The 111,027-nt window shown below is 55.0% G+C and overlaps 5 protein-coding genes across 6 annotated transcripts; 3 read left to right on the top strand and 2 right to left on the bottom strand.

Annotated features, from left to right (window-relative positions):
- Window positions 1-1,006: 1,006 nt before the first annotated feature.
- On the top strand, window positions 1,007-3,666 carry TNNC1 (troponin C1, slow skeletal and cardiac type). Its single transcript, XM_040995039.1, has 6 exons — window positions 1,007-1,102; window positions 2,512-2,542; window positions 2,699-2,845; window positions 3,000-3,114; window positions 3,296-3,432; window positions 3,517-3,666. Exons 1-6 carry the CDS (start codon window positions 1,079-1,081, stop codon window positions 3,546-3,548), a joined length of 486 nt encoding a protein of 161 aa, XP_040850973.1. The 5' UTR covers window positions 1,007-1,078; the 3' UTR covers window positions 3,549-3,666.
- Window positions 3,667-8,022: 4,356 nt separating this feature from the next.
- SEMA3G (semaphorin 3G) lies at window positions 8,023-16,268 on the top strand. The gene is made up of 16 exons (XM_040995009.1): window positions 8,023-8,128; window positions 9,384-9,544; window positions 9,673-9,735; window positions 9,881-10,000; window positions 10,302-10,392; window positions 10,467-10,583; window positions 10,745-10,890; window positions 11,154-11,268; window positions 11,357-11,426; window positions 11,652-11,796; window positions 12,002-12,233; window positions 12,351-12,442; window positions 12,956-12,997; window positions 14,198-14,426; window positions 14,695-14,834; window positions 15,831-16,268. Exons 1-16 carry the CDS (start codon window positions 8,023-8,025, stop codon window positions 16,266-16,268), a joined length of 2,307 nt encoding a protein of 768 aa, XP_040850943.1.
- A 10,076-nt stretch (window positions 16,269-26,344) lies between these two features.
- On the bottom strand, window positions 26,345-40,122 carry PHF7 (PHD finger protein 7). Of its 2 annotated transcripts, XM_040994593.1 has the most exons (11): window positions 39,615-40,122; window positions 38,270-38,477; window positions 37,552-37,601; window positions 35,760-35,851; window positions 29,797-29,898; window positions 29,298-29,422; window positions 28,749-28,908; window positions 28,144-28,250; window positions 27,679-27,795; window positions 27,239-27,360; window positions 26,345-27,020 (listed from the first exon to the last, which is right to left on the bottom strand). In XM_040994593.1, exons 2-11 carry the CDS (start codon window positions 38,311-38,313, stop codon window positions 26,812-26,814), a joined length of 1,128 nt encoding a protein of 375 aa, XP_040850527.1. In that variant the 5' UTR covers window positions 38,314-38,477; window positions 39,615-40,122; the 3' UTR covers window positions 26,345-26,811. The 2 variants fall into 2 exon arrangements, with proteins under 2 accessions (XP_040850527.1, XP_040850528.1); XM_040994594.1 differs by lacking the exon at window positions 27,679-27,795.
- Window positions 40,123-40,422: 300 nt separating this feature from the next.
- Window positions 40,423-48,678, top strand: BAP1 (BRCA1 associated protein 1). Its single transcript, XM_040994592.1, has 17 exons — window positions 40,423-40,528; window positions 40,632-40,661; window positions 40,789-40,843; window positions 41,688-41,820; window positions 42,229-42,348; window positions 42,734-42,795; window positions 42,890-43,032; window positions 43,277-43,355; window positions 43,725-43,848; window positions 44,134-44,281; window positions 44,648-44,832; window positions 45,279-45,412; window positions 45,983-46,461; window positions 46,553-46,713; window positions 46,937-47,029; window positions 47,111-47,183; window positions 47,388-48,678. The coding sequence occupies exons 1-17, from the start codon at window positions 40,492-40,494 to the stop codon at window positions 47,519-47,521; spliced, it is 2,190 nt and encodes a 729-aa protein (XP_040850526.1). The 5' UTR covers window positions 40,423-40,491; the 3' UTR covers window positions 47,522-48,678.
- A 394-nt stretch (window positions 48,679-49,072) lies between these two features.
- On the bottom strand, window positions 49,073-105,518 carry DNAH1 (dynein axonemal heavy chain 1). Its single transcript, XM_040994591.1, has 77 exons — window positions 105,183-105,518; window positions 104,226-104,298; window positions 102,402-102,576; window positions 101,817-101,973; window positions 100,989-101,121; window positions 99,320-99,481; window positions 98,599-98,851; window positions 94,533-94,690; window positions 93,472-93,683; window positions 92,658-92,956; window positions 91,707-91,857; window positions 90,744-90,937; window positions 90,412-90,637; window positions 89,723-89,842; window positions 89,283-89,365; window positions 88,214-88,355; window positions 87,626-87,781; window positions 87,156-87,354; window positions 86,813-87,066; window positions 85,457-85,669; window positions 84,111-84,275; window positions 83,600-83,721; window positions 83,327-83,432; window positions 82,614-82,793; window positions 81,962-82,102; window positions 81,330-81,493; window positions 81,133-81,246; window positions 80,280-80,468; window positions 79,883-79,988; window positions 79,059-79,172; window positions 78,490-78,639; window positions 75,864-75,950; window positions 75,560-75,746; window positions 73,955-74,046; window positions 73,672-73,826; window positions 72,583-72,760; window positions 71,605-71,799; window positions 71,375-71,494; window positions 70,873-71,031; window positions 70,672-70,779; window positions 69,681-69,821; window positions 69,416-69,576; window positions 68,914-69,071; window positions 68,463-68,636; window positions 67,378-67,416; window positions 66,764-66,942; window positions 65,793-66,023; window positions 64,871-65,067; window positions 64,327-64,462; window positions 63,442-63,650; window positions 63,007-63,178; window positions 62,021-62,212; window positions 61,642-61,752; window positions 60,905-61,090; window positions 60,479-60,670; window positions 59,805-59,972; window positions 59,515-59,706; window positions 59,284-59,415; window positions 58,790-58,915; window positions 56,816-56,935; window positions 56,565-56,714; window positions 56,300-56,460; window positions 55,171-55,396; window positions 54,869-55,064; window positions 54,526-54,677; window positions 53,819-54,015; window positions 53,461-53,605; window positions 53,094-53,252; window positions 52,872-53,003; window positions 52,379-52,549; window positions 52,106-52,285; window positions 51,856-52,032; window positions 51,165-51,335; window positions 50,869-50,999; window positions 50,008-50,359; window positions 49,664-49,898; window positions 49,073-49,202 (listed from the first exon to the last, which is right to left on the bottom strand). The coding sequence occupies exons 1-77, from the start codon at window positions 105,516-105,518 to the stop codon at window positions 49,081-49,083; spliced, it is 12,801 nt and encodes a 4,266-aa protein (XP_040850525.1). The 3' UTR covers window positions 49,073-49,080.
- Window positions 105,519-111,027: the final 5,509 nt, after the last annotated feature.

Raw genomic sequence — 111,027 nt, 5'->3', positions numbered from 1 at the left:
TCCCTCCAGGCGGGGTGTGTGTGTGTGTGTGTCAGTGCTACTAGGAGCAAGGAAAGCCTGAGTCTGTGAGTCTGCGAGGAAAGAGGAGAAGCCGGCACTGATGGGCACTGGGGCACTTCTGGGGTGTTTGCGAATTGGACTGCGGGTGGCAAGTGCAGCGCAGCAGTGCCGCCCCTTGGAAAGCTGGAAGGCCATCCCTTGGAAAGCCGAAGAGCTGCCCGTCCTGAAGTGGGCCAGAGCATGGCTCTCTTCACCATCCCCAGGCCCTGTTCCTTGAGCTTGTCATTTCAGGCTTCTCTTGGTACCCCCTGTTCTTGCTCCCCATTCCAGAGAGGTGGGGCTTGAGACAGGGGCTGCCAGGACCCCCAAACCCGGGCCACTTTCCCATGGAAAGTGGAAGCAGTGGTTTACATCTTGGGGGCTGGAGCCACTGCGTGAGGGTCCTGGCTGCCATGCACTGTGGTGCAGATCTCACCCCCTCCTGGGCTCAAGCTTTCATTTACTCAAAGACCTTTCCAGGGGCTGGCACTGTGGCTCAGTAGGCTAAGCCGCAGCTCATGATGCCGGGACTGGAGTCTCAACTGAACTCCTTCCAGTTTGGCTTCTGGCTGACACACCTGGGAAGGCAGCAGATGCTGGCCTAAGGACTCGGACCCCTGCCACTCTTGTAGGACCCCATGTTGGAGTTCCTGGCTGCTGGGTTAACCCTAGCCCAGACCTGCCAGCCGTACCTATTTGGGGAAGTGTATCAGCCAATGGAAGGTCTTTTCATCTCTCCCTGTCTTCTTCTTTCTCTGTCGTTTTTGCCTTTCAAATAAAAATAAATATTAAAGGAAAAAAAAAATCTTCATTGGAGAGTCTCAGGCGGGCTTCTCTTTGTTGTCTTCTTTCTGCTGCCTGTCCCAGGCAGAGGACACAGGGACTATGACTGTGAGATCACCAGGACGGGGAGGGGGCGGAGGATGCTGGTGGGCTGGGCTGGGCTGGGCTGACTGGGAGTGAGATGGCTGGGGCAGGGCTATTTAAGCCGAGGTCCAGGGCTGCTGGCAAGCCCAGCAGCTGACCGTCAACTGCAAGCATGGATGACATCTACAAGGCCGCGGTGAGGGACCAGGCTGGGCAGGGCTGGGGTGGGAGGGGTGAGACCGTTGGGGATTCAGTAAGCATAGAATGGGGACCAGGGACCCTCCTGGGGAAGGTGGTGGGGACCCAGGAGAGAGCCCAGAGAAATGTGTGCCTTCAAAGGCATGGTGGGTCTGGCATTCAGGGGTGGTGGGAAGGAGGGTGGCAAGTCTGGAGAGGAACTGTCAAGGGGGCAGTGAGTGAGTCAGAACCCTGGGCATCACATTCCCTATCCCTCAGCCCCAGCTCTACCTTGTATCTCTGGTCTCTGCTCCCCTGGTATTGCCTCTCCAAATCTCTATGGCTGCCTCCTATGCCAGGCATTCCCTATCTGTCACATCCGGGTTCTGTTGAGCACACGCTTGCCGTGCCCCACCTGCTCCCACTTCCCAACTGACTTGAGGAGGTTGCAGGGCATGGACCTCCACCTGGGGAAGGGGCTTTGAAGTTAAAGACGGGAAGGCTTGGGTGTGGGTGAGAGAAAGACTGAGCTAGGGAGGAAAGGAACCCAGAACTGGGGTCCTAGACCCACGGGTAAGCTCAGTGGCTTAGCAGATGAGGGTGAGAGAGTGAGGGCTAGGGAGGGATCCCCCCAAGTCCCTACAGTGTATTGGGTCAGCCAGGAGCTTCCAAAGCTGTCCCATGGGAGGGAGGGTGCAGTGACCCCCACCCCCACCCCAGGGATAAGCACATGGAAGTACAGGAGCTGTTCCCAGGGGCACCCTCCCTTAGCCCCTTGAATGTGGCCCCACTGCTGGGCAGGGAAGGGCTACAGCTAGCTCTGGGGATACCCCCTGCTGCCCACAGGAGTCTATGGAGCTGGGGTGGGGCAGCCCTCCGCCCAGTGCCCATACAAGGCCTGGCGGGGCCAGAGACTAATTTTGGCTCCCAAGGCGGCAGGCAGCCGTGGGCCAGGGGGCCAGATAACACAGCCCCACCCCCTGCATGCCTCAGGCCCAGAACAATCACCAGGTTTAACTTTGTCCCCCTTTAAAAATAGCCCACTGGTCACCCTGATCGTATTACAGTGGGTGGCTTCACCCATCCCCTCCCCTGGTTTTTATTGTCCAAACCTGGGGGACAGCTGTCCCTCAGGCCACACAGCTTGGGTTTCATTAGGGAAGGCTGTGAGGACACAGAGTAGCCACTGGCTATTGTTACCCCAGGTCACCTTGGCCCTGGATGAGGTGCCCACCTGTCATCCTGGCTCCAATCCTGGCCTCAGCTGCGTCACCCCAGGGCTTTGGGACACAGAGGGAGTGCTGAGGCCCCTGCTCTGTGACCCAGGAGTGACTTGGAGCATCAGCCTTCCAACACCTTGGGGAATGGGATGCTTTCCTCGACAGCAGCTGAGGCTGGGTTTCATGTACTTGGATCCTTCTTCCCTAGGTAGAACAGCTGACAGAAGAGCAGAAAAATGGTGAGTGCCCCTTACTGCACACCAGGGTTGGGGGATCAGGGCCAGGTGGGGGGAGTAGAAGCTAGGGTTGCCCTGGTTGGGACTTCAGGGATCTGACTGGCTGAGCCACAGCCACTGTCCTCTCCCTCCAACTCCCTGGGTCTCCTGTGTTGACAGAGTTCAAGGCCGCCTTTGACATCTTTGTGCTGGGTGCTGAGGATGGCTGCATCAGCACCAAGGAGCTGGGCAAGGTGATGAGGATGCTGGGCCAGAATCCCACGCCTGAGGAGCTGCAGGAGATGATTGACGAGGTGGACGAGGATGGTGAGCCTATGCCCACTTATCTGATGGCCTTTCTCAGGCATCTTGTCCATCCAATGGGGGCGTGTGGACCAGAGACGGTGTGAGGGTATGGGGAGAACATGCAGACTGCCCGGATGGAAGCTGCTGCCTTACTGCTGTACCACCCACACTGCAGGCAGTGGCACGGTAGACTTCGATGAGTTCCTGGTCATGATGGTCAGGTGCATGAAGGATGACAGCAAAGGAAAATCCGAGGAAGAGCTGTCTGACCTCTTCCGCATGTTTGACAAGTGAGTACGCTACCCTTGACCTCTGACCCTGACCCAAGGGCCATGGGGCAAAAGGATGCCCCTTCTCCCAGTGCCTCCACATGCTGCCTCCTGGGGGTTGCAGTGTATGTGTGTGTCGGGGGGTGGGGGGACAGGGCTTGCCTCTGGCCCTCCCCTCAGTCCCACCATGGGCTCCCCACAGAAACGCCGATGGCTACATTGACCTGGATGAGCTGAAGATCATGCTGCAGGCCACGGGCGAGACCATCACGGAAGATGACATTGAGGAGCTCATGAAGGATGGCGACAAGAACAACGATGGCCGCATCGACTACGATGGTGAGGGGCAAGAGGCCGGAGCCCTACTGCCTGTGCCCCGCTGGACCCCTCTTCTCACACTCCCATCTGGTCCTCTCTCCACAGAGTTCCTGGAATTCATGAAAGGTGTGGAATAGACCAGAGCTGCATCTAGGACTGTCCGTGCCCATGCCAGCTCCAGCCAGGCCTGAAGGTGGCCTTGGGGTGGGGCCCCTGTCCCTGGAATCCCATCCAGTGGTGTGAATAAAACCTTTTTCCCCAGGGCCTCTGTCTGGTTCTCACTACACAAGCGCCTCCATTCCTGGCTTGGTACACTCTTGTCAGGCCCTGTTCTTGCTCCGTGTCTGTCTGCTGGCTGTGGAGCCATGTATCTGGCTTTTGCAGGAGGCGTGGATAAGCTGGGAGACTGCCAACATGCTCCATGCCCTGCCTGCTGCTTTCCACACTGGAAGTGATGCATTTTCACCAGCTTCTGGGTCATGGCTGTGACCAGGCAGTGGGCAGAGCCATGAGTGCAGAGCCCGGCTGGACCCTGTGTGCCCCTGGGCACAGAAGCCCCGGCAGCCTGTGGTGAAGCTGTCCCCTGGCCTAGGATGACAGCAGCTCCCAGGGGCATTGCCATCAAGTTGGCCCTGTTTCCTCTCCCCCTTTTGACAGGGGAACCCTGGGTCCTGAGCAGGTCTCCCTGTTAGTCTGAAGAAGAGAGGAACTGCTTTGTTTCCAGTCCAGGGCTCTGAGGGATGCCTCATCCCAACATAGCTGCTAGCTCCTGGGACTCCCCCAGACTGTCCACCAGCCACCCACCACCCAACCTCCCTCTCCAACCAGTTGGTTCTGAGCTCAGTGGAAGTGTCTGGGCCAGGGTAACAACTAGCACAGTGACACTCGCCTTGGAAGGGGCTGCAGGAAAGCAGAGGTGTTGGCATTTGCAAGAGGGCCAGCTGCCACAAGGCCCACAGCTGTCCCTGCTATCTCCAGCGTCCCCCGGCCTCTGCACCTGCGCCTCCGCCCAGGCATTCCCCACGCAGGCCTGGCATTCCAGAGACACTCTTGGAATTCTGCAGATACTTCTGGCAAGGGCTGGAGTTAGCAGGAGTAACCCGATGGCTCAAGAGACTCCAGGAACACTCAGGTCTGCCCTGGGTCGCCATTCAAAGCACCCATAGTGCCCACTTATGACAGTCAGCAACCGGGAGAGGAGAAAGGGCCCATGGACAGCCCCCAGCTGGGGCACTAATCTTCTGCTCACATACCTGCCACATACCTGACCAGAGACTGGAACACATAGAGCGAAGCTCAGTCAACTCAGAGATACTGAGAGGGGAGCAAGCACAGTGGACATCAGTGTGGGGCTAGAGTAGAGGCCAGAGTTGTGGTTGTCCATTAGTAGTCTGGGTGGACTTGCCAAAGTTGGCCTGGAGAAGAGCCCAAGAGGGCAAGAGAAAGCTCAGAGGAACCAAGTGGCAGGAAGGCAGTACTGGTGTGGGAGGAGGTGGCCAGAGTGAGACTGTGCAATATAGTATCTGATGGGGGAGCTGCCCCAGGGCTGCAGAGAGCAGGAAGAGTAGGGGGAGTCAGGTAGCCCTCCAGAGACCAGGGGGAAGGTCTTGCAGCTTGGGGTACATAGGCTGAGCGTATGTATTGGAGCCAAAGTGGACAGCACTTGCCAAGGGGAGGAAGTGAGAGGTGAGAAAGGAACCCTCCCAGCTTTGGCCAAACTGCCACTTCCCTGGAGCCTGCGGCGGCAGTAACTCCATGATGGGGTGGCAGGAAGTGGAAATAGCTTTGCTCATTGAGTGGTTTTCATGTGTTGAAATTCCAGACCTGAAGAAACAGGACAGAAAGTGCCCTGACACTTCACCTTGGTTCCCCAAATGTCCATACAGGAACAAACCATAAGACATCAGGCCGGCAGGTCAGCAGCAATGGCCCTATTCAGTCATTGGCTTACATGCTGTCCCTGCAGCACTGGGACCCTGGCGGAGACCACACCTGTGGCCGGCTGCTCCCCGGATGTTAGCCAATGTGGAACGCTCTCTTGATCTCTCCTCTGAGCCCACAACACGGGCCAAGGGCTCCTGTGTCAGGGTCTCATTAGCTTGGGTGTGTGCTGGCTCCTCAGGTTTAACTCAGGAGCAGCATTGGGGTAGGCGTGGAGTAAGCAGCAGGAGCCAACAGAGGAGGGGAGGGGCTGGACACTGGGTACTCAGCATGGCCATGGGAGGGGGAGAGGACTCAGGAGCCTGGCAGAACAGGAGGAAGTGTGGATGGAGGCAGATGCCCGCCCCTCCCCCCCCAGCCACTTGTCAGGAGAGGGTTCCAACAAGGAAGACAGGTCACCACTTGCAGGTGCTGACAGGGATGGCCGGTGAGGCAGGAAAGGGGGGCGGGATATTATGAGACAAAACATATTAGGGACAAAACAGCTGCAAGCCATGGCCCTGGTGCCTCCAGGCTCTTGTCCTCAGGGCCTGGCTCCAGCATTGGGCTGGGCTGTGGTTCCTAGCTGGATGAGGAGGAAGGAGAGGCTAGCAGACAAGTCTCAGGAGGGTAGGATCGGGGCTGTGGGGTACCGACTGCAAATCACACATGAGTCAGCTCTGGGCCCAGAAACTTGCACTGGCACAGGGCGTTTCTCTGCACTCAGCACCTAGTTCTGCCTGTTTTGCCTCTGGACTCTGTTGTTCTTTCTCTGGATAGTGCTCTCTCTATGAAGCCTCCCTAGACTTCCTCAATCAGCAGCGATCACCAGAGCATCTACCAAGGCGCCCCCCCCCCCCCCCCCCCCCGCCAGTGCTTGGGTGTAGCTGTAGTTTAATATCACATCTTCCTGTTTGCTGGGGCCGAGGTGGGCCTCCTGCCATTCAGCGCTTGCCCACAAGGTGGCATCCAGTGCATGTGGCTGGTCCCATTGACATGCAGGTCCAGGGAACCTTAGTGTCTGTTCCTACTTGTGGCCAGCAAAGTGGGAAGCCTGTAGAGAGCCTTACATATCTCCTTCAACTGGGAAACTAAGGTCCAGACAGAGCACAAGGTCTCACAGAGCTCACCCAAGTTGATAGTAGAGATGGGGGTTCCAGTCTTTGCTGCCTCCTGCTCTCTACCCCAGCAGGGGGCCTGGTTGAGCTGGGACAGGATGGGCTGACAGACCTAGGAGAATGCAGACCTTGGGCTCACAACTGGTGGCCACATGCCAGCCCCATCTCCAGCTAGTATTGGCCCCAGCCTGACTCTGAGATGGCTTATCTCCCCCAGGGAAACTGAGGCAGAGGAGCTCTGCTCTACCCAGCTCCCAGGACCTTGTGACCACTGTGCTGACTGCTCTGTGGCCCTGGGAGGAGGGAGCAGGAGCCACAGCCTCTTTGAGCAGCCCCTTGCCCACTTCCACATCAGGATGCCCAAAAGGAGGTGCCTAAGTATCTGGGGAGATGGGGATGGGGACAGGTGACCAGGAGACCCTGAGGGACGAAATCATTTTCCTTCTCAGGATGAGTTGGGGGCTAAGCCAGTGGACTGGAGCCCGAGAAGGCATGGCAGGTTCCAGCAAGATGCGGGGTCAAGCAGTGCTCTGTGGCCAGGGCCACTCCTGCCCTCCCTGTGCAGCCCTGATGCTTCCCCAACCATGCTCAGGATGCATGGTTGCAGAAATCTGTGGATTCCTGAGCACTGCAGCTTCAGCTCCAGCTGGGAACCTTCTGGGTGGCCAGGGCCTCAGATGCTGAGGGCAGGGCACTCCGTGGGAGTGGTGGGAGAACAGGGGAAAGAGGGTCCCCTTACTTTCAGCCCAAGTTCTGCCCCTTGCTCTCACCCCCGACTTTGTTCCCCTTCATCATCTATGGCTCCTCTTCCCCTCAGGCAGAGCTCAGGGCGGAGGATATGAGTGCTGTAGAATTGTGGGTATGTAGGGCAAGGAAGCTCCAGGGAGACCCCACCACTGACACAGTCACCCTAGGGCCCTTAGAAGGGCCCAGACCCAGAGGTGACGGGCACTGGAGATGTCCTGGGCATGGGTGGGTCCTGTCTCCCACCCCAAAGCAAGCCTGGGAGCAGATTTGGGGCTCAGGAGGCCAGCAGGAGACAGGAGAGGCTGGGCATCCACCTCTTGCCAGTCCCAGCCAGTCCTCAAGCCCTGCCCAGGGCTTACAATCCCTTCTGAGGACATGTATGCTCTGTTGGGGGAGCTGAGGCAGCCAGCTGAGGCTTTGGGAGCCTGAACTCAGGGCCAGGCTTGGGAAGGGGTCTCTGCCAGATCAGCAAGAAGCAAAGCAGAGCCCAGAGAGCATGTCCCAGCCAGTCCCTCCTCCCCTAACCCCTCAACTACTCTGACCGCACTTCCAGACCCTCTCTGGGGCCATTCTGTGAGAGCTGCGTGATTTGCCCTCACAGTCATCTCTCTGTGCCAATGGTCCAAGCCCCAGCAGCACTAGGCTCTCCCCCCAGCAAGGTGCAGGTGGATGGGATGCCCTGGCCTGCTCCCGCCTCCTTCCTTCTGGTCTCTCCGCCCAGGGCTGGGTGGAGCCAGCAGCCCCTTATAAGTGACAGCCTGGTGGCAAGCCAGCAATTTGCAGCCGGCGTCAGGACTGGACCAGGCTGGCAGCTCCCGTTCCCGGCATGGCCCCTTTGGCCTGGGCCATCTGCTGCTGTCTCTTGGGAGGCCTCCAGCTCAGCAGAGGCAGCCCAGGCCCTGGAGTGCCCCGTCTACGGCTCCCCTATCGAGGTACCAGCTGGCTGGGAGTACCCAGTGCTTTTCTGGTGTGGGTGGGTGGCTGCCCCAGGGTCCAGGACACCCCATGATCTGTCCTGTTTGTCTGAGGAATGGAGTGCCTCCCAGCATGGGCCTTTGGTGGGGAGACTTGGGGGAACTTCCCAGGCTGCCAAGAAAGCAGCTCCTGGGAGCTGGGAGCAGGCAGAGGTGGGAGAGTTGTGTGTGGATGTGGCAGTCTAAGCAGGCTGCCAGGAAGGGAGAGACCCAACAGAAACTTGGGTGGTCAGGGAAGAGGGGTGACAGAGCAGGCACATCGGGAGACTCCCCCTAGAGCTCTTTGCCCAGAGTGGACAGCCAGGAGGAGGGTCAGCAGCTGGGCCACAGGAAAAATGGAGCCCCTGTCACCGTAAGCCCCTCCATCTCAAGGGTCCTCTCTCAAGGATTGGCCACCCAGTGCCACCTGTTGTCTGGGTCCTTGTGCTTTAGCCTGGGCGAGAGGCCCAGCTATAAGGGTCTCCTCCTGCAGCAGCAGTAAGAGCTCCCAAGACACAGGTTAGCAGCAGATCCTCCATGGGGGACCACTGGGAACTCCAGTCTGAGGTGGGGGTACCCAGACAAGGAATATGGTCCTGCCCCAGGAACCGTGGTTCTGGGGAGAGCCTTGGCTGGAGGGGAAAGCATCAAATAAGTCACCATGTTGTCCAAGGCCTGCCAGTCATAGGGGGCTTCCTGGAAGAGGATGGGTGCTGGCGCAAGGTGTTCCTGCTCCTCCAGGCCTTCAGCACCTCCTTCTCATGGCAGTCTGCTGGCTCCCCCACTATGCCCACCCATTACCTGTACCTCCACCTCCTCAAACCAAAGGGCTGTCAGGATCCTCCACTCCTGTCTCTGGACCCAGGATGGGCTGGGTACTGCTCCTGGTCCCTCCAACATCTCCCCCTGACAAGGAATGGTCTCCCCTGCCCAGCCACCTCACTGGGCTGTCCTGGCACTGCCACCCTCTGTCCAGAGCAATCTATCCTAAGGGCTGGTGGGAAGATGTTGGCTCTGGGCTCCCAATCTGAGGAACAAATGGTGGGAGGCAGCCCTGGTGGGCCAGGCTGGGCTGGGTGGGAACCTTGGGAAAGCAATGTTATGCAACTGGAAGGGAAGATAGTGGGGGAGGGGCATGTACAGTTGGAAAACCTCCCCCCTACACACCCTAGCTGGGCGAGGAGGCTGAGCTACAAGCCCTGAAGTACCCCCTTCTGCACCTCCCCTACCCCAGACCTCCTGTCTGCCAACCGCTCAGCTGTGTTCCTGGGTCCCCGCGGATCTCTGGATCTCCGGGCCATGTACCTGGATGAGTATCGGGATCGCCTCTTCCTGGGCGGCCGTGATGCCCTCTACTCACTACGGCTGGATCAGGCCTGGCCGGATCCCCGAGAGGTGAGCCTGTCCCAAGAGGCAATAGGTGGGGCAGGAGCTCTCTGCAAGCTGGGCACGTCCACCTTGGCATCCAGGTGAGGAAACCGAGGCTATGAGGTCAGCCCAGTGAGAGCTGGGTTATGTTGCAGGTCTTGTGGCCACCACAGCCGGGACAGAGGGAGGAATGTGTTCGCAAGGGGAGAGATGCTGTGGTGAGTACTATGCACAGTGCCTGCTCCAGACCCACTGACACCCAGGGCCTCTGCTCGGGCAATATGCCAGCAATGGTTTACACTGTCTTTTCCCGGGGTCTTGGGCTCTGCCTCACCCCATGAGTCGCCCTCCTTTCTCCCCTAGACCGAGTGTGCCAACTTTGTGCGGGTTCTTCATCCGCTCAACCGGACCCACTTGCTGGCATGTGGCACGGGGGCCTTCCAGCCCATCTGTGCCCTCATTGTGGTTGGGCACCGTGGGGAGGTGAGCCTGCCCCTCCCCTCCTGTTGTACCCCCAGGGTCTGGGAGACAGTGACATTTCCTCTCTGCTCCCTCAACGCCTCTCATTGAGCTCCAGTCAGGACACAGAGGGGCAGGGACCTGAAAGAGGTCTTTGTGCGGGAGCTGGCCCCATTCGTTATGCCCCACATGAGGGCACCTCTTGCTACCCCCCATCCGCCAGTTGCACGCGAGGCTTACCACCATGGGGCATATACATAGCGGAAGCTAGGGCTTCTCTCTTCCCACTCCCAGTGATATTATCCCTTTGATCTCTCCTCCCCAGCACCTGCTCTACCTGGAGCCTGGCGGTGTGCAGAGTGGGAGGGGGCGTTGTCCGCATGAGCCTAGCCGGCCCTTCGCCAGCACCTTCGTAGGTGGGTGATACCCAGGCCAGGGAGGGGTTGGGCACTGGCCTTGGCCTTTCTCCCGACTCTGCACCCTTGCTCAGGTGGGGAGCTGTACACGGGCCTCACTGCGGACTTCCTGGGGCGTGAGGCCATGATCTTCCGCAGCGGAGGCCCCCGGCCAGCCCTGCGCTCCGACTCTGACCAGAGTGTCCTGCATGGTGAGGCCTCATGAGGCCAGGGCCACCCCACTTGGCACAGAGTGGGGTGGAGTTGCCCAAGTGGGGAGGGTGCCAGTGTTATTTCTCCACCTTGGGTTCCCCCTCCCATGCATAATCTTTCCCGGACAATTCCCCAACCAGCATCCCTGTTACCTGTCCAGATCCCCGGTTTGTGATGGCTGCCCACATCCCTGACAACTCTGACCATGCTGATGACAAGGTGTACTTCTTCTTCTCGGAGACCGTTCCCTCGCCGGATGGTGGCCCGGGCCGTGTCACTGTCAGCCGTGTGGGCCGAGTCTGCGTGGTGAGAGGACCAGAAAGGGATGTGTGAGAGTCATGTCTTGGCTGCATCCCCCTCCCCATGCCTGCTGCTCCGGTCCATGAGCAGTGGGGAGAGTGAGGCAAGGAAGAGGAGGAAAAAGCTGGCATCTATAGCTTTACACAGTGGGCAGCAGTACTGGGGAGGCAGTGGAGACTCAAGGCTGATCCATCCACCTCTGCACAATGGGTGACAGTGTGGGGGTGGCAGTGGGGACCCAAGGCTGACCATGGTCCCCTCTTCCTCAGAATGATGCCGGAGGTCAGAGGGTGCTGGTGAACAGGTGGAGCTCCTTCCTGAAGGCCAGGCTGCTTTGCTCTGTGCCAGGCCCTGGGGGCGCTGAGACCCACTTCGATCAGCTGGGTAAGGGATGTCCTGGCAGGTCTGGGTGCTGGCAATGGGCAGAGGCAGTGGCCAGGGCTGTGATGTGTGTGTCCTCTCTGTGTCCCAGAGGACGTGTTCCTGTTGTGGCCCAAGGCAGGGAAGAGCCCGGAGGTGCATGCGCTGTTCAGCACTGTCAGGTGGGTGAGGCCTCCCTGCCCTGTCACCTCCAACCTGGGCCCAACCCCCACCCCTTTGGTGCTTTTCTGCCTTGCCAGGGGTCTATGTCTTTGTCTCTGTTTCGGGTACCCTTGCCTTGCTTTTTGGAGGCTCTATTTGCTGCAGGCATTATCACTTTCTGCCCTATCTGGGGGTGCCATGTTGTCCCCTCCCACCCCTGGCCTGACTGTCTCTCCCCTTGGCAGCGCTGTGTTCCAGGGCTTTGCCATCTGTGTGTACCACATGGCAGACATCTGGGAAGTCTTCAACGGGCCCTTTGCCCACCGTGATGGCCCTCAGCACCAGTGGGGGCCTTTTGGGGGCAAGGTGCCCTTCCCCCGCCCTGGTGTGGTGAGTTTGCCTGCACCTGGGTCAGGCCAGGGGAAGCAAGGTGTGTCCTTGTGCTGTCCCATGGGCATGCCTGGGCTGGGTTCCCGGGGCCTGGGCTGAGGAGGCTGTGCTGGAGTGGGGAGTGCAGACAGGTTGGGCAGCGGGGAGCATGCCACCTGGCACTCCTCAGCCACCCCCTTGATGAATGATGTTCTGCTGCCCACAGTGCCCCAGCAAAATGACAGCGCAGCCAGGGCGACCCTTTGGCAGCACCAAGGACTACCCGGATGAGGTGCTGCAGTTCGCCCGGGCCCACCCCCTCATGTTCCAGCCCGTGCGGCCTCGGCAGGGCCGCCCCATCCTCGTCAAGACCCACCTGACCCAGCAGCTGCGCCAGATTGCGGTAGACCGTGTGGAGGCAGAGGACGGGACCTATGACGTCATCTTCCTGGGAACTGGTAATTGAGCTGGGTTGGACTGAGCTGGGCTGGACTTTGCGATGTGTTGGGGAGTGGGGCTGGGAGAGGTCCCAGGCTCCCCTTCCTCTTGTGCTGACCTCTCCTCTCCTGCCCTAGACTCAGGCTCTGTGCTCAAAGTCATGGCCCTTCCGGCTGGAAGCTCAGTGGAGCCAGAAGAGGTGGTCCTGGAGGAGCTTCAGGTGTTTAAAGTAAGCAGGCAGGCTGAAGGGAAGTCCAGGGCTGAGCCTGACTGCTGGGGAACAGAAGGGGTCTCCAGGAGCCTTCTGAATAGCTGGGGCCCCCGAATAGGGGGCTGCAGCCTAGGACCCTGGGGATGGAGGGAGGGTCTGGGTGAGCATCCCTCAGCAAAGCCCTGGCCCACACAAGCCACGGTGATGAAGTGGCTGAGACTCCAAGCCCCAAGGGGATTGACTGGGGCAGGACTCAGCCATGGTTCCTGGACTGCTGGGCCACAGGGCTCTGGGAGGGGACAAGCTTGGAGACCAGCCAGGAGGAAGGGGCCTTTCCTGTGACCTGACATCTGGGAAAAGCTGTCTAGTCTTGGTGGCCATGGGATGCAGTGACCCCAGCTGAGAAATGGGGCTCCCACCCCTGGAGTTGGAGGAGGCTGAGATCAGAGATTGGGCTATACGGGACAAAAAAGAGGACTCTTTCCTTTGACCCCCAACCCACCCCACATTGAGACTCTCCTCCCACCCCAGGTGCCAGTGGCCATCACGGAGATGGAGATCTCTGTCAAAAGGGTAAGAGCCACTGACACTCCCTCCACACACCCCTGCCCACATTTGTGGCTGCCTCCCCGGCACGGCCATGGTTCCCTGCAAACTGTGCTGAAAGCCCAGAGCCAGCAGGGAACTAAACTCCATCTGCAGGGCACCAGGCGACCATGGAAGAAGCCAAACTGTGTTTCCACACTGGGGGTGGGGGAGACTCAAATACCAGCTCTCAACAGAGGCAGAAAAGCACAGGTTGAAGCCAGGAGTCAGAAACTCCATCCACTGATGGTGGCAGGGCCCTTGGATCACCCTCTGCTGACTTCCTGGGTGCGTTAGCAGGAAGCTGAATGAGAAGCAGTGGAGCTGGGATGTCTGTGTCCAAGCAGTGCCTAAGGGGCTGTGTCACAACACCAGCCCCCAGATTTTAAATCAAACCAGGGAATTGCTTCTTAGAGGACTGCTATGAGCCCTGTGGCAAGAGGGAAACCTCAAGTACATGGAAAACAGAATTGAAAGTTCCCTTTGGTGCAGAAAAAAAAAAAATCATACATAGGAAAAGGCTCTTCAGAAAGTTCTATGTGTTATGAGAAAGCTATCTGGATTTCAGAATTTATTTTTTTGGTACTGAAGTAGATACCCTTAAGTTCCATGAAACTTTTGTTGTACTCTGGCACCATGTCCACCACCAAGTTCTGCCCTGGAATTGCCTACAACAGGGTGTACCTCTGAAGTCCTGGTCAGCTCAAGGCCACTCGGGTAGAGGAAATAGGTCGAAAGTAGGGGTATAGGGGTGGGGATGCCCCTCAAAGAGAGGATGCTGGGAGTAGACATTTATTTAACACAGTGGTCAAGACCCTGCTTGGGATGGCACATCCCATAGCAGACTGCCTGGGCCCCAGGCCCAGCTCCACTTCTCATGCCAGCTTCCAACATTCTGGGAGGCGTCAGGTGATGGCTCATGTACTCGATCTCTGCTATCCAGATGGGAAACCCTGAGGGAGTGCCAGGGCTTCTGCCTTGGGCCTGATTCAAGTAGATGGAAGATCCATTTCTCCCTCTCTCTGCATTTCAAATAACTAAAATTAAAAAAAAAAATCCTTCCCCCACCCACAAAACAGAAAACCCCTAGGCCTGCTCAACTCCCTCTACCCACTAGCTCAGGCTCGGGGGGATGACAAATGAATGACAGTGAGTGAACCCACTGCATACCTGCTATGTCTCTCCTAGCAAACACTTTACGTGGGCTCTCAGCTGGGGGTGGCCCAGCTGCGATTGCACCAGTGTGAGACATATGGCAGCGCCTGCGCTGAGTGCTGCCTGGCCCGGGACCCCTACTGTGCCTGGGATGGTGTCTCCTGTACCCGCTACCGTCCTGGTCCCAGCAAGCGCCGGTTACGCCGGCAGGACATTCGGCATGGCAACCCTGCCCTGCAGTGCCCAGGCCAGAGCCAGGATGGTAAGTGGCTGTGGCAGGCACCCAACTTATCCAGGGAGCTGGGGAGTGTGGTCTCAGACTGGTCCAGTCCCAACAGTCCCCAGCTTCCCTGTCTGGGCAGCTCTCAACAGCATGTGGGTGCGGGGTCTTTGGATACAGTGACTAGCATGGATTTGGGTGGGCCTTAGGTCATTAGATAACACTGGTGACACAGTTCCTGGGTTGTGGGAATCAGTCTGTGACTCCTGGGGCTTGAGTGCCCTAATTCCAAACCTGGGCCCCTCTGCAGATGAGGCCTGGGGACATGTGGTGACCACCACAGTCTACGGCACGGAACACAACAGCACCTTCCTGGAGTGCCTGCCCAAGTCGCCCCAGGCCGTCGTGCGCTGGTTCCTGCAGAGGCCCGGAGACCAGAGGCCTGACCAGGTGAGCAAGCATTCTGTCTGCAGTCCAACTTTGTCCCCAAACTCCAGGGGGAGGTTCCAGCTAAGAGAGGTGGACCTTGGTGGGGGGTAGAGGAGCTGGAGCCACATGCCACTGGGACTCTGAGAGGTGAGTGGAGGGCAGGGCATGGGCTGGTCAGAGACCCCATGCCCAAGCACACAGGACTCATCAGTGATGGGGATGTGGGGAGCTCTTCTGCAGGATGTCTAAGTGCTTGCCTGTCCCAGGCTGGGGTCATGGTCCCCACTTTTCACCCCATTCTTGACCCCATGTTCCTCAGTTAGAGACAAGCTGTCTTCCCAGGCCTTCTGCTCCCCATTTTAGAAAGAACTGCCAGCCCCAGAGATGCTTTCAACCAGGGGCCTGAGGCCCCAGATGGCGTGGGCTGGGCAGGGCAAGGAGTCTTCCCCAGACGGGGGGAGGGGAAGGAGGCGACTGCAGCTTGGGAACTGGGGGAGGCTGGCCTTGGCCCAGCTGTTGGGTTGGGCACCAGGATGACTCCCGGGGTGGGGGAGATGGAGTTACACAATGCTAATCACCCGGGAGGCCAGCCCGCTCCCTGCACATGCTCAGACAAAAGCTGGCTGTTGGTGCTTTCCTCCTACCCACCCCACCCACCCCCATCCTCCCTCACCCTGGCTGGGGCCTGCCAACTCTGTGTGGAGAGTGCAGACCAAGGAGGGGAGGGCCCTGTGTGCCTGGGGGTCCAACCCTTGAGAAAAGCCAGTAGACAGTCCCTCTGCCACTGAGGTGTATCTGTCAGACCCTCTGAGGCAAGAAAAAAATGGCCCTTGCAAAGCCCCCTTCGTGAGCCATTTCCCAGGCTAGGGGAAGGCAAGGCCCCTGACTAGGTGAGTTCGGGGTCCGGTCTCTGTGACCGTTGAAAGAACCCAAGCATGGCCCCTAGGATGGCCAGTCTGGCAAAGCGGGAAGCAGGGAAGCTAATGGCTGCACCTCCCCACCCCCTGGCCTCTACAGGTGAAGACAGACGAGCGGGTGGTGCAGACAGAGCGGGGGCTGCTGCTGCGTAGGCTGAACCGCAGGGATGCCGGCACCTACACCTGCAGCACACTGGAGCACGGTTTCTCCCAGGCCGTGGCCCGCCTGGCTCTGGAGGTCATCCTGGCCACACAGCTGAACAGCTTGCTTCCCCAGGAGCCCCCTGCCTTGGGCAATCTGGCCTCTGTGCCACCCAAGACCTGGTACAAGGATATCCTGCAACTCACTGGCTTTGCCAACCTGCCCCGGGTAGATGAGTATTGTGAGCGTGTATGGTGCAGTGGTGGCCCAGGCTCCTTCCGAAGGGGCAAGCAGGCCAAGGGCAAGGGGTGGGTGGGGTTGGAATTGGGCAAAAAGGTGAAGAGCCGTGTGCAGGCGGAGCGCAATCGCACTCCTCGGGAGGTGGAGACTGTGTAGGGGCGGCCAGAGAGAGGGGGACTCAGCAGCAGCCCCACCGTCTTCCACCCACCCTGCTAGGAGTCTTGGTACACCCCACAGGAAGGACCAGGGGCCTGATGGAAGGGGTCCTGCCCCTCTTTGGGCTCTTACTTGCAGGCTGCAACTGGCACCCTCTGGCTGCTGGCAGGCCCCAGGGATCTGCCATTTGTTCTCAGAGGTGGCTCACTTCCAACAGCACATTTCCGGTGGGCCATGCCCAGAGGTGAGAGGGTTGGGTGGGTTTTTTTCCCAGCCTGCAGAACAATGGCCATTCCAAGTGATCCTCTGGAGCAGGGGTGGTGGCTCTAAGGAGGCATCTGGGCCAGACGGAGCCCTCAGAGGCAGCCTGAAGAGGGGAGGTGGCCTTTAGGCTGGCACCTGCTAAGGAGAGCACACCCTGGCGGGAAATAGAGGGGCAAAGCAGTCATACCCACTTCAGGCCCTGGTAACTCAGTGACACCCCATGGGGCCCACTTTTTCATCTTAGAATTATAGAAGCCTGAGCTATTTAGCTTCCCAGGGCCTGGGCTTGGGGCTTCTCTTTATATAACCCAGGAAGAGGAGATGCCACAGCCCCATGCCATCCCACAGGGGCAGGGTGGGCTCTCAAAGAAGGCCATCCCTCGTCTGCATGTCCTGGAGGTGGCAGAGCAATGGTAGGAGGAAGTGGCAGTGCCAGGCATGCTGGCCCTGGGAGGGGAGGTTTGCTGAGGCTGTGCTTGCTGCAGCCGCTGGCCACCAAGAATCAAGAGGTTACAGAGAAGACGGTGTGAGAGACCCTCCAAGAAGGGCTAGGGACCTGGGAGCAGGCGTCTTCAGGGATGCAAGATGGCACTACGAGATTCGCAACCCTGGAATCTGTATCGTCTGCCACACAAGGATTGGGTGCAGATGGTTCACTTACTGGGCCGGTATGTCTTTTAAGACAAAACACATGTAAAGAAAAAAGCTGCAAAGAACCCTAAAGCCTGCCATTTCTTGGGGGTGAGGCTCAGGGGCCAGGCTACCTTCTGCCTGAGACAGGAGCGGGGGCTTTTCATGGGCAGCAATTTCCCTGGTCTGGGGAACCCTGAGGGGGTATAGGACTATCTCCCTATCTGAGGCAGGGACACAAACAGGAAGGAGGCCAGCACCCCAAGATTCCCTCTAGTAGAAAACCAAGAGGAAGAGAGAAAGGAGAGGGGAATGCTGACAGCACCTCTTGTCCCACTGAGGCTCCAACCCCACAGTCTTAGCAGTTATGTCCCCATCCTGGGTGCTCCCCAGTCTGGAATGGGAGATGTCCCTGCCTGTTCTCCCTTTTGATAAGACAGCAAGTGAACCCCCAGATCAACCTTGAGAAACCTTCTGGCTGCTGGAAGGACAGAAGTGCAAGCCAGGAAAGGAGACAGAGACTAGGGGAGGGGAGGAGAAGGGCAGGGTCCTACTCTGGCAAAGCAGGAGGAACAAGCCTTAAATTAGGTCCCGGCCTGGCAGGTTTCAGGCAGGTTCTGTCGGGGGAAGTTACCCTGGAAAAATGTGGTGGGGAGGGAGCACAGAGTACCTGCATGTAGGATTCTATGGACATCTTCCACAGTCCCTATGCCTGCGAGACTGTGCGATCCATTCCTGGAGTTGCCCTTCGTGTGGGAAGGCCAGCTTTATGTGGCAGTGTTAAGATGCATCTGTGGTTTCTGCACCATTCCAGCCCACTTCTAATCACTGAGGCCATTTCTGTTGTCCTATTGGCCCTGAGCCCTGGTGAGGAGGAGGGAAGGTACGGGGTTAATTTTATACCATCTGACTCTGTCCACACTGTGTCTGTGTATTTCTGTGCTAAGTGGCCTGGTTCCATCTGCAGGAGCTGAAAAAGTGGGGTGGTCCTTGCCATGCCCACACAGGGAGCCGCTCAGCCTCAGTGGCAGGGGTTAGGGTCAGACAGGGAGCAGTCTGAGGGCCTGAGCTGTAAGTCTGAGAGTGCTCGTCCAACTAGGAAGGCCTGCCCTGCGGGCTTATGAAACTGACCTTCTTGGAACGTCCAGGAGGATCCTGAGCCAGAATTAAAAAAAAACCCCAAAACAAAAAAACAGCGGCTGGCTGGCAGGGTGCAGCAGGCAGCTCCCTCTGCCTCCCCAATAACACTTGACACTTCCCCTCCTGTTCCCAGCCACATACCAATGTCTATTAAGGCTGGCTGCTCCTGCCTGCCCCCATAGCCCTCTGGCTTCAGGGAGGAGGGAGGCCAAGGAGTCTGACCTGCAGGGCACCCTCTGACGCTGGCTGCCCCAGCCCCAGGGACAGACTGCTCCTGCTGGCAAGCACCAACATACCCCACCAAGGAGAACACTGAGGCCTGACTTGGCCTGACACCCCCAAGTCATTGTCACTGCTGAGGGGCATCGTCTGAGTACCAACCCACATTGGGGGCTGGGTGGGTACAGAGTGCAGAGGCAACCTCCACAGCCCCCACACTCCTGGGGCTAGCCTAGTGCCTCTGCTCCCAGCCACTGTGCCCTGTAGACTAGTTGCACCAGGGCCCTGCTCTCCCCTCTCCCCCACCTCCCATCCTGAGACCCATTTCCTGTAGCAGCGATTTTACCCTTGGCTCTATCTTCCTCTCACAGCTTTTTCCTCTGAGTCCCAGGCTTCCCCTGCTCCCAGAACTTCTGTTTCTAAATTTCCCAAAGAGGCCCGGAATGGGGAAGGGGCTTCCAGTGGTGAGATGAACACTTCCCAAATGACATCCTGTGAAACAATTGCCCAGGGTCCACCACCATCTCATGGTCCCCATGGTCAAACCACTTGGGCTCCCTGTCCGCATCCCAGTGCGATCCCCAGATAGCCTGTGATGACCATCACCCCTCCAAGTGCCTACTGTGTGCTAGGTGATCCTCCAGAATATTCAGGCCTCCCTTTTCCTGGGAGCAGCCAACAGCTCATGTTTACAATATTTTAGAAAACTCATGATGACATCAAGGCTCTTTGATGCAATCAGCATATGGAGTTGATTCGTTTATCTCTCAGTGCCTGAGACCCCAGGTGAGACAGCCAACATGTTGATTTCCTGTGGCCTTTCCAGAGAAACACCTGCTGCCCCAGGCATGGGCTGCCAAGCCACCAGTCTGCTGATCCCCCTGCCGCCACCCTGGGCCTGGACTCTGGTTCCCTCTTCCCTCTCCTGGGTCTGGCATGGTTTCCGGAGAAGGCCAGCATTCACGCCAAGCCTGTGGCTGTCCTGCAGTCCAACAGACTCACTCCTAAGGAGGGAGTGGGGGACAGGGAGGGGCAGATCAAGGGTGGACAAGAGCCCCTTTTGCTTTTTCAAATGGCCCTCCCCTTAGCTAAGTGGAGCTCGGGCCTGGTGGCCTTGGGATCCCAGGAGGGGGAGTAGACAGAGCCAGCCAGTCTTGCCCGTCCATGGGTGGTGGCTCTGGCCAGGTGTGTCCCTGGGGTCTGATGCAGAGCAGCAGCCTGAGGCCCTGGGGAACCCCATGGCTTCCTAGAACCGGAAGGCAGCTGCTCAGCCACAGCCCAGTTTCCATCTGAGTCCAGGACCCGCCCTAGTCTCACCCAAGTGCTGGGCTGCAAATGCCTCCGTGGGAGAAAGTTCATCTTGCATGGAGGACAAGTCCCCAGGGACTTCTAAGCCAACAAAAGTGGAGGGAGACCGCGTGAGAAGGTCTGGGTTTGGGCACGGCTGGTGTCCAGGAGCGGAGAAGAGGCAGATGGTTCTGGGGCCTGCCTGGGTTTCCCACTGCCCGCCTTTGCCATGGGCACCTCTGTTGGGTTTTCTCCCCACTGGGAGGTGGCCTAATGACGCTTTTCACTTTCCCCGCTGGACTTCAATTAAGGAAACTCCTGGTTCCTCTACCCAGCCTTAAAAAAAAAAAAAAGTTAACAATAAAACAATAAATAAATGAAAATCCTTCTCCACAGAGGATGGGAACTGTGATAAAATCTCCAGGGAGGCCTGGTGAGGGATGCTGGCCTAGCCTCTGGCCAGGCCTCAGTCAGCCAGCCAACCACCTGTCCTCAGGGACTCTGCTGACCTGCAGGCAGGGACTCACAAGACCCGTCCTGACCTCATCCACAGCAAGGAATAGAATAGGACCATGGGAATGCATGGGGGTGTTTCATTGCCCTGATCAGCCCACAGGGCAGAGAAGACCTGCCAGGGTGAGGGGATGGCTGTGGCCCAAATCAACAGAGGCCTGGAACCTGGTCACAGTATCTGCCATCTTGTGGCCATGATGAGCCTGCCAGGAGGTCAAGGCAAGCTGTGCCATCACCGATGAGGGTACAGAAGAGTGACGCGTTGGGCCAGCAGCTGGCTTTATGGACATGATCTCATCCCTTCACTCCACACACTGCCTCCACCCACACCCTCCCAAACACCCCCCCCCGATAAGGATCTGGTGCCATTTCCTGTAGTCCAAGGGTCTTGGACAATGGTGTGAACGGCTGGACCTACTGGAAAGCACATTGTTCGGGGAAGAAAAAATAACACATGCCATCACAAAGTCCGGGCAAGCCCTGTCTCCACATGAGGGCCTGTTTACAAATCCGTGATGTTCAAGGGGAGAAACACAATAGCAAATTGTTTTGGCGAGTGGGTGTCCCCTGCAGTGGGCTCCAGGGAGCTGGGGTTGGCTTTGATGGCCCAGACAGATCTCGGATGCTCTGAGAGAGATGGACCTGGATGACGCGGAGTCCTTCCTGTTTACTAGAACCAAGGTCAAGAAGCCAGTTATGCCCAAGACAAGGGGGAAGGGCCCTTTAACCGGGCCTCATGCCGACTCATGGCACAGGGACCCCAGGGTGACAAAAGGTTTCCTGGGGGAGGAAATGAAGACAGGGCATGATTTTTTTGTTTCGTGACATGTTTACACTGCTCTTAGGGAAACCTGCAGTCCATTTTGGAGTGCCTGGTTTGAGTATCGGCTCCCCTGTATGTTCCAGCCCTCTGCTACTGCACATCCCAGGAGGAGCAGTTATGGCTCCAGTATGTGGGTCCTTGCTACCACTGAGCCCAGGCTCTGGGCTTCAGCTTGGCCTGGCTCTTACTGTGGTAGCCATTTGGTGAGTGAACAAGCAAATGGAAGCTTTCTCCCTTCTGTCTGCTTTTCAGGAAAAATAAAAATAATATTTTTTAAAAGAAGAGATTTATGTATTTATTTGAAAGGGGGTAAGTGAGAGAATCCTTCATCTGCTGGTTCAGTCCCTAAATAGCTGAAACAGCAGGAGCTGGTGGGTCCAAAGTCAGGAGCCAGGAGCTTCTTCTGGGTCTCCCATGTGGGTTGAGGGACCCAAGTACTTGGGCCACCTTCTGCTGCTTTCCCAAGCACATTACCAGGGAGCTGAATCAGAAGCGGAATGGCCAGGACATGAACTGGCACCCATATGAAGTGCTGGTGTGGCACATAGCAGCTTTACTCACTAGGTTGTGGTGCCAGTGCCAAATAATATCTTTTTGTGAAAAAAAAAAAAAAAAGACAGAATAACAGCAGGGTAGGTGTTGTTGTATGGAGGGTTTAGCAATTTAGCACCATTTGGGATTTAGCCTTTATTCCATGTCAGAGTGCTGATTTGAGTCCCAGCCACTCCAGACTTCTGATCCAGCTTCACCTGGAAGGCAGCATACGGATGCTTGTTCTAATTCTGGCAGCCCTGCTTCCCATCCAGCTCCCTGCTGTGGCCTAGGAAAACAGTTGAGACGACCCAAAGCCTTCGGACTCTTACCTGCGTGGGAGACCCAGGAAAGGTTCATGATTCCTGGCTACTGGCTTTGGATCAGCTCAGCTCCAGTTATTGTGGTCACTTGGGTAGTGAATCATTAGATGGAAGATCTTCCTCTCTGTCTCTCCTCCTCTCTCTGTATCTGACTTTCCAATAAAATACTAATAATAACAATAAAAGAAGGGGAAGAGTCATATCATACATACCCTAGGAACTGGCAGCCACCATGTTGGGTAGAGGGCAGAGTAGCCAGGGAGAGAAGGGCTGCGTGGGTCCTTAGTGAGAGCCTCTGGGGGCAGGCTGAGTGAGGGTGCACTTGTGCTGGGGAGTCCAGTAGCATTTATGCTTATCCCTAAATACAGCAAGAACACGCCTGATGGAACGAACTCAGTGGATGTGGACAGAACAAGTGAGGAGCATGAAGTCCCGCAAAAGACAGCAGCCAGCTGTTGGTTAAACCACATTGAATCTTCCCAGTCAACAGGTTACCACGTTGGTCACCACACTCACAGTGCCCTCTGGTGTTCAGCAGCAAAACAACAGGCTTGGGAATATGTTAGAACATATCCATGGAGGCAACAGAGGTCAAATGGTCACTGAAGGTGAGTTTCTGGACCAGCATCAGAATGGGAAAAAAGGCAAATAAGGCAGCCAGCCTGTCAGGGGCTTCCAATCTAGGCAGAGGGACAGATGTAAAACTGCAAGTCAGACAAAAGGCCATGGGCCAGACAGGGTACAAGCAGTGGCCAGAGAAGAGTGGCCAGGCCTGAAGAAGCTACTCTCATGGCTGGGTTCCATGAACTAAGAACTGCAGAGGGTCAGGGCTCCCAGACACAGAGTTCCCTGGGGAGCCTGGGGCAGAGGGCCAACGGGAGGTGTAGCCTGGCCGGTGCAGTGGGGTGGGGCTATATTTGTGGAAGGTCCTAGGGGCCAGTGCAGCAAGGCTGTCTAAAGCAAAGCGCTGGCCGCTGACTGATGGGAGCTGGTGGCAGCTGTTAGGAGAAATTTGCTGCAGTGCTGGGAGGCATGGGGGTCTGAGCTGAGCCCTGGTGGTGAGAGGGATAAACAGGCAAATGTCTACATGTAACAGTGCCCTGGACAAGCAAGAGGGCAGCTGAGCAGAAGGCGAAGCAGAGGGGAGCTCTGGCACTTATGATCTCCCTGTAAAGGTATGGATTAGAGGAAGGGAGAAAGGTGCTTTATGGACTGAGCAGGGGTGACTTCGTCCGAGAAGGTACAGCTTAGGAGAGACAGGAAGTCATTCTACTGGGAAGAAAGTCTGCAGCGGGATGATGAGAGCGGTCAGCAGTGGTGGCTGTGTTCACAGCTTTGTGGTTTCCGTGTGTTGTGCCAAAGACTGCATTTTACCTGCACAATCTTTCTCCCTCAAACCCTAATGGCCTGGACTGATTGTGAGCATAATACCTCACCAGTTTTCCTCAAAACGTTCCAGGTCATCACTAGCGAGGGACGTCTGACAGTCACAGCCAAGAGTGGGATGACAGGACTCCGTGTGGTATCCTGGAACAAGAGACAACAAGTGAAAACCAAGAAAATCTGACACAGTGTGAGTGCTGGTGAGTTAAGAATGCAACAGGCTGGTGTGGTGCAGTGACATGAGCCACCATCTGCAATACCAATATTCTGTATGAGCACTGGTTCAAGTCCCAACTGTTCTACTTCCTATCTAACATTCCTGCTGATTTGCTTGTGAAGGCAGAGATGATAGCCCAAGCACTTGGGCTGTCACTCACACGGGAGTCCTGGATGGAGTTGTAGGTTCCTGGCTTCAGCCTGGTTCAGCCTCAGCTGTTATAACCTTTTTTTTTTTTTTTTAAGATTTATTTATTATTTATTGGAAAGTCAGATATACAGAGAGGAGGAGAGACAGAGAGGAAGATCTTCTGTCCGATGATTCACTCCCCAAGTGAGCACAACGGCTGAGGCTATGCCGATCCAAAGCCAGGATCCAGGAACTTCTTCCGGGTCTCCCACACGGGTGCAGGGTCCCAAGGCTTTGGGCTGTCCTCAACTGCTTTCCCAGGTCACAAGCAGGGAGCTGGATGAGAAGTGGAGCAGCCAGGACATAACAGGTGCCCATATGGGATCCCAGCACTTGCAAGGGAAGGATTAGCCAATTGAGCCATCATGCTGGGCCCTATACTTTTTCTGTCAGTCAATGATGGTTTAAATGGAAAGTTTATCGAAGATGAACCCAGTTATTTAGTAGAGAATGGTTATGTAGGCCCACAAGGAGAAGGAACTGTTCCAGTTCAGGTTTTCTACTTTCCAAGAAAGTGGAGTTGGCCATTAGCACCCATGGAAAGTAAAATGATGTAGTGTGAGAGATGGCAGGGCTGTGTGTGTCCGCACTCCCTGTGTTGCTGGCCAGCAGGTGCTCAATGCCTGGTGACACTCTGTCACCAGCTCCACCCTCCACTGACACCTTAGCTAGAGAGCAACGTTAGAGGCCATGCCTTTTGGGAAAAAATGGGATTTGTTGCTTGCTCTTAAATAATAGACTACTATGAAAAAAAAAGATATATTCACAAATGCCTGAGGATATGTCTGGTCAGGGAAATTCTTTAAAAAATCCTTCTTTAGGGCTCAGTGCAGTAGCCTAGCAGCTAAAATCCTCGCCTTGCATGCACCAGGATCCTGTAAAGGCGCTGTTTCTAACCACAGCAGCCTCGCTTCCCATCCAGCTCCCTGCCTGTGGTCAGGGAAGCAGTTGAGGACAGCTTTGCACCTGCATGAGACTTGGAGGCCGCTCTTGGCTCCTGGCTTCGGATCAGCTCAGTTCCGGCCATTGTGGCCACTCGGGGAGTGAATCAGCAGATGAAAGATCTTTCTCTCTGTCTTTCCTCCTCTCTGTATATCTGACTTTCTAATACAAATAAATCTTTAAAAAAAAATCTGGTCCAGCACGATAGTGTAGTGTTTAAAGTCTTCGCCTTGCATGTGCCAGGATCCCATATGGGTGCTGGTTCTAATCCTGGCGGCCCTGCTTGTGGCCTGGGAAAGCAGTCGAGGATGGCCCAAAGCCTTGGGACCCTGCACCCATGTGGTAGACCAGGAAGAAGCTGTTGGCTCTTGGCTCTGGGCTTGCCCAGCCCTGACCTTTGCAGCCATTTGGGGAACAAAGCAGCAGATGTCTCTCCTCTCTCTGTACATCTGCTCTCAACATTTTTTTGTTTAAAAAGAACTGAAGTTTCAATCTAGGAAGGACCTTCCAGTTGAGAATTATCAGTACAATAGTTGACAAATTTGAAATGTTTCTTGGTACTTGCAGAGCTCTTACAAAATCTCCTTAGATGTGCAGGTAAGGGAGTACAGCAGGGAGTTGTCAAACCCATGAAGAACCAGAGCACAGTCGTGATGACCCGTGTGCGGGAGGCCAAGGGCAAGCCAGCTCAGCAGTGGGAACTGGGAGGGCGGCAGCTGATGGTGACCCAATGCCAGGCTTGTGAGGTTGTTTCATGGTCATTGCAACAATGGGGAAAAACCTATAGGTACAGAGCAAAGAAAGCAGCAGTTAGTAACTCAGGGAAAAAAAAAAAACAACTGGTGTGAGGGGCAATTGCAATCACGGCGGACAGCATTCTCATAGTTGTGGCAATGCAAACACTGCAAGTTCAGAAACACTCTGATGTAAACATATGATGGTGAGAATGAAATGGGGAGATTCTAAAGGTGCTTAATTTTTTATAACATCATAGGCAACATCACCAAAGGTGAGCAAATCAACACATGTCTAAAGGAAACACAAAGTAGACATTCTTAGGGACCAGGCCTAGAAGCAGGGGAGGGTACACCAAGGCTGGTCTTTAGTGTCAGCCCTTTGGTACTATTAGACTTTCGGAAGTGTGTGCTACTTTGCTCATCTGCTTTAGCAACAGCAACAGACACAAACACTCCCTGCTTGATGCCTGGCAGACATGGTCAAATCCAATTGCAGAAGACATTCTGTGAGTTAAGTCTGCAGGGACAACACTGGCCTCCACCATTTGTGACAATGGGTCCAACTTCCCATTAAACCAATTCCTGTGAAGTGACAGAAAACCCACAAACGTTAGGACAGGCTCCATTTAGTGTCTCCCTAGGCCTTTGGCCAGCCTGCTACTGCAACTGCCTTCCTCACAGGAGTTTCCTGCCATGCAAATGCAAAGGTCTGCTCTGAATGGAGACGCTCAGGTCCCCAGGCAGTGCAGGCTTGCTGGGGCCCACAGCTCAGCCTACAACACAGCAGGTCCCTGCTGCCCTGGTAGAGTTCAGGGCCTCATGCCTCATGGCAAGGGCCCATTCACTGCTGTATATATTTGCACGATGAAAATCTTTGTCTCTGAAATACCACTTCCCCTGCAAATGGAATACACACACACACACACACACACACACACCATCCAGGGAGCCCATTGGTGTTTTAGCTCAGAATCCTACCTCACTTCATGGGGCAGAAGGTAAGAGTTGTACCCTCCAGGTTCTTTAGACCACTAAACAAACTTCAGAGTAAGTTTGTAAGGAGACACCAAAGGAGAGAAAAGCTTTATTTGCAGAATAACAAATGTGCGTTAAGTAGGAGGCAGGTTCTGACAGAGGCGTCTGAGTAAGGAAGAGTGACAGGGCTTAGGGCCCAAAACGTGGCCCGCCAGGGCATCTCTACCTGTTTCTTGCTCCTCATGCTTCCCAGGCTGGATGACCTGCCCCCTTCCCTGGGCTCACAGTTCCCCGGTGCCCCTCCCCAAGGCCCAATGCAGAAGTAGAGTTACATCCCCACAGCAGACTTGGTAACAGCCACTCAGAGCTGTTACTTAGACTTTCTGCCACTCTTGGTGACTTTAACACCCTTGGGCCTCCTCCTGCCACCTGACTCCGGCTTTTCTAACAGGGAAGGCCCTGGCCACTGAGTCCAGGAGGGGCCTGGCCTCTCGTCCAGGCTGTCTCTGTAGATGGGTTCAGCTGGCTGGCAGGTGCTGCTGCAGCAGGGGGCGTCACCCGAGTTCTCAGGTGTGCAGTCTGTGGGGAAAGAAAGGCAGCGGTCGGGGTGGAGTCAGAACTCACCCTTCCACTCCTCCCAGTGCAGGTCACTATGCTCTTCCATGGCCACTGTCCTTCAAAAGCTAAGGGTGCTAATGAATGCTGCCCCTACTCTGGCATGCCTCCTGCCTCCCCAGGGGACACAGCTGCCCTCACCCACACTCTAGTTCTCAGGCCAGAGCACCTCGCCTTCTCACCTGTGCCTAAAGCAGCTGAACATTCTGCACACTCCCATTTCTTGCTGTTGGATCTGAGGGCGGAGCAGCCCCTGTGGGTCCCGTGGGATCCGCACGTAGCACACAGAAGAAGATGCCACCGCCTACAGGGAGAGCAGAGGAGAGGATGTGAGGACAAGCAGAACACTCTCAGTTATCCGTCCCACAGCAAGAAGGTGAGATCCTAGGATCAGGTCCAGCCCTTTGCAAGGCAGATGTGGAAATCAGGACTTGGGCCTCTCTCCACTAAGCACTGTTGTCTTGCACACGCACTTTGGGTGGGTAAGGTGGGACTTAGCCAACGAGGTACACCCCAAGCTGTGCAGACTAGAGGCAGTGTCTTGTCGATGATGGCTGTGCCAAGGCTTAACTTCAAGTGGACATGGAGGGGAGCCCGCCTGGCCAGGGACCTTTCTCCCTACCCTTCCTCCTCAAAGCTGTCTCGGCCTCCTTCGTACAGACAGATGGGGGCATCGCAATGCTGATAGCGCTGATACAACTCGGAGAAGGCCCCTGGCTCCAGCTCCCAGGCGGCATCTCTACATTGGGATGGGAAACAGCAAGTAAGGAACAAAAGGCTGGTTGCTGAAGCCTCAAGTTGGCCTGGGAGGAACTGGCAAGAATGCTAAGTGTGGCAGTCTGTCGGGGGGAATGTGGTGTGTGTGTGTGTGTGTGTGTGGCTGCTTAGTTCCAGAGTTCAAGAGCCCACACTCCAGGGGAATGCCCATCTCGGACACACGCCTCTTGCCCACCTGCTCTTCCTCCCACTAATTACAAGCACTCCCTCGGCCCGCTGCCTGGGCGGCTTTCACTGCACAGCAGGCCTCAGCCGTCCCGGGCCTCTGGGCTTCCCTCACACTGCAGCCCTGTTGCAGAGTGCAGGCTACCTGTCTGGAATATGAATTCCCATCCTCAGCATTTCTTGAGGGAACTCTTCCCGGTTATTACACTGTGGACATTTGAAGAAATGTTTTGCGGAGGTGTGGGCGTATTTCTGTAAGAAAAACATGGAAGACCTCTGGGCTTGCTGAAACTACTCCCACCCTCCCTCCGGAAAGTAGACGTTGTTGAGTGTTCCAGGAGGAGGAGCTGGGGTGGGCTCGGGGGAGAGCTGCAAATCCTCTACTCAGACCTGGGACCCTAAGACTAGCAAGCAAGTGCCCGGCATGCCTCATTTGACCATCCTCTCTGGCCATGGCGTTTGGCAGGGCCAAGCAGGGATCAGGGACCTACAGACAGGTTTATCTCCCTTTTTGTTCATTCAGGAAGTCAGGGTGATTGCAGTTCCTTGGCCTATGGCAGGTCCTTTCATTCTAGCAATATTGCGGATTTGGTTCAGTCTATATGTGTTGGAATGAGCTCTTACAGACCCAGGATGGACCGACTTTGTTTTAACTGCCCATAGCCTGCCCCGCCCCAAAGGCCTCTCCAGCAAGGAGTGCGGAAGCTGTGCTGTGTCCGAGCAGTGCCAGGCAGGCTGAGACAGCCCCACCTGGATGCACTTGCGGTGGTAGACAGCTTGACTGCAGCACGGGCTCTGGATGTTCTCAACGCTTGTCTGGGATAAATCTTCACAACACAACACACAGCTCTCCTCCCCCAGGTCCTCCTGATGGACGTTCTGTGTTGGACGATGTTTTCCACAAAATGATCTGCGGCAGGGTAAAAAAACACATCTGGTTTCTGGCTTGTTGTTCACATAGCCTTGGGAGGGCCAACAGCCAGGCAGGCGGGGACAGCCACATGCCTTCTCACGACCATTCAATCCCCAGGGACTGTCCCCACAGCCCCCTGCTCCTGAAGCCCCACTTAGCTCTGCGCAGCTGGTTGTAATTTTAGGCGGGGCTGATGGGAAGCAAGAAGAAATGCCTGTGAATAGCCAAGTCCAGGCAGTGTTTCTCGTTACTGTACAGAGGGACACATTTACATCAGAGCAGGTCCTGGGAGGATCAGGCTCCGCTGCCTTCCAGGGCTAAGGGGCCTATGACAGCAGGTCCCTTTCCCCACTTTCCCCACTTCTTCTCCCCCTTTCCCCACTCACTTGTATTCTCCAAAAAACTGCGAAAGGCACCCCCTTTCTCGGCCACAAGGCAGGTGGAAGTTTCTGGCACACTGCTCCTTCTGGCAGTGGATGGCTGCTCCCTTCTTCTTGCACACAAAGCAGACCTGCCAACGAGATCCCAGACAGCACTTGTGCCTTGGGATAGACATACATACATTCACACACCCCCTCCCCAACCCACCCACCCCGGGGCACATCTTTCTGCAGAGCGGACATTCTCTAAAGCAACAGCCATCCTCAGTGATGTGGACAACTGCAGGGCAACCTGAAGCCACTTGGGATGGTGACACTTGGCTGGCTGGGATCACCCTCTCCTCACATGGGACACGTCAGAGAGGACTGAAGAGGGGGACCCATTGGGAAACCTGAGTCCTCTGACCTCAAAAATGACAGCCAAGGAGAACAGAAGCAGGGCGTTTGGCAGGGATTTGACAAGAGGCCTACCCCAAGCCGAGGTGCCCACGTCAGGTCCTCTGACCTTCTTAGAAGCCCGGATGGCCTCTTTCTTGATATCTTCAGGCAGGAATCCGTGGAAACCTCTGTTGGACTGGCCCCTCTGAGGCAGCTTGCTAGACAGAATCTGAGGGGTGGGGCAGAATCAGGGGTCAACACCAAGAAGTGGTCAACTGGCATGGTGGGCAAGGCTAAGGGACACAGCTGGTGGAGTCTACTCATTTCCATTCACTGGGCAATTTATTTAATAATAAAGGCTTTTGTGACACTCTATTGGGTACTCAAAGCATTTTACAAAAGAAAAGATTCATTTATTTCAAAGTCAGAAATAGGGGGACATCCACACACAGAGATCTATGTGCTGTTTCACTCTCCAAATGGTTGCCATGGCCAGGGCTAGGTCAGGCCAAAGCCAGGAGCCAACAGACTCCTCCGGTCTCCCATGTGGGTACAGGGACCCAAGCACTTGTCATCCTCTGCTGCCTTCCCAGGAACATTGGTATGGAGTTGGTTCAGAAGTAGAGCATGTGGAATGCAAACCTGCATGGGTTGCTGGCACTATAGATGGTGGCTTGACCCCTTTTGCCACAGGGTAGACCCCAGCCCTTTTCAGTATTAACTCAGTGAATCCTCACTAACAACCCCAGGAGGCAGGTAGCACTCTCTTCATCTCATGGCAAGACCTACTGAAAGTCACAGTACTGCCGAACCTGAACTCTGGCTTCCGGGCTCCGTCACCTCTCATTCACCGACTGCTGAGTGCTTCAGGGTAGCATGCCTCTAGTGTTGGCTCATGACGCTGAGTTACAGGTGCTGTCTCGTTCATCTGTCAGAGGGGGCCGGCTGATGCGCATTATGGTGGACTGGCTGGGCTCATGCAGCAAGGAGGAGCCAAGCTGGCACTCATATCCAGGTCTGCGGTGCTCACATGCTTACCACACTTTGCCAAGAAACCCACTTCTCGGAGTCCTGGGCTTCCCATGCCCCTGACTACAGTCTTCCTGCCTTGAGGGGGGAGGGAAAGGGATTGCACATTCCTTTCAAAGGCACATTTTTTTTCTTATTTTCTGAAATGCTCTAAAAGCATAATCAGGAATGAGAAACTCAGACTAAAAAAAAAGCCAAAATATTCTGTTACATGTACTGGAAGAATCTCAACACCCCACTCCCAGCTCCTGGAATCATCTACAAATAATGCAGAAGGTCGGGACTGCCAGCAGTAGCTGTGTGAACCGTGTAACCAGAGCTCCAGTTATTTCCTGTAGAGAAAGCGATCCTACAAGGTTAGACTCAAGGGCACTGGGATAATTCCCACCCATATGTAAAACATCAATGACAGTGACATAGCAAGATAATCCCCTACATGCAGCACCAGCATCCCCTATGGATGTCAGTTCATGTCCCAGCTGCTCTACCTCCTATCCAGCTCCCTGCTTATGGCCAAAGAAAGTAGCAGATGATGGCTCATGACCTTGGGGCCCTGCACCTATGTGGGACACCTGGAAGAAGCTTCTGCCTCTTGACCAGATCAGCTCAGCTCTGGCCATTAGCAGAGGGAAGATCTTTCTCTCTATAAAAATCTGCCTTTCGGGCCCGGCGCGGTGGCGCAAGTGGTTAAAGGTCCTCGCCTTGCACCCCCGGGATCCCATATGGGCGCCGGTTCTAATCCCGGCAGCCCCGCTTCCCTTCCAGCTCCCTGCCTGTGGCCTGGGAAAGCAGTCGAGGACGGCCCAAAGCTTTGGGACCCTGCACCCGCGTGGGAGACCCGGAAGAGGCTCCTGGCTTCGGATCGGCATAGCATCGGCCCGTTGCGCTCACTTGGGGAGTGAATCATCGGACGGAAGATCTTCCTCTCTGTCTCTCCTCTCTGTATATCCGCCTTTCCAATGAAAAAATAATAAAAATAAATCTTTAAAAAAAAAAAATCTGCCTTTCAAAAAAAAATAAACATATATATATATATATATATATATATATATATAACACTTGTATGACATACATTCTTAGCACTAATTCTCTCAAGACTTTAGTTTTTTTTTAAAGATTTATTTATTTATATTGGAAAGTCAGGGTTACAGAAAGGAGAGACAGAGATCTTCCATCTGCTGTTTCACTCCCCAAGTGGCCACAATGGCCAGAGCAGAGTTGAGCCAATGCCAAGCCAAGAGTCAGGAACCTCTCTCCAGGTTTCCCATGCAGGAGCTGGGTCCCAGAGCTTTGGGCCATCTTCCACTGCTTTCCCAGGCCACAAGCAGGGAGCTGGATGTGAAGTGGAGCAGTAGGGACATGAACCAGCAGATGCACGCTGAGAATTTAGCCAGAGCCATCACACCAGGCCCCTATTTTACACTTTTAAGCATTACTCATGTTTTCTGTAAGGAATGTCATTTCTACAGACAGAACAATCAGTCATGAAAGGTTAGAAACAATGCAGGCATCCTCTAACAGCTGTGTCGTACTTTGTAGCATCCCTATACCATCAAACACCAGTTACTGAAAACAACAGAATCCAAAACCTATGAGATAACAAATAAAACAGGATACAAGATATGATATATAGTATGTTTATTCTTATGTTAAAAATGTATATGCATGTAAATGGATCAAGATTAAGCAAGTCCCGACACTTGGCAGAACTTACAAGAAAGGAAAGCTTTCACAGAACAACTTTCTCACGAGCACAGATGTAAAAATCAAGCAAAATTCAATTTAGAAACAAAGGATACTACATCATGACAAACAGGAGTTTATAGGAGGTACTCAAGACTAGTTTAATAGTAAAGAACACAGCAAACTACATTAACAAAATAAATATCAAGATTACATCAACAGATGCAGAAAAACCATAACAAAATTCAACCTACATTCATGAAACTCCCAGCAAGCTAAAACAATCTAACGAAAGGAAGATCTGTGAAAAAAGAGTGTACCTGACATTGTATTTCAACAGCAAAAACCTGGAAGCTGTCCCCTGCCACTGGGCAGGAGACAAGGACAATCACTCAATCCTCTTCAGTCTAAAGTGAGAGCAACGGTCCTGGAAGCACAGTCAGGGAGGGAGAAGCAAAAGGCAAAAATTGGAAAGAAGTACAACTGTCATTTATAACCAAATAAACAAAATAGGTAAAAATAACTACCTAAACCAATAAATAAATTTAAAGAGATATTACAGGTCACAAAGTCAATACACAAAAATACATTACAGGGCCTGGCAGCATGGCCTAGTGGCTAAAGTTCTCTCCTTGAACGCATCAGGATCCCATATGGGCGCCGGTTCTAATCCCAGCAGCCCCACTACCCATCCAGCTCCCTGCCTGTGGCCTGGGAAAGCAGTCGAGGACAGCCCAATGCTTTGGGACCCTGCACCCATGTGGGAGACCCAGAACAGGCCTCTGGCTTCGGATTGGCACAGCCGTGAACCGGCCGTTGCGCTCACTTGGGGAGTGAATCATCGGACAGAAGATCTTCCTCTCTGTCTCTCCTCCTCTCTGTATATCTGACTTTGTAATAAAAATAAATAAATCTTTAAAAAATAATAATAATAAATCCTTTAAAAAATACATTACATTTCTGCATATCCGCAACAAACTTAATGATTAAAATTTAAAATATCATTTACAATAGCACAGCCACAAAATATTTAAGGATATACTTAATAAAAGATGTGTAAAACTACTTCACTAAAACTATAAAAATACTGCTGTGATAAATTTTAAGAGATCCAAGTAAACAGAGAAAAATATGTACTCATGAACTGACAGATTTATTATTTGTCAGTTCTTCCAAAATTGATCTATAAATTTAAAGCAATTCCAGTAGACATTTTAAAAAAGAAAAATTGACAAGTATAACAAGAAATTTATAAAGAAAAAGAAGGATCTGATAGCCAAGACTCTTTTGGAAACAACACTGTGAGGCTGCAGAAACTGAGGCTGTGGGGTCCAGGAGTGTGGGTCCGTGTGGGTCCGTGTGGGTCCGTGTGGGTCCGTGTGAGTCAGTGACAGAGATAGGCTGTCCTGATGTGCAGATCCACGGCCAGCTAATTGTGTTGACTACAATGGTACTTTGGTGGGTTGGCAAGGATTTCTTGGAATGCATAGAAAGCACCAATCAGGAAAGAAAAAAAGTTGTTCAATTGGATTACATCAAAATCCAAAGCTGCTTCTTCAAAAGACATCATTAAGAAAAAGGCAAACCACAGACCGGGAGAATAGTCTTAACACAGGAAAAAAAAAAGCCTGTTTCCAGAATATATAAACAATTCTTATAACTCAAGTAAGATGAAACACCCATTTTTCAAAATGGACAAAAACATTTTCACAAATACTCCTCGAAAGAAAGTATGTAAGTGGCCAAACAGCACACGCGTCTAGAGTCAAACATGCGAGTGGAAGCTACCATGGGGGACCAACGCACATCCCACAGCAGAGCTAAAAAGAAAGACTGACAATACAAAGTTTTGACAAAAGCATTATGCAGTTGGAACTTTCATAAATTTTGGTAGCATAAACTGTTATAGCCACTTCAAAAAGTGACTTGGCAACTTGCAAAGTTAAAACATCTAGTTAGCACACAACCAGTAATTTCACACCTCAGCAAGTGCCCAAGTGAACACACATGTTTACAAAGTTTCAACAGAACAGTTCTCGAACAGAAATGACTCACATGCCCATCAACATTTGTATAGAGAAGCAAAGTGCAACACACTCATGCAACAGAAAACTACTAGGCAATAAAAAAGGGCAAGTTACATATGACTACAAAAGCATGCCCGGATCTCCAGAACCTTGCGTTGAAAGAAAGCAGCCAGATCAAAAAGCACAGGAAGAAATAAAATAGGGGTGCTGGCGTGGAGGGCTAGGCCTCTACCTGTGGTGCTAGCATCCTATATGGGTGCTGGTTCCAGTTCCTGCTGTTCCACGTAAAATCCAGTTGCCTGCTGATGGCCTTGGGAAAGCAGCAGAGAATGCCCCAAATACTTAGATCCCGCACCCACCTGGTGAGACTAGGAAGAAGCTCCTGGCTTCAGACTGACTCAGCCCCGGCTAGTGACCATCTAGGGAATAAACCAGTGAATGAAAGATCTCTTTCTCTGTCTCTCCTTCTCTCGGACTCTGCCTTTCCAATAAAAATTTTAAAAAATTAAATAGGCAAAAGCCATCTATGGATTAGCAAAGTGCTTATTTCTAGTAGGACTGAATGAGAGGGGACAAGAAGAAACTTTCCAGAATGATGAAAATTATTTTGACTTGGAAAGTGATTATATAATAGATAATAATCAAAATGTGTCCAACTGCACATTTTAAATTGTGGCATTCTATGGTAGGCAGATTATACCTAATAAAAAATTATGGGGGGGGGCAGTGCTGTAGCGCACAGGTAGGTTAAGTCACCCTTTGTGATGCTGGCATCCCAAATGAGCCCTGGTTCAAGTCCCGATTGCTCCACTTCCCATCTAGCTCCCTGCTAATTCATCTAGGACAGTAGCAGAAGCTGGTCCAAATGCTTGGGCCCCTGCCACCCACACAGGAGACCTACTTGAAGCTTCAGGCTCCTGGCTTTGGCTGGCTCAAGCCTGGCTGTTGGGGCCATTTGGAGAGTGAACCAGCAGAGAAGAGCTCTGTCTCGATAATACTGTCTCCCAAATAAATCAAATATGCACAGGTAGGAAGACCCAGATTTGATTTAAAAAAAAAAAAAAAAAACTGAAAAAAAAGTAATTGGAAGGACGTTCCCAAAGTTGATAACATTTTTTCTGGAGAGTGGGAGGAGGATTAGAAGTATTATTTTTGGAAGATAATTTTTATTATACATATACTGTCAAAATTTTATACCAGGCACATACTTAAATTAGAAAAGATTTTAAAGGAAAAAAGCTATCAGGGAAAACAAACTGGACTATAGAGCTGAAGTGAAACACACAGACAGGAAACTGCCAGTACAGCAAAAGCCGCAGGACAGTCAAAGCAAAGGAGGCCTTCTACTCACAAGGCAGAAATAATGCACGCTGAGATTGTCTTTCTGAAGAAATTCCCCTAGCTTCTCAGGATCCCCAGGTTCACGAAGGCATAGCCGACAAACTGGAAGAGAATGTTGATAATTCATTCAAGGGGCTGATGTTGTGGTGTAGCTTGTTAAGCCTCCACCCACAACACCCACATTCCATATTGGCACACTGATTCCGAGTCCTAGCTGCTCTGCTTCTGATCCAGCTGCCCGCTAATGTCCCAGGAAAGCAGTGAAAGATGACCAAATTACTTGAACTCTTGCCACCAATATGGGAGACCCAGATTGAATTCCATGCTCTTGGCTTCAGCCTATGCAGCTGTTGTCACCAATTGGAGAGTGAACCAACAGAGGAAAGAGCCATCACTCTGAATTTAAACAAAAAAAATTTTTAAGAAGATATTACAGGTCTGGCTGAAATTGATCATTAAGAACAGAAGAGTAAGATTAAAAACATAACCCTTGGGCCTGGAGTGATGGCTCAGTGGCTATATCCTCATCTTGCATGCGTCAGGATCCCACACGGGTGCCGGTTCATGTCCCAGCTGCTCCACTTCCCATCCAGCACCTGGCTTGCAGCCTGGGAAAGCAGCAGCAGATGGTCCAAATCCTTGGCACCCTGCACCTACATAGGAAACCCATTAGAAGCTCCTAGCTTCAGATTGGCTCGGTTCTGGCCACTGCAGCCACTTGGGGAATGAAGCAGTGGACAGATCTTTCTGCCTCTCCTCTCTGTAAATCTGCTTTTCCAATTAATAAATAAATCTTTTAAAATGTTAACTTCCAACTTTTGAGGTACAGGTCTTCCTCAGCTTACACTGGGATTATGTCCTGGTAAATCCACTCTAAGATGAAATATCACAAGTAGAAATTTCATTTATCTTATTTAAAGATTTATTTTTATTGGAAAAGCAGAGTTAGAGAAAGACAAGCAGAGAGAGGTCTTTCAGCATCTGCTGCTTCACTCCTCAAATGGCTCCAGCAGCCAGAGCTGAACTGAGCTGAAGCCAGGAACCAGCAACTTCCCCCAGTCTCCAACTTGGTGCAGGGACCCAAGAATGTGGGCCATCTGCTGCTGCTTTCCCAGGAGCATTAGCAGCAAGCTAGGTTGGAAGTGGACCAACCAGAACTTGAACCTTCACCCATACCTTATTATCCCATCATACCAGCTTCAGAAAATGCATTTAAACACACCTAACCTGCTGTACATCACAGTGCAGCAACACAGCTCACTAGAGTGGGGTTGTTTGCCCTTGCAATTGTGCTTGTGACCCACCAGGAGCTGTGGTTTACTGTTACCGTCCACTGGTAACACAGCCATAGCAAGCAAGAAGTAGCTGACATAACAATAGACTAGCAGGTCCAATCTGAAGCAGTTTTAGCAGAATGCAAAGCCCTTTGCACCACAGTGAAGCCAAACCATCACGCATCTGGGAGCACATGCACTGGGGAGAGCGTCATATTGCAGGGATGAAGGCTGGGGTGAGGCCTTAGCTGGCACCAACTCTAGGTTTGTTTGTAACTTTGGTCATCCTGGGAGGAGTTGGTACAACTGCTCACTATTTTTTCGCATCTCAAGTGGTTTTAATTACTTGTTTCTTGAACTTAGAACATGAAATTTAAAAATTACAGATGCTGAGTTCTTCTGGATCTCAGAGAATCAGGGAAGGAGGAGAGGTTGACAGCGAGGAAAGCAAGTCTACTGTCCCCATGGAAGGCCTTCTCTGCCCAGGGTTGGCAGCAGCAACTGAACGTCACTTCTAGCCTTTCTTACCAGGCCCTGAAGACGCCTTCTGGATTAGCCTCTTGGTCTTGGCAGACTTCCTACACAAGAGAAAAGAAGCACAAGGTGGACTCTGAGTAACCTGGGGACTGCCCATTTACAGATCTGACGAAATACCAAAACACCCTCAGGTGAAGACAGCAGCTGCTTTTCACATGTTCTGAAGCACGAAACATTCGTCCTGAGCTACCTGGGAACAGGCACCAGATGGTGACTTTCTGCCCCCAATGCCTGTGTCACCTGTGTGGACATTTTTACCGCCTCTTCTGCCAGTGACACCGAACCTGAGGCAGCCCCATCTTCACAGGGCAGACGACAGTGAAGCCAAGGATGACTGGGCACATCCCACTGCGGGGTGCTATTCTCAGCACTTTACGTGGAGGATTAGCTCCGACACTCTAATAAAACGTGGGTGTTGTGACCAGGCACATTTATCAGAGGCGAGAACTCAAGCCATTAAAAACAATCAGGTGATGTGTGCCAGGTCACACAGTTAGCAAACAGCAGAGCCGGGATGTGGATGTAGGCAGGAGGTAAAGCTCCAGAACCAGCACCTTCCTGGCAGGAACAGGCCTGGGAGACCAAGCAGGGCAGCCTCTGGAGCACAGCAACTGGTGTGCGCTTCACGTGACCCAACCACAGCCTGTGCCACAGGTCCAGCCTGAGCCACAAGGCCGTCGGACAACTTTCCTCATGTGACCTACTCTACCTTAATCTTTGACATTCCTTCTTCTTTTCTTTTAGAGTCTTCATTCGTTGCTGCCTGCTTCTCCTATCTTGAATTCTTCTATATGATTATGCGGACAATATAGGCTCGTCCAGCTATAAATATAAATGGGGCTTGGTCAGCAATTCAATTCTACATTTGGTTATCAAGTTCCATGGGGTCAAGGCGATGGTGCGCTTCATCTCCCAACCTATGGAGTGAAATAAAAGAAACACTCTCAGTATCAAGGCTGACAGTAGAACTAGTCTGGGTGCTGTTTATCAATCTCCATGTGGTAGGTACTGTTACCAAGAGGTGACTGACGCTCAGTGGGGTAAGCACCTTGCCAAGGTCAGAGTGACTGATACAGATGGGAACTTAACCCAAGGTAGCAGTGCTCCACTGCTAACTCCCTAGCACAGCAGCGTAAAAACCTGTAACTGCTGTGATTATGCAGATGGATATTTGTTTCTTTGCGCCTTATAAATTCACAAGGAACACTCAGGGGAAACGGGCTCCTTTTGCACCCAGCTATGGCTCCTTCATTCCACCCAGAACAGGGACAAGGTTGTTTCCCAGAAAAGGAGCCAGGGAACTTTAGACAGCTTGGGGCAACAGCTCCCTCTAGCGAGGGACAGGCGCAAGCACCACTGGGCTCCCATCCCCAAAACGCAACTTTTTTTGTATCAGACACCTTATTAACAAGGTCAATGGGACCCAAAGTTAGGTTCTCATTACACGGGGAAGGGAGGATCTCTGACAGTGCAGGGTAGACTAAATAAATCAGCCGCCACAAGGGCACGTCAGGGTCCATTCAGAAGAGGGAGGAGGATCACACTTTCTAAAAGGCCACCAGAGTCACGGATCCCTCCGGGGACACGCCCTCGGTATCACCTGCACGGACATTTTTACCGCCTCTTCTGCCAACGACACTGAAGTTAGCACTTGGATCCTCGCTGCAGATCCCAAATTTTCCTCGGGGTGTTCCAAGTACTCTGGGTGAAGAAGGCTGCTCAGCGAAGCCGGGCTGTCCCGTCCTCCCTCCCTCGGGGACCGGGCTCCATCTCCCTTCCCACAACTCCTGTGGGCTTCGGAATGCTAGCACGCGGGATGGCCTGGACCAGGAGAGCGCCCCTGGCCCTGGGGCCATCCTGACCCCTCCAGCAATAGCAAAGAAACCTTGCATCCTTGAGTGGGATTCTGTGCTCAGTGGTCATTATAAGATGAGACTATCTTCAGAGCGTGGGAGCAGGCACATCGCCAAGGTGGGCTTCCAAAAGCTGCGCCGGTCTGTCATTTCTTTAAGCCTCTGGCAGGGGGGTCGGAGGGTTCCCTCAAAAACGCTTACCAAGTTGTGTCGTTGGATATAGGCTGGACAAAGGCTTGATGAGAAATAATGATAAATAAATGCGCCTTCGGTCCCGCCGCCGTCGTCACCGCCAGAATACACAGTGATATTTATTTGGAAAATACGTGTCGGTGTGTGCCCCGGACCTGACAGCCGGAGAAGGGGCTCAAGGGGCATCCCGCGGATGCCCGACCCGGCTCATGTCACGCCAGCCGGGGTTGAGGGGTGGACGGGTGGTGCAGGGCCCGGCTGGAGGTCGCCTCCGCCGCTCCCTCCTTCCTCACGGTAGCTCTCGGGCGGCCGCTCCGTGCCCGGGCGGCCCACTCAGCTGTAGGCTGAGGATGCCACTGTCCGGGAGCTTTTAAGATATTCGTGGTCACAAGCCGTGGTAGCTTCCTCACGGCGGCCGCCCCGCGCGGTGACTGCGCTGCCTAAAAGGGGGAGGGGATGGGGGTGGCCTGGGGCACGCGGACTGCGACCTCCGGGGACCGCTGCGACGCCAACCGTCGGCCCGGAGGAACCGCTAACGGCCGCGCGCCCTGCCGGCCCTCCCTCTCCTTCCTCCTTTCCTCGCCCGGCCCACGCGCCCCGCCCCGCGCATGCGTGCCCGTCTCTGGGCGCGCGCCCTCCGCCACAGCCCGGCTCGCGGAAAAGAAGCCCAGAAGCGGGCGGGGCCGTCGCGCTGCGGTGACGTCGTGGCGCCGGCGCAGGCGAGTTACGTGTTGGGCCGGTTGTCTGTGTGTGTGTGTGTGTGTGTGTGTGTGTGGGGTCGAGGGGGCCCCGGGGGCTGTCGGGGGGGTGGGGGGGAGCTCCCGGCGGGGGCGGCGGTGGGTCGGGAGGGCCTGGACATGGCGCTGAGGGGCCGCCCCGCGGGAAGATGAATAAGGGCTGGCTGGAGCTGGAGAGCGATCCGGGTGAGGAGGGGGCCGGGTGGGCCAGGGACTTGGGGTGGGGAGGCCGATGGGCTTGGGGCGCCCCTGGCTGATCGCCCCCGTCTCCTCTTGTCGCCCCACCCAGGCCTCTTCACCCTCCTGGTGGAAGATTTCGGTAAGAGCTTCTCCTTGGCCGCCAGATCCGGGCTGCGCGGGGGGCCCAGCCCTGCGTCCTCGCTCCTGGGCCTGGGGCTGCCCTTGCAGGCTGCTTTTTAAAAAATTTTTTTCCCCTCTCACCGAAGGTGTCAGAGGCGTGCAGGTGGAGGAGATTTATGACCTCCAGAGCAAATGCCAGGGGTGAGTGGCTGGGCGTCCGGGCGCCCCTTGCACCCAAAGCAGTATCAGGAATCCCTAAACTCTGGGTACGGGAGCGTCCTGTGCCCCATCGTCCCCCTCCCTTTCCTTGCCTGCCTTCTGATCAAGTTGCTATTTTGTTCTGTCTCGGTTTCCTTTTGTGTTTTCCTTCAGGTAGTAACCCTGCCCCCCTGATAACCATCAGCTGCCTTTTCAGAGCTTGCAACCGGAAGCCCCTAGCAGTGGGAAGCACCCCTCCCCCAGGAATGCCAATTAATTACAATATGCCCACGTGTGCAGTGGCTTTACTCCCTGAGTGTTCTGCATGCATCAAGTGTGGGTTGCTGTGTCCCAGACCCTTTCTGGGTGCCCATTTATTGTGGTCTTGCCACAGTGGTACTGCAGGATGGCCCAGTGACCAAATGAAGAACTCTGCCCTGTGACTCCCTAGGCAGTGAGGGGCTGCCTTGCGTGTGCATTACTGGGGTGCAGGCTTGGGTTTACATTGAGAATGTGTTTCAGTCAGAGCTTTTGTTCTGGTCTTCTTGCGTGGCTTGGGCTGTGGGTGCCAGATATTCTCTTCCCTTCTAGAACCATAAGCTTTCATAGGGAGACTGGGTGGGCTCCTGGAGCACCACAAACAGAATGGATATTTGTCACCACTTGTGGTGGCTTCTGGGTTTTGAGGGCTCAGGGCTGCTTCTGATGCTTTGGGACAAAGCCTGGTGTGGGGAGGAGGCAGATAAAATCATGTCAGGGGCTCCTGAGCGAGGACACAGTGCAGAGGAACGGAGGGAGAACAAAAACAAAAGAAGGTGTTGACGGCCTGCACCCTGTCTCTCCCCAGCCCTGTGTATGGTTTCATCTTCCTATTCAAATGGATCGAAGAGCGCCGCTCCCGTCGCAAGGTGTCTACCTTGGTGGATGACACGTCCGTGATTGACGACGATATTGTGAATAACATGTTCTTTGCCCACCAGGTTGGCTGGTCTCTGGGTTGTCAGGAGTGGGAATCTGCCATTTTCTTGGCAGAAGAAGAAGGGAAGAAGGGAAGAAGAAGGCTCGATGTGGGTGGGGAGGGAAAGGCAGGAAGAGGAGAGAAGCAGATTGGGGGTGGGGGAGGGGGTTACCAAAAGCCCCTGGCAGAAAGAACTGAGCTGTTTACTCATACAAGGAGCATCTTTAGAGAAGGGGTATGTTGGATTTCTCTGTCCTTGACCCATGCACCCGGCGCTCATTAAATGAGCTGGTATTGTGAAGGGAAGGGGCATTGATGTGGGGTGTCCTCCCTATCTGTACCCTCTTTCCCACTTGAGCATGGGCTTGTGGGAATTTGGGGCATGGTGGAGGGGCACGCGGTCAGAGGGTGACACCTGTTGCTTTCACAGTTGATCCCTAACTCCTGTGCCACCCACGCCCTGCTGAGCGTGCTCCTGAACTGCAGCAATGTGGACCTCGGGCCCACTCTGAGTCGCATGAAGGACTTCACCAAAGGCTTCAGCCCCGAGGTAGGCTGCCCAACCCTTAACTGTGGCTCACAGCTACCTCGGCTGCTGGTCATGCCACCACGTGTTGTCTGGCACTTCCAGGCCGTTTCTTCTATAATTCATGTCACATGGGATCCATAGATTAGGGGTTGAAGGCAATTGGTTCAGGAAGGGACTTTCCCTGGTGGCAAATGTGACCCCCTGTGTCCCCATTTACTCTGTAAGGCCTGTACAGGACATCTCTTTGCGGCTCAGAGCTCCATCCACTCCCCCTAGTCCTGCAGGCCAGTCTGTGCTGTCTCAGATTCTTCACACCCTCCAGCCTGCACACTGGAGCTTTGCCTGTTACCCGGAGTATACCCCCTCTGCCCTGAGTTTTGACCTGGCCTGGTTTTCTTCCCTCTAGAGCAAAGGATATGCAATTGGCAATGCCCCAGAGTTGGCCAAAGCACACAATAGCCATGCCAGGTGTGTTGGGAACTGTGGTAGCCCATTGATGGTAGGGTGGGGGTGGAGGGGAGTGTCACTGGGGGGGTGGAGTCTTGACCGTGCCCTTCCCCAGGCCTGAGCCACGCCACCTCCCTGAGAAACAGAATGGCCTTAGTGCCGTGCGGACCATGGAAGCGTTCCACTTTGTCAGCTATGTGCCCATCACAGGCCGGCTCTTTGAGTTGGACGGACTGAAGGTCTACCCCATTGACCACGGTACGTACCCGGAGTCAGTGGTTTACAGGGTTAATCTGCTTCCCTTCTTGGGGAGCTGGGGCTCTGGCTGTCAGCTACTGATGGGGGACCCTCTGGCAGGGGGTGGAGTGGGCCCTGAGAACATCAACCTCTGGCTTCCCTGACCCGCTTGGGGCTCCCTGGTTCAACTCTAGCTTCTTTCACACCTCTGGCCTGCCTAGACTTAGATTCCTATCTGCCGACTCCTCGTCTTGCTCTCCTCCAGGGCCCTGGGGAGAGGATGAGGAGTGGACAGACAAGGCCCGGCGGGTGATCATGGAGCGTATTGGCCTCGCCACAGCAGGGTAAGGGCCCTTGGACTGCCTGACCCTGTCTGACCCTTTGGGGGAGGCAAGTGACTGGGTGCATTTGGCAGAATCAGACTTAGATTTTTGAACCTCCATCCACTTGCCATTTTCTGCCTGGGCTCTTTGTGGCCTTCTCCTGGAGGGTTAGTGGAGGGGTGGCTCGTCTCCTACAAGTAACCCCTCACAGAGCTCTTGGGAAGGCACCAGCACCAGGTGCTTGGGTGTGCCAGTCTGCCCACCTGTTAGGCTGGGGCCTATACCTCCAGGCGCAGATGTGATAGCAGGGAGCCCTGCAAGGATATGTGTCTCAAGATGATGGTGCGGACGGGGTAGGACCCGCTCTCATGGCTGTGCCTGTGACCTCAGGGAGCCCTACCACGACATCCGCTTCAACCTAATGGCAGTGGTGCCCGACCGCAGGATCAAGTATGAGGCCAGGCTGCACGTGCTGAAGGTGAACCGACAGACAGTGCTGGAGGCCCTGCAGCAGGTGGGTGCCTCCACTGGCCACCACTCCCCCGTGCTGTTAACACCTGTCTGATCCCCAGGGCACATGCACTGTGGACCTGGGCTTCAGCTTACCAACCTTTCTTTTGCGGCCTCGGTAGGAAAGCTGGGACTGTGGGAGTGGGGATGGGAAGAGGAGTCCTGTGTACAAGTGGGGTTTTGGTCTGGCTGTTAGATTTCCCATGAGTGAGCATATGGGTCAGAGCCAAGGCCGTTGGGCGTGTCCTCAGCCCTTCACAGGCTCCTGAGCCTTCCGTTCTGTTCTCAGCTGATCAGAGTGACTCAGCCAGAGCTGATTCAGACCCATAAGGCTCAAGAGCCACAGCTGCCCGAGGAGTCCAAGCTAGCCACCAGCAAGTCCCCTGCGGGACTGGAGGCAAGCAGGGCCCTGGCATCCACTGATGGCACCCACACAGGTACTAGGGGTTGCCTCTGGGACCTCAGGGCTACCCCTTGTAGCTTGGACGCAGGGGGTGGAGGGGAACGTAGAGTGTGCCCTAAGGAGGGGCACCTGGAAGCATCTGCCCTTCTGCATCCCTGAGCCCTGCTGTGTACTACACAGGTCCTTGCTTTTCTCAAGAAGTCTTTTTCTTTCTTTTCACCTCCCTACTCGCCCCCCCCCCCTTTCTTTTCCTTGTCTTGCTGGGGGACCTTGACTTAGAGCTGATGCAGCGGCTCCCTAGGAAGGGAAAAGGGTGGGGCACAGTACTGTGTCACAGGACCAGGGACACAGGTTGGGGATCCCAGTGAAGATCTTATCTGTGCCTCTCATCCTGTCTCAGACAGTGCAGAGGAGGTGGCTGGCTCATGCCCACAGGCCCCAGCCCACAGCCCTCCTGGCAAACCCAAGCTGGTGGTGAAGCCTTCGGGGAGCAGCCTCAATGGGGTTCCCCCCAACCCCACCCCCATTGTACAGCGGCTGCCAGCCTTCCTAGACAATCACAACTATGCCAAGTCCCCCATGCAGGTAAGTCGGGAGCGCCTTGGCAAAAGTCCCTCTGGAATGCTTTGAGAGGCCTCACAGTCTCCCTATGTATGGTTTCCCAGTACCTGCCCTCTGCCTGGGCCTGGGTTGGCATGCCCTGCTGTCTGCTACCAAGGTTCCCTCAGTGTCAAGGACTTATTTGGAGAGCCAGGGAGTTCTCGGGTCACAGGGTTATGGGGGTGAGCAGTGAGGGCCTGTTCCTTGGCATGGTTGCACTGGTTGGGTTCTGCTGGCAAGCGAAGGGCGTATGTCAGGGCCCTGCATGAGCCTCAGTAGACTTCTGGGAGGGGTAGGTGGACAGCAGCTTACCAGGGCTCAGCAGGCTCATCGTGGAGAGCCACATTGGCTTCTTCCCACTCTGCTATGCCAAGCAGGGGTTGGGCAGTGCCTGTCTGTGACTGCCCTGATCATGATGCTGTCTGCCCCAGGAGGAGGAAGACCTGGCGGCGGGGGTGGGCCGCAGCCGAGTTCCAGTGCGCCCGCCCCATCAGTACTCTGATGATGAGGAGGACTATGAGGATGACGAAGAGGAGGAGGTGCACAACACCAACTCTGCCATCAGGTCAGATCTGGTTCTGTCAGAGCAACAGGTTCTGGGCTGCTTGGATCCCACCTCGAATGTTCCTCCCCTGTCTTAGAATGCCTGTCAGCAGCAAACACTGCACACCTGTAGGGTGCAGGGCCCAGGGAAGGCAGACGTGCACCAGCTGACTCCTCCTCAAGAAAGCTTTGGTGGGCAGAGAGGAAGGCTGTGCCCCTAAACACACCCCACCTAACCATACATGTACTGGGCTGTCCTGCTGGCAGTGGCCCTGTAGCTGAACCTTGGCAAGGTCAGGTGGGACAGGGATGAAAGAGGTGTTGGGAGTAGCGAGGCAGCTTTGCTGGAAGACACAGGCTTGGCCAAAGGCCAGAATTAAAGCCCCTGGAACGGAGGAAGTGTCCTTTGGGGATAGTTGGCTACAACCACAGATCCCACAGGCACCGGGTGTGGCATGGCTGAGTTAGGGTGCTCGGACCACATGCCAGGAGCCTCAGGGTCACCCAGAGGCCAGGATGGGTTCAAGGCTTCTAGATACTGCTGGTATGATTACTTGACCTCTTTTGGCTCGCCCCTTCTTGGGCCCCACAGATACAAGCGGAAGGGGCCAGGGAAGACAGGGCCGTTGAGCGGCTCCGCGGACGGGCAGCTGTCAGTGCTGCAGCCCAACACTATCAACGTCTTGGCCGAAAAGCTTAAAGAGTCCCAGAAAGACCTCTCGGTTCCTCTGTCCATCAAGACCAACAGCGGGGCTGGAAGTCCAGCAGTGGCCGTGCCGGCGCACTCGCAGCCCTCCCCAACCCCCAGTAACGAGAGCACGGACACAGCCTCTGAGATTGGCAGCGCTTTCAACTCGCCCTTGCGCTCGCCCATCCGCTCGGCCAACCCGACACGGCCCTCCAGCCCCGTCACATCGCACATCTCCAAGGTGCTGTTCGGAGAGGATGACAGCCTGCTGCGGGTGGACTGCCTACGCTATAACCGTGCAGTGCGGGATCTGGGCCCCATCATCAGCACAGGCCTGCTGCACCTGGCAGATGATGGTGTGCTGAGTCCCCTGGTGCTCACAGGTAGGCCCTGCTTTGCTCATTGCCCACTCGGTGCACCCAGGCAGGAGGGAACAAATGGCTATGAAGTGGGTCTTGGGCATTCTCTTCACAGAAGGAGGAAAGGGCTCCTCGCCATCCATCAGACCAAGTCAGGGCAGCCAGGGCTCTGGCAGCCTGGAGGAGAAGGAGGTGGTGGAAGCCACAGACAGCAGAGAGAAGACCGGGCTGGGGAGGCCCGGTGAAGCCCTAAGTGGAGAGAAGTACTCGCCCAAGGTGAGCCCCCAGGACTTTGTCTTCTATTCTTGGCAGTGGGGCAGGCCTGGGCCACTGCTGGCTGGGTGCTTGCTGGGGAGACTGGTAGCTTGGGGTCCAGTGCTAGGAAACCTTGCCCGGGTAAGTGGTAGCAGGAGCCTTAGGGGGTGTCTCTGGCCACCTCTTGGTGGGGGGACATTGGTGCTGGTGGCAACCTCAGAGAGACAATACTCGATTTTGGCAGGAGCTGCTGGCACTGCTCAAGTGTGTAGAAGCTGAGATTGCTAACTATGAGGCCTGTCTCAAGGAAGAGGTGGAGAAGAGGAAAAAGTTCAAGGTAGGGACTTTTCTTCCAGTCTGGTCCTCTGCCGCGGCCAGGCTCAGCCAGCGGCACCCTCACCCTTCCTCTCTCCCCCAGATTGATGACCAGAGAAGGACCCACAACTATGACGAATTCATCTGCACCTTCATCTCCATGCTGGCTCAGGAAGGTCGGTGACCCACGGCTCGTCTTGGTGGCATGCCCTGCTGAGGACCATGTCCCTCAGGTTCCCTTCCCTCACGCCCGCCCCCAGCAGACTTGGGGGACACAGGAGAGGTCTGTGACATCCTTGGCTCCCAGTTGGAGGCTGTGACTAATGAGTAGATGTCTGCTGGGCAGCCAGCCACCTGCTCAAGGTTCTCCGCCCCCACAGGCATGCTGGCCAACCTGGTGGAGCAGAACATCTCAGTGCGGCGTCGTCAAGGGGTCAGTATCGGCCGACTCCACAAGCAGCGAAAGCCTGACCGGCGGAAACGCTCACGTCCCTACAAGGCCAAGCGCCAGTGAGGACTGCTGGTCCTGACTAGCCTGCTCTTGCCGTGTGGCCCTCCCCGGGGTCCCCTCCCTGCCCACTCTCCCTTGTCCCAGTATTACTGAATGGTTCCAGGCCTTGAGCTTAGGCCCCGGGGAACAGGGGCCAGGCCACATTAATGCCTGGGACCTGGCAGGGGCAGGCCAGCCCCGAGCGTCCTGGAAGCTGCAGCTGGAGTGGGGACACAGTGGGTGCTGCGCTTCCTCCACAGCCGGCTGTGGAACATCAAGACCCAGCCCTTCTGCCTGGGCAGCAGAACATATATTTTACATATGGAAGACGTCTATTTTTCTGGGCTCCACCTCATCTTGCCACCGTGTTGACACAGCTGGCTTCCCAATGGCTCTCTCCCAGCAACTGTCATCTGGTGGACCCAGGTCCCTGCGTCCCTTTGTGGTCCTAGGTGCAGAGCCTGGGGAGGCAGCAGCCCTCTGCTCGGGCTGCAGCTGCCAGCTTGTCCCTGTTGTGAGGTGAGGAGGTCTACTCTCTTCTTTCCTCTCAGGAGGGAGTGCCAAACATGGAACTGCCTGCTGGGCTACTGTGTGAGTGGGGTGCCCACGCAGCTGCTGGGCCCCGCAGCCTGAGCAAAGAGCAGTGTTGGAAAGATCTGGTGGTCTGTAACCCGTCCTGGCTCTAGCCAGGCTGGTGGTGACCAATCTCTGAAGCAGGGCTCTCAGGTTCTTGGCCTTCAGTGTTGGGTCTGGCGCTGGGCTTGCCTGGGGCCCAGAGGAGCCTCCCCTCAGTATTACCATGTCACTGACTTAGAGAGGGCAGAGCTGGGGTGCTTGCAGGAAGCGGATGCCATGCCTCTCTCCCTGCTGTGCCAGCTTCCATGGCCTCTGCAGGGCACTCAGGGTGGGGCAAGCAGGAGCAGGCCAGGTGGCTTAGGAGCGCCTGTGTTCCCTGAGGGCCTGATGCCAAGGGGCAATGGGCTCAGCACTGGCTGCAGCTGAGGCCCCAGCCCAGCCCCGGGGCCTCTGCCCGATGGCTTTCTGGTCACCCCAGTAGGTCCCTTGTACATAGTGACCAGGGGACTCACAGGTGTGATGCTGCCTCTGGGTTGAGTGTGGCCTGGCCCTCGGCCCCTACACATACTGGATCAGTGAATGAATAAACTCTTTTAAGAAACGAACCTGCCTGTGGTTGCTGCCCCCGAGGGGAGAAGCGCACTCCTATCCTTCTGGGCCAGAGGCCTTTGGGGCCCTAGGCCTGGGAGTAGAGGGCCTGAGCTGAAGAGGAGCTTCAGGTAAGGACAGTGTAGGGGCTGGGTTCCTAAGAACTTGGTGCTCGGTGTGCTCTCCTTGGAGGAACACAGGACAGGCAGGGTACATGCACTTTTGTTGTATTGGGATAGGCACAGCAGGCCAGAGCTGCCACCTCTCACCTCCAGCCCTTGCTGATTGTATTCTTTTCTGACGCCACTGTAGCCCCAGCCCTAGCAGAGTTCTACAAAGGGGCCTCATGCATCCAGCTAAGACACAACCGGACTTTGTGGAAAACCCAACTTTAATGGCTCCAGCCCTCCTGTCTGGGACTAGTAGTCCAAGGCACAGATGAGTGCCACACCACGCTTTATCCAGTGTCGCTGGGGCTGGTTGGTGGGGATCTCTACAGCAATAACGTAGTTGGTGGAGTGGCCTGTGGTTGAGAGTGTTCCTGGAACAAGAAGCAGGAGGCTCGGGCTGGACCCCATCCCTGCTACAGCAGGGAGGCTAGGAACAAAGGTAGTGAGTTTAGCACACAGTTGGGAATGGGGATGGGCTCCTGGCCCAAGAAACAGCCTGCCTGGGGAGGGGTCTAGGCTCAGGCCTGCCTGGTACTCCCTGCCACAGTAGCGATGGAAAGAAGGACAAGAGAGGGGACCAAGCTATGGGCCTCAGTTGTGCCTTTGAACCCTCCTAGAAGCAGGTTGGGATTCCTAGGTTTCAAGTGGAGCTGCTGAGAGAGGCAGAGTGGTGAGAGATCGGCCTCAGGCATTAGCTAACGTGCCTTCCCCTGGCCTGGCTATGCCCTGGCCCAGGCCTCTGCCAGCCTTTCTGTTCAGTTAACCTGGACTAGTCTAAACAGCTGTCTGCACCTACACCTGGAGTATAAGTTCTCTGCCCCAGGCCCCGTACCGGCACGTGTCAGCGTCTTGTAGATGGGACACAGGTAGAAGTCCTGGCCCTGGGCCTTGCGGTTGGGCACTGGCACAAGCCAGATAACAGCCATCTCTGTGTACAGCTCCTTAGGCCGCGACTCAGCCAGCTGGAAGGCCACTGGATCCCATCGGGCACCTTCCAGGAATAGTCCATGGATGTAGCATCCCACTTCGGGCCTCTCCTTAATCTCTGAGGGTGACTGGGGCATCACCTGTGGAGGACACCAAGAGAACCCACTCACTCAGACCCAGTACCTCCCAAGCACAGCTACCTGCCTACCCCCAAACTATCTTGTGACCCAGCCCTGGCTGCACCCATACTTTGAAACTAAAGGAGATGGTGTCGATGGAGATGATGGACTTGCGGGCAAAGTTCTGCAGCGTGCCTGTGAGGAAGGCCTGTGGGAAGAAGAAGCCACTGATCCAGAAAGTGGCTGGGATGCCCCCCTTGATCCAGGCCTGCAGGAAGTCCAGGCGCTGTAGCAGATCCATGACCCACGAGGACAGTGGCTTGAGTGATGGGTAGGCCTTGGCATTCCAGAGCTCGGGCACGGCGTTGTTGTAGAGGCTGGCTGCCATCAGCTCCAGCTGTGAGGACATCACCACCAGCCCCTTGAGTGCCTTGAGCATATCTCGTAGAGTCTGTGTGATCACCTGCAGTAGCCGGTTGTACCTGTGGACAGGAGCGAGATCGCATGCAGTCGGAGCTGGGGACAGAAAAATGGAGACTGAGGGCACAGGGCCAGAATGAAGCAGCCTGGGCATGAATCTCACTCCGGCCTTTGATAACTGCTGACACTAGGTCACAGAACCCTTTGTGGGCCTCTGATTACTTCTCTAGAGGTAATGCGAATAATGAAAATAAAGCTGAATCACAGTGGACATGTACATAAGGGCTGGCCACAACACAGGGCTCATGGCATCTCCTGGCCTCATTGTTTCTCTCCAGTGTGGAGGGTGCTGGCTGGGCGCTGGCTGGGCGCTGGCTGGGCGCTGGCTGGGCGCTGGCTGGGGGCTGGCTGGGGGCTGGCTGGGGGCTGGCTGGGCGCTGGCTGGGTGCTGGCTGGGGGCTGGCTGGGGGCTGGCTGGGGGCTGGCTGGGCGCTGGCTGGGCGCTGGCTGGGTGCTGGCTGGGCGCTGGCTGGGTGCTGGCTGGGCGCTGGGGTGCAGCCAGGGGCATTACCTGATGACCTCTTGAACTAGCACTGTGTTCATTGACTCTTCATACAGCACCGGGTATTTGGCCATCACCTGCTGCAAGTTGATTGGCTCGGGCACCCGGAGAAGGATATTCTGGGCCACACTCTGCACTATCTGTGGAGGCAAAGGTCAGTGGGAGTCAGGGCAGGCCCTGCCCCTGCAACCCCACCCAAACCCCCAGCCCTGAGCACCCCCAGGATTTCCCACAGGGAGTCCCTTCTCCCAGGACACAGACATCATAGTTCTACTCAGCCCTCAGCCCACTTGCCCACTGCCCACCTCTTCCCGGCTCTGGCCACCCACAGAGGATGACTTAGGCTGCAGCTGGACGATGGTGCTGAGAAGGGCAAAAGTCTCATTCTGGGCAAAGGTGATGTTGGCATTGTCGTGCAGGCCGAAGATCTCAGGAATGTCATTGAGCGGGAGGCTCTTGATGTAGGATAGGTAGCCCTAGGGAGTAAGAGGGTCAGACCGAAGCCCCATGTGCACCATGTTCACCGAAGTTGAGAACAATTCCTCCTTGTCACAATTCCTCCTCATCACCCTGGCTGTGACCATTAGACGTTCCTGTGTGGTTCTCTGGGCTCTGTAGCCTCTGAAGCCAGGGTGGTATGGCCCTGGCTTCCTTCCTAGCCCCCATGTCACTGCTATCCAGCTCTCTGCTGTTCTTTGCAGCTGCTCAAGCCTGTCAATACCCCACTGCCACAGGCCCTGCAAAGCACTGATGGGCCACCCACCCCAGCCTTTGCTCAGGATTTCACCTCCCACATCCTAGAGGAAGCAGCATTTCCTCAGGGGTCCCCCCATCTGTACAATCTGGGTCAGGTCACCTTCTGCCCCAGCTGGCACTGACTAGTTATGCTTGGACCCCACATTCCAGGTCCCGGGCCTGACCGGCTGCCCTCACTATCAGATGGGTGAGTCCTTCCATCCTGTCCACCTGCTCCAATCCCTTGGGGGGCAGGCTCACATTGAGGTCATAAGTGGGCTGGATCTGGTGGTAGATGCCCGAGGCACTGTAGCTATGCTCAGGGTGCAGCACAACAGGGTTGTAGAAGTCCTCGAGGATGTTCATGACACAGCGGCGGTCCCAGTCATCTGTGACACGGCCCCCATAGTTGATCTCCCCTGCTGTATACTTGAGGACCTACCGAGAGGAAAGGGTGGATGGCTGGATGACCCCCATAGGACCCCAGCCCCCAGCCTGCCACCCAGCCCACCTTGTAGGGGATGTCCTCGTATTCGTCCAGGAACATCTTGAGCTGGCTGATGCAAATGCGCAGGTCCCCATCTGTGAACTCGTAGGGGATGTTGAAGCCTAGGGGCCCAAACTTGCGCCGTTCCAGCATGTTCCCATGGAATAGGCAGAGTGACAGCAGCAGGGACTTAAACTCCATCACCTGTGTACCATGGGAGAGGCAGGGGGAAGTAAGAACGAGGGAGTGGGGACGGGCAGAGTGCACAAGCACCAAGCAAGTGAGCGTGTGTTTCACCTTGTGACACGAGTTGAAAAAGTCATCACTGAGGCTGCTGTAGGACTTCAGGAGGTTGGCCTTGACGCCACGTGGCGGCTCAATGGTCATCTTGGAGCCATTCTGCAGGATGGACACTGGGAACCTGCTGCTGGGCAGGCTGGTGAGCCATAGGCGGAAGTCTCGGTGCACCTGGTGGCCCCGGGACCCTGTGAGTATCGGCCCTTATATCGAGTGTCCATCCCAACACCAGCTTCCCTCCTCTCTGAAGAGGTATGGGGGCCTGGTGCCTGGCCTCAGCCTGACCCCACCCAAGGAATAGGCCAGGCAAGGTTATGTGGATAACTGGGCAAGCACATGGGTGAGATGCTTGCCAGGTGGCCTGGGCCAATCTATCACCACCTGTGCCAGTGACTCGGGGGCACACCCAGCAGTCTCCGGGCCCTGGCCTGGGCTGAGGGCCTGCGGGAGTTGCCCCGGAGGACCTGCGGCAGACAGAGGGGGTGAAGTGCACCTTGTCAGGGTTGATGTGCTCGATGAGGCGCTCCAAGGTTGGCATCCAGCTCGGTGCCAGGTGGCAGTTCTGGAAGAATACCCACTTGCCCCTCTCTGTGGAGCTGCGCATCATGGCTTCTGCCTGAGGGCCCTGTGTGGGGAGGGAGGCAGCACAGCAGCCTTGAACATGTCAGGGCTGCTGTCTACCCTCTCCCCTGCTACCTTCCTGCTGGGCCCTTACCTGGCCCTGGCCTAGGGAGATGGCAGAAAGCTTCTTGGAGAACTTCATCTCCTCGGCAAACTTGTAGAGGTCGGCAGCAGGGTCTGTGCCGGGTGACAGCACAAAGATGAGGGGCGTGCTGGAGTTGGAGTCTTTGAACACCGCTGAGAGGTTCGCTGTCTGTAAGCACAGGCAGGGATGTGGAACCCACCAGCGCGGGCATCAGGGCAAAGTAGAGGGTTCCTAGGGTGGGGGCAGGGGAGTCGCATGCTTTCTGGGAGGGCCTGGAACCTTCCAGGGCTTTGTGGAGGTGGGCAGGAGACCCAGCCTGGCAAAGGCTAAATGGTGATCCAATTGGGTGTGGATTTGCTCAAGGTGCAGTACTCGCCTGGGGCTCAATGAAGCGTGGCTCCAGGTTGGTAGCTACAAAGTCCTGCATGGCATTGGTGACCTTGTCTCCACGTAGACAGCGCAAGACCAGCAGCTTCTGGAACTGGTCCAGGTTCTGGTCCCAGATGCCCGGCAAGGCCTCCCTGTGGCAATGCCCACATTTCCCTGAGATTGCTGGCCTGTGGGATGCTACTGGCCCCAGGGATGGTGCCAGCTGGACAGTAGAGGCAGTAAGGTGGATGTGCAGGGTCCAGGCTCAGGGCAAGGAAGTACAGCAAAGGCGCAGCCACAGAGGAGGTTCCTGGGGTCTCACTCCCTTAGTGGACCCACTCTGCAGTCTCTGGCACCCGACTCACCGGTGGGGCTCAAGGCTGTCAAAGATAACCCGGAATTCTGCAAGGTGCTTCACAAAGTCGGAGGAGAAGGAGGAGAAGGCTGGCAGGTCGGAGAGTGCGAGGATGTCCCGCCAGGCTCGGTCTGATAGCCAATCTGGCGCAGGGTTCTGTGTCACTATCTGGATGGAGCCCCCTGATAGGAGGTAGCGCCACTCGTTCTGGCGGGGGACAGAGTTAAGTTGGTGGCCAGGCCCTGGGGCTGGCTCCTGCCTTGCATCCCACCCAGAAGTGAACTACTAGCTGGCCCTTCACAGAGCAATCAAGTGGCTCTTAGGGATGGGATAGAGGCTCCCGTGACCTTCCAACACTGGCCTCACTGTCCTGGCAGAGTACTTCAAAGCACCAGAAGGTACCCAGGCCTTCAACAGAGTGGGAGCTCCTGGCCAAGCAGGCAAGGCAGGCTCCTATGGCCTGGTCCTGGGGGGCAGGGACTCTGTGTACACCAGCACAGCTGAGGCTCCAAGAAGACCTGAGCTTGAGGCCTCCATGGCATCCAGGTCTCCTGGCTGTTTATAGCCAAGGAGTTGGTGGCTGTGGCCTTCTGCCCCTTTGCTTCTCCTGTACCTTCAGGCTGGGCTTTCCCTCACTTTCCAGTCTACCTCCTAGGCACCCCCCTGCAGCCGGGCATCCCGAGGTGGTCTGTCCTGGTCTGGCTGCCCACTCTGCACCTGGTTGATCTTGCCCTCATTCATCATGATGCGGACACACAGCAAGAAGGCAAACATGAGCTTGTGTTTCTCAAAGAGGCTGCGGCAGACATTGCTGTAGAGGCTGTAAGTCAGGTAGCGGTTGATGTTGGCAATGCGCTTCTTCAGGTTGTCTGCAGGGTAAAGGGAGATGAAGGAACAGCCTTGGGGCACAGCCCAGCCTGGTCAGTCTCCCCTGCAGCCACAGGAGCAGTGTGAGGCATCCATTGAGGCACTCAGTAAAGGGCAGAAGAGAACCTGCCAGCATCATGGCAGAGTCTGCCCTGCCATGGCAACATGTCTATGTCTGGCAGGGCCTGCCTACCTGCCCTCTCTGAGTTGGAAATGCCGGACAGGAAGATGTTCAGAAACCACTCGAGGGAGTACTGGTACATGGGGTCTACATTGGCCAGGTCAGACACGCAGAAGAAAAGGATCTGGGTTCGGACAGCCACAGGTATGTACTCCATGCGGGTGAGGTCGATGTTCTTCTCCGTCTGCTCTGCAATCCTGACTTTGGCCTGGCAGTGCAGGGCGGGTAAGGATCAGATTCTGGTAGGATGGCCCAGAATGGCAGGTAGAGATGAGTGGGACCAGGCCTGGGTGGGCTGGGTGGTGGCTGCCAACCTGGATCTCAGCAGCCTTCATCTTGGAGGCCTCCAGCACCTTGATGAGCTCCACGTCGTCCACCGGGTTGCCTTTGGAGGAACTCAGCCGGTACAGGATCTGGTCCTCAATGTCCTTGAGCTCCTGTCGCATCTTGGCGTTACTGATGATCAGCTGGTTCTTGGCCTCCTCCAGGTCAGGTCGTTCTTCAGCCACCACCTGGCCCAGCAGCTGGTCCTCTAGGCCGCTGCCGGAAACAGGGCACACCGTGTTGGTGGCTCCAAGGAAGGCCAGCCATGGCCCTGCTCACCTATCAACCTGTGTCCTGGGGCCAATGTCAGGCTGGGAGGCCTGGGCTTGGGCCACAGGGCCAGGACAGGGCCTGCTATCAGAGTGACGGGAGACACGTGATCTCCTGGCATCTCCCCCTCAGCAGGAGGGGCTCCAAGTGACCAGTAGGCTGGGTCTTTCAAATATTCATACTCCAGATCTATACAAAGGCTCATGGTAACACAGAAATGAAGGTATTGGGCATAGCAGTTACATCCACACATAGTACATCCATGCTCCACATTGCAGTGTCTGGATTTGTGTCCCCACTTTGCTTCCAATCCAGCTTCTTGCTAATGCACATTCTGGCACGGGGAGGCAAGAGGTGATGGCTCAAGTGATCAGCTCCCTACCACCCGTATGGGAAAGACCTCAATGGAGTTTGTGGCTCCTGGTCCAGCTCTCATTATGTGAGCATCTGGGGACCAAACCAATAGATGGAAGATCTCTAACTGCCTTTCAAATAAATTAAAATTTTATTGAAAGGAGATATGCAGGTGTTGGCACTGGAGCAGGCCTGTGGGGTGTGGACTCCATGTGGGTGATCTGAGGGTAGAGAGCCTGGCTTGTATGCCATGCGGGACTGAGCTAAAGGAAGTGGGGCTGGTGCTGGCCAGGAGACTGGAGGGACCTCAACCAGAGGGAGGTCAGACTGGATTAGGGTGGGAGTTCTCAGTTGGGGGATGGTGGTAGAGGTGAGATGTGCAATGCCAGAGGGCCCAAGAGGAAGCTGGGGTTGGGTCTTCCAGGGGAGAGCCCTGGCTTGGGGGCTGACAAAGGTTGAGCTCAGGCTCAGGGACCCCGAGGGGAGGGAGCTGACCTGGGCGACAGCGTGAAGTTGATTATGGTGAGCTTGGTGGAAATCTCGGGTGTGTAGTGTGGGTTAGGCAGCTTGGTGGTGATGTACATCCTGAAGTCCTCGTGGTAGGGGATCACCATGTCCCCCAGTTTTAGCACTGTGTTCCCCTGCTGCTTGTAGGTCTGCAGTGAGTGGGGAAAGCAGGCTCAGCTCATCCTATACAGTGTAACAGGGGAGGGACCCACTCCCCATACAACCTCCCCACCACTGCCCCCCAGCAGCCCACCTGTTTGAGCAGCACAGGCTCCAAGGCCGGATCCAGCTCCTCGCCCACATTCTCCAGCAGACATGGCTTACCAAAGCGGATGGCGTTCTCCATGCTGCGGAGGAAGTCGCGGTCACTCATCTTGAACACGTCTAGCCCATTGTCCTTCTCCTGCAGGGGAAGAGGGTCAGGTGGGGTGCTGGGCTTGGGGTTCTGCTGCCTCCACCCTGCACCTGTAAGCCTGGTGCCCTGCACTGGGCAGGGGAGCTCACCATGTTCTTTATCCATTTGTTGGCCTGGCCCTGAGGGTCAATGAAATGGGTCCAGCGCTGGGAGAACTGGTTGATGACGCCATTCTCCACTGACAGCGTATCATTGGGGAGGCCGGCAATCTGTAGGAGCACAGGACTGTCATGTGTACAGGGTCAACTGGGCCAGCAGCTATTCACAAGCTCGTGCTTTAGCTGTGGTTGTCCTGCCCCATGCTGCAGCAGGTGATCCCATGGCACATCCAGGACCCTTGACCTCAGTCCTGCCCCTGTTCTGGCTCCTGACACCCTCTTTCATGGGGCTGACCAAGTCCTCACCACCTTCATGAGCCCACACCCTCTTGGGGCCTCCCACCTTCACGCATGCTCAGTCTCAGTCTCCTGTTCTCTCCTGCCTCTCAGTATCCACTTCAGATGTGACTTTTTTTTTTAAAAGATTTATTTCTTTGAAAGGGTTATAGAGAGTAGGAGAGAGAGAGGGAGAGAGATCTTCCATCCACTGGTTTACTCCTCACATGGCTGCAATGGCCAGGGCTGAGCCAAGCTGAAGCCAGGAGTTTCATCTGAGACTCCCATGTGGGTACTGGGGCCCAAACACTCAGATCATTCTCCATTACTTTCCCCAGGCCATTAGCAAACAGCTGGGTCAGAAGTGGAGCAACTGGGACTTGAACTGGCCTCTATGTAGGATGCTGGATTTGCAAGCAGCTGGTTAGCTTGCTGGCTCTAAGGTGTGATTTTATTTTATTCTTTGTTTCTTTTTTTAAAAGATTTATTTATTTTTATTGGAAAGGTGGATATACATAGAGGAGAAGAGCCAGAGAGGAATGTCTTCTGTCTAATGGTTCTGTCTTGGTTCACTCCCCAAGTGGCCGCAATGGCTGGAGCTGAGCCAATCCGAAGCCAGGAGCCTCTTCTGGGTCTCCCACACAGGTGCAGGATCCCAAAGCTTTGGGCCGTCCTCGACTGCTTTCCCAGGCCACAAGCAGGGAGCTGGATGGGAAGTGGAGCTGCCGGGATTAGAACCGGCGCCCACTGGGATCCCAGGGCGTTCAAGGCGAGGACTTTAACCACTATGCTATCATGCTGGGCCCTTACTCTTTGTTTTATTGGAAAGGCAGTCACATATACACACAATGAGAGAGGGGGATTTGCATTAATTACTCCTCAAAATTCCCTAAGAGTTATGGCTCACCAGCCTAAGGCCTGGAGCCTGGAACTCCACTGGAGTTTCCCACAGGGGTGGCAGGGGCCCAAGTACTTGGGTCACCAGCAGTGGGACTCGAACCAGGCTCTCCAACATAGGATGTGAGAGTACCAAGCAGTGGCCTAACTGCTGTATCACAACTCCTGCCCATGTTTCTTGTAAGGAATCTTAACATTCGTCATACTAGGCACTGTTCCCTAATTCTACCCCTTAAAAGTACTCCTTGGATCAGTTGTGGCATAGTAACTAAAGTTCCCACCCATAATGCCAGCATCCAATACGGGTGCCAGTTCATGTCACAGCTACTCATTCAGCTCCTGGTTAATGTGTCTGGGAAAGTAGTAAACACAGTACAAAAGTTTGGGGCTCCCCTACCCAAGTGAGAAAGCCAGATGGAGTTCCTTCCTTCAGCCTGGTTCAGCCCTGGCCATTGTGGTCATCCGAGGAGTAAACCAACAGATAGAAAATCTTTCTCCCTCATTTTCTCTCTTGCTCTCTATACTTCTGCTTCCAAATCAATAAATGTATCTTTAAATATATACCTGTGATGTACCCTTAACCTCCCTCCCCACCCTTCCCTAGCATCTGTGCCACACATAGTGCATCTTCCTCCCTTCTACCCACCACCCCCTTGCTGGGCCTGGGAGGCTTCTGGCAAAGTGTCTCTGAGCTCTTGCCCAGGAAGGTGGGTGGGAGGAAGGGATGCAGGAGGTGTGGACCAGCCCACACTGCAGATGCAGCTTGGTCACTCCTGCCTTCGAGGTGGGCACCTGCCACGAGCGGATCTTCACAGGGTTCCCCAGTGTCCCGATCAGCGTGGGCTCCATGGTATGTGGGACTTGGTGGATCGTGAGCTGCTTTACCCACTGGTCGTAGAGCGCTGTGCGGTACTGGCCCTGGGGAGACACCAAACTCAGGGCCACCCCCACCCTTGGCGTCCCCAGTGTCCTCCCTGCCTCCAACTATAGCCCAGGACCTGGTGGGCAGATGGAACAGATGACCTGCACTCGGGGTGACCTCAGCCCATCAGCTGTGAAACAGGGGTTAATGCCATCACCATCCACTGTCAAGGGCGGCTGTGAGGACTGAATTGGGTCCAGAGACAAAGCGTTCAAACAGGGCCCAGCATACAGGAGGGCAGGAAGTAGAGAGCTCTTCCCTTTCCCCACTAGGAGGCCCTGGAGTACCAAAGCTGGGGTGCCCAGCCCCACTCCGTGAGTGCCCTGCTGTGTTCCTGGTGCATGTTGAGCGAGGAGCACCTCACCGTGAAGGGGCCAAGGTAGGCTACAAAGCCAGCAGCCAGCAGCACATCACCGCAGATGTTGCTGAGTGTGTGCTCTAGGTTCTCCACCGTCTCCTGCCAGCGCACCTTCTCATCTGAGAGCCCGTTGATAAGCTGCAAGGGTGACCTCGTCAGGTGGGTTCCAGGCCTACTGCCCCCACAGCTCTACCCTCCCTGCCAGGCCCTGAGGACTCTCCCTGGGCAGTGGTGCACCTTGTCAGCCCGGCCAAGCCGCTGCTCGCACTGCTCACACTTGAGCTCCAGCTCCTCCTTCTTGGCGATGCACTCTTGATACTTGGCCTGGATCAGGGCAATGCCATCCTCCACCTCGTGCAGGCGCTGCTTGGCCTCCTCTAGGATCTTCTGTGTCACCTCCAGGTCGTCCTGGGCCTCCCGCAGGGCTTGCTATGGGTGCAGAGTATGGGATGGGGGGCTGGTTTGCTGAGTTCCCCACCCCGCCAGGAGCAGGGGAATCTATCCCACCAGTTCTCCTTGGTCCTCACCCGCTTGGGCTCCACAGCCTTGGCCACAAAGTGGTATTTGTGCATGGCGCGCACCCACTGGCAGATGGAGGTGCAGGCCTTGGACACCTTGGCAATAGCAGCTGGCTGGAAATCCTCATTGTCAATGTATGGTTGGATGGCTTTGATCACCGCCTCCCCAATGTTGTCCTGCGTGGGAAGCATGGGCCTTCGCAGGCTGCTTTCCAAGGAGACAGGGAGGAGAAGAGCTGCCCAGGGCCACCCTTAGCCTGCTTCTGTGCCCCAGACCCAACGCAGGTCTTCAAGGTGTCCTCCTTAAGGAGCAAACACAGGCCAGAAAAGCTGACCAGAACAGGACCTTCTGTATCCCCAAGATGATAGATAAATGATGAGCAAGTCCCACCTGGGACAAAGGCTCAGGATTGGAAAACACCCAAGGCCTCGTTTTCAAACTTGTGTAAGGACAAGTGGTGTCACTAGCAGGTGTCAAGATGGGATGCAGCCAAAGGAGAGAGGTAGAGTTGAATGGATGGTCACAGCCTTGGCCAAGGCCACAGGGAAGGCATAAGAACAGAGCCCCAAGGCCCAGGATCCCAAGCAGTAGATCTGTTGCTGCTGGTAGGAGAGGGAGGCAGAGACAGGATGTGGAGAATAGCTCCCAGCTCCTCTCCAGCTGCCCTGCAGGCCACACTCACCTTGTCGAACTTGAAAAGGCTCTCGAGGAAACGACCAGGGTCCTGCAGCAGCCCCTTGCCTGGCTCCCAATAATCATCCACCTTGGAGCCCGGCCTCTCCCCAGGCACCTTCTTGGGCTTGATGCCCTTCATGATGCACACGGCTTCAATGACCAGCTTCACGCCCAGTGGCGGTCGCTGCATGGCTCGCACCTGCAGGCCAGGTGTGGATGGGCGACAGGGGTAGTGGGAGAGGAGAGGGAAACTTATTACTGAGGGCCAGTGGACTCATGCAAGAGGATGAGATAGGTAGCCAGGGTCCAGCCCTGGTTGTGCCCTCACCTCTGCCCCCCGCCACCCCCAGAGAATGCAGAGAAGGGATTAAGTCCCAAGAAGACATCAGAGGGTCACAGGAGACAGTGCCAGAACATGTCCCTGGCTGCCCACCTCAGTCACATCACTCTTGTTGAGGTTGCGCAGGCTGGCCAGGGCCATGTCTAGAGCTGGTAGCGCCTCTTCCAGATCCTTCTGGGCATCATCGGCAATAGCTTGGGCCTTTGCAGCCTTATCCTTGGCCTTGATCTCTTCTGCCTGCACTGAATTCCGGGTTTCCTCAGCAATGGCCGTATCTACCTGTGGACAGAAGACAGGGATGGCCCCACTGGCAGCCAAGGAGAGGGACAACTGTTCCCTCTTCTACCTGCCTCTCTTCTGTACATCTCGTCCTTCTCCATTGGGGGAGTATGGAAATGAGGGTCATCTCAGCTGTGACAGGCTACAGAGGGGTGGGAATTCTAGAAGCCCCTTCCTTCTCCTGAGAGCTCTCTATGGGCCTGGCATAGGGTTCAAGACAGGGTTCCCAAACTCCATAGGGCACCCAGAGTGAGGCAGGGAGAAGTATTTTCTCCTTTTCTTCTAAGAAAGTTCTACAGTGCACTTGACTATGTGTGTGCCATGAAGCAGGTGTACCGAACAGACGAGTGGTGCCTACCATGAGCCAGGGAGCCCTCAGTCTAGATAGAATCTGCTCATCTGCCTGAGGCAGGCCTGCCCCTTGCTCTGCGCCGGGCTTGGCATAGCAGAGTCCTGACCCAGCATTTGTCCAGTGAAGCAATCATACAGTGGCTGACAAACATGTAGAGACCCTGCTGGCGGCCACCCAGATGCAAAGACGGGCCCCCAACCTTGATCTGGTCCATGGTGAGTGTTGTGTCCCTGGCTGCCTCCTCCAGCATGGGGCGCATGATCTCCAGCTCCTCCTGCATCTTGGCCACATCCTCAGAAGTGCGCAGGAGCTGGAGCAGAGAAGCAAGAGATATGACCCAATGGAGGCCATGGCCAGCAGTCTCAGTGGCCCCTGGAGTGCCTAGTGGCCACTCCCAGAGGAAGGGGAGGGTCCCTAGCCCTGGTTGTGTCCCCTGCCAGCATTGAGGGAGGAAGCTACTAGTTTACAGCCATGAGAGGCTGCAGCCTCAAAGGCCACATGGCTGGCCTGGCCTCAGGATTTGGCCCTGGAGTGGCAGAGCCACAGGCTCCCTCCCGTCCACCACACTGGGGGCCCACCTTGTCAAGCCCACTCTTCATACGGTTCTTGGCCGTCTTGAGCTCCAGTTTCTTCTGGCCAATGAGGATGGAAAAGATGTTGAGCAGCTCCAGGTAGCTCTTGGGGGTCACATAGTTATGGCGTGCCAACTCCGCCAGGTACTCAATGCACTTCTTGGCCACTGACTGGTGGATGTATACACAAACCTGGATCTGAGAATGGAGAGACACATGCTCTGACTGCTCTCCTTACAAAGATGGGGCACTGACGAGCTCCACAAAGTCACCACAGACTGGCCCCTTGGCAGGAGCTGTGGCCAGAGCTGCTGCGCCTCACACCCATTCCTCCCATGATTCCTGTGATCTGTAGGCCAAGAACACCTGTTAGGCAGATGGAGAACTCAAGGCCCAGGGATGACAAGGGACTTGTTCTAAGGCACAGAGGTAGCCTGGAGCACACACCAGGTATCTCCTAGCCTTCAATCCCATGCCCTGGTCAGAGCCACACAACCTGCCTCTCTCTGGGAGCTCTAAGGCTGTGCCCCTCTTAGACACTGCATCTGGGGGAGGGAGGGGCCAAAGCCTCAGCCTAGCTGGGTAGGGAAATGTTAGACTCAGTCCAGCACTTGGTCCCTGAGTGCCCTTCCTACTCTTGAACTGGACCAGACCAGACCAATTTAACCATTCCAGCCTGCAGCTATGAGGAGGGAGCAGCTCTTGGAAGAACATTTCCATGAAGCCCTTGGGGAGAAGGACAAACAGCCATTGTGTAGACTGGCATCCTGTTGCCATGACAACTCATGGTGCTTTGTTTTCCTCCCACCCCATCAGATAAGACAAATGAGAAAACTGAAGCTGACAGCTTATGCTGCCTGACCAAGGGTCTGCTGCCAATGGTGGTCCTGGGGTGCTTACCTGGGCCTTGAGGACCCTGAGCCTCCACCCCAAAACCAAGCAGTCATCACTCTGCCCCTGCCCAAGAGCTTGCCCATCCCCGAGCTACCTACCAGTCCTTCAACTACACTGACAGAGGCTTCCAGCTCTGGGATCTCATTCAGGAACATGGTGGCCACAGATTCCAGAGCCTCGGTCGGCCACTCATTAAACCAGTCGATGGTGCTGCAGTTGACGAGGGAGGGGAACTGCCGCAGGCGAGCTCGGAAGACCTCTCCGATGGGGCTGGAGAGCCCAAGGGTCCAGATCAGGCTGGGAGTGGGAACTCTAGCCTCCAGAGCCCTTCCATAGCCCTGTGTCCCGGCAGCTGAGATGCAACAGCACAGCAGCCAGGACCCACCCGAGGGCACCAAAGTCAGGACTTGAGGGGTGAGAGGAGGCATGGACACCTTTTCTCAACTTGAGTCCAAATGCCTTAGCCTGTGGCAGCCCTGGGCCAGCTCCCCACCCCACCCCATCCTCACCCCAGCCATGCTGGCTGACTGTACCTCATGCACAGCACCATGTGGATGTTGCTACGCACACGTCGGATATAGGCAGCCATGAGGTTGGCCTTGGTGGGCTGCAGGCCTTGCTCCTGGATGAAGGGCCGCATGGTGTTGAGGATTTGGTCCTGCTCATCCAGGGCATAGAGGTTGGGGATGTCCCCCGAGTTTAGGATGCTGTTGATGTCTTCCAGGAAGGACTCATTCTTGATCTGGAGAGAAATGGGGGTGGAGGAGACTTGGATCCGAGACATACACCTGCCTCTCAGGCAAGTTGTACGGACTGTGCTGCTGAGGCTCAGAAACGCCCAATCTCGTACATCAGCACAGGACATGTATGGCACATAACCACAGGCCTGTAGTGGGGTTCAGTGTATGTGCCAGGGCTACACTCAGAGATGGGGCCTTCCCTACATCATGTGACTGGGCCCTGGTCATTTTCCTAACCAGCCCAAAGGTTTCCCCAGGGAGCCCTGGGGTGGGAACAAGCCTGGGCCCAACCAGGCATCAGAGCTGCACTGTTTGTTGTACAGCCCCACGGCAAGAACTACTGCTTTACTTGGAGTCCTGGGCAAGGGTTCAGGTCTATGAACCCCAGAAGGAGCTGCCCCCCACCTCTGGGGAGGGCGTCCAGGGCACCAATCCCTGAGGCAGGAAGCCAGCAGCTGGTGGGTCAGGTGCTCGAGGTTTTTGCAGCCTTGGGGTATAGTATATACCTTCAACCCCCAGCTTTGAGAGGCTTCCCTGGCTGTCTGCTCCTAACCCAGCTCCTACCAACAATTCCACCTGACCCTTGGTGAGATCTGTCCCAGCCAATGGGCACGAAGGGACCCAGCCATGTGTCGGGGTGCCCTGGCACCAACCCAACACCGAGGTAGTGGCACCCACCTGGGTGTCAGCGAACAGGAAGGTGATGGGCATGTTCTGCAGGCCGGCCTTGAGCAGCACTTTCTTGATGTCATCGCGCCACTCAGTCATGCCATAGTTTTTAGACAGTTCGATCTGAAAGCACTCGTACTCCGCCCTGAGGGAGGCCGGATGAGGCTAGTGCTAAGTGGTTATCCTCCTGTCCCCCAGACACCTAGAGTGTTGCTCCCTTTTCAGGGCCCCAAACTGCTCTTTGCTCACAGTGTTCCCTCCACCTGGAATACCTTTCCTTTTGGTCCTTCCAGTTCATGTCTGAGGATGGATCCATGGACACCTCCCCTAAGGAGCCCTCCAGGATGCCTGTAGCTACTCCCCATAGCACCACAGAGCACGGCCGCTACCCTCCTTAGAGCCTGATTCCTGTTTGCTCTCCTTCCCGAAGCTCCCAGTCTAGGTAGGACAGCTTGGGGCCATCCCAGGCTTCCACCACTAAAGAAACCAACAAGGCTCCAACAGGATCACCTGCTCCTGGCTGCCCACTGCCCACTACAGCTGGGACCCTCACATGTGTGAGGCGAGCCGTGTGAGGGAGCTGCGGCCGCTGCCACCCACACCCAGCAGAAGCGCGTTGCCCAGTGCCTGGCGCAGCGTGCGGCTGATGCGGCAGATGTGGCTCATGGCATCCATGAAGAGGACCAGCTTCAGCTTGGCTGTGTTGATCTGGTTGTAGTCCTCCATGTACTCCTTGATCACCTGCATCATCTGCAGCCCAGAACAGAGACTGGAGGGTGGGCTCTCCCCAGCTGCAGGGGTCCCCCCACATCCTTTCCCGTCCTTGCCCCAGGCCTGTTTTATCCCTCCTGTTCCTGCATGCCTTGGTCACTCTGTGCCTGGCCAATTGACATCTCCCCCCACAGGCCCAAGTCTCAAACAGCCCCAGGCATTGATGAGCAGGCTCTTGGTCAAACCGTTGAAACATCACCCAGGTCACTAGATGCAGAGCAATTGGCACTGCCCACAGCTGCAGCCCTTAAACCTTCAGATAAACCCCATCACTCACCCCTCGCTGTGGGCAAACCCAGGGTAACCACCTCATTCTCACCCCTGCCTCCTTGCACAATTCCCCTGATTGATTCTGTGTACTCATCACCCAGACATGTAGAGCGATGGCTTTGGAGACCCAAGCAGACTCATCCTGGATATCTCTGGGCTTCTGCTGGCTCCCTGTAGGTGTACCAGGCTGCCTTTCAAGCAGGCATGCTCTGTCCAAGTTTGCAGAGCATGTCTCAGCTGGACCACAGGCTGGCTTGCTCTCATAGCCCGACGAGCAGCGCCCATTTGATGGTGGGAGGAAAAGTGAGGGAGGGAAGTGGCCAGGGCTCACCTCCTGTCCCTGAGCTGAGCTGGCCTTTCTTCTGACCCAGTGTTCTAACCTTGTGGTCTAGAAGTTGAGGGCTGGCTATGGTGGTGGGGAAAGAGGCCCTTACCTTGGATTCACTGGTGATGAGCTCGTAGCTCTTGACATCAGAGCCAGGAGACATGAAGTCACCGTAGAGGATGGGTTGGAAGGGGCAGACCTTCTGGAAGGCCACCTCCCACTGTGCCATGTGGGTCTGCAGGAGCTGGTCAAACCAGGTGCAGTCGTCCTCGTTCACAAGTCGGTCACGGAACACGCGGCAGTTCTCATGGTACCACAGCCGCAGCAGTTGCACCTTGTCCTGTGGGGGTTACCCAGTGGGCACTGATACTGAGCCTTCAACTGCCCTTCCAAGTGCCCTGAATGTGCTGGGGTAGGTGGGAGGCTGGCTCCCGGGTCCTTGAACTGGGCAAGGGCTACTAGCAGTGTTGCTGCAGGATGGGGCCACTGACTGCCTGGACCTCTGCAGGCCTGGCTGGCCAAATGCCCACTGGGAACCATATTACCTGCTGTGAGTGCCTCAGTGGTCATCACTCCCCCTTGGCATCCCTCCTGAGCCTGGGCAGGAGAACTGACATCCACATCTTGCCACTCCCCAAGCCCCACACCAGCCTCTGTGGCATGCTCAGCCTATAGAAGCTCTGAGGCTCTTCTCTCCACCTCTTGGCTACAAGCATGGTAAGCCCAAGGCCATCCCTGCTCTCCCCAGCCCCAGGCTAAATGCACACTGCCTGCTTAGTCCCATCCAAACTGTTGGTCTCCCCACCCGTGACTCCCCAAGACAAAACTGCTGTTCTGTGCTGGCCCCTCCCAACTCCAAGTGCTCCTGACACCCCTGGTAGGAACCCTCCCAAAGTCTTGTTATCCCCCCACTGCCTTGCCTTGGCTTCCCTTTCTGTGGGACCACCAGAGTCCCAGGTGTGGGTTGACTCCAAAGGTCAGCTCAGGGCATGAGGCCTGGGTCCTTGGTGGGGGGGCAGGATTAAGGCTGCAGAAGCTTGGTCAGGGAGGTAGAGGGAGAGAGGCCTGCCAGCTCCTCACCTCCACCTTGGCTGGATTGGCCATGAGCATGCCCTGGAACACCTTGGAGAGGTCCCTCAGGTTGAAGGTGTAGTGGGACTTGGCTGGCGTGGGCAGCAGCTGGGAAGTAATGGTGGCATATACCATGACGGTGGCTTCCACCAGGGGCTCCATGAAGGGGGTGAGGTGAGGGGCCCCAGCTGTGGGGACAGGAGAAAGGCCGGGGTCACACATGGGATGAGCTCCCCAGCAGCTTGTACATACCATAACCTCCTTGCCCATGGTCATGTCAGGCTTTCTCAGGAAGCTTGCAGGCTTGGATTGCGCATACCCTTAAGCCTGTCCCACACCTCACGTCCCCATGTCCCATGTCCCTACGCTGGAGCAGGGTGTTACCTGCTCTGTATGCAGCACCCACATGGTAGAGGCCCTGGGATATCCCCAGGATCCTGGCACTAATGGGGCTGGCCCCACAGGGCTGTTTCTCAGACTTGAACATACAAGCTCCAAGCACAGTTCATTGTTCCCAGCCTCAACACACCCAGGATCCCAGGACTAGCTCTGGACCCAACACTGGCTTCCCACACAGGCTTGCCAAGTGCCACTCAGGTCCCCTGCCTGGGGCTGGTACTCACGCACAGGCTCCCAGTAACTTTTTTCTCCCAAGAGTCCATCTAGAGGAGCGAGGGAAAAGTATGGGGTTCAGAGGGAGGAAAGCTTCCTGCTGCCCAGTCTGGCCAGTTGTGCCCAGCTGGGAAGTCTCACAGCAGCCACTGGCTGCCTGCCCACTCCTCGTAAGAACAGGATATTTTCTACCCACCCTGGACATGTAGATACTGACTCCCATTACTTGTGTCAGGTGCAATACCATGTGGAGGTCAAAGGTCAAGCAAGTTTGGGGGTAGAGGCTAGGAGGTGGGGAGAACAGGCATGCTGGGCAGGCTTTATCCCAAGCTCTAGAATGACCAAGTCAGTTCTCGCCATTCTGGTTCAGGGGCTTCTCCCGAAAGAGAAGGGGATCTCTCTACCAAAGTTCTAGGTGAGTGCTAACACCTACAAAACATTTATGGCAAGCAGAATCAAAAGATAAGCTTTTTGGGGGGCAAATATTTTTGGAAATCCATGCACAGTATTTTCATAATATGTATCTTCCATGAACTTAATCTTAAAAAAACCAAAAAAGCAAAGACAGAGCCAGGCCTGGACCAAGCCAGAGCTGGGAGCCAGGAACCTAATCCAGGTCTTCCATGTGTATATGGCAGGCACCAGGCTACATGAGCCAGCACCTGTTGCCTCCAGGGTCTGTGTTAGCAGGAAGTTATAGAGAGGAGGGGAGCCAAAAGCAGGAACTGACCCTGAGAACCTTCGAACAGGACATAGGTAAGCTAACTGCCAGGCCAAATGTTTGTCTCCTTCCCGAATTTTCTGTGACCCCTTTGTCTGTAGGCAGCCGTGTGGATCAATGGGTAGGGCATGTCGCATATCTGGCAATCATCACACACAGTTTCACATAATCCTTGGGAGCTGCAGTAATGGGCCACCTCGCTTGGCCTCCATTTTACAGATAGGGAAACAGGCTCAGAGAGATTCAAGAGTTTGCCCAAAGCAATCTGGCTAGGGAAGGGTGGAGGCGGGGTTTTCTGTGGTCGCCCCTCTAAGCCTAGGACAGCTCACCCAGCCTGGGTTTCTGACTTTGGCCATGGCCCCACTTAATACTCACTCATCCAACTGCCCAGAATGGTGGAGAAGATGAGCTTCTTGCTGACCTCATCCATCTCAGCGAAAGACAGGTAGTTGAAGTGACGCATCAGCCGCGGGGTGATCGCATTCCTGCCGCCCCCTGGGGGCCCCATGGCACAAACAAAGTTGATGTCTACCAGGTTCTTGAAGGTTCCTAGAGGGACAGTAGGAAGTCAGCAAGAACCCTGCCTCAGGCTCCATTATGATAATCACAGGTCCCTTCCTGCATAAAATTAAAAATCTTTAATTCACTAACATGGCTGGTATAAAGACAAATACTCATGCATGCATGTCACATGGGCAAGTTTCCATTAGCGCAACAGTTCACTGTGCCCTGTTCCCTCGCCCCATTTTGAGAACCATTAAAGCAAGGTTAGCCTCACAGCCCCACAGCCTGCCACCTGCTGCATCCCTGCATGCCCAGCACGCACCAATCATCTTGCGGTCGTACCAGCCACCATGGTCCATCCACTGGCGCAGCAGCTCGATTGGCGGCTGTGCACCATACGTCTCCAGGGCCGGCATGTTCAGGTCATCAATGAAGAAGATGAAGTTGCGCCCTAGGGGTGGCCCAAATACACGCTTCCGCCTGTAGGAAAGGGCTGTGTGAGTCTGGCCACATGTGGGCGCCAGATCCTCTGAGAAGTAGAGGCCATGGCTAGAATCTCGCAGCCAGCCCTGTCTTGCTCTAAATGTCCTGGCACAGCACAGACCAGCTGGCTGGAGTCTGAGCTCCCGTAAGGCCCATCCAGGGTGGGCAGCTACTGCAAACTCCCCAGCAGCTAGAAGGAGACAGGGAGGCCTAGAACACCCCATGGGCACTGCCAACCCTCCCTGTTCAGAGGTGGGGGGGTGGACAATGCAATGAGCCAGCAGCTCGCTGAGCCAGGCTAGGGCACACCGAGGCCATGGAAACAATGAGGGATGCTTTGCCTTTTGTCCAGCTTGCTGTCTACGAAGTCCTGGGTCTGGTTGGCTGAGGTCCGGGCAGAAAAGGTAAAGAAGTGGCTGACGTATTCCAATGGCAGGTTCTTGAGGAGCTTGTCGGCGATGGTGAGGGTCTTCCCGGTCCCCGTGGGCCCAATACATAGCACCTGGGAGGGTGGGACACACACACACACACACACAGAAGGAGCTGCCATCTGGCCATGCGAGAGGGCAGCTGCACTCTGGAGGTAGGGCAGGACAGAGCACTCACAGGCTTGTGGTTGGTGAGCAGCATGCCCAGCAGGTGGGACATCCGGACGGTGTCCATGGTGGGCACGATGATGTTGCAGTAGTTGGTGTCTGGCACCATGGTGAAGGGGGCTGAAGAATCCATCCATTTTACCCAGGCAATCTGCAACCATAGTTGGCTCAGGAGCTTTTCCTGCACCCCTCTTTCGCAGCAGTGGCCCTGCTGCCCAGGGCAGAGGCAATGGGAATAAGGAGCTGCATTACTGGGTCTTGGCAGGAGGTTACGGGTGAGACAAGCCAGAATCCTGGGCCCTGAGCTCTGTGCTGGGTGTGGATACCTCAGCTCAAGTCACCAACAGTGGGGTTCGCACTGAAGGCAACTGGCCAGGTAGGAGCTACTCTGTGTGTGGGTCTCCTGAGGACCAGTGCCTGACAGTCCTACATCTCCATGTCCAGACACTCTGGGAATGAGATAACCTTGAGTGCAAAGGTGTTTGCTGTTAAACCTCCTCCAGAAAGGCAAGGACCAAAACCACAGGTACAGCACAGCTGGAGGCACAGGTGGAGGCCGTCCCCACCATCCCACCCCTCACTGACAGCCCTAGCCCAACCCTAAATATCTCCCTTGAAAGGTAGCTCATAATAGCTAAACCAGGATGTTCCACTGAGGCCAATTCTGACCGTGGGGATTCAAAGGCACACTGTAACTTCCCAAACAGTGGCCCTTCTCTGCCCTCCTCTTCCTGGGCTGGGATCTTGACCCTGGAACAAGGTGGGTACTCTGAAGTCTCCCAGCCCTCCACCAGGTTCAAGTTCAGCTGTGCCATTGACTACAGCTAGATGTGTGTTACTGTTCTGAATGACGGGCACTATAGTAACCACTCACGGGGCTGTGGGGATCCCTGAGAAAACACAACAACCCCCCAATCTGGGACCTGGCAGCCAGGAGAATGGCTGGCACCCAGCAGGGCGCTCCCTGGCCATGGCCTATCCCCCAGAGCCCCAGGTGCCACCTGCTTGTTCTCGTCCTCTTCATCATCATCGTCGTTGGTGTTACTTATGCCCGCGTCCTCCAGCCGGTAATCAAACACCAGTCCCTCCTCTGGGAATTGCAGAGTCAGCTGCCAGGGAGTGAAGAGGAAGGAAAACAGGACTGTGAGGAACCCGGGAGGTCTGCATGAGGGGCCTGGACCACAAGCAGGCTATCCTCTCACCTTCTCCACTGCCATCTTGGTCCTCAGCCACTGGTTGAAGGCGACGCGGCCAAGGCTGTCCCCAGTGGCACCCACGCTCCAAATCAGGGAGAAGATGAACCAGGGCTCAACTAGCTCTGAGATGCGACTCAGTTTTTCGGGGGGGATCTTCTTGAGGCCCTGAGAACAGGGGGAAGAGCACCAGGAAGTCATTATGGGGAGGTCTGAGGACAGGGGTTGGGGGGCATTCTTCCAATTTTTCTCTGTAAGGCACACTGTCTGTCTTGTCATCTTCACAGTCTCTGGCACCGTCCTTCCTGAATACCAGACTAACCTCCGCAAAACCCCCACACACCCCCCACCCCCGCCCTGGTTCCAGCCAGGCTTGCAAGACCTAGGAGCTGCACCACACTAAACCAGTCTGTAGGAGGCTGGACTTGGGACACAGTGCCCTCAGGTGGCGTGGCTGGGAAGTGCAGGGGCAGGAGGGCCTGTCCTATGGGGTGGGGGGCAAGCTGTATACCTCTTTGGGCAGAAAGGGCTTAAAGAAGCAGTCCAGCAGCTTGAGGAAGCTCATGATCAGGTTGCTATTGGTCGAGGTGATCACCTCCCTTACTGAAGACCGTACAAAGTTGATGGACTCCTGTGGCAGTGAGAACCGGGCTCTTGTGGCTGGGACCCTCTCTCGGCCCAGGGACTGGTTGCCCACCCTGGGCCTGGTGAACACGAGCACAACTATGGTTTTGCCCCTACCTCCAGGAAGTTAATGGAGAGGCTCCGGAAGTGCTCCTCGTAGGGCTTTAGCAAGGTGGGGAGCTTCTTCAGCCAGCACTCGACGAAGGGCATGAGTCCCAGGATGCTGGGCTCCAGGTACACCATGCCACAGCGGGACACTGTGGCCGGGGAGGCCACGGCCAGATCCTGTACCTCGAACATCATGGTCATCGCCTGCAGCCAGGACACACCCCATAAGAGGGCTGGTGGCCAGTTCCCTGGGACTGGAGAAAAGCTGCGAGACCACAGAGAGGGGCTACTCTCCCTTTGAGTGGGAATTGTGGATAGGCTGTGGCGGGGGAGTTGTCTAGAAACCCCCAGGTCTTTACCTAATAAGGTTTCCCACCCTGAAGTCACTGAATCAGACGGGGACCGCGGGCTGTTTTCCAGCCCTCACCATGGACATATACACAGAAACCGCTGAGTCAGCTCAGTGTGGTCCAGACACTGCTAGCCACCCCCATGTCCAGGCCATAATCCCATCTTGAAAAATGCACCCCCCACACACACCCACCCACTCACCAGGCAGTTCCCTGTGCTACCTGTGCCTCAGACCCTAGGCATGCTGCTGGGATTGACTGGACACCTGCCCCGAGTGAGGCCAACATGGCCTTAAATGGGCCTGCGGAGGCACAAGGGGCAGTATCTGGGACCCAGGGCCCCTGGGTTTTGGAAATATCACAGGATGTGGTGGGTCTGCAGGGATGGCGAATGCCCTGTGCAGTTCCACAGGTTAGAATGATGAAGCCCAGGAACTAGAACGGAGGAGAGGTACGGGAGCCAAGCCAGAGCTCCTGCTGGTTTTCTGGCTGGCCCCTGTGTAGGTCTTGGCAATGACTGGAGTGGCTGCTTTGGCCCTGGGAGTGGGGCAACAGGGGAGAGTGTGGCCAGCAGGGCCCCAGCCAGGTGAAGCCAGCCATAAAGGGTGGAGGGCCATAAAGGGTGGGGGCAGCACACCTCTGTAAGTTTGATGATCTCCCCAGAGCTGAGGCACAGCTTCTTGTTGTCATCCAGCACCGTGTTCATATTCTCGATCCAGATGGCGTCCACTGGCCCGTCAAACATGTACCATTTTTTGTTGGTATCTGAGGCAATAGCCCCTGCCCGGATGAGGGAAGGGAAGATGCCGTCGGTCCTGCAACAGGCAGGCAGGAGGGAGGAGAGCTTTGGAGCCCCGAGCTGGTCCTGCATGATCTCCTGCTCTTTCCTGCCATACCTTCATTCATTGGAAAAGTGTAACAGGAAAAGTGTAGCAGAGGCAGTGGGGGAGGGACCTTTGGTGTCACAAGAGGAAGAGGAACTAGGATACTCTGATGGGTGATGGAAGATGGAATAGGATAGAGAAGGGTGACCAACAGAGGAGAGTAAGAGAGCCCAGGACCTGCTAAGAACTCCATAGGTTGGGCGGGGGAGTCACAGAGATTCTCTTCTTGGGTAACTCTGAGGCTCCTGACCCTTTCTCCAGGTCCCTCTATGCACTTCCCTGTAGGATGCAAGACCGTTCGCCCCCAACCCAAATACCTCATCACCCTTGATAGCCCATTAGGAACCTCACCCTTCACCACCTCCCACCTGGCCACCTCTGATCACCTGGCTTTGGGGTAATTCCTCTCCCTAAGTCTATCTCCCAATGGTCCTTGGACCCTAGGGCCAAGCAGACATCCAAGCAAGAGACTGGAAGGCCTTCTCTAGGGAGACCTAGCAGCCCCAGACAAGAGTCTCTTGTGTGGCCCCCCTTCCCAGTTCCACACACTTTGCCTGGGAGCACAGACCCTGGGAGGGACCAACAACTGACCAACTAACCTCTGCTCTCTGCCAGGTGCAGCTCCCAGCACTTCCCATGTAGTAAACTCATCCCTGCCTTACCTAAGACACTACTGTGCTCACCTTGCAGACAGGGGAACCCATGTTGGGGTTTGGTGAGGAGGAGGAAACAGAAGAGTGAGCAGAACCCCAGAGTCACAGCAGGCTAGAAGAGGAAGAAGGGACCCATGGCCCACGGCCTGCAGAAACCCAGGAGTAGGGAGGGTGCCTGGGGTTGCTCACCACTCATGGGTGAGCAGGTCGAACTCCCCATACAGCTGGCCCATGGTGATGGCCTTGGGGTTGAGCACATAGTAGTTGACAGCCTCATACACACCACCACTGATGGACGGTTGGCCTTTGAGAGCCGTCATGGCAGCTGCCAGGACTCTGTAACACTGGGGAGGAACAGGCCACAGTATGCTGGGGGGGGGGCACAGATGGTAGAAAGGGGCTACACATGGAGGCCCCGGTGAAGCCGCTCTAGCCCTTGGACCCTGGGCTGCCCTCGCCTGGCTCCACTTACATTACTCTTGCCAGAGCCTGTGGGCCCAACGAGCATAAGGCCATGCCGCACCACTGTGGTCTCATAGAGCTGGATGCACTTGGTCATGAAGCCTGAGGGAACATGGCAGAGAGCTCAGTTGGGGAGGGAAGGGTCAGCCCATGGGTAGGGTTCCAGCTCCCTCATCAGCTTGTGTGACCTCTTGAGCCTTAAGCCCCTCACCTGTGAACTGAGGACTACAGGGGCACCTATCTCACAAGTAGGGACAAGTAGAGCGCTGGACACAGAGAACAAATTTTCCATTGTTCTCCAGTTCCCCAGCACTCACTGGCAGGTGGTCATTACCAGCACTTTGGTTAATGCTAACCCCAAAGCTCCTGGCCAGCCTGGCTTGAGGACACCAGCTAGCCCTAGGAAGTGCAGACCCTAGCATTAGCTGGGAGCTACAGGGTTAGCTGCAGGCCATGGGCCACCGAGATGGGAACTGAATGTGTAACCCTGGCATGAGGTGAGCTGTGGGACTTGCTCTGGCATTGTGGGCCCAAGGGGCTCTGCCAAAGAGATAAGACCTGATTACCCATGGAAAGCCATGCTGGTCTGAGGCTGAGAGGGAGTCAGGGTGGTAGGGCGGAGGGGTGGGCGGCGGAGGGGTGGGCGGCGGAGGGGGGTGCTCTGAGGCTTTACTCAACAGAGTCACCTAGGCCCTAGGGCCTGAGGCACAAAATGCAGCCTGAGAAGGAAGCATCAGAGCCAAATGGGAACTAAAAAATGCTAAAGGGAAGGGTAGGAGGGGCACCCCTGAAAGAAAGACAGATTATAACCACATCCAAAGCTCAGGTCCCAGAGGAGGGCCCCAAGCAGACCTTGGCTGGTTATGACCTTGGAAAGAGCATCCCCCATTCTTCAAAGAATGGCAGGACAAGAATACAAGTGGCATGTCACTGCAGTGGCTGGGTGAAATGCTCACCCTGCACCCAGGAAAGGGTGCTCAGGGTCAGAAAGAGTCTGAGCACAGTGCCCCCCAGAGCTCTTGGTCACACTGTGGCCTTTGTAACAACTCAGTTCAGGAAGGTTCCAGATACTACTTAGTGCAGTAATGCTAGGGCTGTCCCACTAGCAGGACAGAGCTTTAACAGTAGCTGCAGGGGCTGGTGGCCACGGTGACGTGGGATGGGGGACATGAAATTTGACACTCAAGCAGGTGAGGCTGGGACAGGGGAGTTTCCTGTCAGCAAGGAGATAGTGCCTATAGAAGCAAGGCCCAGGAAGGGACTGAGGTCTGGGACCACCATTCACATGGGGAGGGGGTTCTAAATGGCTAGGTTGCAGGGAGTAGACAGTACTTTTATCCCCATCACCTGGCAGAGTCTAGAGAAGGACACCACTCTGCCCCGTGGGCTGCTAGGTGCGGAGCCCCAGCCTACAGCACACCTGGCTATGAAGGAGAGGCCCTGAGGTTGTACTGCCTTGTTTCCTCCACTCCCTCTGCCCAGACTCCAGGCCTGCGGCTCACCCAGCCAGGTGGGAGTAGCCCTGAGGCCAGACCACCCTGCCCTTGCCCCTTCCCACGCCCCTCTGACCCCACCCCTGCCCCTTCTTCCTGTACTCGGCAGGATCACGGCTCACCCTCCACGTCCTTGAGGTTGCTCTTCTCACAGGCCTTGCGGATGGCCGTGTCTAGGATGCCATAGTTGGTCTCCTCCTCCTTGATGGTGGGGAACAGGTCAGACACGATCCCAGAGAAGAGCTTTAGGTCCTCCTGCAGGAACTTAGGCACGTTCACGTCGCGGATGGCTCGCAGACAGATCAGCTCCTGCAGTAGGCACCCACTGAGCCGTCAGGGAAGCAGTGGGCCAGCCACCAGTCACCCTGCCCTCAGACAGCTCCAGAATCCTCCTGCAGCCTCACTACCCTGGGTGGGAGAACACACCTCATTCATGGTGGGGTTTTCCCGCTTGAGGTTTCCAGCAGCTGAGATCACAGTCTTCACAGCTCTCATCCCGAAGTCATAGTGATCCTGTCTCAGGGCAGTGAGGAGGAGGAGGTGTGGCTGGGCACACCTGGCACCTGGTCACACCTCATTGCCAGCTTGCCGCTGGAGTGTCATTTCTACCACAGGGTCTCCCTCTGACCCTGTACATCCCCACTGGGGTTGTGGGTCACCCCCGGCACCCCTCTGCCACTATCTGCTTCACCACCCCAACCCTTTGCCTGGGTTGTCTGCTCTCTACCCCGTCTGCTCTATTTTGGTGCTGACTATATCCCCACAGTCCCAGCACAGTGCCAAGGGTATGAAGGACTCAGTATTGGAGTTGAAAAAGTGAGACGAGGGCCCCGCGTGATAGCATAGTGTTTAAAGTCCTCACCTTGAACACGCCAGGATCCCATATGGGTACTGGTTCTAATCCTGGCAACCCTGCTTCCCATCCAGCTCTCTGCTTGTGGCCTGGGAAAGCAGCTGAGGATGGCCCAAAGCCTTGGGACCCTGCACTTGTGTGGGAGACCCAGAAGAGCTCCTGGCTCCTGGCTTCGGATTGGCTCAGCTCCAGTCATTGCAGCCACTTGGGGAGTGAATCATCAGACAGAAGATCTTCCTCCCTGTCTCTCCTCATCTCTGTATATCTGCCTTTCCAATAAAAATAAATATATTTTTTTTAAGTGAGAAGAGCCATCCATCTGTGCAACCAGTAGGTGAGCTTACATGGTCTCTGGACTTACTCTGACACCCCTCACTTCCACCTTCAGGCCACATCTCATTGGCTTGGCCCACTGGTCTGATTCTATTAAATGAGGACATTTTGAAAAATTTGTGGAAAAAAAAACCAGAATTAAAACAAAATTAAAAGTATGAGCATTTGGAGGTAATATTTCTTCTCTTGGAAAATGTGTATTGCATACTTTAAATTTTTAATTATTTATTTGAGAAGCAAAGGTAGATCTCTTATCTATTGCTTCACTCCCCAAATGGCCACAACACTCAAGGATGGGCCAGGCCACACCAGGAATGAAGAACTCAATCTGGGTCACCCACTTGGCTGAACAAGCACCCAAGTATTTGAGACATCGCCACTGCCTCCCAGGACGTACGTTAGCAGGAAGCTGGATTAGAAGCAAATCTGTAACTCACAGCCAGGCACTGATAAGGGGATGAGGACATCTTAAATAGTGCTAATTTCTATGCCAAGTGTGTGTCTCAATTCAAACTTCTAAACTATCTCCATAAACTTTCTGAAGAACCCTTATACAGTGGATGTGCTGGGAACTCCTAACTCCCATTGTTCTGCTCCATGTTTGCTCCATGTTAGCCGACAGAGGCTGCTTCTAGACCAAGCTAACAGACCAGCACCCAGGCAGACACCTTGGACTTGAAAATACAAGAAAAGATCAGGGTCACTGTGTTTTGGAAAAGTTTAGTGTATTTCCAGAACCATGTGGGGTAGTACTGTCATGGGAAGGCCAGGGGGGCTCTTTGCAAAGAAGCTGATGATTAGAAACAAGGCTGTGTGACAGTGATGGCCTCTGGGGTGATCTGTTGCCCACGTTTCCCCCCAATAACAAGTAGCGTCAGCTCCTCTAACCCACAGAGAGTCTGTTGTGCTGTACCTGGCCCAAGACACTGCTGTGTGCCCCAGACCATGGTGCCTGGTGTTCACGATGAGCATGTGGCCCAGGGGAGGCCCACAGTGTGACATTAAGTATTTGTTTTGGACCAAGCAAGGTAGCCTAGTGGCTAAATCCTTGTCTTGCATGCCCTAGGATCCTATATGGATGCTGGTTTATGTGCCAACTGTTCTACTTCCCATCAAGCTCCCTGCTTGTGGCCTGGGAAAGCAATAAAGGATGGGCCAATGCCTTGGGACCTTGCACCCGCATGGGAGACCTGGAGAAGGTTTCTGGCTCCTAGCTTTGGACTGGTTCAGCTCTGGCCACTGCAGCCACTTGGGAAGTGAACCAGCAGACAGAAGATCTTTCTCACTGTGTCTCCTTTTCTCTGTATATATGACTTTCCAATAAAAAGAAATCTTTTTTAAAAAAGTCCCATTGGAACATTTAAGTGCACTGGAATATTAAGAGAGACTAAGTTGGTGGCATGTGAGTCCAGAGGGGGCCCTGCTGCTGCAGAGGAGGAGCCTGCCTGAGGATGGAGCCAGAGAGTTCATCTTCCTGTACCACTTCCCAGGCCTAGGCTGTTCCATGTGGAGTTCAAGGCCCTGAACAGTGGAAGGCTCAGGGACCCCACGTGCTCCATGTGCACCTGCTGCCTTGCTTTGTACCACTCCCATGCCCCTAATAACCTGCTCTCCTTGCTTGTGAACCAGGTTGTTTCACCAAACTCATAGCTATGTGGGGCCTTTGTGTCCTCAGCTAAGCAAGGGGGATGTCATTTCCAACTCAAAGGGCTGCTGGGAGAAGCCCATGAGATATTTCTTCTCAAGTAGCCAGCACAGAGCCTGGTCCTTGGCAGGTGCTCCATGTGAGCTGCTGGAGGCTGGGAGAGGCGGGAGGAGGTGGGCACAGGGGTGGCTCTCATGCTTTGGTCAAGGGCAGGGCCTCACCTGCGAGCTGAGCTGCTCAGAAGACAGCTTGAAGGTGGTTGTGATCTTCTTAGCCAGTACGCTGGCCTCGTTGAAACCGAAGGAGTAGAGGGAGATCTCGGCGATCATGGCGTAATCAGGAACCATCATGGCCACGGGCCGGAAGAGGGCCTGGGGCACAGGGAGTATGTGTGGCCATCAGGCAGGCAGGCCTCACCCCTCCTTGAGTCCCTTCCAGGAAGCCTGCCTCCCCCACACCTCTGCCCCATGGCTGAGGGTCACACCACACTGGCTGAGGAGCTCAACTTCACAGACACAGAATCTTTGTGTTTATCTGAACCAGCCCTCAGGAGACTCCTGCTGACTCTGTCTTCCCTTTTCTCTAGTAGCTCCCATCAGAAGTCCCCTCACATGTGCCCAGACAGCCCTGCTCTCTCCTATGTCCTAAGGTCCAGCCTTAGGCCTCCTCTCCATGGCAGGTGGGCTGCCATAGTAAATCACACTTTCCATATGTCCTGCACAAGCACCTTGGTATTAGAAGCCTAGACCAGGGCTCCATGACCCCCTGGACCACCAGGGCCAGCACTTGCCTTCAGGTTGTCAGGCAGCTCAGTACGGCCAGCGTAGCCTGGGTTCATGGTAATAAACACTGCACAGGAGGGCACGAGTGGGATCTCAACACCTTCAAACATGAAGCGTTCTACCTGTGGAGCAGGACACAACTTACCTGGGGTGAGGACGGAGTGGCTCCCACCCCTGGTCCTTTTTCCTCCTCCAGAAGGACCCCTTTGTCCCCTCCTGATGCACCCAATTGGTCTTGACAGCTACTCTCAGGGTCTGACCTAATGGCCCCTGTGACCACCTGGCCACCCACAACTTCTTGGATGCACTCCAACACCTTAGAAGTCCCCACATATCCACTCCCTACTCCCTCCAGCCCTAGCTGCTGGCACTGCATCTCCCCCGTCTCAGACAAGTTCAGCCCTGACTCGGGGCCTGGGAATTGACTTGGAGCTGGGGGCATGGTCAGGTGTTAACTTTTAATTTCTCAGCTCTCATCCTCAGGACAAGATCCCTGATTAGACAGAATGCCAAGGCCTGGAACTTTCCAGAGGGATCTGGATGTAGGGAAGACCCCTTCATCTGCTGCAGTGTGGACTGGGTGCTTTCTATAGACTGCCCTAAGAATGAAAGACTTCCTGGTTGGCTACAGAAGGCCTTTGTAGGGATGGGGGCAGGAGGAGGAAGTGGTGACCACTGCCATACCCTCTCTGAGAAGAGAAGCCAGACCAAGGGCAGGCCTAAGAATTGGGTTTCTCCCCCACTGCAGCAGGGGGAGGCATACAGTGGCCCAGGGAGCAGTGGTGGACGCACTGTGTGACATGGCCATGCAGGTGGCATCCCTGAGGCTCACCCGCTGCTGTTGTGCCTTCTGGATGGTGGTGATCTGCTGCGCCACCACGGACAGCACCTCGATGTCAATGCGATTGAACTCATCGAAGCAGGCCCAGGCGCCAGCACTGAGTGAGAACACAACGGGTATGTGTACATGTGGGGGAAGTGCGTTCAGAGCTCACCTAGCACCTTCTTCCAGGGTCCCCCTGACCAGAGGAGGAAGCCCCCTGAAGCAATCTCTACTCACAATCCTGTCCCAGCCCCTCCCCTGCACCCTGCCTGCTGGGCTGAGTCTCACAATCCCGTGAACCATGCTGCCCCCTCCACCATCCTGGGTGACTGCTCCTGGCAGTGTACCTGGTGAAACCTCCCACATACAGAAGCCCTATGCCCCTCCCAACTATACCCAGCCTCACCTAGCCAGGCCCTTGAAGAACTTGCCCATGGCCATGAAGTCGAGCTGGTCAGAGCAGTTGAACACAACTGTCTGTATGGCCAAGGCCTTGCCCAGGTCTTTAGTGGTCTCAGTTTTTCCTGTGCCAGCTGGGCCAGCTGGGGCACCCCCAAACTTGAGGTGCAAGGCTCCAGTCAGGGTCAGGTAGCACCTGCAGCAATGTAGACATACACACACACACAAAGGGAAAACCCGTTCCTCTTGGGCCCTGTAAACAGATGGCTTTTGCCTCTCCCATACCAGGGTCTCAGGGTGCCCAGTTCTGACTGCTGGGGGACTGGCCGAGACTGAAGTTCACAGCCACTGCAGCCTGAACTTTCCCTGCCATATCTCACAGCTCTACAGAGCTTTGCTCAGGGAGCCGCAGGCATGGCTGACATGGGGTCAACTTTAACGTTCCTTACTCAAAGCCCTAGTTGAAAATCCATCTGGTGCTGAGACTGAGGACAAAAGATGGACTCACAGCCTGCTTGAAAACGAAACTGTGTGTTATCAGGGACCTCTCTCAAGGTCAAATCCACAGGTACACACTTCTGGGAAGGTGTGACTGGATAAAAACAACACAGTTCACACCCATTTCATGCTGAGTAAGTCCTAAATGCATGCCAGAACCTTCTACACATCACATGTTGGCTCAGGAAATCCTCACTCCAGGGGAAGCGCCAGAAGGTTAAGTCATAGTCCTGAAGTCCCTCCACCTGTGACAGGCATAGCCAACCTTGAAACCCAAGGCCCAAGAGTCCCATCCTGCCTGGCCACAGTCTGGGAAGGAGAAGCTCAGCATTGGGAGGAGCCTGGGGAGGGGGGAGCCTCACCGGTCAGTCAGGGGTGTGATCACCAGCCTCCCGCTGTTGCCCAGGTACTCGTAACCATAGATGAACTCGGCATTCACAGCGCGAATGTATAAGTCATCATTGGTCCAGTAGTACCTGCAAGTACCAGGAGATGGGCTGAGGTCTGTCTTCAAGGATGGGAGGGGGTGGGGCAGGTATGAAGTGTTCCTGGTCCTCACCTGAGCTGGGAGATCCACTCAAAGTCATTCACGCTGACCACGCGCTCCTGGATCAGCTTGCCCACGACATCCTTGGCATGGACCTCAATGACGATTAGTGCTGACAGCACAGCCCGTTGCATGCGGGACAGTTTCCCCCGCACCAGGGCCACCAAATCACTGAGCTGCAGGCACATGGTCACCGACATAGACCAGGAGGTGTCATGGAGTCTGGGATGCCCATGTGAACAGCCCCCTCTGCCCTGGGGATTTGGGATGGCCTGGCCCTGAGTGTGGGGAGGGGAGCAGTGCTGGACGGGAAGAGGTTAGTTGAAATGGAGGTGTCTACACAGTGTCCACTTTTGTGTAGTAGCACATGGTGCCATCCTTGGCTGCACACAGGCCAGGCCGTGGGGCCTGGTGAAGGGCCAGTGCTTGGAGCAAGGACACTGGAGGGACAGCACAGGAGGAATTCATGTATGTGTCCCACCTCCCTCATCACCAGAAGAGGAGCACCTGCTGATCTGGAGCGCTTACTATAGAGACCAGGTTGTCCTCTGTTCTTTGTACCCCACCCTAAACCTCCTCCAGGTTCAATGGAGGGAAAGCTCTTAAGAGGGACTGGACCTTCCAGTGGTCCTGTTGGCTCCTACCTGCTGGGAGAGCTGGGGGAACAGCCGGCTACTAATGTCTCTAGCTTCCAGAGCCTTCTCCACTTCCATGGTCCAGTAGGTCTGGCAGCCAGCAATGGTCACTTGGCCAGGCCAGTTCAGAACCCACTGGGTTCTGGGCATCTGAAAAGACAACACAGGCAAGCTGACCTAGCCTGGATGCTGTCCCTCTTCCTGTCTCAAACATTGCCTCATGCTTTGCCTGTCAAACTCAGCTCCAGTGGCTAATTCCACAATCCCTCCATGGCAGACAAACTGTCAAGCTCTGGTCTCTTAAGACTGGACAGATCAATACTTGCTCAGCAGAAAGGATGGTGAGATCATGGTGGGATCAGAGAACATTGGGATCACACCATTCCGGTGTGCATCCTGGGCCTGCCACATGCAAGTTATAGGCCTTAGGTGGAAAAGCATCATCTCTGCATGAGCTCCAGCCATGGAGCCAAGAGCAGGGATGCAGTGAGCAAGAGCAGATCAGAAGTAACCACAGGACAATGGGGTGGGAGGCCTCCCCACTGAGTGTGGGGAAGAGAAATCTGGGGATCCACCTGAGGCCCTGGAAGAACCCACAAGGCCGGCAGAGCAGCTGTGGCCCAAGGCCAAGGCAGGCCTGGGCAGGGAACGAGTGGCTCACCGTGGGGTAGGCCTGGATGGCCCTCTCGATGATGTCACGTACACTGTGCTTCATGCTGTGCTCCACCTCCCGCAGCCAGTCCTCCACATTGCTGGTAGGGAAGATAGAGGTGGACAGGCGCACCTCCTCACCCTCTGCCGAGTACATATGCGTGATCTCCAGGTCATCCTGGAACAGCAGCTGAGGGTGGTGCAAAAGTGGGTGTTTACCCCAATTGGCCACAAGTCCTACCATCTATGCTGACATCCCCTTCCCCACCCTTAGTTAACAGAGCTCAGCCTCAGGAGTGGGGCATGGCTCCAGCTGAGCATCCATGTACCCGCCTGACCGCCAGGTGGCAGGAGGAGTCTGCCTGATCCTAGCTGTGGCTCAGCCCAGGGGAGGCAGCTGGCTAGAGGAGGCTAAGCCTGCCTCCTCCCTGTCCCCACTCTGCACAAGCCTGAGTGGCATCTTTCACAGCCCAGAGGAAGACCAGAAAGGGTCCCAGGTATCGTGGGTTCCTTGACTTAGCCATCACCTCCGCATACTGGGGAAACAGGGACTCCTGAATGCATCAGGCTCAGAGATCCCAACCCAGAGCTGTCAGGCCTCCTGCAGGCTCTGTGTATCTCTGCAGACTCACTTCCCACCTTATCCTCTACTAAGAGGACCTGGCACCTGAGGATATGTGTTCTCTGTGCCAAGGGACCTGGGGTTCCCAGTCCAGCACCCACCCGGGCAATGTTCTCGAAGCACTTGCGCAAGTGGGGCTGCACGGCCGTGGGGTCCTTCGTCTGGGACAAAATCTCCAACAGCTCATCATCTGACAGGAAGTAGAATCTACCAGGGGAAAGGGGATATAGGCACAAGGTAAGGGTTGGTCAGGCAGTGGGACCCCAGCAGTTTGGGCACCACTCACACCTCAGAGCCGAGGCCTGGACAGAGCCATTGGTCCCCCAACACCCTGGGCACCCATACACAGAGCAGGCATGAGCTGCAGCACCCACCTGGGGAAGGCACTCCGCTTGGTCTCCAGGTACTCGCTGAGACCCTTCTGCACCAGGTCCAGCAGCTTATTGCAGTCCCGTAGGCTGTCCAGGAGCCTCTGGTCAGCACACACGTTGATCACCTGCAACATCCAGGGCAGGGTCAGGGGGAGATGGTGTGTGTTAGCCTGAGCTGACCATGCCAGGCTCAGCAGCCAGGGCCAGAAAACTGTCCCTGCTCCAGGGGTGTGTCTATCACCCTGGTATCCCCATGGGAAAGCATGCTATGATCCAAGCAGGTCATGATTAAACAAAGCAATGGCATTTGCTCAGCTGTGGGGCTCAACAGGCTCTCCATCTCTTGAAAGTCAACATGACAGCAGCTGACCAAGGGACCTGGCTTGTGTCAGGAGCTGTTGTGCTTGTGAGGAGTACCTTCTGAGATGCGGGAGCCCTGATCTCCAGGAGGAGCTCCTATGGCAGAAGTTCCTATGGGTATGAGTGGGGCCCCTCACTACTCTGCAGCACTCACCTCCCGGTTCTCATAGGCATTCCTCATGATCTTCCTCCAGATCCGCTCCATTGTCTGGTAGCGCTTGCTCTCCACAGGCAACTGCCGGGTGATATCCTCAGAGCTGAAGATGGGCTCCAGGTAGAGCCAAGAGCGCTGGCAGCTCAGCCACTCCTCCAGCACCTCCTGGGAGGGGCAGAGTGTGCACTCATAGGTGATTTCTGTCCACCACCACTCCGCCCCTGCCCCCAACAAGCAAGACTCTGCATCCCACTGGTGTGGAGCAGAGCCTGTATCCACAGAGTGGATGCCTGGATGCCTGCCTTCTGGGGGAAAGCCCACTTTCAGTGTGGAACAGTGAGCCTTTCAGAGTGCCCTGTGGGAGGACCACATCCAAACCAGTGAAGTCCCAAGCGACAGAGGAGACGCCTGGTACTCAGAGACCAAGCCAGTCTCCTCTCCTGAGAGGACTTTGGGGTCGAGGTGCCTGGAGCCAGAGATCCCTGGGATAGTGCGGAAATGGGGGACTTCTGCAGGACAAGCCACTTCCCCACCCACCTCTTTTGGCCTGCTATCAGGGTGAACATTCATCCACTCATCTTTTCGCTGTGAGATGTGTGGCATGGCCCTGCCTGCTGGGCTGCTGAGGGCACCAGGAGAAGCAAGAGGACAAGGTGTGGTCCCTGCTTTGTGGGGAAGCCTCTGTCCTCTAGTCTCCAAGGGCCTGGAACATTTGTGATGGGCTCTGTAAAAGGCAACTGCCAAGGGTCTCCTGGGAATACCTTGTGGGCAGGTGGGGAGGATGGGGCAGGGCTGCTTCGTGCTGAGCCTAAGAAAGGGAACATGGGGTGAACTTCAGGTGGAAGAGACGATGATCAAGAAAGGATGGCCCAAGGTCAATGCTGACTAGCTCAGGCTGCTCTAGGTGGCCCAGGGGGTTGCTGGAGCCACCTTCAGGCCTGGCCCTGAAAGTCTAGGATAGGACCATCCGCGTGTTCCCCCTCCCCCCCGCCCCGCCATCCCAAGGTAGCTTCAGTTGAGGTAGGAATGGGAGATGTGAGCAGAATGGGAAAGAGACAAAGAGACCTTGGGACTTCAATATCAAACTTTTGCTGTTCCAAACCCTTCCTTCAGAGGCCATGCTAGCAGCTTTCATGCAACAGGCTAGGGGGCAATCTAACACTTCCTGCTTCCCACCAGTACCTGGCTCTTCCCAAATGAACAGTCTCAGCCCAGGGCTCTCTGCAGAACGGTGGGGCTATCAGACAGCGGGAGCTGGATGACACGGGCAAGTGTGCCCACTTACCTACCCACCCACCCACATGCTGCCTGAGGGACAGGACTCCTGCGGGTGCCAGAGGGCCCACCTGGGTCAGCTTCAGCTTGGTCTCCCAGGAGTTGATACGTTGCTCAAAGGGCTTCTTGTAGGGTGAGAAGGACATGCTCTGGGTCATGACGATGTGGTCGTCGAGCAGCTGTGAGGCCTCATCTGGGCTCTTGAGGATGTAGGTGTCGGTATCCTTGTAGGGCAGCACGTTAAACACAATGCTCGCCCACTCCTTCTCCATCTTGTCCAGGGCCTGGAGTGGGGTGGGAAGTGTAGGGGGACAAATCAAGACCGGGTCCTAGGAAGGAACTGGTGGGAGTGCTATAGGCCTAACACCAGGCAGAGAAGCAGGGGCTCTGCCTGGTCATGACCTCCACACACAGAACCCTGGCAGATATTCTCAGCTTGTCTGGTCCACAGATCCCCCCATCTGAATTCAGGGACAAGCCATTTTTACCTGTACATGCTGGGTGTGCACAACATTCTTGGACACACACCCCAGCTGGAGGCTAAAGGGCCAGAGAAGGGAGTGGGCAGCTAGTCCCAGCTCAAGAACTTACTGGCTGTGTCACCATAGCCAGTGGCTGGATCTCTAAGACTTAACTTGCTTATCTGTTAGATGAGGATGGGAGGGCATTTAGCACAGGAGTGAAGATAATACTTGGTGAAGGAAAGCTGGCATAGTAAGTTAAACTATAGCCTGCAGTGCTGGCATCCCAGTGTGGATGCCAGTTCAAAACCAGGCTATACCACTTCTGACCCAGCTTCCTCCTAACAGCCTTGGAAAAGCAGAAGATGAGACAAGTCCTTGGGCTCCTGCAAAATATATGGGAGACCCAGAGAAAGCTCCTAGCTTCTGCCACCTGGCTTTGGCCTAGCCCAGTGTTGGCCACTGTGACCACTAAGGAATGAACCAATAGATAGAAGATCATTCTGTATCTGTTTCTGTAACTCTGCCTTTCAAATAAATAAATCATATTAGGATGCCCACATAGTGCATCAGAGTGTCTAGTTTAATACAGCTTCTGCTGATATACTCTCGGAGGTACCATGACTTCAGTACATGGGCCCCTACCACTCCCATGGGAGACCAACATTAAGTTTCTGGCTTCTGGCTTCAACCTGGCCCAGGCCTGGGTGTTGCAAGTTTATGGTGAGATAACCAGCCAAAGAAGACTTCTTATTCTTAAAAAAAAAAAAAAAAAAAAAGGAGGGGAATGCTATCAGCTTTTTCCTGAGGGCCTTGAGAGGCATCTAGAGAACCAACAGCACCAGCAGGCACCTTGCCAAGACATCAGAGAATGCACCTTAGCCCGTGAACATGACAGCCCCAGGGGCGGCACCCACTGCTGCACCCTCCCCCCAGAAGGCTGCCATCGCAGGGGCAGCTGCCCACCTGCTCAATGGCATACTCCTTGCCGGCCACCTCGGCCACCTTGCTGATGCTCTCAATGTGGTCTTGTAGGTTCATCTCAAGGCAGCGGGCAAAGGTCAGGTTGGCCTTAGGCCTGACATTGATATTGATCTCGTTTGACAGGATCTCCCAGTGCCGGTTCCTCATGCCGGGGTTGCGTAGCCCCTGGATCAGTGGAATGTATGGTTTGAACTCCTCGATGCGGGCTCGGATGTCCAAGGCGACGTCCTGACAAGCTACCGGACAGGAAAGCGCCAAGATGTGAGAGTAAGCTGGATTGGGCAGGAACTGGGGGCGGGGCCCACAGGCTGGCCTGCCAGCCTACCTGGAATGTCCTTGAACTGCTTCACACACTTGTGCATGGTCTTGAAGGACTCCACAACATTCTTCTCCAGCTGCTCGGCTTCGATGGCTGACAGAGGGTCGTTCATCCAGCTCTCCGACCAGCGCAGCCAGTCGGAGGCTGTGGTCCACAGGTCCAGGTATGGCTGGAACTCCTTCACCATCCTGGAGAGCTTGTCATACTATGGGGGGCGGCCACAGGGTTCTCATCACCGCTCCTACTGGCCCACGCCATCTTCTGCTCTTGCTCCTAGCTGCTACTCCTGCCCCTGCCCTTATGGACCCAGGCCTGGCCTCCCTCCTTCCTTCTGGGCTTGTCCTTGGAGTTCCCTCCACCTCGGGGCCTCTATGCGGCTTGCTCAGCCTATCCCCAGCCCTGTTCCCCGAGGTGGCTGTAGGCAGGAGTTGCCTCCCCAAGCCCTGGAGCTCTCAGAGGTACTCCGGGAGGCCTACATTGGTGATGGGCAGGCCGAAGATGCGCTCACGGTTGTTGTAGAGTGCCGCCAGCTGCTGGCAGTCCTTCAGCTGCTTCTTGACTCTGCGCACCTCATTGGCAATCTCGTGGGCACGCGCAATCTCAACGTGGGTAGAGAAGCCAGCTACCACCAGCTGTGGGCCAAAGAGCAAGGATTTGTGAGCTACCCACACCCAGGGAACCTGAGACACCAGGGCATCAACTCTTCTCTATTCTGTGGGAGCCCTGCCTGTTGGGGTGGCACAATGCCTATCCTGCCCAGGCCAGCTGCTGCCTGGTAGCAATGCGGCCAGGCCAGGGTGGGCCCTGGCCCAGAGAACTGTGTCCACTTCCCATTCCCACAATGGAAGAGTTGGTATCTTTACTCTTCTGGATTTTTCTGGAGTTTACTACACTATTATCTCTCTGGTCTTGTAGTTTGTTCTTCTGGCTGCTGACTCGGTGGTACACCCATTTATCACATGGAAACAGGGTTCCTCCCAGATGCGAGAAACAAGGCCAGGCCCCCAAGCACCAGGTACACTTGCACGTGCTTGTGTGTGCGTACATGGTGGGCAGCACCGCACCTGCAGTCCTTCCAGCTTCTCCTGGAAGTTGTTCTGATCCATGAGCTGGATCTTGCGGAACTTCTCCTCTTCCTCAATGTGCTGTTGCCGCACCATCTCCATCTGCCCAAGGATCTTAGAGGGCCAGTAGCTGGCAGCCCACCTGTCCAGGATGGGGAATGGGAGGAAACAGTACAGCTGCAATTAGGGATGGAGGGTGTGTGTGTGGTTCCAGGACAGGCAGGAGGATGGGGCATGGAGAGAATCCAGACTGCAGCTGGCTAACAATAAAGTCCAAATTGAGCTCCACTGCCACAGCTGGGGAAGCTGACCCTGCCCTGGTCCCTAAGAGCTGCTGCAGCTGTCTTGTGAGATACAGATCTAATGCAGCCACGCAAGTGCGCAAGGGAAATGAAGGGATGAAACCCGAATTCCCTTCGTAAGCTATAAGACTGGAGGGGCTTTACTTCAGATGAGGCAATGCACCAGGCTCCAGCCTGCACCTCTTCTGTGGACCTACTAGGGCCACCAGGGCCACTCCCCTCCTCTCAGACCCATCCCCTCTGCCCAGCTGACATAGGGATGTGTACTGCGGAATTCAGGGCTTCTACCTGCAGCCAACCTAAGGAACGGGTCCCCAGAGAAGAGGATGGTCCCATTAGGCTGGGTCCCTGATGTTCTGAAGGCTACCACCCCCATTCATCTGTGAGGCAGGGCTGAGGCAGGGCTTTTTGGTGGTCTCCACAAGGTTTGGTTGGAAGAGAGCCCTGGAAGCCATTTCCCACAGGGGGCCAAGTGTCCTTCCCCAGAGACCTACCAGGCTGGTTTTGCCTCCTTTCAAGTCTCCCAAGGACCTTACATCCCAACAGGGGAATCTAGGCCTCGGGCAAACAGGCACTTCCTACTGTCTTCTTGGCCACCTGATCCTGCCTGTCCCCAGGTCCTGGGGGAAAACATGGCCTCTTGGACTCCTGGTAATAGCACAGCCTGCACCAGCTGGGACCCTGATAGACCTCTGAAGCTCAGAATTTAGCCTTAGCCCCCTGCCACCCAACCAGCTGTCCACTATGGGAATCCAAGCTCCACTCACTTGTCGTTGAAGTCATCTGTGCTGAGGTTGTAAAGGAACTCATCCATGATCTGGTAGTCATCCATGACCTTCACAATACGCTCCTGCAGGGGGCAGGGACTAATGAGATTGGTATAAGGGCCAGAGATGGGAGGTGATGGCTGGCTTGTAGTGGGGAGGGGCTGTCCTTTTTCAAAGGGAGGTCTGGAGCAGGGGAGGAGTTGTGGAGTTCAAGGCCAGCATTAGGCTCAAAACTCCAAGGTCAATGGCCACTATACCTATGATGTCTGCTCCCTCAACCCCAATCCTTCTGCCCTTTGGCCTCACAAACAGCCTAACTCCAAACCTCCACCACACCCTGAGTTCATGACCCCTGAATTCCACCTGCCATTCCCCAGGCTTCTGATCCCAGGCCCAGAAACTCAATGCCTTGCAGCCCCAGGATTGTGTGCCAGCCTTACCTCCAGCCCCACCAGCTGCTCAGGGATGCCCTTCATCCACTCCCGCAGCTCAGCCAGCTCTTCAATGCTGTTGGGCTTCTCATAGATCTTTCGGCTGATGCCACGGAAGGCCTCACAGATCTGGCAAGGAGAGCAGCAAGCTGGGGGCAGGTGTGCCCTTCTGTGCCTGCCCCAGGACCTCAGCCTCCTTTTCAGACTCAAGAGTCTCCAGAATGTAATACTCACACACACACACATAGGCATGCAACCATACACACACACACACATGCACATAGGCATGCAACCATACACACACACACACACACACACACACACACACACACACACACACACACACCCTGTGTTGCTTTCCAAGTGGTGAGCTCTCAGCAGGCTCTCTGGAGTGCTGAGGCCTCATGTGTGTGTCACTCCCTAGCTGAGCCACCTCTCACTCTGACCCCATGCTCAGAATATCTGAGGCCTGCATCTGCCTGCTCTCAGCTCCATGAAATGATACATGCCAGGGTGCCTTGTGACTGGACCTCCCAGGTCTCCTGAAATCTGGGAAGCAGCAATCTCCCACATGGGAAAGTTCTTCACAGAGAGGTGCGTACCAGTGCAGGTGGCTCCATCAGCCCAAATACCTGTAGACACCTGCTCCCTGTCCCCGTGATGGGGGTTTCCCTGTGGCCCGGCAGGTGGGCACTCACACTGTCCACCTCCTTGTGCAGGTTCTTGGCCAGAATGTCCAGCATGGAAGTGGACAGGGCTTTGAGCTTCTTGGACAGGCTCTTTTTGACATTGCTGATGTTGATATAGAAGGGCCCAATGACGATGCTGCTGGGCAGACAGTTGTCCAGGATGTCTTTCTCCCGCAGGTGGTTGAGCACCACCTCTCGCACCTCCTGGGCCGAAGGGGGCTGGGCCTGGTAGGCCCTGCGGATGGTGCACAGGTGTGAGGAGACAGGTGGTGAGCAGGGCATGCAAGTGGGCAGGTGGGGGACACACACACATGTAGACACACGGCACACCCAGCACGAACTTGAGAAAGGAGGCGATGTCGTTATTGTGCAGGTCCAGGTACTTCCTGTACTCCTTGGCATAGGCCTGCAGAGGGATCATGGCCTTGCGGATGGCATTGGCGATCACAGCCCGCAGTTCCTCTACCAGTGGCTCATGCAGCCCCACAGACTCCAGCAGTGGGTCTCCACTGATGAAGATGTCCTCCATCACCAGCTGCAGGGGAAGCACCAGGGTAGGTGGCAAGAGCAGGGGCTGAAGATGTGGGTAGGGGTTTCTTCCAAGGGACAGAGCAAGCAGCAGCAGGACGTGGCCTAGAGACTGGGTGGGAAGCAATATGGCCAAGCCCAGGGTACAACATGAGGCTGGCTGGGCATCCACAGACCCTACAAAGCTAAAAGATTCCAGGAAGTCTGTCCATGGGCAGCATCTGCCTCTGCCTGGGCCTGACTCAGGCCAGGGCCAGGCATAGGAGCAGCAGCAAGGAATCAGGTCCTTGATTGCTCTGTGTAACCAGCAATGGGCCATGAGTCATGCAGGCTCTTAGGCCTGAGGGCAACATACACTGTACAAAGCAGCAGTGATTTGCAGGACCCTCAATACCTATGGTGTGCCTGTCAGGTGGCTGTTCAGCCTCTTGAGATAAATAAAGAGTCTAGGAGCTGGGGAGAGCTGGCAGAGAGACCTGGTCAGACATACCATGGCTGGAGCAGGCCAGCAAGTGTGGAGATACAAGGACAGCTTTGATATTCAGTACCCACATGATGCTGATCCCAACCCTTGCAATAGTGGGTCAAGTTAATGCTTTAGAGTCAGCTCATGGAGAGAGCCTTATCTGAGTATATATTACCCAGCAGCCACCAGCCAGGAGGTTACACTGGGGTGTCTGGCTGCCCTGGTGTTTGTGGCAGTGCCTTGAGGTTCAGGAGTCATTGATAGCCTGAGCAGCAGGGGCCCTGGGCTCCATACAAGCTGCAGTCAGTACCTTCTCCAGCTGGGGCACAGCATGGGTGGCCAGGATGCCCTTGTCGAAGAGGTTGAGCAGCGATGTCTCAAACTGCTCCAGAGGTGTGCTGTAGTGCACCCCTGAGCTGTCCAGCACCAGGTCCACGATGAACAGGGGATTCTTCCGGGGCCTGAAGGGAAAACAGCTGGCCTGACTGCAGGTAGAGGACTGGAGGAGGCCTGCTAACTCCTCCAGCTTTGGCTTTCAATGACCTCCAGGTGGCCAGAAAGATCTGGGACCAAACAAGTTCCACTGCCCCTCTCACAGGTGCCCCAGGGAAAAAGACTCCTACCCCTGATCTGAGCCATCACAGCAGGTCAGTGGGACAGTTCCCAGAGGCATCACCCTTGACCTCAGAGGTTAACCTCAGACATCCTTCAAGTCCATGTCCAGCCAGGTCCCTTATACCTCTGATCATATCACCACTCGGGTCTTAGTGCCCAAGTTAGCTTGTCCTTGACCCGGTGTCAGGACCAGCCCCCATGTCCATCACAATCACAGCCCCAGCCCAATTTGGCTACGGCTCTGTCTGTCTCCTGATTCATGACAAGCGCTCAAAGGACACTATTCAGAGCAGTGTGGTCAGCACCCTGTGGGGAATGCCCACATCCCCCATCAAGAGTGCTTGGGGTTTGAGTCAAAGCTAAATTCTGGATTCTAGCCCAGTAATGTGCACCTGGAAAGACCACAGATGATGGTTCAACAGACCTAGCTTCATGGAAGACCTAGCCCAGTACAGCTGTTGTGCACATTTTAGGAGTAAACCAGATAGGAATCAACCTCTCTCTCCCTCTCTGGTCCTGGCTGTCCTGGTCCCAACCATCCTAGCCCCCCAGCCCCAATTGCCACCACCCCAACCACCACTGGAGCCTGCTTGGCAGACACAACTGAGCTCTGGAGGTATGGTATCTCTGTCCCACTGGGCCCTACCTGTAGGGGCTGTTTACTAAGTCCTCGCCCCAGACCATGTCCTCGGTGCAGTCAAGCACACTATAGCAGGCGTCATTGATGAACTGCGCAAAGCTGGCTAATGAGTCCTGCACCAGGAAACGCAGCGTGTCCTGCAGCATATACTTGATCAGCTCCATCAGCTTGCGCAGCTTTGACATGAGGTACACCTCCCAGTTGGTCTCATAGAGGTTGTACCAGCCCTTGCTCATGTCACGCAGGCTGCTACGCATGGCTACCTTCAGCGTGCTGACCCAACTGTCCTTGAGAAACATCTGCACCTGTGTGGGCACAGGTGTCATGATGTGAGCGCCCTGGTGGGATCCCCGGGCCACAGCTGGAATGAATCTCCAAAGATGGAGGAATCTCCCCCATGATGGCTTGGGGCCAAGCCCTGCCCATCAAGGCCTTGTGGTGGTGAAGGGCCGCTCAGGGAGCAGAAAGGGATGGCAGAAACAAAGATTTTCCTGCAGACAGGAAAGAGAGACAAGAGAGGCAGAGACAGAGCACAGAGAGGCTACACCCCACTTTCCTCATACCCCGATCCTCAGGTTAGTACAGGTGTGCATGGGGTTCCTGCCTAACATCAGGGCCTGTTGCAGCAGGACAGGAAGGGGAGCCTGCCCTGGTTCTCTTTTCTCTCCCAGATGACCTGTCATCCTGGACCCCCTGACTGGCCCCCAACAGGGTCTAGCAAAGCAGCTGAGGCATGGTGTGAGATGGGCATCGTCTCACAGCCCATACTTCCCCATGGTCCCTGCTGCGGGCCTGCACCTGCCCATCCACTCCCAAGCACCTGCGAGAAGGTCTGTGACTGGATCTGCTCAAACTCCTCCAGGCGGCTGGACTTGGATAGGCTTGAGTGGAACAGGGACATGGCGGTCACTTTGTTGCATTCAGCCCGCACCTTGCTCAGGGCTGTGATGACTTCCGGCCGGGTGAGCAGGGACACAAAAGTGAAGTCTTCCTTCTGCTCCCAGAAGGGGTACTCGGGAACACTCACCAGCCCTGTGGGAATGGGGGAGCCCCCCAAGAACCAGTGTCAGACCTGTCTGGGCTATAGCAGAGGGCAGCATGATCTAAAGGTCTAGGCCTCCTGAGTCCTCTCCCAAAAGAGTTGCCTCTGCTTTCAAAGGCCTCTTTCCCACAGCCTGCCCCCGTATCCCTGGAGAGGCTTCCTATTGAGCTGGATGGGGGAATTCCTTCCAGGTTTCCCTAGGCACAGACCATTTGGGAGACTGGATGAGACAAGCTCCCCATGCTGCACACAACCATGAGGTCTCTGGGGAACTGCTATGGAATGCCCTGGACAAAAGGCGCAGGCACAAGGATCTCTAGGAATGCCAGCCATCCACGCGCCACCCTGAGGTCCAGGCACGGCACACAGGAAGACGAAGGGTCTTCAGGATATTCATGGAAATGAAAATGACTTTTAATCCTGCTTTTTTTGTGAGCCTGTTGAGGTCTCCTGCTCGGATAGGAAGCTGGATCCAAGCGATAACATGAGCAGGGGACTGCTTTGCTCAGAGCAAACAGGGCTTTGGGGAACCCAGGGTTCTGAGACCTTGTCTGTCCCATATCCAACAAGGCCACAAATAGGCCAGCCCAGCCCTTGCCAAAGCAGGAAGAGTACATGGAATCCCCCAATCAGGTGATTGGGGCAGAATGGCTGCCTTCTTGGGTGCCCCTGGACCTTGCCACTTCTGGGCCCATATTTGAAAAAGAGACTTCCTCTTCCTCCTCTGACTCCTCTCTCCCCAGAGCCCTCCAGGCAGCAGCCTGTTTAGGTGTGGAGAGTGTCAGGCCAGCAGGACAGGTGGTCTTAGAGTGAGAGGCGGGAGGGAGCCCTGACCTCACCTTGCTCGGGCACCTTTTCCTCTTCCTTCGTGGGCAGGGTCACATAGTGGAAGGTGTCAGGCTTGGAAGACACAACCCGATCAAAGATGATTTTGTTCATGCTCCGCTCGTAGTCCAGACTCACTTCCTTGGCCAGTCTGTTGAGGTACTCCAGAACCCTGCCCACAGAGCCGATAGATTAGAAGTCAAAGTCACTGCTCATGCCCTGCAGACCTGGGGACATGAGCTTGGGGGCTCCCCCCAGGACTCACAGTAGCTAGGAGTGGGAAACACTTTGCAGCCATTGAGTCCCTGGGAGGCATGGGGTCCTTACACACCAACAACCTGTGCATGCACTATGCCCTCTGGTGACCACACTCTCACTTGCCCAGACCCTGCTCTGCCACAGTAACCTGGACCCCTCTCCACAGTGAGGGTGTTGGGGGAGGAGGAGCAGGGTGGGTTATATCCCTGGCACAGCCCCTCTCCTCTGGAGGAGGGCAGGCTCAATTCAAGTTCCCCAAATGAATCCTTTTCCAGTGCTTCTGACACTGCTCAGTAGGGGCTGCCCATTGGACAGCAAGCAAATATGAGGATGTGGTGTTGGTGAGGTAGGAGGAGTGGGGACTAGCAGGCAATCACTTCTGCAGTTGGCACAGACCAGTGTTCCCCCAGAGGCCCAAGACATGGACACTGAGTGCACACACAACACAATGAAAGACAGTATGTCTGTGGTTCAGAACCCAGATGGCCAAATTGCAAGGGCTGTCATGCAGGTGCTCTTGCTCTGGCTTTAGAGTGCTCTCCACTCAACATCTCACCCACCTAGAGCTCTCCCCTGTGCTTCTTTGCTTTCCAGCCCAGGAGGCTTAGTTCAAGTGCACCTCCCTCAGTAAGCCATCCCTGACTATGCCCTTCTGCCTTCAAGCTTTGGTCATCCTCCTTGTCCTCTCTTGGGTCAGCCTTGCCTTGCCTAGCCCAGCCCAGCCCTGTCCAGCCCAGCCTAGGCTGGCCTAGGACAGCCTAACCCATCCAGGAGGTGGGAGGCAGGCAGTATAGAGTGAGGTAGGGCATCAATTGACAGTCACACATGGACAATTAGCTCATCCATCTGTACCCTAGTTCCTCCTTTGGGAAATAGGGGGTGGTAGTGCTGACAGCAACTGTCTGGAGGGGTGGTAGAGCCCTTGAGCCCAAGGACTGTACCACAGGATGTCTGCTGGGTAAATGCACTGAGGCAGTGAGGGTCATGGAACCAGCCAAGAGTACCCACAGAGGCCTCTGCTCCCCAAAGTGTCCAATCCTTACCCTCCCCTGGAAGCTGCTACAGTCTGGACACTGGCCCCTGCTGGGCTCCTACTGGGGAACCCATTCAGTTTCTGCTGCCAGTGCCTGGGAGCCAAGGGTAGACCCCAGAGCAGTGGGAGTTGGGGCAAGGAGTTCAGTGCTTGTACCTCTCCCCCACTGCACTGGGATTAGTGGGTCAGAAGGGGGTGTCAATCACAGAGCTCCCCTGCATCCATTCTGTAAGCCTATGGTGTGGGGGAAGACACCAAGAATTCAGGGTACCCTGCTGACTACCCTGCCCTGGGCTCTGGCTAACTAGGCCTTGGACAAGGTGGCACACTACCAGTCCTCACACAGCCTTCACTCACTCACTTAGGACATACTCCAGGAGCCACAGATGCCAGGCTTCTGCCTGGGCTCCTCTGCCCCTTGCAGGCAAGGCTACTCTGCTGCTTAACTCTGTCCGGTGAGCTCTCCCTCCATCCTGCACCTGCCACCCTCTGAATGGGCCATGTCAGCTCTAGGAATCACACCCGAGGAAAGAATCTCAATCCCCACAGCACATTCTTGGCCAGTGCGGTACCCAAAGCCAGGAGCCGGGAACTTTCTCTGCATCTCCCACATGGGTGCAGAATCCCAAAGCACTGGTCCGTCCTCAACTGCTTTCCCAGGCCATAAGCAGGGAGCTGGATGGAAAGCGGAGCTGCCAGGATTAGAACCGGCACCCATATGGGATCCCCATGCATTCAAGGTGAAGACTTCAGCCACTAGGCCATGCCACCAGGCCCTCTTTCTTTTCTTTTTCTTTTTTTTTTAATTTAGCTCATACGTTCTTATATTTATTTTTCAATTTTTCCCTTTTTTATATATAAATTCTTTATTTTTCAGGTTACAGTTCCTTAAGATCAGGGACTCTCTTCTCTTCCTGTGACTTTAGCTTTTCAACAGATAAATACATTTGTAGACCTTTTAAAAAATATTTATTTTTGGACCTGGTGCAATGGCCCTATAGCTAAATCCTTTTCTTAAATGCACTGGGATCCGATATGGGTGCCAGTGTGTGTCCCGACTGTTCCACTTCCCATCCAGCTCCCTGCTTACAACCTGGAAAGCAACAGAGGATGGGCCAAAGCCTTGGTACCCTGCACCCGTGTGAGAAAGGCAGCTCCTGGCTCCTGGCTTCAGATCAGCTCAGCTCCAGCCATTGCGGCCATGTGGAGAGTGAATCAATGGATGGAAGATCTTTATTTCAGTCTTTCCTTTTCTAGGTAAATCTGATCTGCCTTTCCAATAAAAAAAAATAAATAAATCTTCTTTATTGCAAATGCAGATTTGCAGGGAAAAAGAGAGAAAGATTGATTTTCCATCTGTTGATTCATTACCCAAGTGACCACAATGGCTAGAGCTTAAACAGTCTGAAGCCAGGAGCCATGAGTTTCTCCTGGATCTCCCATGTGAGCACAGGATCCCAGGTTTTGGGCCATCTTCTGCTGCTTTCTCAGGTCACAAGGAGGATGGGAAGTGAAACAGCCAAGACTTGAACCAGCACCTATATGGGATGCCTGCATTTGAAGAAGGATTAGACATTTGAGCCATTGCACCAAGCCCTAGATAATTTTTTAAAGGTTTTAAAGACCTTACCCAAAAGCTAGATTTCATCACATAAATGTACAAAATTATTTACTACCACATTTACAATTTCAAAATAATGAAAATGACCCAAATTTCCATATATCAGAGAACAGGTGTGTAAGTGATGATATATTCACACAATGCAGTACTGTGCAGTTTTTTTTTAAAGATGAAAATGAAGCTAATCTCAACAAACAGATGGGGCCTGATTTCTGATTTCCAGCATGTTTTGTAGGTTTAACTAGCACAGTGCAAGAAAACACAAATTTAAAAACACACATCTTTTAATATGAAATTGATATGTCTGAAATTGATATATCTTCTGATTATTTATGCAATAAAACTATGGAAAGGACAACACAGAAATTAATCAAGCTCTATTTCATCAAGTGAAGAGTGAAGCAGGTGGGGAAGATGAAATCAAGCAACTTTTGACTGCAGAACTATGTAGCCCCAGGCTAAAGACAAAAAAGCAACACACAAGAGGATTACTTTGAGCTCTCCTAAAGAGTCTGGATTTGCAAGTCAAAAATTCTTTCTCTGTTCTAGGACTGAGCAGTCCAGTCCCTACACAAGTGAGCAAAAGGATCCAGTTTTCTTCCGGGGAAGAGAGTGACCGATACATAAGGTGAGAGGGGCTGTCAGCATGAACTCAGGGTTTGTAACAGCTAGATAAATGCCTAAAGCAAAAGGCTTGGGTGTGAGTGGAGGATATATACCATGTAATGCAATACGATAAGATGATGTGATGTGATTTCCAGATCTGTCCACCCAATGAGACTCAAACAAACGATTTTTCAGCAGCGATGAACATTCAGCTCCCAGCTCTCAGCTTCTGAAAACCATCCCCCACTTAGGCAGAGCCAGGGCCCCTGGGGCAGAAGTCGCTTACTTCTGAGCTGCATCACAAAGTTCAATGTGAGTCTGTGGCTGTGCCTCAAAGTTAGGACACGCTCAGAGAGTGACAGGAACGTGTCAACAGGACACAGAAGTCAGCCTGCATCCAAGGCTCCAGATGGCCAATCTGGGAGCAGGTGGGTACCAGCATTAAAATGGCAGAAACGTGTCAGAGACCTTGGGACAGAATAAGAAGCCTTGAGTCTGCACTGCCAGCCAAGAGTTCCGAGGCTCCCTGAGGAAGAGGGAAAGGTCCAGTGGGGGGACTTACCGGGGCCCCTTGCGCATCCGGGGTGTGCTCATGGCCCACTGCTTGATCCTGCTCAGGCTCTGCTCATTGATGAGCTGCTGGCCATCACAGGGCATGCAGTCCACGTACAGGTTGTAGCGCAGCAGCGCCTCCGTTTCCTTGCGTGCGGCGTTGGCCTGGACTACGCGCTGTGTGAACACATGGGGGTCCTCGGCACAGAAGAGGAGTTGGACCCGGGGCACCCAGTACTGACAAGGCAGAAGGGGTGGCCTCCCTGGGGGAGGAGGGGACACACAATCAGGCTCCAGAATCCCAAGTGCTGTGTTCCAGCCTAGGGCGGCGTTAGGGGTGCATGGGCTGGCTGCCAGTCTTTTCTGTGTACTGGGTTACCGCAGCACTCCCTGCCCTGACCGCCTCCCCTCACAGGGTGCCCCGTGCAATTGGCAAAGCACCTTGTGAACCAGGAGGAACTGTGCTGGGACAAGGAGGACGGGGTGACCATTTCTCCATGATGGCACATCCAGGATGGACCTCAGGCTTCCTTTCAGCCTCATGCTAAAGGGGGCTCTGCCAGCTGCTCAAAAGTGACATACTAACAGTGGCTCTATGTCCTGCAGGAGTCTCTGAGTGGTGGGCCCACTTGTTGGTTGACAGAGCACCTCAACCTAAGTGGAAGTCGGACCTCAACCGGTGACACTCTGGGCCAGCCTGAGCAGGGGTTGCGGAGGCATTGAGACATTACCTTCAGCAGTGAGCCCACCGTTCAGGATGGGGTTTCCCATCTCATCTCGCACTAGGCCTCTCTTGTCTGTCTTGTGCACCAGATACAGCTTCTTCTCCTCATCATAATCCAGGACACCAACCTCACACCATTTATACTCCAGCTCTGGATTCTTGGGGTCCTCTGAAACACAGTGGGGAACTCACCAGTGCTCCCTGTCATAGGTGTGGCCAGGGACCCTCTGAGGGCAGGAGCAGGTATTGGGAATGGCTCTCCTGGGTCACTAGTCTGTCCTTTCCACACTTCCCAGGGGTCCCTCTCTGACCCCAGGATTCTGTTTCTTCCCAAGGAAGCCCTGACCACAGGAGGAGCCAAGGGGACCAGGCCTCTCTATCTGCTGAGGTCATGAAGGGCAGGGAGAGAGGAGAGATACCAGGGCCAATGGGGGCTGAGACAGGCACAGAAGACCCCAGCAACCAGAAGCTCAGCACAGGACCCAGCAGCAAAGGTCACCGTGGACAAACTGTACTCCTGCAGGGGTCACCCTGGGACGCTGCACCCACATGGAAGACCCGGGGAGGTAACTGGCTTCAGATCAGCTCAGCTCTAGCCGTTGTGACCACTTGGGAAGTAAACCAACACATGCAGGACCTTTCTCTCTGTATCTCCTTTTCTCTGCAAATCTACCTTTCCAATAATAATAAATAAATCTTTAAAAGAAAGAAAATGCTGACTTTGTCTTGGCCCAACTTAAAGGAAAAGGTGTCTCCTGTGGCCACTCTGGCAGCAATTGCTCTGGGCTGGCCTCTCTCCCTCTGGAGCCACCAGCCAAGCCTGGGACTGTGCAAAGGCTGAGAGCAGAGGCCACTGGGCAGGGGTAGGGGTGAGAGGAGGCTGATGTCTGGTGCATCTAAGGTGAATTGCAGCCCCAAACCTCTGGGTTCATCACCAGAAAGTGGAGATCTGGGAACAATTGAGTTTAAATTATTTTTGTAATTAAGTCCAAAGTGAAGGGAACATTCTGGGTTCCTTGTCTAGTTCAGACAAATTAATTCCAGTATTCACATGTCTTTTTAAAATGAAACACCAATTTACAGTCTGCTCAATGGGCTCACTGTGGGTACCCAGAAGGCTATGCAATCCCAAAACCAGTTGCTGCAACTCCCCACTCCACAGCATCACATGGGCCCATTAGGAGGAGGAGGGTGTGGCAAGGCGGCCTTCAGACCCAAACCACGGAGCAGCCACTTCCAACCTCTGAATCAAGGGCCGGCCTTTCCCAGCCCATGGACTGGATGGCAGCCCTGGGCTCCTCCCTGGGCTCCTCCCTGGGCACTGTGTCTAACACAGACGCCTCAAGACCAGAAGAGGAGGGAGCCAGGGCACTCTGCAAGTTGATACCACATTGCCAAGACATGGCAAGTCTGTAGGGCCTCGGATCAATGTCTGTAAGCTATGAACAGGTGGGGTGTGTGTGTATGCACACACACATGCATGCAGCTGCACATGTAATAAGAACTTATTGTGAGTGTGGCTGCATATATGTACGTTTGCATGCAACTCTGTGACAAACAAGAACATTGTCCATGTAGAGGGAGTGGATGAGGGGTCCCTTAGCTTCCGAGGCTGCCCGGCCCCAGAGGAGTCTGTGGCAAAGTTGTTACCCGCAACCTGGGCTGGCCCTGCTCACCATGCCCCAGAGTGTCGTTGGTGGGCAGCAGAGCTTTTCCGGGAACAGGTTTCCTGTTCTGAGAGCCTGACTCCAAGCCCATGTCAAGCCACTCCCTAGGAGTCCGGCAGTCAAACTCCTCATTGTCGAACACCTGCAAGACAAGCGCTAGGGTGGCAGGGCTGTGGAGCGGGATGTGCCCAGGCAGCCTCTTTCCCCAGGTGAGAGTGCTGCAGGCTATAGCCCAGGGCTGACACTGCCTTTGCTGCTTCCAAGAGCATGTGGAGTCCCGGCTGAGGAAATCCTCCTTCCCCATCCTGCCAAGCTATTAAGGCTCTGGCAGTGGAGTTCCTGGGGCTTGAGGCAGGATGTGGGTTTACTCTCTGCTCTCTTGCTCAAGACCACCCAGCTGTTGCCCAAGGAGAGAGGCAATCTCAGTGCACAATGTGGAAACAACAGGGACTCGGGACAGTAGTGGTGAGTTGGGTAGTAGGAGGAGACAGCACTTAGCAGGGCACAGGGCACCTGGACTCAGCTGACATCCCCATCACAGGCCACCAGGCAGGATTCAGGGCCAGGCAGAGGAAGGAGCGGACAGAAGAGAGAGAAATCAAGAACCAAGCTCTCTCTACCTCAGACTCAGTCTCCCCATCTTTACTCCAGCAAATGCACTGGTGTCTCCTCCATCTCTGGCCTCCCCATTTCCTACAGAGAGCCAGGGCTCCCAGGGAGGAGGCAGAGAATGTGTGGAATCCTCTTTTGAGCCTAACACCTAAGCCTCAGCCGGAGGGTCCTGCACCCATCCCTGCAGTGTGGAGGACCAGAGCCATCCCTGGAAGCCAGGCTTACCTTCAGAGGGAGATAGGTGGGGAAAACTCGACCACGGCTTTGTTGAGTGGTTGGAGTGCTCTGGGGGTCCGGGTGCCTGGGCATGAGCTTGTTGGAGTCGATGCCCTCATTGACCAGCAGCTGCTCGATGTCCAGGCTTAGGTATTGCCGCTTCCTCCTGGCCAGGGCCAGGGAGGGGAATCTCAGGATGGCTCAGCTCAGGGGAGGCAGTACCACGGGAATGAACCAGGAGGCCATGGTGGCCCAGGCACTCCTCTGGGACCCTGTACCCCTCTGGAACTCATAGAGAAATGCTGGGGTGGCAGGGGGGCAGGACTGATGGCCTGTGCTCCCACCACTATTCTGCCCTGCCCACTGAAGGGCCACTTCATTGATCAAAATACCAACATCCCCAATTTCACAGCAAGAAAGCCATTTGTCTTAGGAAGAGGTTAAGAAGCAGGAAGATCTGAGCTAATTGTTTCTAGACCCTTCCATGGGCCCTTCACTTTGGTAGCCTGTAGATGTTCCTACCCCCACCCCTGATCTGGGCCTACATGACCTTGTAGAAGCCAGGCCCTTCCCACATCCCACCTACTCACATACCTCTCAATCTCCAACTTGCGGGGACACTGGCCAGGGAGGACCCTGTAGGGCACCTGCACCTTGGGCTCGTAGGCCTGGAGTGGGAAGTCAGTCTGGGTGAGCAGCTGCGTAGTAGGCCCAATGCGCTGCCGCTTTATGCGCTCCTCGAAGTCCTCGGGCATCTTAAAGGTGCTGACTGCAGGCAGAGGTAGGGGCCGCGGGGCTGAGCCTGGAACACCAGCAAGCCCCACCCCCAAGGAGACAAAGCACCAAAGGGCTGGGTCCAAGGCTTGCATGTTGAACAGTACTGGGGAGGAGGCAGAGGTGGCAACAGGTCTCCAAGGGGTCCAAGCCTGGAGGTGTCAGGGCAGGTCTACCTCTGCCCAGTGCTCTCTGTCCAGCGCCAGCATGCCTGACCATGCCCCTACAAGCCATTTGTGTGCCCCAGTACCAGGAGCCAGTGTTAAGCCAGGTGTCAAGCATGAAAAGGGTTCCACCACCCCTAATTGTAAATCCCTCCCCAATTTATGGCAGTCTAAACGCCATTCACTTCCTGGGCTAGTTCCAAGCTTGGATCATACCAGCTACCCTAGAAGCAAGATACCTGATGACCCTCACATCACCAAACGGCTGACCCTACTCAACCAAGACAGACAGAAGCTCTGGTCATGGGCCTAGGTGAGGGTGTCGATGGGCAAAGACCCACAGACAGGACAATTGGCCATGGCAGTATGCCAAGGCCCGAGGGGTTCCTTCTGGGACATGGGGTGCTCACTGCAGAAGACAGGCTCAGGAAGACTGGGGTTCTGGTGTGGGTGAAGCAGGTGCATGAATGCACTCCAGGAGGAGACAACCACCTCTCTCAGGGCTGGCGAGGCTGAGCAAGGCTCCCAGCTACCCTGCTGGTGGAAGGAGAGCCCACCAAAGAGTGCCGAGGCCCCTGGGAGGTCCTGATGACTCTCTCCTGGGCCAAGAGGTGGTCCCGCTACAGAAGGGCTCACCCTGGGTCATCACTTGAGACTGAAGTTTACTGTGTGACCAGGGCTGCCAACCCTCAGGCAGCAGCCACAATAGAACCCAGACAAGAACACTGTCAACCCCAGGATTCTGGCAGGGGCCAGAAAGGAGCTGGGATGAAGTCGGCACCCTTCTCGTGGTGATCCGAGATGCTCTGTGTAGTACAAGGAGGGTTTCTTCCCTCCTGGGTGGGCCCTGTTGTAGTGCTGGGCCCACAGCAAGGAACAATTCACATACAGTCTTAGCCTTCACCATGCCCAAGTCCTAGGAGAGGCAAGACACAGCATAAATGCCCTCCTAACCCCTACTGGGTGGGATGCACTGCATCCTTGGCCCCTCGGTCCCAGCCCAGCTCTGAAGAGGGCAATGACAATGCACTGAACCAGACCTTTGCAAAGCACCAAATCTCTCACTGCCCAGATTTTACTCCTGAAGGAACTGGGTCTCTCAACATCTCCCTGAGGTCAGAAGCCCTGGTTTTTTCCTAAAATTATTGTTGTTGTTGTTGTTAGGGAGAAAGACAGATACAGAGAGAGAGATTCCCCACCTACTAGTTTACTTTTCAAAAGCCCACAGCAGCCAGGGCTGGGCCAGGCCCAAGCCAGAAGCTAGGATCTCCATCCTGGTCTTCCATGCAGATAGCAAGAACCCAATTAACTGAGATATCACCTCTCAGGGTCTGCATGATCAGGAAGCTGGAACCCTAGAGTTGAGCTGGGACTCAAAACCAGGCACTCTCATGGGATGTGGGTGTCCTAGATGGCACCTTAACACTAGGCCAAATGTCTACCCCAAGGTGCTACCTGCCCAGCCACACCGGGAACTGACCTCTCGGCGTGAACTTGTCGAGGTCACCCTTACGCAGGAGGCTCTGGTTTATACAGGGGCCACGGCACACATTCTGAAACCAAAACGCAGAACCCTGAGTGTTAGGACATTTTACAGGTGACCAGGATCTGAGAGGCCCCGAGGCTTGGACATCACCCCAAGAACCCCCCTTCCAGGAGAACAGGGGTATGCAGAACTAGTGAGTTCAATCAGCAGCCAGTCAGTTGTTGACATCTGGGCCACATTCTGGCAAAGCACAGCTCCCCTTCTCAAACATTCCCAGCAGGTGTGCAGAGACTCTGCCAGCAAGTGTCTCTGCGTGGACTTCTTCTCCCAAGGGCCTCTCCGGCACTATCAGGGTAGTGGGCCATAGCGGGTCCCTGTCCAATCTCTCTTGCCTCTCACCCTACCTAAAGCCTCCCTAAGCAGGGATCTATGGGCTGTGAACTCTCCTAGACACTGCCCCCACCTTCCTCATACCCCAGCCTCATCCCTCTCATCCTGCCTCCTCCTTAGCCTGGGCCACACCCTCTCTTGCATGGCCTCTGTGTATGCTCTTCTCCCTGCCTGGAATGCTCCTGTGGCCCCATCTTGTCCTGTCAAGACATCCCCGTCCCCTCAGGCCTCAGCTCTTCCAACCACCACCAGGTGAGGCAGGTTTCCCCACCATAGCCACAGTCTCACAATGATGAGCCATGGGCAGCTCATCTTTCCAGTGTTCACAGCATGGCACACTGCAGCAGCTCACCAACCAGTCACAAATGAAACGACAGACAAATGGACGACTGAAGTGCTGAGAGGTGGAGGATGGACTGTGGGCTGTGAATGGACAGACCAACAGATGGACAGCTGGCTAGACACAAGGCTAAAAAAGTAGATAAACAGATGCAGAAAAGGATGGAACCCACTCACAGGGAGCGCTCAGGCTTGGTGTCAGGGAACAGGCACCACACTCACCCCAAGCTGACCCAAGGTTCCGGGGCTGAGGATGTCCGAATAGAAACCCCGCTGCTTCATCACCGGGTACTTCTTACCAGGGCCTGTCAGGGGCGGCTTCCGGGGAGGTCCCAAGGCCAAGAGTACAGATGGGGTCACGGGCTGGGGTAGGGGTGGGAAGCTGGGGTCAGGGCCCAGAGGGGCGTTCTCCAACCCAGGGGATTGCTCTTGCGGGGCACTCTGTAAGCCCCCCAGGATGCTCCTAGAACTGGATTCCCAGCGCCTTGGGGCACTGCTGCACTCTGGGGCCTCAGCAGCCCTTCCGGGGCTGCAGCTTTCTTTGCTTGGCCTCTCCATGCTGCTTTCTGGGCAGCTGCCCCAGTCACAGCACCTGGGAAAAGAAAGCAGCAGAATTCAGTCTCCACAGCTACCTGAAGGGCCCCCTGCTCCCATGCTACAGAGTAAGGAATGGAAGGAGTGCTCTCTTCCTAATCCAGGCTACCCATGGTGACAGGACAGGAAAATGCTACCACAGACCTTCCCTGGATACTGTCGGGGTGGAGGGAGAAATGAGTCCCCCTCTTCCCTCCCCCTCTAATCCTTCCCCTGCCCAGAGTTAGAGGTAAAGTGGAGGAAGCTCTTCAGATACCCCAGCCCAGGGCCAGCTTTGTGCACCTGCCCACCTGTCTTCCCTTCTTCTAGAGTGTGATTTGGCAGGGGAAAGAGAAGCCTAAAAAATCATTCCATGCATTTCCTCAAAGTGACTTTCAGTGGAAGCATCTAGGTTGGGCTGGCTTGGCCTGCTTCTCCCCTGGGGAGTGCACTTGTTACTAGATTTGTGAGCACAGGGCCTATGCCCTGGCTCACACAAGTTCGCCCATTCCACCACCTGCCACATTGTCTAAGCCAAAGGAATAAATGGCTACCCCAAGCAAGACCCTGATCCTGACCCTCCATTGATCCACAGATCTCACTACCAGCAACAAACCCAGATTCACTCACCCAGGTTCTCAGAGTCAGCTTGGGTCAGGAAACACAGCTTCCTGTTTCCACGAAGGGAGCAGCTGACACCACTGGGTCATGTGCACATCTACCACCTCGAGGATGTGACTCTGCAGGGTCCGTCTTAGGAGGCAAGCAAGCCCTTGGCAAGCCACTGTTGCTTCCGTCCACCTCGAAATGTGTCACTAGCCAGAATCTTTGGGTAGGAGAAACTGGGCAAGGATATGCAAAAAGTAAAAGGGAGGAGCAGGCATTTAGCCTCGTAGTTAAGAGATCGATTGAGATACCCACAACCTGTGTGAGAGTGCCTACATCCAACTCCTGGCAATGGCTCCTGACTCTAGTTGCCCGTTAATGCCTGGGAGGCAGCTATGATGCTCAAATAATCAGGATCCTGCAACCACGTAGGAGATGTGGATTAAGTACCCAGCTTCAAGCTTTAACCTGGGCCCAGCCATCACAGGCACTGAAGAAGTAAACCAGCAGATGGAAGCACACTCTTTCTAATACGTATCAGAAATAAACAAACTGCTTGAGCAGGACCTCTGGAGCGTGCCTCACATCGGGGACCTGGGATGGATGGGAGGCTGGATGGAGATTTTCCCTTTGTTTCTCCCCTGACCCCAGACACAGGGGGAAAAAAAATGATGATATTAGTGCGGAAACTTTGGTATTACCCACTTTCCTGTAGCCATTGACCCTTTGTACCCTAATCAACTAAGTAAGATTATTTTTAAAAAATGAAAGAAATTGTTATTTTTACTTACTATTATTATTTTTATTGAAAAGTCAGATATACAGAGAGGAGGAGAGACAGAAAGGAAGATCTGTCCATTGGTTCACTCCCCAGGCAGCCGCAATGGCTGAAGCTAAGCCAATCCAAAACCAGGAGCCAGAAGCCTCTTTTGGGTCTCCCACATGGACACAGGTCCTGAAGCTCTAGGCCGTCCTCAACTGCTTTCCTAGGCCACATGCAGGGAGCTGGATGGGAAGCAGGGTCACCGGGATTAGAACCGGTGCCCATATGGGATCCTGGCATGTGCAAGGCGAGGACTTTATCCACTAGGCTACCATGCTGGGCCCACAAATAAATATTTAAAACTCTTAACATAGCTCACTCAAGACTCATAATTAAAAGCAAATAACAAAAAAAAATTTTTTTAAGTAAATAAAAAGAAAATGTATAGACCAGGCACAAGAGCCTAGCGGCTAAAGTTGTCACCTTGCACATGGCAAGATTCCATGTGGATGCTGGTTCTAATCCCAGTTCTAATCCCAGTGGCCCTGCCTCCCATCCAGCTCCCTACTTTTGGCCTGAGAAAGCAGTTGAGGAGAGCTCAAAGCCTTGAGACATTTTACCCACATGGGAGATCTAGAAGAAGCTCCTGGCTCCTGCCTTCAGATTGGCTCAGCTCTGGTTGTTGCAGCCACTTTGGGAGTGAATCAACAGACAGATCTTTCTGTCTCTCCTTCTCTCTGTATATCTGACGTTTCAACAAAAATAAAATAAATCTTAAAAAGAAAAGAAAATGCACAGGTATCCCAAGCCTCCTTCCTCTGCATCCTGGGACAAAGCAGCCAGGAACCTGCAATACAAGCCTTGCTTCTTGCTGGATGGGTTGTGCTTGGCCGTTCTGCAAGAGCAGCCACTTACGCCTCACTCCATCTCCCCCTGCACTAACCTGAGGTAGGGACGGGCGTTCAAGACTGTCAGGAGCGAAGCTGCCCAGCAGTGGTGAAGCAGCCGTTAGAGGCTGGAGCATTTCTAAGAAGCTGGCACCGAGTGGGCAGGCCGTGTGAGGAGTGCAAGATACAGATGGGGCTTTGGCAGGAGCCCCAGACTCCTGGCCTGAAGGTCCAGCACTGGCCTCCAATCCTGCCAGGCCTGCCAGCTCTCCTCCTTGGGATCTCTGCTCCTTGAATCCATTCCTAGAACACCTCCCTGGGCACATGGCAAAAACAATGCCAAGGGGTCAGTGCCATGGTCCGAGTCACAAGCCCTAGCTGCTCCACTTCTTTTTTTTTTTTTAAAGATTTATTTTTATTATTTTTTCATTGGAAAGGCGGATATACAGAGAGGAGAGACAGAGAGGAAGATCCTCCATCCGATGATTCACTCCCCAAGTGAGCACAACGGTCGATACTATGCCGATCCAAAGCCAGGAGCCTCCCCCGGGTCTCCCACGCAGGTGCAGGGTCCCAAAGCCCTGGGCTGTCCTCGACCGCCTTCCCAGGCCACAGGCAGGGAGCTGGAAGGGAAGCGGGGCCGCCGGGACCAGAACCGGCGCCCATATGGGATCCCGGGCGTGCAAGGCGAGGACTCAACCACTTGCGCCACCGCGCCAGGCCCTAGCTGCTCCACTTCTAACCCAGCTCCCTGCCAATTGTCTGGGAAGGCAGCTAATGATGGCCCAAGAATGTGGGCCCCTGTCCCTCATGTAGAAGGCCTTGATGGAGCTCCTGGCTTCAGCCTAGCCCTGGACCTTTGCAGCTATTTGGTTAGTAAACTCGTGGATATAAGCTTGCTCTCTCTATCATTGGTCTCTCTCTCTCTCCTGTTCTGCCTTTCAAATACATAAATAAGTTTTTAAAAAATAATAAAAGGCAATACTGAGTCTGGCCCATGAGTCTGACAATCACCAGCCCTTCTGGAGTATACAGAAGGTAGAGGACCCCAAGGCAGCAGGTACACAAATGCCCAGGATAAAGTATAGTGAGGATGGGGGTAAAAAGAGGCTCCTGGTCATGGCCAGGGTGCACAGCAGCTGTAATGGACAGATGCACAGAGCCCTGCCTCCTGTCACAGCCTCATGGGCAACAGCAGCCTGTGAGCGGCATGGCTCTCAGGAGAGAGAAGGACACGATTCCCCAGCAGGGTCTGGGGCACTGGCCAGCCTAGGTGCATCCGTCATTGGCAGGAGGGAACTGGCCATGAGGAGGAAGGGACAGCCCTGAAAGACATAGTGTTAGGATGGTGAACGTGCTAAGGAGCTTATCTCTATTTTATGCATCTGCTCACTTACATGTCCAAGGTAGAAACTGAGAATGTCCTCCATTTTCAAAGGGAAGAAAGCTCAGAGAGGTTAAGTGGTATGACCGAGGTAACACAGCCAACAAGAGGTCCAGCTGGCATCTGAGCCAGCTTCTTCTCTCTCCTCTCAGATTATCTGGGAGCTCTTACTGATCTGAGCTACCAGAAACTACAGGTGAATTCACTAATATGCAACCCTATCCCACCAGGTGTTGGCTGAATAGACCTGGATGAACAGGAGGTTTTGAACCACATAACAGACACTGCTACTGCTGCTAACATGTAAACAAGGGAGCTGAGGTCCAGAAAAATTGACAAGCTTGTGGAGGTCATTCAACCAGAAGCAGAAGGGAAACAGAACTCTGCCCCTCTGGCTGTCCCCAGGGTCCCTAATGCCAGCACCACCAGGAGCCCCAAAGATTCCATCAGGGAGGTGCCTGTGGCAGGGAGACCCTGAGCCACCAGCACTTGGTTCCAAAAAGACCCTGCATCTTCGTTGGTTTCACCTTCCACAGTTGCCAAGTGCATCTGTGACTGCAAGGGACTATGGGAGATTCCCCCCTCCGTTGTTGACACTACCAGGCCAACAATCCTGCTAGCTGTAGGGCCACAGACAGCTTTTTATTGCATCCCTGCTGTTTTACTTTTAAATCTGATTTGCTTGAAAGACAGAGACGTAGAGTGAGAGATTTTCCTTCCCCTGGTTCACTCCCCAAATGCCCACAACAAAGGAAGCCAGGAACTCAGTCTGCCCCTAGGTGCAGAGCAGGACTTGAGCCCAGGATGAAGAGATAGAGTAGGAGACTGAGAAAAGCCCAGAATCTCGGCTAAGTCCTGGCAAGGGTCTACCAGGGGACAGGGGTGTCATATGTGTCCTCAGCATGGAGGGCCCCCCAAAAAGGGGGGTTCTGATTCACACCGTGTGCTTCAAATGTTCCTGGAAAGTGTAATTTAAAGATGAAGATACAAAAAAAAAAAAAAAACAAAAACAAACAAAAAAAAAAAACCAACTTAGAAATCCAAGTACAAAGGGGATTTTCTAAAAAGTTGGTGAAAAATGCATATTAAGAAAAAAAAAAACATGCATTGAATTTCAATATTTTTGTAACACTGTCAGCTCTATTTGCCCACAAATTTAAGGTCCCCACATATGGAAGTTAACTGCAAGCTGTTAAAAATGTGGCACCTGTGTAGAAACAGGGACATAACACACAAACACACACACACGGAGGGCACACACACACGGAGGGCGATCCCCTCCCGCACCTTAACGAGGTTCCCTACCCGCGCTCCTCCCGCAGTCCTCCCGCGGCACCCACCTACCCGCTCCACGGGGACCACGGCCGGCGGTTTGTCCAGGCCGGCTTCAAGGAGGGTCGTTGCGCCGGTTGCTAAGGGGCGGCACCATCCGGCAAGGGCAGCCGGCCAGGTCTCCACCCCCATCCCACCCCCGCACCTGCGGCGCTTGGTTTCTCCCGGCGCTGCGTCGCGCGTGCTGCGTGCCGGGGCCTGGAGCGGCTAGGGGCCAGGAGCTGTCAGTGCTCGAGGCTCGCCTCCCAGATCCTCCTAGAGACAGAGACAAAACAGCTAAATGCAGTGACAACTTTGAATCCCGATTAAGCAGATAATGTGGGGAAAATTTAGGAACTGGAAGTGCATAGTCAAACCACAGCTGCTGGCCAGATGGCCACAGGCGCTGAGGAAAGGGTCCAGTCTGGTCCTCCTGAGGCTCAGTTCAACTTCCACACTCACCTGCTCTCCACTAACAAAGAGAAAGTGATGCAACTTCAAAACTAGGGAGCCGGGAGCCTCCAGGTGGCAGGTTAAGCACCT

This window comes from Ochotona curzoniae, unplaced genomic scaffold, assembly GCF_017591425.1.
Source record: "Ochotona curzoniae isolate NIBS_2020 unplaced genomic scaffold, NIBS_Ocur_1.0 contig_908, whole genome shotgun sequence".
Classification (NCBI taxonomy): Eukaryota; Metazoa; Chordata; class Mammalia; order Lagomorpha; family Ochotonidae; genus Ochotona; species Ochotona curzoniae.
Note: the sequence above shows the minus strand (reverse complement) of the source record. Positions and strands in the feature narration are given on the sequence as shown.

Coding starts and splice junctions, on each gene's coding strand:
- SEMA3G (XM_040995009.1), top strand. CDS start 8,023: ATGGCCCCTTTGGCCTGGGCCATCTGCTGCTGTCTCTTGGGAGGCCTC. Junction 10,891..11,153: donor GTGTGGGCCGAGTCTGCGTG/GTGAGAGGACCA, acceptor CCTCTTCCTCAG/AATGATGCCGGAGGTCAGAG. Junction 12,998..14,197: donor TGGAGATCTCTGTCAAAAGG/GTAAGAGCCACT, acceptor TGTCTCTCCTAG/CAAACACTTTACGTGGGCTC.
- DNAH1 (XM_040994591.1), bottom strand. CDS start 105,518: ATGGAGAGGCCAAGCAAAGAAAGCTGCAGCCCCGGAAGGGCTGCTGAG. Junction 59,416..59,514: donor GGCTTGGCCGGGCTGACAAG/GTGCACCACTGC, acceptor TCACCCTTGCAG/CTTATCAACGGGCTCTCAGA. Junction 53,253..53,460: donor CACGCTTCATTGAGCCCCAG/GCGAGTACTGCA, acceptor CTGTGCTTACAG/ACAGCGAACCTCTCAGCGGT.
- BAP1 (XM_040994592.1), top strand. CDS start 40,492: ATGAATAAGGGCTGGCTGGAGCTGGAGAGCGATCCGG. Junction 40,662..40,788: donor CCTCCTGGTGGAAGATTTCG/GTAAGAGCTTCT, acceptor CTCTCACCGAAG/GTGTCAGAGGCGTGCAGGTG. Junction 46,714..46,936: donor GAGAGAAGTACTCGCCCAAG/GTGAGCCCCCAG, acceptor CGATTTTGGCAG/GAGCTGCTGGCACTGCTCAA.
- PHF7 (XM_040994593.1), bottom strand. CDS start 38,313: ATGAAGACTCTAAAAGAAAAGAAGAAGGAATGTCAAAGATTAAG. Junction 37,602..38,269: donor AAGGAATGTCAAAGATTAAG/GTAGAGTAGGTC, acceptor TCTCTTGTGTAG/GAAGTCTGCCAAGACCAAGA. Junction 28,251..28,748: donor ACCACCGCAAGTGCATCCAG/GTGGGGCTGTCT, acceptor TTTTTCTTACAG/AAATACGCCCACACCTCCGC.
- TNNC1 (XM_040995039.1), top strand. CDS start 1,079: ATGGATGACATCTACAAGGCCGCG. Junction 1,103..2,511: donor ATGACATCTACAAGGCCGCG/GTGAGGGACCAG, acceptor CTTCTTCCCTAG/GTAGAACAGCTGACAGAAGA. Junction 3,115..3,295: donor CTCTTCCGCATGTTTGACAA/GTGAGTACGCTA, acceptor GGCTCCCCACAG/AAACGCCGATGGCTACATTG.